Genomic DNA, 122500 nt, shown 5'->3' on the forward strand with positions numbered 1-122500 from the left:
GAGTAAGCAGGTGTACAGGTGTTCGTGTTCCAAATAGTGTTTGGTGAGTGTAATTATCCTACTGCAAAATGGAGAATACATGGGCTCCCTCCAGTGGCTAGAGCAGCAAACTACCGGTGCATTACATTAACTCTGGTGTGGACTCCTATGGTCTATGTGGACAGGTTGGATTAAGCCCCACACATGGTTGTTTGCTGGAGGTGAAAGAAATCCACTCAAAACTGCACTTATCCAAAACTACACATTGCACAGTGCACACTGTGCCTGAATTCATAATGCTAGACCTACAGTGCAAAAATGAGATGAGTCTTCATGTGATGCTCAGTTTGTCATCTCCCCACAACACATGCTGTAGATAACAGATGGGCTCCGGTGCTGTCCAACCTCCATCAAAACTATATTCCTGCTTTGTGCAAACATTTCAAATGTCTTGAAATTTAGGGGAGACAGGGTATGTTGTTACTCATTGGTGAATTTCTCAGTAGTTCTAGTTGGACTTTTAGCTCTAAAATATGTATATAGTTTCAGAAATAAAGCCAATGAGACAACTGATCCACGTGAGAATGTTCCCTGCTATCCCCTACTTTAAATATGCTTTTTGCTGCCCAGACCACATAGATTTGATGTGTTATGGTGAGCAATTAATGTAATATAATTTAACTCAGTTAACTTAGAACTCAGTTATCTTTTAGTTACTGAAATGAGGAGGCCAGGCAAGCAGACTTGTAATAGAGATCTCTTTATTATAGTGCATTTATCAGATGTTACAAGATGAGTTTAAAAAAAGAAGCTAAAAACAAAAAGACATTTCAGAAAAAGAAATACATATGCACACACCGTGTCATTTGTACAGAAACAATCTTGAAAATTAAAGCTTCACATCTGAAGAAGGGTACATAAATGACATTGTCAAGTTAAAATACATGTTCATACAGAAGTTCATGTACACTTTCTTGCCATAGACCATAGATTATGTCACTCATTTGACTCAATGGATTTTAGCACTACCTCCACACTCAGGAGGACAAACCCTGAAAGATTAGTTATTCAATTACTCAAACTTGCCAAGTATGGAGTATCTGAAGAAGAAGAGGAAAAACAAGGCCAGGTCGAAACCTGGCATAGCCCCGGTGCATGGTATCGTCACGCATTTTTTCCAAAGGTGGGTTGTATCATTTTAGATAGTTATTGTCATGCTAATGCCTGTGCAAGTGGTCATTTTTCTGATCAGTTTGTTTTTAAGTACTTATTTGACATATAAAAAGGGATGATTGACAGCTGTGGCAGCCAGTCTCAAGCCGTCATCTACAGGCTACAGGCTCTTCACCTTATAGATCTGTTTTAGATCTGTTTGGGACTAAAGCACCTGGGGGTTTTCATCTTTTAAAGTAAAGATGTTTAAAAAACTATTGCTTGTTACATTTTCAGTGCTGTACCTTTTCTCTGTAAGAATTGTATTGAGCTTGAAATTAACGATATGATACATTATATTATATGAGCTATGAACGTGAACACAACACCATTTATATTATTGCATGTTTTTGTAGATTGTGTACATTGTGTAGATTACAATTATTATGCTTATTATTATTATTACTATGCTAAGGAAGGTAGGTGAAATCGCTGTCCGTTCTGAAGAGCTATTCAGTTGGTTCATGAAATCGCTGGGCTGCGTGCCCTCCAGTGTTGCTCAGAAAATAATGTGTTTTATTAGTTACTCCAGCTACGTTATCGTTTATTTTAATACACAATGGTTTTAATGGAAGCAGACTAGCATTAACCGCTTGTCTGTTTTGCCGGTTTTTGTCGGCTTCATATTACTCTAACCTAACAACCGATAACGATAGCTGGAATAACACAATAATAGACACATATTTTCAGAACTTACCAGGTTTTCCAACTACCTGCATATGCCAGGAAATGTGTAAGGTAGGTGAAATCGCTGTCCGTTCTGAAGAGCTATTCAGTTGGTTCATGAAATCGCTGGGCTGCGTGCCCTCCAGTGTTGCTCAGAAAATAATGTGTTTTATTAGTTACTCCAGCTACGTTATCGTTTATTTTAATACACAATGGTTTTAATGGAAGCAGACTAGCATTAACCGCTTGTCTGTTTTGCCGGTTTTTGTCGGCTTCATATTACTCTAACCTAACAACCGATAACGATAGCTGGAATAACACAATAATAGACACATATTTTCAGAACTTACCAGGTTTTCCAACTACCTGCATATGCCAGGAAATGTGTTTTATAATGTTAACTCCCGGGTCTAACCATAACATGGGGCCTACACAAGTGTACACAACAACCAGCCAATAGCTAATCGCTAACGCGTTAGCGTTAGCTTACAGACACTGGAGGTTTTATTTTTGGTATTAAAGCAATAAACGTTTTTATATAGATATCTCAGGGAAGTGCTTTGACTGTGGGGATGTTCGTTCAATCTTCACAAGCTCCTCTCTTAGCTGTTGTAAGGATATACAGAGAAGAGACCAGGCAGGCTGGCTAACATTGTGTAAAACAGAAGGAACACACTGCTTTATCTGTCTACCAGACTGTATATCGATGGACCGCGTTAGCTAGCTAATTAGCCATGTTAGCTGCCTCAGTAGGTAACGTTAGCCTATAGAGAGTATTTATCTGACGTTTATGTTAGCTACTCCTCAAACCTGCGGGTGGAAATGGTTTATGCGATGCGATGTATGTTGAAGCAAGACAACGTTTTAATGTACCTTGAATTTGACAAATTACGACGGGTCGTGCTCACGCAGATCTAAGCCCTGGCCATCCTAGGCTCAACGCGAGACTCATCAGTCATTCGGATGAGTCTTGCATTGAGGCTATGGCCATCTGTATTTTTACAAACGCCGAAATATTCCCATACAGCCGACGTTTTTAGATGGGGGAAAGTTCAGGGGGGTCCTTGCGTTCTCCTGCTTTATCACACACATGATTGTAAACACACAGGCATACAGCTCCTCACAGCTCCTCTCTACTGTGCGTCTGGCATGCAGCAAGGGGGAGGGGCCGCGTAAGCTGCATTCTGCAAAGCGACCTGGGCACGTTGTTTTGGGGAAACAGCTGATACCGTGAGGAAGGTATGACGGCAAATCTTAGTGGGGCAGCGGCGCCCTCTAGTGGCCGGCCGCCATTTAGTCGGCTGAAAAGGTGCATAATTAGTCTTGGCGACATGCGGGAACATAAGGCCCCTGGTGCATTACCAAGCACCGGGGCCAAAAACACTGCTAACTGTCCAGTTGTAGAAAACAGGGAAAAGGAAGAGTCCTTCCCTTGAGAGGTCAGTGTGGGGGTCATGACCTTAGAGTCATCTTCGCTCAGCAGGGGGTGAGTCTAATATTGGTTTCTCAACATTCACGGGAGCCTTTGGGATATATGGATGCAAGGAACACCATTCACTTTCAGGTACTGGGATCAGCTATGAGGACACCTCATCCTTACTTGCACATCTTAACTGTCTTGCTGGTATAGTTCTACAGCAATGTCATCTGGACTGCGTTGTCGAGTTCATTGCTTTACTATGAGGTTGGTGCGTAAAGCATCGATATATTAAAACAGTATAGTATTGTGCAAATGGCATCAGAGCGGACATATGTAAAGGATACCAGGGGAAGCAGCCCTGAACACATGTCGGCAAACCAACCTTGAAGCCCAGCACTAACGTTGATTTGATACTGAAGGCGGAAGAAAGCTCAACATCTCCAATTCAATGACAGCTATATTACACAGCACTGACAGAACCTGAAGCTCATGCTCTGTAGGAGAATCCAAACACAACCAGCCCCTTCCGGATCAAACCTAATGGTCCCTAGAGGAGCATTTTTATCTGAAGACGGCATGCCTGGCTCATCAACGCATGCTGAACCCGGTGAACCAGGTCATCACCTGTGCATCGAAAATAACTGGAAATCAAAACTGAATAATACAAACAAAAAGGAAGACAAAAGAAAATCAAATTTGAATAGAGAGACAGAGTGGGAGCAACTCTCAAAAGGCCCCGCCGTTCCAAATGGACTGGAATGCAGTTGAAATCACCAAACCCACTCGACACCCGAGGATACACACGTCATCCACCAACACAGCAGCAGCTACGCTCACAGCGCACCGCTTCCAGCCCACCCACCATGCATAGCCACACACTAATATATAAACATACATACATTTATTGCCTTTTCCATGCCCAGTGAGGATGGATCTTTCAAACCATTGCATGCAAATTCTCAAGGCCCCATGAAAATAACTATATCAAGCTGCTAGAGGTCAGTGCCACAAGAGGGATGGCTCTCAGAGGTGGGACTGAATTGAACTAATTATTCAAAGAGCTGGCATCTACTCCACGTGATTCTAAAAAATATCACTGTCCCAACATCCCTCTCAATCTTGTGCTTAAATGGTGGTTGTTTTAGCGAGAATCAATAAGTTATCTAGTGTTCAATATACCAGCCATAACTAAAATTGGACAAAACTAAGATGGGTTTCAATAGAATGTGGGTTCTAGGATATTTTATTTTCCCATACCTGATACAGGTTACATTGTGATATACAGGGTTCCCACACCTTCTTCAACATCAAATTCAAGGACTTTCCAGGCCCAATTCCCTAAATTCAAGGAAAACAACACGACATAGTTTGAGGCACGGATCAAGGTTAATTACTGTTACAACTCTGTATGAGAACTAGCAGAAGCTCACAGACAATTAAAGAGAGGCTTGACTGTGTGGCAGACTATGTGGTCTCTTGCCTTCTCAACACAGCACAGCAAAATAATATACTGTATTATGTAAGTTGAGCGATAGACATATTTACGAGTTGATTCCACCACTGCCATCAACTAAACCAGGGTCAAGTTCAGCCCTGACAACACGTACCAAAACATTTATTCAAGCGGAAACAGTGGTGCGAGGAAACAATGATCAAACTGGAAACCGTAGCAAAACGGTGCACACCGTTTTCAGATTGAACGCACCCCAGGTATTTATCTCTACTCTAGGTATGAGATTAACAGTACCCAGACGGTTGGCTGGAGGGCTTACCAAACTGCGAGATTCACTGAGCTGACAAGGTATGAAAGTGAAAGTAGCTGCGTAGTTAGTTAGCTAATGTAACAAACTAGCTTGTTATCACAGAGAGTAAAAGACGAGGACATAGTTTTTACTCCAGCATTGCATCTCACCAACTCGGTAACATAGCGTTAAAACAACGGTCTCTATCCACCACTGCAGTGACCGCACCTGACTACCTGACTTTTTCCTCCTCTTTGGCAGTTTTGGCAGTACCTTTTCCAGCTGTGCACTGTACAGACTACGATACAATGCCATGCCGCCACCATGTGGCCGTAATGCCGCAAATGAAATCCACCGACTACAACGTTCTTTAGAAAAAGAAAATTCACTTGTTGAGAGCCGCCTCATAATTCTCTATGCAGGAAAAACCCTAAATTCAAGCATTTTCAATGACCCATGTCTATTTTCAAAAACTTTTAATTCCTTGATTTTTTTAAATTCTCAAATCCACAAACTTTCAAGGATTTCTAGGACCCATGGAACCCTGGATATATCTCCTTGCATGGTGTGGGCTCTCAAATAAACAGTTCAACATTTATCTACATGTAACAATAACAAGCCTTGACATAGATCAGAGGTTTTCAAAGTGGGAGGCGGGCCTCCCTAGGGGCGCTCCAAGCAGTTCCGGGGGAGGCTCAGTAAATGGAAGTGAAAAGAGATTACATTAGTTATCAAAAGAAGATCAAATAGAATAGCCTAAATGTGTGTGATTTGGTTAAAGAGAGAGTTCCGGGATACAGTGGTTTTGGGGAATTTGACTGTTTTTGCCACTTTCCCAGAGTCGGAAACAAATAAATGCCTTTACGTGTTTGTCTGAAGCCATCTTATCTCAATTGTTGAGATCAAATAATTGTTGGGATCAAATAACATAATCCTGATCCCATAGGCATCCAGGAATTTAGTCAAACTACGGTAAGCAAGTAAACTGGTAGCGGGTGCGGGGGGCTGTGTCCCCCAAGCTTTGAATGAGGGGAGGCCCACAGCCTCAGACTTTAAAAACCACGGACATAGATGATGTAAAAATCAGTCACCAAACCTTATTCTTTACAGATGACACATGGGACTGCCATCCTGGGTCTGTCTTTGCTTTGTGGAAATCAGTGCCTTAGGACGCGCTGATGTTGGGGCAGGTGGGGAGGGATGGGGCACAGGTGCTTGAGAGTTAGCCATGCTGCCATTTCCACAAGTAAGAGTTAACTGTGTTCAAGGCACAGCAGGGCTGCTCCCACTCCCAGCTCACACACATGCACCAAAAGTCACATACACACACATGGGGATCCGTCCCAACACTCACACTCACATACACAGATGCAGGGCAGCACTGGCCACAGCCCCCATGGTTCAGAGGATGGAGTGAGAAGGGAGAAGAGAGGAGAGAGGGAGAGGCTAGGACCAGTGCAGTCGCCCCGTCGCGCCGCGTAGACGACAGACAAGAGATGACGACAGAGACGGTGGAATGAGCGATCATTTAGCGTTCTTTAGCTGGTTGGAGAGCCAGTCCAGGCCCTCGTAGAGACCGTCTCCGCTCGTGGCGCATGTGGCCTGGATGTACCAGTTGCGATGGCGCAGGGAGTGCAGGCACAGCTTGTCTGTGATCTCAGCTGCGTTCATGGCGTTGGGCAGGTCCTGAAGGAGACAGAAGGCATCAATGCTTTAGCAGTGTGATCAGTCACTAACTGATGTGACCGCTGACTCAAATGACACATTTCACATACTTTCTACTACGCAACAGCATGGACTGTGCACAGCAAGCATCAATAGTTCAAAAGTCAAGCACTGTGTTTAATAATGTTTTTATGGCTGCATATGATATACAGGTAGCTGTCCTATCCGTGAGTAAATCACAGGTTTTACCTGAACACAGCAATTACATGTTAGTGTATGCTTGATGACTGAGGATCTTGGTCACCCTTTGTGTCCATTATATTGAACTGGTTCTAATCTATGATCATAGATCGTGAAATTCAAAAAACAACTTAAGAAATGACTTGTCAATGGAGTTAGTATAACTAAAGTTCAGGAACTAGACCACACCACCCTTTCCCTCAATGCATTCACCCCTGCCGTTTGTCTCAGGTCTCATGCCCCCCCGTGCCCGCTTCTCCTTCATCAGCAGGCGGCACAGTGGGGCACCACGGCAGGGGGTCCTGGGTCATCCCTGGTCTTTCCCATGTGGAGTTTGCATGTTCCCCCCGTGTTCACGTGGGTTTGCTCCGGTTTCCTCCCACCATCAACGACATGCATTTGGGTTGGTACTTGGTATACTGTCATCTGCGTAATCCTTCTTCTCATCTCCTTCAATTACAGGAACCACAGGGGGGCGATGATGAAGCAGCGACTTCATCCGAGGCACTACAAGGTTCTGCAGACCGCCATAAATTGGCTCATCGTTTTTACGGCAGACATTCAACCGCTTCCCTGATGTGACAATTGTAACTTTTTGTTTTATCTGATGACTGTGATTGATGGCCGATCCATCTGTTCCCACTTCTCCACTTTGAGGCTCGTCATTGTATGAGGCACACAGGGACAGTGAAGCAAATTCACCTGTTTGTTGGCAAACACAAGCAGCACCGCGTCCCTCAGCTCATCCTCAGCCAGCATCCGTGTCAGCTCCTCCTTCGCCTCATTCACTCGCTCCCTGTCATTACTGTCCACTACGAAGATCAGGCCTGAGAAATGCAAAAAGAGGAGTACGAAGATGTGGATGGAGGAAGCAGATAATAAATAAATAAATAAAGATTTGACTCACAGTGCTTGTAATGTAAAATAGGCTTTGAGATCAGAAAGAAATAAAAAAAAATCTCACCTTGTGTGTTCTGGAAGTAGTGCCTCCATAGTGGCCTAATTTTGTCCTGACCGCCCACATCCCACACTGTAAAACTGATGTTCTTGTATTCTACTGTCTCAACATTAAAACCTGTGGAGGGAAAGAGAGAGAGCGAGCGAGAGAGAGACAGACAGAAAGAAACGGATAGAGATGTCAGTTATCAAGGGAGAGATAACACACGCTCATAGCAAGGCCTGGGCAAGATACTACGTAGCTTAGTATAAAGTTGTGCATTGCTACAGAGAGCAAAGATTTTCATTTCAACTAACAGTTAAAAGAATCCTTCGCGTCTCTAATGGAGTTCTATATTAAATCAGTGTGATGTGGCCTCCTCTCATTCCTTGAAGCCAGCTTAGGGCAGCGTCTCTGGGCATGTGGGCAGCAGTGATTACAGAGCAGAGTGGAGGAGAGGGAACAGGGCGGGAGCACGTGACTCACCGTCTTCTCTTCATGAGGTTCATTTCCACTCCTCTACATGAAAACATGGTCAACAAGATCAGAGATGTGGGTAGGTGATGTTTGAGGCGTAGTGGGTAGCTGGTTGTGTAGCGAGATCTAAGGGGCGTACAGAGGAGACAGATGCAGGAGGGGACTCACCGATGGTAGGGATTGTGGTAACGATCTCTCCCAGTTTGAGCTTGTACAGGATGGTGGTCTTCCCAGCAGCGTCCAGTCCTACCATCAAGATCCTCATCTCTTTCTTTCCAAAGAGGTTTTTAAAGAGGCTCGCAAAAGCTCCCATTTTGGCTGATCTGCAGGAGCAGAAACAAACAGGAGCAAATGGTTAAACCTCTGAAAACTGCATGCCAGATAGGACTGAATTTTTCCCATTTTCATTTAAAGACAGTCTAGCATCATGTGCGATTTTTACTTGAATCTACCCCGCAATTTTCTCAGCAAGTCAAAAAGATATGGTGGAGGATGATCTATTGATTCCTGGTTATTTCACTGGTTAAGCTAGTTCCTGTTTAAAGGCCTACTAATCAGTGAAATCAACTAGTGTAGTAGGCTTTGGTTGGAATGAAAACCTGCCTGCCTACTCATGGTAGCCTACCCCTGAAGGCTGCCATAGAGTCTAACCCATGCTGAGCCCCAGCTTTTGTTAGGCCAAACTAATGTTATGATAGAGGTGCAGCCACATGGCAGTGAGTAATTCCTGCTAAATTAATCATCTAAAAAGAAAAGAGTAGGAACAATAATAAACTATTTATTTTAGCAGACTGATTGAAGAACACAAGCAAATCCTGTTCCCATCTCTTCAATGAATAAAAGCCAGTCAAGATCTTTCAAATGATTGCATGTGCTCCATGACACTGTAAACAAAATCAGAAAAATACTGAACACATTTAGAAGGAGCAGTTTTTTCTCTCTCCGAATAATGGATTCAGATTGTGGAGGATCGCCAGGTGTATTATCATTGGGATTTTCATGCTGAATTTAGAAAGTGCCCAATAATTAATAAAAGCCCTCAACAAAATGTGTTTTACCAGGTATATCGTAGTCAATAAACAAGGCGACGTTAAACTGACAGATTTTTGAATGGAGTTTTCTGGAGCATATAAGAGAGAACCACATGCATCTAGGCTAGCAGAAAGTTGAAGTTTTATTAAAATATGACTGCGTATGCCCCAAATCCGATCTGTTCTCCTAAAGAAAGATTCCCAGATATTCTAATGCGGTTATATATTCCATGAATTATTATGTAATGGTAATGTGATGGTAAATCACCTTGTTGTACCTACTTTCCCTGGCCTCAACCTGCCATGTCCACTTCTACTACAGTCAGTGATTTCATACATTTCCCAGAATGCCTTTCAAGAACCCCCAGAGAACTTGCCTGAACTTGTCCCATTCAGCTGTGGGTTACAGCCTACATGTCGGTGAAGACAGCAATAGGCTACATGCACAACTTTTTTACTTCCTGAAATTAGTACAGCTTCTTTATTTCCTGTCCTACGCTATTGGATGAACTGATTAATCAGGTGTGCCTGATCATTGTTGTGACTGCAGCACACCTGACATTAATCAGTTCATCCAATAGTGATGACAGGAAATAAAGAAGCTGTACTAATTTCAGGAAGTAGTGGAGTTGTGCAAGTAGCCCATAGCAATAGTACGCACAAGAGAGTGTGGCTGCATTGCATTCTGGTCTATTGAGGCGACAGTCAGTGGAGAAATGGATAGGCTCTCTCTGTATGATGGATTTCTCCCTGTATGATTGATCAACGTCAGCGCAAAATGGTAAGTCTAGAAAGAAGCCTTTTCTCTTGAACTCTGAGGGACAGACACCAAAGCCATGTTTACCACTGATGTTTTGGATGTAGCTGAAAATTATCCTGCAATTAAACATACAATTACTGATGAAACCTGCTTTAGACGGATCTTCTGGTTGTGTGAATTTCTAGGCCGTTTTCACTCCCAACTCGTAACTCGTCCTATTGATAGTATTGTCACTACACTGCCATATTGGTAGGAAAATGCTTGTGACATCATGGGAATACTATGAATATCCTCGCTTTGTCACACGTCACACCGTATGTGTTGGAGGTAACGCTCTCCGCCGGTACCTTGTGCGTTTTATGGAATGTGCGGACCGTTAGAGAGCACTCTGCACCTGTTGGGTTCAGGAAAAGGTCAAGTACGCTGTGGGGCTGGAGCTTGAACTGGTCTTCCAAGGAGGAGGAAACCCTCTCTCTCCCCGGTTTTGGGTTAGGGGCTTGGGGGGCCTTCCTCCGGAAGGGTCGCCTACAGGGGTCTCCTAACCCTAAGCCCCCCACCATATCCAGACCCTAACCCTAAGACCACCTACCCAATGCCTAACCCTCCCCCCTATGCCTAACCCTAAGACCCCCCCAATGCCTAAACCCAACCTGTGGAGCCCTATGGCGTAACTTGACCGCTGCCTGACCCCACAGTGCCAGTTTAACGGTTCGCCTGTAGGACAATCCAATCCATAATACACACAATGGTACTGGGGCGCGTGGGGTGTGTTACCTCCAATGCACAAGGTACAGAGGCACGTTACCTCCAACGCACAACGTGTGTAACAAAGCAGGGATATAGGACGAGTTGGGAGTGAGAAGAATGTGTTGGAACTTTATGTGAATGTAAATTCCAATAAACAGGCACATTGCAGGTGTTTGCTACAAGATAACTTAATAGCTTTGCTCTCATGACCTGGAGCAGAGGCGGGATCATTTGTCGTACAGTCACACATACACTGTAGCTGAGCTGACTCTTCCTCAACACCTACTGCATATCATGCCAGCAGGCCAGGAAATACAAGCAGACTGGTGGTGATGTCATCATCAGTAAATCTAAACAGAAGACAACCAGCAGCATAACCAAAACCAAAACCAATCCCAGGCCGTTATTGAAAATACGAATTTGTTCTTAATTAACTTGCCTGATTAAATAAAGGTTGATGATGATGATGATGATACCACCAAGTTACATTTCACAAATCCATTCACACGCTAAAGCAAGTACAAGATTAAACAATGCTGTCGGCTCCTTTGCCATTTCAAGACATCATCACCAAAGACTGCACATGGCTGCAATTCTGTTACAAAACACAGTCAATTACGCAGCAGCTGACGCTGTCCAATATACAATGGAGCAGTGAAAATGGCCTGGCTCATGCATTAAGCATGGACAAGACGTATGGGTCAGGCACTGAGGTGTTTTGTACCTGCGAGCCTAAGACAACACAATGAGAGGGCCTGACATCGCCCTGCAGCTCATGGAAAAGCACACAAAGAGGTCAGTGACAGCCAGGAGAATACAGGCAAGCGCTTGCTAGGAAGGAGGAATGAGATTGCTGGAGCCTGAAGAACAGGTAACACAACACCTGTAAGCAGAGCTGAACATCTGAATTAACCAAGAGAGACAGCCATGGAAAATAGGCTAATTATTCTATCAATCCAGTTGAAAAGAGAAGGTCCAAAAAAAAAAGCCATAGCCTAATTCAACAGAGAATACATAAAAAAAAGAAACCTATGTCAAGAATCCACAAGTAATTGCGCTGCTACCAATCTAATCGCCAACACATTTCAACAGTGTGATGATTTCAGGGCAGTTACAGAAGCATGTCAAGTATCTCAAACATAAAAAGTCATGGTAAACAGAATTATGTTCATCAAGGTCCTGATTCCACACACTTAATGAATATTGATACAGCTCATGAGGATTATGCATCCGCTTTCTCAAATGTAAGAGGAAGTGATCCTTTGTGTAAACAGGAATGGTCAGATTGAAGCAAGACACGAGAGGAGGAAACGTATGGAGGACTTGAATGACATCACGTCCACAACTTAACTCAAATCAACTCTCAATAACTGTCAAACTAGCTAAATGAATGCCTGCAAAACTGTTTACAGTTTTTATAAATCAGTATTGTTTTTCGGTGAAGTGTCCCTTTAAGTGTGGATCGACTACAATGATGTTGTCCAACTGCCTGAGGTTACTGAGAGAACTTGGGAAAAGTGAATGTAAAAGTCAGTTGTTTACGTTAGGTATCGGGTCTACTCTAGAGAGTCAATTAGCTAATTGGTTCTAGACAGATACCTATGTTGCCATCTTTTTGGTTTGACGTCTGGGTTCAGTTCACTCAATCGCCCACGATAAAATACAACCACAAGCTAACACTGAGTTGGCTGCATTACTATGGATGAACTTTGACTAACAACATTGGTGCCAGCCTGTAAGTAGCCAACTTAAGCACCGATTAACCCTTTACACTTCAGCGAGCTAACGACAGGCAAATGTCTGCCTCCCTGAACGTTATTATATCGTTCGTCCCAAAGCTAGGGAAATTAGCTGTTCTGATGGGAAGTTAAAGATGAGCGTTGTATCCGGCTTCAGGCTTAAAGGATTTATCTCGAATGGTAGTACTGAAGACATTAACGGATACACGAGGCCGTACCCTTTACATCAAAGAATACGAAAATCATACCGATGTCACAGGAAGTATTCGTAAATAATATTTTACCTGGATGCTTCTCGATCTTTCCCCTCCGCTCCTATATTCCACAACAAAATGGCGTTTTCACAAGCGTCAAAAGGCCGCGTCATGGACGTTGCGCATCCAGTCTTCACCAATCACCTTGTTCTACGAAATCACACTGTCCCGCCTTCCGTTACAGCGAGCCAATGGGCTATCCAGACTGTATACAGTACCAAAACTGTCACCTTGCATCTTCTGCTTCAAACTAACCTCGCGTCACCAGGCTCTTCTCGGCGAGAAAGAGCCTGGCTCCCGCCCACAATTGATTTTGTCACCCTACTGGGTCCGGCCTAGAGCCCGCCCTAGACCGGATGGCAGCGTTTCTAGCTCGTCAACTTTCACGTTAACTTGACAATTTGACCCAAGTATCAGAATCCTCTTTCACCGTTTTGACCGGTGTGTCAGGCGGTGGTGGCGGAGATGCCATATTGCATGAACGTTTTGTTTTATGTAACGCTAGCTTTGTTTTGATCAGACTCTAGTTTAGGTAACATCACCGCGTCAAGCTAACGGCAACAAAGACGTTGTTAGGCGCATTGCCATCCGGTGTTAATTCTGGGTCCGGGGTTTACGCCCCCATGACAAAAAGCGGGGTGGAAGGTGCCCAGACTAGCTTCAAACCATTGACTTGAACGTGTCAAGTTTCCAGCAATTTATGTGCTACTTCGACTCTTTTTATGGGTCTCATAAGGCCATTATTCCATCTCTTCAGAACTAGGCTAAGCGTAATTACATGACTTTGGTCAGTCTTTAGCGAGATAGAATCTCATCACACGTTCTATGAATTCGTTGAATTTCTATATCGAATCCACTAGATGGGGCTCTATGCAAGTTTGGCCTTTCTCTCATGAAGCCAGTTGTGCCGAGAAGAACCTGTGATAATAATGGATATTCCCCCGCCTTCTTCAATTTGAGATTCATGCACCATTTAGCCGCTTCTCATCCTTTAGTGAGTCTCAATCGTGCTTCAATGTGAGATGAAGGCAGCAAACTGCCACATTGAAACAGTAGACATACTCTGCTAAAATGCAATTATTTGCCAGACTGGAGGGTTATGCTCTAAATGCTAACAATAACGCTTTATTGATCGCCATAGGGCAATTCCCTTTTTGGGTTTCCTTTTCCAGGATCAGATAGGCTATGGGATTCTTAAAGGGGGGTGTTCTTGCTCAAGGACAGCTGCCATGGCAGCTTGAACTGGTTGTGGGGCAGTCTCTAACTAGACCATCATGCTGCAATTTACAAGACCATGCTGTATTTACAGTGCAGCTGAATGTCCCATTGTCCTTTTATGAGGAGTTGATGTGAATCAACCGCAACTAAAGTCTGTGACATCAAAGCAAAGTTAACATAGTGCAAGAGGCCATTTAAACTTTTAAACTGCCAGCTGTCTCACTGTGTGATCACGCCAGGAGTACGCTCGCTATGTTCATTGGATTGCTGGACTGGACACCTGACGTCCTGGTCGCAGGTGACCAGCTGTATTCTGCAAGTTGTAACAGCAGGTAAACCAGGTCATTTCCATCCACTTGGGTGGCGTTACAGTGGGAGGAGACATACAGTAACAATCTTGAGCTGAGCGAATCCAATGAGGGTGCGGCAAGATGATGCGTGTGTCCCCCCCCCCACCCCCACACACACACAGGGCCCTGCCTCCCAGCGGACCACTGGGCCTGGCGCAGTGGATTGAAAGTTGTGTGGGACCCCTTAAAGAGGTGCGCCGACCAGACGGCACAGACTTTCTCCGTTGCAGAATCAGCGAGATGAAGAGCAGCGCCAACCCGGCACCATGCGCTCCAGGCTCCCAAGGACCGCCTGCCTATTGCGACTCATTGCACTCTGCATCCTCCTCTCGCACACTGCAGCATATTTCGGGTCAGACAATTTCTTATTTTCTTTTTATTTCTGCTTCTCATATTAGCCTACTTGTTCCAATGCACAGAATAGAGGTGGAAATGCTTGAACCACAAAAATAATCTTTGCGCCCCTTAGCCAAATTACGCACGCGTAATTACGCACACTGTGTTGAGCCACGTTCTTCCCATATATTTATGGTTTGCCTTTTTATTTAGTTTAATTTTCCTTTTTTTGTGTTGGTCATGAATTTAAATTGTAATTGCCAAGAACTGAGTCGCTGTTTCCATTGTTTGTATTATGCATTGCTTAATAAAGCAGGGCATTTCCAATCTGCATATTGGGAATTAACTTATTTTTGCAGGCAGTGTGGGCAGCGTTCAGAACAATGGCTATATAAGCCTTTTTTGACGAGGGAGTATTTTCTGGTGCAGCCATGTAATTATTTTAAGTTGGCAAGACTGTGCGTAAAACATGTGACCATAGATTAGATATGGTCGTATCTTTTCATTATTGATTTTAAAGTAATTTTATTATTCGTAAATATTTTGGACACAGACCTGCATTTATATATCAACTTTAGAAAGCATGGTAGTTCTCCAAAAGCCGACTGATCTAGCTGACAATATTTAAAGTGTTTCTTCTTTCCATTCCCAGGCTGACAGGTAGGGAACCCTTGGTGTTTTTACCAGGTCCGTTCTCCAATGAGCCTCCAACAGGCAAGGCCCACCTGAAGCAGTGCGAGCAGATGACTCTGACCAGGCGGCAGAAGAGGCTGTGCCGCAGGGAGCCGGGCTTGGCCGAGACGCTGCGAGAATCGGTGCGCCTCAGCCTCCTGGAGTGTCGTTATCAGTTTAGGAACGAGCGCTGGAACTGCAGTCTGGACGGCAGGGGAAGCCTTCTGAAAAGAGGTAGGCTAGTGTGCCGGCATATCTATTCCAACAATCATTTAGATGATAGTCTACTCTCAAGCATTGAGTGAGCAGGAATGGGTTCTTGCTCAAGGGCACTTTGGCAGAGATCTTCTAGTTAAGGGACGGTCTCTCCTGCTAGAGAGTTTCCTTATATAAACGTCTATAAGGCTATAATAACATTCAAAACAATTTTCAACTGGCATATAAAATCTGCATGACTGAATAACCTAATCAAATCCCCTTCTCCAGATTTTAACTTATAGACTTGAGTTGATGGCAGTAGCCTATCAGGGTATCTTGGTTAGGACCAAGTAGCTAATTATTTTTCTAGCAAAAGACAGTGAAAGCAAAAAGAGAACTTGCCTATGGGGGTCCATAAACTATATTGTTGTTGTTCTAAGTTATTGACATTTGAGCAGTTACAAAAGCAGGACCAAGACTGGAGAAGACTAAACAGACCATGTTTTTTAATATCAATAAGTCGACTTGGTCTCAGACAGCACATCTACCCTGACATCTTTATGATGGGAAATCATAGGATATAGCTTATCAAATGGATTAAAAAATTAAGATATTATGAAGGTATTTTAAGAAGAAAAAATGCAACTAAATCCTTGCTTTTTTATGTAATTATTGTTTTTATATTGGTGGTTATTTGGCTAATGATAATCACAACCTGGAGGTCATAGTTTATCCACATTTGTATTTACAACTACATTGCGTATATATTTACCCTGGCCTACAGCATATTGGCTTCAACTGGCTTCAACTAAGACTGTTGAGTAACTGGCTCTGCTACTTTTGGAGCACTTGCAAATATCTACTTTAATTTGAGTAACTTCCCAAAACATTAACTCTGGACTTGCTTTAGCCATACCTGCCTTTCCTTTATGTTTAGTCATATAGTATTAGGAGGCTACCGTGGTACAGCTATTTATTTACAGTCAAAGTGACATTCTGGCCTATAGCAACTAATAACTCTTATAATGGCATTCTCTTCAATTATTTGATGCTGCTCAAGTAACTTCTCCCTCACCCACCTCAACCCTTTAGAACAGAGATAACTTGAGATAACCCCCTATACTAAATCACTATATTGCATAGCTCAAGTCTCTGCAGGGAGAAAAATGTGTTACAATCTTCATGTCCTTCCTTATGCATAATATGGATATCAGCGTGGGGGGAGAACTTGAACAGGTCAGCATGGAGGTAATGAGGGACTACAGAGCCAAGGAATCTGGTGCGGTGGAGAGGAGAGTGCACATAAAGCCCCGTGGTTATTTTTATCTCGGGAAAGCGCCCATTCCCAGAGGAAAAGGGTGGCGTGATTACCCACTTTCATCTGGGAAAATCCTTCCTAGTCAAAATAATAATTAATTGGATCAAAATACACCCTGCCTGGTGACGGCTCTGCGCTAAGAAAATAACAGTGCATAACCAAAAGGAAAGGTCAGAGGAGGAATCATGACACAACCAAACTAACTTAACTGTTGAAGCTGTAGTAAACCATGACGTGAGCCCTCAGTAAAGGCCTACTGTACTCAATGGCACAAAAGGCATTTTGGCAATAGTAAACTATGAATCAATCCTTTGAGGACACAACTGTTGCTTGTGTCCACCCCCCTAAAATGGATTTCTGTCTTCTTCTCTTCTTTTTTTTTTTACAAAAATAAATCTACCTCCTAAAGTATATACTACATCTATCTGTCTCAGGATTTAAGGAGACCGCCTTTCTGCTGGCCGTGTCCTCGGCCGCACTGTCCCATGCACTAGCCAAGGCATGCAGCTCAGGCCGAATGGAGAGGTGCACGTGCGACGACTCCCCCGGCATCCAGCATCGGGAAGCGTGGCAGTGGGGGGTCTGCGGCGACAACCTGAAATACAGCACCAAGTTCCTCAAGAAGTTCCTCGGCCAGAAGAGGGTCAGCAAGGACCTGAGGGCTCAGATCGACACCCACAACATCAACGTCGGCATCCGGGTGAGTGTGGCCAAACACAAACACAAGGGTGTGGGGGTGGGGGGGGTGTAGAGTGGAAACATTGCGTCAAAGTGAGTCCCGCTGGGCCCCCGTGTCCCTGTTCTAGGAAGAATATGGTGAAGTCGCCTCCTGAGCCCCCGAGGCATCAGAAACATCGCCTCCGCCTGAGCCCCCACTTAGCTCAATTAGTCGGGGCTGCAATTTTACACGACAATTATACCTCTGACACGCTCCTGCGCCCTGAGAGGGCACAGGGTAGTAATCCTCGCCTGCATACTTCTCACAGTGCCAACCGGCTCCACGCCCCCTCGTCGCCTCCGCCATCGCCCTCGGTGGAGACGGAGGCGATGGGTGAGGCGCTGAGCGCAGACGGCTGTGGGAGCGCCGGAGCCAGGTGTTCTCAGGCATGATAAAGCTTGCTGTGCGGGCCTGCAGAAAATTAAAGGTCTCACGTCGGAGGGAACGATTATAACCGTGGCCTCTTTTAATATACGAGCGAGCATTTTTTCCACTTACTGGATCACCGTGCTCTTCATAAATCCACCTAATGTTCATAAGCACCACTGTGTCGCTCCAGAATAGCAGCCCCCGGGGCTCCGTATCCCCCTGTAGCTCACACCCAAGGTAGGCCAGAGCGTGCAGAGACCCGGAGGGGGGGGGGGGGGGGGGGAGAGAAAGAAGAAGAAAAAACCCAAACAGGAAGAACTAACGGCATCTATCTTATCTTATCTTTATTGAGTCAAATGTTCGTCTTACACCAATGCTGCTGAGGAAGAAACCAGGAGCCGCGATAACAAAAACATTTAGTGGTTGCCGTCTCCCCCCGCGTCCCACAGTAATGGCAGTCTCTGAAGCCCCCCGAGGGGGTTCATACCTGCGAAGGGAGGAACTGAGCAGAACTCTTCAACCACCCCCACCTCTCTCTCTCTCACAATAACCCCCATGCCATCTGACCTGTCTCTGGCCCCCGCCGAGGCAGAGGCTCTCAGGCTGAGTGATTGGGCTCTCATCATCACTGACCATCAAGCTCGGTGAACTATTAACCTGAAGCAGGGGCACCATCACAAACCATTGCCGCATTTGTTTTTGGCACTTCTCGTTATGAAATTCTTATCAATGTTTTCCATGAGCAGGCATGCACAAAGAACAGGGTGGAGAGATTCCACTGTCTGCGCTGTTTGTCACCCCCCATGCCTGGGGCTTTAGAGAAGAGAGGCAGGAGAGAGGCAGACAGAGCCAGTTTCAACACATTGAGAAAAAAATGAATCCGCAGGCGCTGTCCAAGTGAGCGATGTACGGTAGATGAAATACGGCGTGCTGAACAGACAATCCATTATGTCAAACATTTGGACTGAGCTGGGCTAAAGCCTCCCTAACTGCAGACCATCCACCCCTAGCCTCCTAAACAGGAGACCCACCGCCCCAGCCCCAGGAAGCCCCTTCACTCTGTCTAGATAGGCCCCTGAGATAAGAGGCCAGGTAATGAATCAGATGCAGGTAACTGACATCTCCCCCTCCTCCCCTCCTCCCCCTCATCTCTTCTTCTCCCTTCTCAGGCTGTGAAGAGCGGGCTGAAGACGACCTGCAAGTGTCATGGCGTCTCGGGCTCATGCGCCGTACGGACTTGCTGGAAGCAGCTGTCTGCCTTCCACGACACGGGGCGGCTGCTCAAGTTCCGCTACGACACGGCGGTGCGGCTGGTGAGCGTCACCAACGCGGCCACCGGGGAGACGGAGCTGGCAGGGCCCCGGCGCCACGGCCAGAGCCTCCGCACCACTGACCTGCTCTTCCTGGAGGACTCGCCCAGCTTCTGCAGGCCGTCCCGCTACTCCCCGGGCACCGGCAGCCGCACGTGCGCCAAGGACACCAGCTGCCAGAGCCTGTGCTGCGGGCGCGGCTACAACACGGCCATGCGCCTCACCAGCCTGTCCTGCCACTGCCAGGTGCGCTGGTGCTGCCATGTCGAGTGCCAGACCTGCGTCAGGGAGGAGGAGGTGTACACCTGCAAGAAAGCATAAGCAAGGGGAGAGAAGCGAGGAAACCCGGATGATGAGATGGAAGAAAAAATGACGTGTAGGGAGGAACGTGCAGGACTTGCGAGAGTTATTAGAGAAAGGAAGAATCGGAAAGTGGATAAATGTGAGGAAGGGATTCGAGGTGGAATTTGTTTTCAACCCCCCCCCCCCGCGACATGCCTGAACTGTTATCTCTTATAGACATTACATTGAGAGATTTGACATCGGAGCATGTTGTGGCAGATGTTCATTCCGAGTTGCATTTTATTTTGGGAAGCACATAGAATTGGAATATTATATTATTGCTGGTTATTTGCTAATCGTCACCACTAACAGCTTTACTGTATGTGAGGCTGTTTTCAAACCACTCTGCTTTTCTCTTGCTGGATGCACTGAAATCCCACACTTGTGGGACAGAGGGACGAGGCTTCCCTCTATGAGCTCTTAACAGCGGTACTGGACTGGATGTCACCAGCGTTTCAATGTCAACCCCATCTGCAGGGGACCTCTGACAGTGACATTGTTGTATTGTAATGGCATTAGTCCTTCCACTTGACTATTTATTGTATCATTCATTATGTCTGTCGAACTGCTGCTTTGTACTTTTACCAGTAAGGTTAAAAAAAAGAGCCTTAAAAGGAATCTGGTGCATCAAACTGTCTGTCTTTCTGTCTGCTGTGTTTTCTGCTGTGGAGAACTTGTAAGGGTCCATTTACATTTATTTGTATAAAAAGCACTTATGTTGGTCATGCTATGTATGGTTAAAGAAAAAGTATATAATTAAACATAGAACGTAGAAAAAACTTTTAAGTCAATGCGTAACAATATTTTTCAAAACATAGGCTATGTTTGAAATGTCTTAATAGAATCACTGGAAGCCTTGACTGTTGATGCCACTAATATAAATGTTAACTACATGCATTTACAGGGTTATTGTGTAAAGAAACAAGCTGGGTTTCAGTTGCTCTTATGGAAATGTCTATGGAAATCTCTACATGTAGCCTAATGTGTTCTCAACAGAGCAAAGGGAAATACAAAGGGAATGTACAAATAGCGAGGGAGACACTGATCACTCTTTGAAAAAGGCCGGGATGGGGGGTGGGGGGGACTGGAAAAAGTTTGATATCTGAACGAAAGAAGAAAGAACAAACCCTCCTGTTCTATTTCTGATTTATAGAGGCATGTCTGCATGCACTACTATGCTATGCTTTCAAGTCTAAAATGCCCTGACCGAACCATTCGGTCTTAAGAGTCCAATTTAGGCACATCTTTGTTCTAAAATGTCTTTGCCAAATGGGCCAATCATGCTCCTTATTTTCCTAATTGCCAATCAAAGAAAATAGCCGTGTTTACTTCTTCATCTGGCCATGAGTGCAGGTCAAAGGTGCATGTTGGCCCTGAGGGGTTTCTTTTATTGGCCAGTTTATGCTTTGGAGTGATTGTGAACTGTGTATGATATGAAGATAAATCATGTCAGGGCTCCAGGCATATGACAATGTGGAATCGTAATTCTCTACCTCACATCATCTTTTGGCAATTATCATTAAGATTTATGATCTTTTTCTCTGCAGATACCTGTACGTTCCTTTGAATCTATCACAAAGTTGATCATAATGTTATATTTTTTTCTTTGTACAATCCTTTTGGATTCGGTAATATATCTCCATATTTCATTTTTTTTTTTTTTTATGTTGTTGCATTTTACATTCTTATTTAAAACAACAAATATGATTAAATAAATGGACATACATTTGTAAGAGCTTTGTGTCTGTCGTGTCTTGTTGGGTTGCTGCGGGCTGTTTTTCAGCCTGTCACCCTGAACCTCTCTCTCTCTCTCACACACACAAACACACATACACACGCACCAAACATGGAAGCAGCAGCAGTCCACTGGCACTACACCTGCTTGGTAACTCTGCCCTCTGGTTGTATCGAGCCAAACCACTTCCTGATGATATGCCCGCCCTCCTTTTCATCTGAAAGGACTGTGGTCTCTGCGTCACCCTCAATGCCCTCAACCGCCCAGTAAAAGGGTGTGTGTGCTCTGTGTGTGTGCGTGTGCGCGCGTGTGTATTAGGGTTGTCACGATACGCGAACTTCAATACAGATATCCATGAAAATATTGATACTCGATACCATTTTCAATACCACAGGGGGAAATGATGGACAGCATAGGCTACTTCTCCATAATCTAGGCCAGATAAAACTTATTAAAACCTTCTTACACAGCAGATTGCCTCTGCTCTAGTCATCAGCCTATCAGAACCCTTTGAGCTTGTGGAAGCAACAGATACCCACCAATGATAGGGAGGGAAAAATCAGTAGGCCGAGTAGCCTATGTTTGTTTTTTCATTAAGAGAAAGCACTGCTGGTATCGATACTGTTCCAAATGTTGTAACCATTTCAATATTTAGCATCGATACTTATCCTTTTGACAACCCTAGTGTGTGTGTGTGTGTGTGTGTGTGTGTGTGTGTGTGTGTGTGTGCATGCTTACAGGTGTTCTGCCTCTGGCCAGCAGCACACCAACCACGATGACAATCATAATGGCGGTGATGACAAAGATGATGATTCAGAGGAATGCCGTCCACAAACGTATGTAGAGCGTTTGACCCCAATTAACCGCTGGGGAAGGTATAACGCTGTGACGTTAAGAGCAGTTTACACGCTATTATCTGTGAATCACAACTCTCCACTCGTTTTGGAGACATGAGTGAGACTACAGCACACAGGGAGCTATTGTGCAAGGTATTTATAGTGTTTGTTCTGGTGCTTTTGATGTTACTCTCTAATTACTATGATTACACATTATTATTCCTTATTAGAACATCATACGCCCGGGATCTTTGACCTGGCATCGCAGTGAATTGTGAGAAAATTTAGAAATTACTAGTTTGGTTACAAGTTTGAGGGGACTTATACATCTACATTATGGTACTAACTTGGAGCTTATCTTTCATTTAAGGGCAAATTATCTCTCAGCAAGTATGATGAACATGCTGTACCTCTTAGGAATGTCCCAAACTGATGTTTTTTGTGTGTGTGTGTGTGTGTGTGTGTGTGTGTGTGTGTGTGTGTGTGTGTTTTGAGGAAGGGGGTCCCGGTTTACTGTGACGTTTAGGAATATTATGATCTTAAGACCATGCCACCTCAAAGAATGGGCCTCATGTAGGCCTATGTCAATCAATAATTTCAGTCATACCACAGGCTGGGGATTATCATTACTGCAGAGAAACCATACATCTGCAAAGCAATGTTGGTGGTTGTCCTATTATTTCTTGAAAGTTTGCATGGTCAATTATGTACTGTATAGTGAGTTTCAGAACCCTCTGGCCGTTGAACCATTTTGAAATATTATTGCATAATTCCTGAAATGGCCATCAGTTATTTTCGTTGCTCTTGATTTTTCTTCTTTTGCAGATCCGTGTTTGTTGGCATGTCTTCATCATAAGTTCAGCCTTCTGATGACTGAGGTCAAACAGGTCGACGCGGTGAGACGACTGACTCCGGCACATCCTTTATATAAAAGGGAGTAAGTGAGTTCTGCGATTTTGGTCATGTTTTTGGTTACACTCGAGCAATTGTGATGTCACTCATGATGTCACAATGTCGATGACATCATCAGTGATGTCACAATGTCGATGACATCATCAGTGATGTCACTCGGGCAAATTGTGATGTGATCACGATGATGTCATCAGTGATGGTAAGTGGGCTGTGGGCGAGGCCGCATAGCGGCCGAGCTGCGTATGCGAGGTGCAGGACGGGTGGGCTCGGCCTGTGTGGCCGAGCTAGCGAGCCCGCACAGCGGGCGAGCCTAGGAATCGAGATGCCTAGTTGTATATAAATGCATATATAAAAAAGACAAGGCCTGTTTCAACAGGGCAAACTGACTGTGAGCAGTGTTGCCAGATTGGGCTTGAGTGGGTTTACAGAGCTGCTTGTTTCCATATACCGGTACCTGCATTTGTTTGGGTGGTTTTGTGTGTTTGGTGGTTTTTAACAGTATTTGGGCATGTAATATAGTATTCGTAAATGTAATATAATTACTTTTTGGAAATTGTAATCCCTTGCATTACTAGTTACTGGGATAAGTAATAAAATTACAGTAACTAAGTTACTGCCCAACACCGGGCAACACTGACTGGGAGAGAGAGCCAGAGAGGAGGAAGAAGAGGGAGTGAGTGAGTGAGTGAGAGAGAGAGAGAGAGAGAGAGAGAGAGAGAGCGAGAGAGAGAGAGAGCGAGAGAGAGAGACACTGAGATATTGAGAGATGGGGGATAAGAAAGGCTAGCTCCAGGAGGCCGATCCCCTGCTGCTGCTGCTGCTGCTGTTGTTTTATAATGAACTCTAAAGCCTTCATTTCCTTCACTAGTGGAGCGGAGGGGGCTTCGCACGCACAAGCCCCCAGGGTGGCTGCTGAAAGGGGGGTGTGGAGGGGTGTCCAGAGCTAGGGGGTGGGTGTGCAATATGCAAGCCTGCGTGTGTGTGTGTGTGTGTGTGTGTGTGTGTTTGTGTCTGAGTGTGTGTGCGTTTGAGTCAGTCAGCAGACAGGTGAGGGTTCAGAGAAAATCGTTTTTGCATATGTGTGTGTGCATACTTGCCTCGCGCGCACCTGTGGTCACTTCAATGGGAGTGATATGCGAGTGTGTGTTTGTAGTTAGTGTTCCTGTGCGGGCGCTGGGCTACACAGCCTCGCTGTCACCCTGACACACGGAGGCATGAATGACATAGATAATGTAGGGTGACGCCGGCAGGTAACACTATCTTGTGTGTGTGTGTGTGTGTGTGTGTGTGTGTGTGTGTGTGTGTGTGTGTGTGTGTGTGTGTGTGTGTGTGTGTGTGTGTGTGTGTGTGTGTGTGTGTGTGTGTGTGTGTGTGTGTGTGTGTGTTAGCCAGGTTCAGGTACAGGTGAGTATGCCGGGCTGGGCTGCTATATGAAGACAAATAGGCCCACTGTGGCTGGCTCGGGCGTCTCGATATATGTATTACATGCGTTGCTTAGCAAAAAGATATTATCCACAGCAACTTACATAGCTTTCAGGTTTATACATCACTCATTTGTGCGAGAAGAACGGTGGATGTTAACTGAAGCATGGAAGGCCGGGCAGGTGCGTTGCTCAAGGACACACACTCGTGAAACCAGAACACCCGTGGGCCCCCGGGTCAAACAGCCCTGCACCCTGCGACACTTCCTGTGCACCCTGCGACACTTGCTGTGCACCCTGCGACACTTCCTGTGCACCCTGCAACACTTCCTGTGCAGAGATGAAGAGAGGGGGCTACATGATAGCATCAGCGCTGGGTCCTAATCCCCACACGCCTATGAAGGGAAAATGAAGTGATGAAGGGGATGAAGAGAGAAATGGATTTGGTGCAGGAAAACAGAGAGAGAGAGAGAGAGGGAGAGAGAGAGAGAGAGAGAGAGAGAGTTGGGAATACAGCATGGGGTAGGAATTTGGAATGTGAAATGACTAATGCAATTGCTCAACCCACAACAAGAACATGCACCGCCTAGAGCTATGACAAGGCTGAGTGCATACCTCGATGGGGGGGCCTGACTCTGAGGCTGACTGGCATGGGGGGGGGGGGGGGGGGGGGGGGGGGTCATCCCAGTGGGTGATGATGAGACGCGTAGGTGTACTGCAGGGAGTGGGACACAACTGATGGAAGTGATGGAGGACTGACACAGCTGACTTGGAGGGTGACAGGAGCGGTCTGGGGGGAGAGAGAGAGAGCGAGGGAGAGAGAGAGAAAGATGGAAAGGAGAAACTAGCACGTGACTCTCCTGCATTATTTTGTTTTTCTAACCTATTCTAGTAGTCAACATCAAGTGCCATACATCATTTGATTCAGGAGAACCGGAATCCCCTGGTTGAATGAACCTGGTTCATTTGAAAGTCCCAAATTTACATTTGCTTTGTATGAGAATGGATGCATTTTACATGCATTATTTTTGTTATTTTTAGAAAGTTGTACTTGGGATGTTTTAGACTTCAGTTCCAAATGAATTGTTGGTGTCTACATCTAACCTGTCCTAGGGCGTTGAATGTCTGGGGAAGCAGCCAAGAGCAACAGCGAGGAGAGACGCAGATAAAGAGCGACAGATATGGCCGGCAGCGGGGCAACAGTGCTTTCACACAGCCAAGAGACGCCCCGCAAACGCACTCATCCCCCCACAGCGTGTGTGAGCCCCACACGCAGCACTCCTCTCCTCCCACTGGGAAGCGGCCGGCCGGGGGAGGCCGTTCCCATGGATTCCGCTGCTCCAGAGGAACACCTGTGGCGCCAACATCGGCTTTACCTTGCAGCCGGTGTGATAGGGCACGATAAGACCCCACACACACACACACACACACACACACACACACAGACACACACACACACACACACACACACACACACACACACACACACACACACACACACACACACACACACACACACACATCTGTCACTGACATCCCGCCCTGCATACCATAATGTATGCTACTCCTCTGCCTTTCTCTCAGCCAGACACACACAAACACACACTGACCTCCGTTAGGAGCAGAGCAAAACTTTCCCACATCAACAATGTCCAAGACAGAACAACACAGATAAAGAGCAGGGGCTTGGTGTTCTCTCAACACACAGCATCTCCAAACAAAATACGTCTGGAGTGTTGTTGTCTGTAGTTATTTGTAATATCGCTAAACAATCGTGCAGTCCCACTGTTCCAGGACTGCCCATAAATGTATTAAAGCAGCATTGGTATTAAAGGATTGAACCAGACAATCATATGCCATCACTGAGGACAGTGGTTCTCAACGTGGGGCCCGTGGACCACCAGGAGTCCTTGAGGGGGTCACCAGCAAGCCGAGGGAACACGGAGAATGTAGAAGGGGCGGGGTTGGGGGCGGGTGTTGGTTGGTGGCACTGGATGGGACAGTGGAGAGGAACAAAGATCTGGTTGGTCGGACGCAGAAACAAAACTGGATGGGAGGAGGAAGAAACAACAACAACAACAACAAAAAAACACTGGTTCGGGTCCCTCGGGTGGAATGTTTAGCGATTGTCTGATCCCCTCTGTCGGGTCTGCGGGTGGTCTACTACAGCATTGCCCACAAAATGTCCATATACATTTCTTGATTTTTCTTTATCTCAATAATAACCAAATCTATTAATAACTATACCTGCGGGGTGGACCCCGCTGTCCTGCCCCTGCTGCCCTCCCTGGAGCTTGCCCCCCCCCCCCCTTTTGGCCTTCCTTACTGTCTTATTTTGTCTGATCATTCGACGCTCGCTCTCGTTTCTGCCTCTGGATTGGGCGGTCGTGCCCCTCTCCTCTCCCATTCGCCGCTGGAGCTTGCAATGTCAATTTACAACTCCACTAGACTCAATTCACCCGCATCCTCATTGCTATTCATCTCCTTTCACCTCTTTGCTCTGTCATTATTCTTTAACACTACTGAAACGTATCATCACGGTCCATCACAGATATCAACTGTTGTACTGTCTCGGCCTGATGTCTGTATTTTCTAACTCTGTCCACTTGTCTTGTTCTTTTTTGTTATCTCATACTACACCAATTTAAAAAGAAAAGAGAGAGAGAGGGAGAGAGACTGTTTTGATCATAGTTTCTCTGTTATCTCTACCTACAGTAACAATACAGATAGTCGTGGAATTCTGGACAAAAGCATAACAATAAAAATATCCTCAGATTTGGGTATGAGAGGCAAAATATCATCAAATGGTGTCCATGGCCCTGATGTGGGCGTGGCCTAAATGAGGGTCCTTGATATGAAAAAGATTGACAATCTCTGACCAAGGCAGTCTGTTATCATCACACTCTGGCATACATACATACATACATACATACATACATACATACATACATACATACATACATACATACATACATACATACATACATACATACATACATACATACATACATACATACATACATACATACATACATACATCACCACTGGTGATTCACCACCAGTCAACAGTTTGGACAAACCTGAATGAATGTGCAATGTTTTTCATTCTCTTGAAGCCATTTTTGATCTCCAGGCTTCTGCTTAAATGCTTGAGATTAATTTCTTAGACAAATATAGGTACTGTAAGTTGATGACTGTGTATGAATTTCTTGCCAAAGCATTTGCCTTTCCGTCAAGGCAAAGGGCAACTATAAGAATCTAAAATGTAAGATAGTTTTGATTTGTTTTACAGTTTTTTTTTTGGTCACTGCATTTGTGTTGTTTTGTGATGTATTCACTATTATTCTAAAATGTGTGAAATCATAGAAATAAAGGCAAATGGGTGTCCAAACCTTTGACAGGTAGTGAGTGTATGTGTATGATTACCGTGAGAGTGGGAATGACTGCGGTGGGAAGCTGTCAGTGTGTGTAATTGGCCTGGCAGGGGAAAGCCCGGCAGGGCGGTGCCGCTCGGTGCCATGTTGCTGTTGGCGTTCCCATCCCGGGTGAGCTGTCATCCAGCTGCAGGGACGGACATCATCTCTCGTCCTCGGAGGTCGAAGTGTCACCGCTCACAGGTGGTATGGCCACAGGGCTCTCTCTCTCCCTCTCTCTGTGTCTCTGTAAGGCTGACAGCTGTACCATCCCTATATGCTCTCTGAGGAGAAATGGAGCAAGGGAGGGTGAATAAGAGAGTGAAACAGAGACGGAGACAAGATGCCAGCCTGTCTTTCAATCAAGTCGTTTCACCTTGTCGCATTGGGTGGGCACTCACTCGCCTCTTGCTTCCACACACCAAACTCAAAGGCCACAGGACCCCTTCCCCTTCCCCAGCGGGAGCTTATGAGTTTCTCCTGTCTTCCCTGACAGGCCCTCATTTGCTTTCATTCAGCCTCTCATCACAGCTTCAAAGACAAGTGGATCACATCCCTTAGGGGGGGGGGGGGGCTGGGGGGGGGGGGAGAAGATCAGTGTGCCTTCAAAAAATGATTGGTATTCAAGCGTTGTTGACCCAAGGCAACTTTGCTCCTCATAATTGGCTTCTTTAATAGGCTGTGATTGCAGTGTTATACTATATTAGATTGCCTGGGAAACATCATTAAATACATCATCTATAATAAGTGATTCACTAACATATCATTTTCCCTTTATGAACAAAACAACAGTGTATGGGGGGTGGGAGGTGGCTAGTAATTTAAGTAGAGTGAGCTGCTTTCTTCTACCACTTAACTCTGCTGCCATGGTGTCTCACCAGGAAGGGGAGACTGATCCCGCACAAAATGTCCTCTGGTTCCAGGAAACGGCATTTGGAGGCACCCAAAGGGGCCAACCCTGGCATCAGGAAATATAGTTTCTTTTGATGATCCTGCAGAGAAGAGGGCCACACAAACACACACAAACACACGCGTGCGCGCACACACACACACACACACACACACACACACACACACACACACACACACACACACACACACACACACAAACACACCTGAACATCTCCGTAGCTTCACACAAATCTCATTGTAGCATACATGCATCCAACATTCTCATGTCAAACCAGGTATAACCACACGTGATGTGTCGGTCAGTTGGGAGTTGGAGCTCCACACCTGGAGTCTGGGTAGCAGTTTGTGCCGGTGGTGCTCAGGTGTGGGGGAAGACCAGTAAGCTCATCTCATCCTCTCCCCAGGGCTGAAAGATAAAGGACAGACAGAGAGAACCCCACGACCCCGCGCCTCCTGTAATGTGCCGAAGGCTCCGAGGGGGCCCTTCTATAGTTCTTCTCTCTTCCCTTTTCGCTGCTTCTTTTCTCTATTCTGAGCAACAGGTTAAATCTGTGTGCACATCCAGCCGCTGCCCCGGGGAACTGTTATGACAACCCAAAATGGTGAGCAGCAGCGAGAGCAAGAAGTGGCATGAACAGATCTCGTGGTTTTTGACATGCGGGGGTGGGTGGGTGAAAAGGACCTCTGTTTAGGAGCCTTTTAGCCTGAAGATACTAACCATCAACTCAAGTATCGTCAGGCAGGCGCAGCACAACTGTCTGGGCCGTGTCACCTGAACGGGGGTAAACACAAACAGTGATCACTGGCAAACAGGAGCCCATAACAGCTCACTGCACTAAAACGCACAAAGGATGCTTGAATTGGCTTCGCTTACTTGTGATCCTCCCCTCCCCAAAATGAGCAGACGGGTGATGGAGGAGGGTTGGAGCGCGCTGATTGAGATGTGGTTTTGTATAAGCGCCCCGGGACGATTTTCCCTCCACTAAATCACCAAGGAGCTATTGTGAAATGTTCACATTGCACGTTCTGGGAAATCAAATGATGATTCTTTCACACACTACTCAGTGACAGAGTCGGTTCTGTGACGGGCAACCTCACGCAAACAATCTGTCTCCCTCCTCAGTCGTCCTCTCCGCAGTGATCATCTCATCTCTCAGGACAATGATAGTATTATGTGGTTTGTTGTAAGATAGATTCCATGTTACATTCTGTTTGTATATGGGTTGCTACAGGCCTAATTCAACAGGTTGTGCTGTAAATGATGTTGGCGTATGGCGTTTTAAAATGGTCTTCCATGTGCCCCTTTTTAACTTTGAGCACCTGCCAATCTAAAGGTCTCTGCATGGCCCTGTATCTTACCATTAAAACTTTTATATCAATTTGTTTGTTTGTTTGTGAGTGAGTGTGAATGAGTGTGAGTGTGTGACCCCAGGCGAGAGGGAAGCTCCCGGATGGACAGACAGGGATATTCTGACACCTATCTGTGGAAAAAAAAGAGGATAGCCTAATTAGACCGAGTCAAGGCGAGTTGACAAAACCTGGCCCCGGGACGTCTTCTCGTCAAGTCTCTCCTGTCACATGTCTACTTGTCAGCGGACGCTTCTTCTCTCTGAGCGTGTCTTGGTCGGGGGAAAGGATTTGTGCTATCATAGCCTGTCAGTGACTTGTAGCTTCAGGGAATAGCCACTATAACATCAATACACATTCATGCAGATGTGGCCAACAGCCTGGTAAAAGGGGAATTTAAGTTAGGAAGTTTAGAATCAATCAAACAAACTCTTACAGGAGAGCAGTAATATTTTGACTCGGGGTTTTGATTTTTTGATTTTTCTTTTGGTAACCCCAGAGCAACATTCGATGTCTAGGGGAGAGTCGGGTAAGATTAGCCAATTTTTACTTAGATTGTCCTCAAGGCAAGGAAAATTTCGACAAAAGTACAATGAAAATACTATGGAAAACACCTACCCTTATTTCAGGATGTTTCCCATCAATTAGTTATCAAAATGCATATATTACAAAAGAAAATATGACTTCTTAAAATCGTTCCTCTGGTTCAACTTGCCCCAGGCTAGGGCTAAGTTCATCCTACTCTTTTTACCCCCTTTTTTATGTAGGCTACCTATGCACCTGTAGGCCTACCTGTCAATAGTCCTGTCTTTTGCACACAGATCTGATGGCTTTTCCACCCTTGATATGAATGAATGCTCTCTCCATCTCTTCAAGGGGTGTTGAGCCCCAGTTGTTTTTTCTCTTATGGGCTCTTCTTGGCATGATAGCTTCTCTGCAAAGTTGAACATAAACCAAACCAGTTGTGTAATAATCAATTGAAATATCATTTTATACTTAGTTTAACTTTAGTGCCCTATGTTTGAACCACTGGCTCAATTTACCCCACAGCATGTGGCTCGCATTCATAGTCACCATTGGGTGGGGGGGGGATGCTTAGCGTAGCAATTCAGGCTAATCTTTAGCTAAATGATTCACATGGTTTTATACATTGGCAAATCACAAACATGCATTTATATAATGTTTAGACCTGGATAACTTTGCTCTGACATAACAGTCATCATACCTGAACCTGACATGCATACAATTTACTTTGACAAACAAAAACTGATTTTTGTATGTTGACTTATCCCATGTACTTCTCTCCAGCACAGCCAGAAATGAAGGGTGCTTCCTGAATTTATGGTCACATGACATCAAATGCCTAGATACAGGGGTCAATTTATCCACTGGCTCATCTTAGCCCACTCTCTCTCTACATGATTTGGGGACATGTTGTATCTCAACACTTTTAAAGAGAGGAGGGGGATAATTAATGTGCTCGATGCAGAATGGTATCCTCCTTTTTAAATTTGCCTACTACTACCAGCTACCATTGATACCTGCTACTGGCGCTAGGTGGTGTTTTCACATTTTGAGGCTGAAGATCGTAAATTAAGAAGATCAACACGCTCCCTTCACGCAATTTTGCCTCACACAACGAAGGCAGAGGTCGAAAGGATTTTAATTATTTTATAATTATTATATTAAATTAAGGTAAATACAAAGAGTTACATATTTAAATGTCAAGTACAGGCTCACTTTTATCACCATTCATAGCACCCATGCTTATTTGAGTTTTGATATGCAGACTGAACAACTTGTCTTAGAAACCAGTCACTGTTTCATTGGTTCCTCTGTCTCTTTCCATATGACTCCAGTGTACTGTAGAATGCAGCAGTGGCCAAATCTCTTTTTACAGTCTAGGCAAAACTCACCCAGGTGATTCATGCTTCTCTGCTCACATTGCAGCTGCAGAGTGAGCGCTCTTCGCTTCTTCTTCCGCTCGCTTCCCCTCGGGTGCTCGGGTGACGCTACTGAGCTTCCGTACACAACTCCCAGCTGATGACGTGTGCACTCCACACCGTGTTAGCTATCTAGCCGGCTAAGCTACCTGTCAGAATAAAGGTGTTATAAATAAAGTAGAAACCAAATGGTAGCCTGACGGTTACATCAAACTCAAAGAATGGAGACGCTTTACCATCAGACAAACAAGTAAGCGTGTCTGTGTTATTTTTAAAACGCGACGTACAGATTGTTTTAGCGAACTTAGCTAATGTTAATTGTTATAACGTTATGTACACCAGAAGGCAGAGCTAGCGTTAGCTGGTTAATTAACGTTGTGCTATGTTAGCCTGGTAACTGTCGTAACGTTACTATAATAACAATAACATTATTGGTTCTCAAAAATATATATATAAACCAAAACAAAAACAAGTTGATAAATCTCTGTAAGTGATAAACGCTCGACAAAAAAAAATCACAATCACCGATAAGCTAAACTACCAATAGATTGTTAGCGTCATATTGCCAGTTTCGAAACATAGTAACGTTAACGTTACTTTATCAGAAGTTGACCTTACAGAATCTGTCGCTAACGTTAAGTCTGATAGTGGACATTTGGCGAAATTAATGTTTAATGCATTCTAATATAACGTTACATAAAGCAAATGCTAGTCAGTTCTTGCCATGTGTTGGTTCATGACCATTTTCTCACTGTCTGTCCTTGATTAGGAAAATTCAGGAGGTGCAGTCTCACATGGGGAGACTGGAGATGACAGATCGGCAGTCAGTACACTGTGAGTTGACACATGATCACATTCAGCCCACACATGCGTTCAGTCTGGCTGTGGTCTTGGTGATGGATCTGAGTGTTCAGGGCAAAGTTTGAAGTTTCCCAACACTCCCAGTCCACTTCAGATTGATTTGTAATATATTATAATCTGTACTGGCTCCCTGACAAGGCATTTACCCTTTATGATATAATGATCTGTGATTGAGGAGGCAGTATACATCTGATAAAGGGGAGCAGTTTGTGTCCTCGTGACAACAGGGGCAAAGGCTGTAGTAAGCTTTAGTGTCTGCCTGGTTGATTGTTTGCTGTGGTGCCTGCATGACGCTGTTGTGGGCCACACTGGTGCCAGGACAGGAAGCAGTGGGGTGGGGGCAGTGGGAGAAGCTGGGAGGGTGTCTAGATAATGGTGGGAGCCAGGCGCCCCCCCCATTACATCAACTTGCATGTTAACACAGGGAAGGATGTAGCACTAAGCTCAAAAAGTTACTGATGGGAAAGGGGTGGATCCTTTTTAATAATGTGGTCAGATAAAGCTTTTCTTAAGTCTCTGTGCAGCCACCCTGGAATAAACTGGTGCCATGGAATGATCAAGGGTGTAACAGCTATTGATGTATATCATGACTTCAAACGCGTACTTGATTTGCCTTTATCAAAAGTTGATATATTTACATATTTAGGACTTTTTGTTTTGATGCAGATCATTAGGAATAGACACCTAGAGGAAATGAGAGGAAATAGCACATTTATTATCTTCCTTCCTGTAATCCTACAAAGTCTATAGTCTGAGGAAAGACTAGTTTCCACCAAGCACACTGACTGATATGTAAAAGGATTTGTATTCATTTTCTAATGCATTTTCCAATTATAATTTTTTTCCTCACAAGTATTGGAGAATGACCTGCACAGCAGAATCGAGCAGATCTTCAATCATTTAGAACGCCTGGAGATCCTGGCCAGCAAGGAACCGCCAAACCGCCGCCAGAACGCCAAATTGTGAGTTTGGAGTGAGTCAATTGATGGTGACCCTAAAGCCCCAGAGCTTGGCAGGGTGATCCATCCATATCTCATGAAAGCATGGGAAGGGTGTAGCAGACGAGACAGGCAGCCATCTCCTGCCTTGTGGCTCTATGAAAACATTTCCTCAGAAGCCCCGTCATCACCAGCATTCTTGCTGCATTGGGCAAAGATTCATTTCTGAGCTGGGTAAACAGGCCCCAGGGGACAACGTGCGTCCCGTCCCACAGCACTCCTCTGATCTCAGCACATCTAGTCGGGCCGCAGAGCACGAAACGACGCTGAGGAGAGTCGGAGGCTGGGAGGGAGGAAGCGGGCCTGCAAGTGTTTCCTCTTCATCCCAGCCACGTCAGATGTGAGGAGGAAAGACGTTCACAGTTTAGTTTAGATTTAGTGACCTCAATTGAGGTATAACGTTATAAAATATGTCATACAGTGAGTGAGTGAGTGAGTGAGTGATGTCATACAGTGAGTGAGTGAGTGTCAGACACAACTGAAAATATTTTGAGCAGCTGTGGAAAAAGCCTTCAAATTTGAGGGAAAGGCTGCATATTTTGCTTCTTCAAAAAGTCGAGTCCGCACACTGCATAGTAGACTTTACTCCCAGTTTAGTTGTTGAGTATTGACGTTTCGGTCATGGCGACCTTCATCAGAGTGAAGCAAGGAAGTGACGGTCTTTTGCTTGTGCATATTTTGCCTCCCCTCAGGCGGGTGGACCAGCTGAAATACGATGGCCAGCACCTCCGGACGGCGCTGCAAAATTTCCAGCACCGACGCTACGCCAGAGAGGCCCAGGACAGAGAGAGGGAGGAACTCATGGAGCGCACTTTCACCACCAATGCAAGTCTGACGTTCCTTAAAACAGGGTGTGAGAATATCACCGGCCACCAGACAAATGCTAATAAATTTTGGCTGTGGCTAGTAAGTTTGTCTAATCCAACGAGAAGGACCCGAGTGCCGATGGGACCTCCGCACAGAGGTACCTCAGCAGCAGAAGACACTCAACTTTCATTATTTCACACTGGGTGGCCGGGGTTCACCTCCCACCATGTCCAAAGTCACGTAGCGTTTTTGTTATTTAACATTAGTGCCATAACTTAACCAAGTTGTTTCACCTAAACCCAATCAACTTGTTTATTAACTTGCCTAATCACAACCAGGAAACGCGGCCCATTTTCAACCAGGAAACCCCACCAAGTCTGGCTCGGACCTCTGGCTGGGAGCCCACGCAGTCACTCCAAATACATGCTCGGTACATTGCGCTGTAACCAGGAAGTAGCCGGGTGTCAAGTTAATAGACTTTTAAAATATATTTCTAATTGATAAACTTTGTATTTTTATTTTAATCTATGTGCTAAATTGCTAATTTTAGTGATTATACACAATACAACCTTCACGGACGACAAGAAGAAGACTAACTTCCACTGCTGAGGAACCTCCGTGCAGAGGTTTTGTCTGCGGCCAGGTACTCTTGAATCCAACAGCCACTTAAGTGTGTAACAAGCAGCAATTGGAGGGCCTATTCTATTCTGAAAGCCTAGTGGGCTGGTAATGGTGAACGTAGATAGTGTGTGTGTGTGTCTGTGTCTGTCTGTGTGTCAGTGTACTGTATATATTCATATCAAACTGAATAATGTCTGATCTGATCCAATGTAGGACTCAGATACCTCCATCCCCATAGATGAGACGCTACAGATGAACTCCAACTTGCACAACGCACACAGAGGCATGGATGACCTCCTCGGCAGTGGCAGCAGCATCCTCAACGGCCTCAGAGATCAGAGGGGGACGCTCAAGGTGTGTGCGTATGCCTCCACGTAGGATCTAGCAAAGGAATTCAGAGGATTTGTCAACTGATTGTTTTCTAGAAAGTGGAACCCAGGGGCAGAGCAGGCTCAGCAAAGCCATCCCCTGGATGAATTAAGGTGAAAAATGTTTCAATATAAACCCTGACCCAGTTTCTGGTGTCCACAGCCATCACAATAGTCTGATTGTTCGTGTGAGTATGCGCAGCCAGAGGGTGAGTCCATGTTTCCAGGGAGGAGATGGTCTTCCTGGTTTTGCTTCAGGCCTCCTCTTATCAGGGTGTGTCTGGTGATCGGTGCTCACGGCCTGCTTGTCTAGCCGTGAGAAACTGCTGTGGTAGGGAGGGAGCGGCGCGACAGGGAGGGTGTTGGCACTCAGTGTCTCCCAAATAAGCCGAATTTAGGTTAGATCATGGCAATTTGAACTAAGTACTACATTTCCATTTTCCAAAACATTCCATCATTTAGTAGATGCTTTTATCCAAAAATGTAGTTACAATAAGTGCATTTTGTCAACAGTAGTCAAACCAACTGTATATCACAGTCTTCATTAGCTAAACTTTTTTTTTTTTTTACTAAGAGTAGAACAGGAAGAAGATTGTTACATCATCGATTAATTCAAGTGGGGTCCAGATGTAACCTGTATCATTTTGTGCAGTTATGGCTGTTTGAGCCTAATCAAATACAATCTAGTACATGAGATCAGCCTTTTTTCTACAACTTTGACTTTGTGTTGGCTCTGTGCAGGGGACCCATAAGAAGATGCTGGATGTGGCGAACATGTTGGGGCTGTCCAACACAGTCATGAGACTGATAGAGAAGCGAGCCACCCAGGACAAGTTCATCATGATTGGAGGCATGTTGCTGACCTGCATATTCATCTTCCTGGTTATCAGATACCTGGGCTGACCACCATCCGCTCACAACGGCGGTTTTTTCCATCGTTCTTGGACATTTCTGCACCACAGCACCCATGACATGTGAACAGTGATAGAATTCTGGTGTTTTTAATGTATCTGCTTTTTCTGGGGGGGGGGGGGGGGGGGGCATGATTTCTAAAACTGTGCCATTGTTTTGTTTCCCACTATTTTTTTTGGGCACTTGCAAATTATTAAGGTTGAAGAAGAGTTCAAATAGTTACAGGATTTCATTCCACTCCAAGCTCCAAGATGATTTTGAACTTTGTGATAAGTGATAACCGCTACTCTCCTCAGATCACTGCCACACATCCATGATCCAGTCCTCATCAGAGCCAGTCTGTGAAACTGTAAATCAGCAATATTGATGAACATATTTAAAATGGTTTTCTGCCTTTTCTATTCTTCAAACTAATCTTAAAGCTCAACTTGCCTTTGCCTCCATTAAACAGCTACTTTCCCTTTTTTGACCCTTCCTTAATTATCTATCAGAAATGTTTAGTACTCATGTCATTCTGCCTTGCTAAGCATGCTTCCTAGAGAAGTGAGGCTCTATGACATTACCAAACTTGACCTGATCTTGACATATTTCATTATATGGCAACTTAATACCTGTAACTCCTTGGAGAATCATATTTTATGTGTAATGAATGATGTATGAAAGCAGATATACACCGGAGATTAATGAGGTAGCAGCAAGAAATTGCTCAGAAGAACAATTGAAGCAAAGTATTGGTTTGTAATTGTTTGCCATAGTTTCATAAAGTCATATATTGTAACTATCCCTGTAAGATTATCTTGGATTACTGTTGTTTGTGTCAAGTCTCACTATGTGAGATTTAATTCTCTGAATATAGAATAAAATTCTGATTGTTTCATTTTCACATCTTCATCTAGCACCTGCTGGGTATATAGAGCAATGTTCACTTAAACATGTGACAGAGGATTTTCCTCTTAATATAATTACCGGTAGCTTTACCACTAGAGTTGCACTACACTCGTCAACTTTAAGTATGTACAGAGGAAATGTCCTAGTTTCACAAGTAAATTAAAAGAAACTAGGGCACCATCTAGTGGCTTGTGTTCAAAGTGGCCTTTGGGGAATGCTTGCATCTTTGACCAAATGTTACTTTTTCAAAAAGCAATGCTAGTGTCATCATTCACATATTTAGTGGTTTGTACTGTAGATGAACAGCTTTATGGAAACAGACAAATGAACTCAAAAGTTTTTATTTGCTGAAGCATAGTAAGATTTAAAAAAAGACAGTTGCTACTGTTTAACAGATCGCTATCCTTCTCAGCCAGGGTAGTTTAGAAATAACCATGATAAAATACACATGCATTTGTCCATTTTCCTTCCAAGTTGTCATTCATTCTGCTTTTCCAACAGTAGCTTCCAACCTCTAGAATGTTATTAGGTTAAACTACAGCAGTTTTTATTTACAAAATTACACAAAAGCAAAACACAACCCTTCTTTTGAAGAGCATTTTGGAAAATAATTTAAAAACAGAAAAATACAATTATTGCAGTATACTACAATCATATAGTTACACGATGCAAAAGCAGCATCTTGATGTACAGATTTCAGTGCAAGTCATTCAGGTGTACCCTTACCATAGGGAACATGATCTCTGCCTCCGAGTACTAGGGATGTGTCACCTGAAACAATTTCTATCACTCATAGATAGGTTTTTTTTAATGTGACAATTTGGGCACCATAACATTAATTTTAATATGGCCATCATATTGGTGGGATTCTTCACATTACACACTGATATATCTACAATTTACTGCATCACAAATTGTTTTGAGACCAAGGATCCAATAGAGAGCAAGTAGTCATATTATAACATAACATAACAAGAATATCAGTAATTACAAAATAAGTCAGGCTCTCTAAAAGTTACATTACAGAGTCAAAGCAGTTCCTTTCTAGGGCAAACCCACTTCCTCCCCATCTCATACTTTATTACCCACATGTTTCTGCTTATGGCTTCAGCCACTGCATCTCTCTTTGGCTGCAGGAAACAAGCAAGAACTATGAAATTAACAATCATATTCAACTGTGGAAAAGAAAATACTCCAGTGGTTTCTTTGACTGGCTGCCCAGTCAAAACAAATGTGTGTCCTGTAGTTTGTCAACATACCCCAAGAGTCTGAGAAGTCTCTTTAGATCTTCAACATGTGTCCGAAAATTCGGGGCGAAGCATTGCTATTACAGTGAAGGGGAAAAAATCATAAGAGCCAAAAGAAAATGTTAGTGTCAGGTCTGACCACTACACAGGCAGCACCACTTGGTGGCTACATCTTGCTGCACTGTGTCGGCCAGTACAATGGTGGTTTGGTGACAAGCTTCCTGCTTCCTGGTGTCACTGCCTGCACACTGTTGTACGAGGTCTGCTTCAAAGCCCTCACTCGCGTCTCAACCAAGCCGGTTCAAGTGAGTCCCCCTCCTGGTTGGCTGCTGTGAATACGTTGCTTCACTGCCATCACTCCTCAGGACCCGTGGTTAGGGGGGTGCTGGAGGTCCTGCCCTGAGAAGATGGGGTGTAGGAGGGGGTGGAGCTGGAGAGCTGCAGCTGTAGCAGCCTGTGAGTGCCGGGGGGCGAAGAGTGTGGGGTAAAGGGCTGCATGTGGTACATGGTGGAGAGAAAAGGAGGGGTGGTGAAGTGCAGAGGCTGGGATAATGTGTATGGGCTGACCAGAGAGGAAGGCTGTGTGGTGGGCAGGTATCAGGCCAGCGTGTTGAATTTGGTGTTGCAAAGAGTGACCAAGAGAGTGGCCCAGGTGAGACAGGGAGATAGGGGTAAGGTGGTGCTGGGGAATGTGGTGTACCTGGGCCAGTTGGGCGTGGGCGGGGTGTGGGTGGTGGGGATGTCCTGGGTGCATGCCCATGGCTGCAGCAGTGGCTGCATGGTGCTGCAGGATGGCGTGCTGCACTGTGGTGATGGAGGTGGCAGAGGCTACGGACATATTGGGCTGCTGGATGTGGATTTGCTGCATGGCAGGGGGAGGGGGGGGTTGGGCCAAGTTGACCAGTTGGTTAGCTGCAGCCACACATGCAGCAGCAGACGGAAAGTTCTTCACCTGTTTGGCCAGGAGCTGCTGCTGGATGTGCTGCTGGGCAGCCTGCTGCAGCTTGCCGTATTTCTCCATCTCCTCTGGTGTGAATGTGATAGGCTGACTCTCCAGAGGAGCCAGGCCATCCTCCTCAGCCTCCATACATTCCTCCTCCAAGGTGGGTGGGGGGTAAGCGGGGTAGGCATGCATGGGGTGCTGCTGCTGTTGCATTTCAGGCATGAGCGGCTCCATCATGGGGTTCTGGGAGGGGTCCTGTCCTGCCTCTCCTTGGTACTGGGGCATCAGCATGGAAGGATCCTGTTCAAAGAGTGGCCGGGGCTCATGGTGTACCTGGGTTTCAGTGCTGGGGTGCTGTGCCTCTTCTTGCACCACTGTGATCTGCGGAACCTCCTCAACCTTCTGGACTGGTGGAGCTGGAGGTGGTGGTGGCGGGGGGAACTCCCTTATGGGTTCTACCAGGATAACCTCTTTTTCAGCCTCAGAGCCCTTCCCTGCTGCTGACCTCTCACCCTCTTTAGGTCTCATCAGCGGAATTATAGCTGGTTTCTTCCCTGCCTGCAACTTACCAAAAAGGGGGAGCAGGGCTTTATTTCCCAGGAGAGGGGGGAGTTTGGGACCAAAGTAGCCTTGTGGTGGGTCCTTGATCTTAATGCCAGATTTGGTCCCTGTGGGGTCATCAGAGCCTTTCTTAGACTGAACCTTCTCCAGCAGCTGGCGAGCAGTAAGGCTGTTTCTTTGCTCCCCTGCATCTCGGGACCCCCCTGGCCGCAGACCCTGTGAGCTGTGGCTGTTGCGGTTGGGGCCTCGTGATGAAGCTGAACGTGGAGACTGGGAGCGGTAGATGCGAGAGCGGTTGAAGTCCCTGCGATGTGCGGCGTCCATGTCCGCACGGCTCCTGACGCCCCGGCGATGAGGGGAGGCCTTGGTGGAACTGGAGGAGCGGCTGGCAGAGCTGCGGCTCCGGCTGTAGCTACGCCTCCAGGATCTGGCACTGCTGCTGCGGCTCCTGCTGCTGGAGCTCCTAGAGCTGCTCCGATGGTGGCGCCGGTGCCTCTTCCTGCGGCTGTGGCTGCGTGAGCGCGAGCGTGAGTCTTCGGAGGAGGACGAGGAGTACTGGCGTCTCCTGGAGCGCCTGCGTCCCCGGCTGCCCCTCCGCTCATACTCGGAGTCTGACGAGCGTTTTGAGTGCCTCCGCCTGCGACCCCCATTGCTGTAGTCGCTGTAGCTGTCTGAGTAGCTGCGACTCCTGTGGCTGTAGGCACTGCTGCCCGCTGAGGAGCGCTCAGAGCTGCTGGAGTAGGAGTGGCTACGGGAGGTTTGGCCACGGTGGTGCCGCCGACTGCTGCCCCGTCTTTCTCCCCGCCTTGACGAGCGGCTGCCGGAGCGGCCAGAGTCCTCACTATGGTGGCGTCGTTGTTCCCGAGGACTCGACCTGCGAGGGCGAGAGCGCTGGGTCGCAGAGCCTCCTTCTTCTTCACTCTCGCTGCTGGGAGGCCTGCCTGGACCGGGACTCTTTTGGGCTGAGGTGGAACAGGAGGCACTTTGAGGTGCATTGGAGTCAGTCTTCTGTCTCTTGGTGCCATTGTGCTCCTCTGAGGAGTTGGCCTTGCTGTCAGAGGCTTTTGCAGCACCTCCTTCCTCTACTCCAGACTTGGAAGGCACTTCCTTGGCAGGACGTTTTCTCTTCCCAGGTTCTACTCCTGCACTTCCCGTAGCTCCTGCCATTCCAGTTGTCAGCTGAACAGTGGAGGCAACGGCTTTATCTTCTGCCTTTGGTTTTGATTTCTCCTTTTCTTCACCTGTTGCTTCTTCATCTTTACTTAGAACCTTGTTTTTGCTCTTCTTTCGTTTGTGCTTTTTCTTCTTTTTGGGTTTTTCTTGCACAGCACCAGTTTCTCCCTCCCCAACCTCTGCTGCTCCTTTTTCTTTTCCTTTGCGTTTTGAGTGCTTCACAGACTTCTTATGCTTCTTCTTCTTCTTCTTTTTCTTGGTACCACTGCTGCCAGTTGCTGCCTTTTGCTCATCACCTTCTGTCTGGCCCTTCATCGTCGGTTTATCTTTGTCAGTGCTGGGCCCAGGGTTAGTGGTTGCATCCACTTCAGATGTTGAGGCAGCCACCTCTTGTCCCTTGTCATCACCCTCTTCAGAAGGCTTCGGGGACTTTGCTGCTTTCCCACCCCGGACTCCTTTGTTGCGGGACAGCTTGAAGTCAAAGTAGAGGGGATTACAGCTGTAAGACAGGGAGGGCTGAGCTTTAGTAAATTCGAGGAGCTCAGAGGGCCACTGCAGGGTGGTGCTCTCATCTTTGCTGAGGACAGGGAAGAAGGGACCTGTAGGGATTTTAGGGCCCAAGTTAGGATCCGGAGCATCTGTTGTGCTCTCTGCTGTGTGTGCAGGGGTGGTGGGTACTGTGGAAGCTGTGTCCACGGCACTTGAGGAGGCCTCCTCGATCTTCACTTTAGATGATGGAGGGGTCGGCTCTGGGACATGGGTTGAAGTGACCTTCCCTTGCTCTTTCTCACTCTTACAATCCGTAATGTTGGGCTCCATCGGCTCTGAACTCTCCTCAACCGTTTTCTCCTTCTGCCCTCCCTCAATCTTTTTCTCCTTCTGCCCTCCCTCAACCTTTTTCTCCTTCTGCCCTCCCTCAACCATTTTCTCCTTCTGCCCTCCCTCAACCTTTTTCTCCTTCTGCCCTCCCTCAACCATTTTCTCCTTCTGCCCTCCCTCAACCTTTTTCTCCTTCTGCCCTCCCTCAACCTTTTTCTCCTTCTGCCCTCCCTCAACTGTTTTCTCCTTCTGCCCTCCCTCAACTGTTTTCTCCTTCTGCCCTCCCTCAACCGTTTTCTCCTTCTGCCCTTCCTCAACCTTTTTCTCCTTCTGCCCTCCCTCAACTGTTTTCTCCTTCTGCCCTCCCTCAACTGTTTTCTCCTTCTGCCCTCCCTCAATCTTTTTCTCCTTCTGCCCTCCCTCAACCTTTTTCTCCTTCTGCCCTTCCTCTTCCTCTTCCACCTCCACCTCTTTGATCTCACACTGGTCAGTTGCCTTCATGAACAGCAGGAACTGGAAGTGGGGTTTTACGCGGCAGTGAGCTGGAGGTATGTAGTGATAGTACTCAGGTTCCTGTCCTGCATAGCCCTCCTCCTTCTTCATCATCATCTTCAGTTTGTTGAGTGTGGAGGCGAGAGAGGCTCCATCATCCTGCTGCTCCACCTCTTCCGTCGCACTCCCACCTTCTACTTCTTCATCACCTCCTGTTCCTCCAGCACCTCCTGTTCCTCCCTTGGGGCTTTCTGTGACGCAAGCTGGCGCCTCCTCTTGTCCTGTAACCGCCTCTCCCTCCTGTTCCTCCTCTCCCTCCATGGTCTCCTCTCCATGGTCAGCAAACACAGCAGCTGCCGTCTCTAGCTTCACCGGGGCTTTCTTGGCAAAGGAGAAGGACACGCTGACTTTGGATGCCCCAGGGGGGGTTGGAGAGGAGGAGGTGTTCTTCCCGAGAGAGAAGCTGATGGTTGGGCCTGGCTTTGGTGAAGCCTGCCCACATTTATCTCCTGATGAGCCCTCCGTGGCACTGTCTATCAGAGCAATGTTCTCAGGCACTGTGCTGTCGCCATCTTCTAGTTTCTCTCCGTCCACAGCCACTGTGGTAGTTTTGAACATGGGACCACTTCCTGAAGTACTGAAATACAAGAGAATGACCAGAGTGAGACATGGAATAAATGTTTCCAACCTGATGATGAGAGCAACCTATAATAACAGTGGCAGTTTAAAACATGTCAAATTTCTGTTTCTCAGCACACAAGATCTTGACAGTCTACACAATGAGGGTTAGAAAGCCATTTGATCAACTAAATAATAAATCAGTCAAGGGATTTGGTAAAGTAATTAGAAGGTAAGGTAAGATAGGTAAGTAGTTATAGGATGGTCTTCCCCATCTGTTTTAATTTTGGGTCAATATGTTTTATTCTATATGACTAGAATAAAAAATCCAGAATGTTTTGGAAGCTGAGACGGACAAAGCCTCTGCTCATATAGTACTGATATCTAGAGATCATCGAGAACAATCTAAAGACATGGGTAATAAAACGTTTTAACTGGGGTTATCGAGGAATTTGAGGTAAATCTTTAACTCTTTGCAAGCTGTTAAGTGGGACTATACAGTGTGTGACACCAAATATATATCCGGTATGTGTGCCCCTCTGTGTTTCTTTATTAACGCCTTTAGAATCTACGGTAAGTTATTCTTATTATTCATTTAAAACACAGGTGCATCTACAATGTTACTAGTTCTACCCTGAAATCCAGCCAGCAGAGGGCACTCCAGGAATATATTCTTACCGGTCCTGCTGTTTCCTCTGCTCAGCCAGCTCATGTAGCCGCCGTAGCATCTTTTCTTGCTTCTTCCCACCTTTCCGGGAACGAGATGACACATTCCGCGCAAACTCCCTCTGCTTCAGCTCCTTCAGCCTCTACATTACACAAAGGAAGACAGAGGGAGGACTTCAGCATCTCTGCTTCCACAATAAAGACCAGGCCACCATTTTATTCCTCTCATCTTTTAAGGCAACATCAATCCCCACCAGCAGGCACACATCATGCAGAAACAAGAGCACACAGGACTGTTACTAAGCGGTCATCCTCACCTGCTTGTGAGCATGGTCATAGGAGTTGATGTGGTTGTCAAATTCCTGATGTTTGGCGTATTGTTTCTCACATAGCTCACAGTAGAAGTTGGCTCTCAGGTCCTCCAGAGCCTTTGCAATGGCTTTCTCCTTTTCCACCTGGTCCTATTGTTGGCAGAATACGCAAGAGTAAGTGACCTTGGCATACATTCAATAAGAACAAGGAAGTGGGGGCATACCAACTCAAAAGCTAAAAAAGAAAACATATTATTATTATTATTATTACAGTATTAGTTTTAGTCTGAGTGAAATGTTCTATGGCAGTGGCACGCAACCTTGCGCTACTCAGGAATCACATTGACAAAAAAAAGTCTTTGCAAAAGCAAAGGTAGTGAGTGTTGAAAAGCGGGACCTTGCAGTGTCCTGAGAGACATCTGTCGGCACACGGGACGGCCATCCTGAAATGGGGACTGTCCCGGTGTGTGACACTACACACTGTGTATTGCCTGACTAATCGCCTGTGAAAATGTTTGTAGTCTGCCAGCTGTAGGGCTGGGTCGGTTTGAAAATTTTAAAACCGGTTCGATATTGCCGTCTAAACCGGATCGAACCGGTATACCGATTTTTTTTGTAATTAAAAAAAAAAAAAAAAAAAAAAAAAATTTTCAAGCAGGGCTCCTGAGTGTGGCCCATAACTGTCTGTAGTGCAACTTCAGTCCACCTGATAGCGATAATACACCTCTAAGCTGGTATTGTCAACCAGCAATGATACTGAATAAAAAGAAGCAGGACACCTGTGTAACAAACACACCCTGTATTTATTTCTCATAACTATTCAGCTCAACTTTTCTTCTAAACATCAAAATAATAAATGAAATAAGACTTCTGCCTATAGTGCAACTTGAGAAAAAGGCTAATAAAAACACAAGCAGTGCAATCAGAATGGATTGGCTTACAGCTGAGCTGCCTTCTAAACTTCAAAACTCACAAATTCACACAATATAGGGCCTAGGCATGGGTCGGTTTGAACATTTTGAAACCGGTTCGATATTCCCCAAAACGTATCAAAGCGGCTGCAGTTGGTGGCGATAATGCACCTCTAAGCTGGTATGCTGCCAACCAGCACGAACACTGAATACAAATAAGCAGAACCTTTTAACTGTAACAACACACTGTTTTTATTTCTCATAACTATTCAGCTTAACTTTTCTTCAAACATCAACATAATAAACAAAATAAGACTTTTGCCTACTAGTGCAACTTGAGAAGAGGCTAATACGAACAATAGTGCAATCAGAATAAACTGGCAAAAAAAAAAAAAAATTTTTTTTTTTTTTTTTTTTAGGTTTTTTAGGTTTGCACGTGATCAAACCGGTTTGGGCTCGTATACCGAACCGAACCGGTAAAACCGGAAATCGACCCATGCCTAGCCAGCTGCCTCTACAGGTCCTCCCTTGTGTATTTCTCTCCATTTGTCTCCTATATGCTTCTAATTTCCAGTGGCACAGATAAAATGAATGATAGTCCCTAGATGAAGCGATCTATTTTTTAAACTGGGAAAAAGGCCAAGTAAAGAGGGGAGGAAAAGGAGAAACGCTCCACAATTCTAAAGGACAACTATATTGTAGGGATGCACCGATTCCAAAATCCTGGGCCGATACCAATAACTATGTTTTTTATGCCTTTTTTTGACAGGGAAACAAAGAAATCTTCATTATAAACAAATAACTGTGTTTTAATGTCTTTTGAGCACTTCACCACACTATCTTTGAATGAGCACAAATTAAATCATACTGTAATGTAATTATGAAACGAAGAACAAATTATGGAGCCCAACTGATATATGAATATGGGCCACTGCAATCGGTAAACGTCAAACTTTTTTGCAGATGGCCGATTGCAGTCAACAAGGCCAATATCAGCCGATACCGATGTATCGGTGCATCCCTACTATATTGTATTGGATAAGAGAGGAATCTTTACAAGAAGCTCCTGAGTCAAAAGCACATGACAAAGCCAGAAGAAATGAGAACAGAACAGAAAGAAGTGGGGTGACAGACAGCGATAAAGAGATAGCATATTTCAAAGAGACAAGCGTTAAAGCAGAATAGCAGTAAAGGCTATGGAGGCCAGCCTAACTGAACCAGAGCATTAGGGCCTCACCTTGTACTTCTGCCTGAGTTCTTCTGTATCTTCCTTCTCCACCTCAAGCACTCTTCTCTTCTCTGTGGCGTCTTCTGCATAGTCCAGCTGTAAGGACAAATATAACAGTTAAAACGCTCGTTCATAACTTACCTATCTGGACTATACTATATGGTTTTCATATCGCAATCATATATTATAGCCTAGTTCACTAAAATAACACCAAATTAAAACTATGCATGATGTCCCTGCAAAATAGGTCAGCTGAAGAAACCTCACTGAACAGCTGGTCTGGTCTTTTGTTGACGCACCAAAATGCAACAAAGCTTAGACTAGATGTATCAAAACGCCTTGAGTGAGAGAACACCTTTATACCACTTTCAGACCAATGACCAGGGACTTGAGCCATGTTAAACTCTACCCTTCTTTTGTCAATTCATACCAAGTCAACACTGGTTCATCTCTGCTCATAACAATTCACATGCCTCACAAATAACAAGGGGCAGACAACACATCATATAATCAGTGGGCAGCTGTTCCTGCAGTGCCAACAGCACAACAAACGAGGAGGACAAGAGCAAAAACAGTGCACAGCGTTGATCTTGACATTTTGTCTGTAATTGGATCCTACAGCCAGCAGCAGTAAGGCTGGCTTTACACGGTGAAACTTTCAACTAGTTGCAGGTTGCAAATTGCATGAAACATAATTTTCATGCAACTTGACATTTACACAAAGCAATTCAAAAATAATCAACATGGTAGTTTGTTTCACTAAAACAAGCTAGGTGGGTGCAGGTTGGTAATGTTTCATATATTGTTTTTCCATTTTTCCTCTCGCTACAGTAGATTCATTAGCCTCATAGCATCATTGCCTATATTATAGGCAATATAGGCAATGATGCTATGAGGCTAATAGTGTATCTGGGGAGTGTCACTGTAACTTACATCTTTAACTTATTTTCTATCATTTTCTAGCCGGATAATATCAATTTGGACGTGTTGTATCAGGTTTTCTTCTGTCACTGGCTGGCTACTTTCTTTCGTTATGGCTGTCCCGGAGAATAGGAAGAGAGCCATCAATGTATTAATAGCCTACTTATCAGCATTTTGATTGGCTGTTGCATGAAACTGGTTTCACAATGTTTTAGTTCTGTAATTGTTGCAGCTGAGTTTCAGACAAGTTCCAAGTGTGTTGCCGAGGGCTTTAGACCATGCAAATCATTTGCAACTATAAGTTTCACCTCAGTTTCAACCAACTAAATTTGGGTGAAAGTTTCACCGTGTAAAGCCAGCCTAAAGCTACTCTGTCCCCCATGTCGTTTTGTCTGTGTGTGACTGTGTGTGTGTGTGTGTGTGTGTGTCTCAAGTCTCCTGTCAAGCTAGCGATCCATAGCTAACGGCTACCAGCTAGCACTCGCCTTGCTGTGTGCACCATTCCTAACCAATGAGATTTGTTTGTCCCATCACCGGTTGTTAGCAACCTGGGTGATGTCATTCACACTGAAATCAACTCTTGTGCGACCCATGGAAGTGGGTCACCAAGCCGAGTAGGGGCGATGTGGGTTAACCCTTTCAAACACAAAAAAAAATCTAAATCTGGAAATAACCCTGGCTGGACCTCGGTCTGAAAGGAGTATTACTGTGTGTTGGGTGATGGACTTCCAGTGCTTTTCTGCGTTAAGCACAACACACAAGTGCAGAAGATAAAATAACAAAGGGAGCATCTTACCTCCATCTCCATGCGTCCCATCCCCATGACATCATATTTGAGGATGATGGGCACGGGGTCGGTGCGCCCTGCGGGGAGAGAGACAGAGACAGGGCTAGGTGAGATTTTGACACGGGCATGGAGGGCCAGCTCGGAGACAGCCTGCTTTTAGAGCTTAGGGTGCTGGGGTTAGAGAATTTTGCCTTGAAGTGCAAAGAGACCAGAAAGCTACAGTGAACCAAACACCAGCCATTCTCACAGCTTACGACAGCCACCAAATACAGCGCAACTTATCTAGCCCGCTTGCTCTGCTGCTAATCCTGGCCGGCTGATTTGTTGTTCATTTTTAAACCATCAAATTAGCTGCACATTGTAAAGGAAGGGAGGTACAAGCCATCAGGGTAGTTCAGAGATGGGTTTTACTGGAGAGAGGGAGTGATGAGAGACGGGGATAAACTCGGCTGGCAACAAGACTGTCAGGTTTAAGTCAATCTGTTGCCTCATTATCTATAACTCTTTTCAATCTAGCTCTGTCGAGTATGCCCTCCCCCTCTCTCTCTCTAGTGCTGCAGTCCTGTTAAACCAGAATGCCAAGTTTATCAAGGACGCTTCAGCCTGAGGGATGGGGAGGAGTGGGGGCCTGGCGCAGCTGCTGCTGCTGCTTGCTGAGCGCCACTGCGTCAACCTCCATAAGAGCAAAAGAGCCTCACCATCTCATCTAATGTATCCTTATCTGTCTGAACTGCCCGATGACTGGCTGCTCCTCGCAAGCTCCTTCAGTGTCCGAGAAAAGGCCTGTCTAGTGTTCCCCTGTCCTAGGCCCCTTTCACTCATCATGGCTGGGGCGAAAAGAGTCTTCCCCTCTCTATTTAAGCTATGTTAATGTACTGTAAGCTGTGAAAAGAGCTAGCTCAGAAGGAAATTAACTGTAGAAAAATAAACAAACCAAAAACAACCAAAAACAGAATGAAACATAAAAGAAAAAAAAGAAAAAAAAATCAAAACTACTTTGGAGATTGACACAGAATTGCTTAATCCACTCATAATCAGCCAAACAAAGCAGAGAGAAAGACAGAGTAAAAAAAGGACACAAGCACTGAACTACAGCAGAGTGACGTCACAGGCCAGAAATCGCCATGGTGACAGTGCAAGGGATGGGGATACTTACCTGGAAAAACAGGGGTATATGGGTAGGAGGGAAAGGAGGGGGAGGAGGGAGGACGGACAGACAGACAGACAGAGACGGGAATCTCAAAACAAAATGCATAAAAATAATTTGGACTAGTCTGCTGCAGCTGTTGCCAGCCAGATACAATAATCAATCGTATTGATACTGATTATCAATTCAGTTTGGTTTCAGTTTTTTCCCCACATACTCACGTTATTTTCCATGAATCAATTTTGTTGTGAGTTTATACCATTGGGCATATGGAATGGCTAAAGCTATAGCGAGAACCCAATCATCCCACAATTTGAAACTTACAACTGTACAATGCTAGTTTTGTAATTAATGTTACTTAATATGCTAAGTAGAACAGCTAGTTTAATTTCTAGTTACCAATTCTGTCCACAAAAAGGCTTTTCTCTAATAAAGAGATAAAACATAAATCTAATGCCATACATTTGATTCTCCATCTTGAAAGACTAATAGTTTGTGCCATAAATCAAGAGACAACATGTATAATCTATTCACAAGTTTAAGGGAAGTGAAAAGCCTTCAAAATGTCTTAGCACTAATTCCTAAGAAAATGGGAGTCCACTTAATTTGTGGCCCAATCTTATCTTCCTGGCAATTGGAAGGTAAGAAAACAAATATGGTTTAAATATTTTCTTCCTTCCTGTGCAATTTTGTATTCATAGCCCAATGGCATAATAATTCTGAAATCATAGATGCATGTGCATCATATCTTAACGGCCTGCCTGGACTCACATCCCCACTGCAGTGTCTGTGCGCAGGACTGGTTCTTAACTAAGAACTTGACTGATTATCACAGAGACCTTCTCCCACTGAGGACTGGTTATTAACGAAGAACTTAACTCTGATTTGATGATCACAGAGAGACCTTCTCCCACTGAGGAAGTGTTGTGAGGATGTGAGCGTGTGACACACCAAGGTCTCAAGACTTTCTACTGGTAGCCACGTGCCTTCCTTCCTGCTATTTGCCTAACAGCAGTAGAGGAGTGAACCTGACGAGCAGGTTGGGCTAGAGACAAGCCCACGCACAGACCACTGCAGTCAAGTTCTCCAGTGGACCCTGTCACTGAGAACAGCAGGATGGAGTCGCAAGCCAGGCACCAGAATCAGTGATCGATAAACAATTAAAGCCATCCCAAACTATCACCAATCTTTAAACACAGTGACAAATACTTCACATTACCCATTCCAGTGGAAAAGAAAGGGACCGGACAAAAATAACAAAGAAGTAAAAAAAAAAAAGAGGTGCATCTAAAATCACAGGGTGTGAATCACAAGGTAAAAAAACTGAAAACAAACAAAATGACAATGTTCTAAGAGTAATATACTGAATGTATGATAATATACAAGCAGCAGAATGAGGACTAATACAGAGAGAGAATTGAAAGCCTATGTAGCATTGGTGCTCTGATGACGAGAGGAAAAAAATGGGAGAAACAAAAGCAAAACAAAAACAAAAACAAAACAATTCAATTGGGGGATAAAATAACATTTACCACTAAGTTTACCATCAGCACAACATGGGCAGGATCAAATCACTGTAAAAAAGAAACACCAATTGGTTAAGCAGGAAGATTGAGGCACATAGAGAAGGGAGGGTGGGGTTGATGGTGGGGTTGTAGGGTTCATTACGAGAGGGGCTTCAGTGTCCCCCGCTCCCCCGCCCCGCCCCCACCTCCTCCCTTCACTCTGGGCTAGGTGCTTACAGGGATTTCCTCTCACCACTCTCTCCCAGCCACCCGTCCCTGTCCCCAGGCTCCTAGCCTGGCTTCATCTTGCTCTCTCAACCAGAAGATGCCCCAAGGTAGCAGCAGGCTGCCTCCCCTTATAAAGTAGCCCCAAATCCTGCACCCCCATATCAATAATACCCCTGCTGTCCATCGCTTTCACCTCAGCCTGAGGACTGGGTGCGATAAGTACCCCATCGGATAAGTACTCTTGGGGGTGCTGTACTGGGTGAGGGAATGATTGTAAAACAAACAGGGTGTATATCAACTTGAACAGGCGAAGGTAGCAGGTCACTGTTCACAAATCATGCTTGAGTTATTCAATGTAAAAAATAACATCTATTTCGGAGCGTCTGGTACAGAGAAATCATGCCCTTTTTTTGGTAACATGCGATCAATCATCTGGATGGGTGCCGCTAGGTACGACTCGCCATTCTCCCCTACGAGCCTTTGAGCCTCACAGACGCTCGTCAGCCCCGGTTAGCAGATCTTCCCCCAGATCCTTTCATTTCCTCACTAGCCCACAGCCGGCAAGCTCATTTTGGGATATGCTGCTTACCCCCCAGGACGGTGATCACATACAGAACATGTACCTGAGAAAAAGGGCCAGCCAGGCTTTGAGCAGTGCTTAGAGAGTCAGTTATGCGTTGCTATGCAACAGCAAAACGTGGTGGTTGACCAAATGACTATTTTAAATGTGCACGCTTCTGGAGCATTACAATCATGTAGTGAACAAACCCCCATGAGTGTATTACCTCCAACACTGCTGAAAGCCCCAGATGAGAGTGACACAGTTTGAGGCAGGCAGGAGTGCCCCTCTGGGACAAGCATGCTGTGTGCATTGGGGGGGCAAAGGAACAGGGGAGGATGGGAGAGTGTAACCATGAGGACAGAGACATTTGGGGTGCAGAGGGGTGGCGTGAGGTTTTCCCTGTAAGTTGACTCTATGGCCCGGTCAGTAACGCGCACGCACACACACACACACACACACACACAAACATACCTCAGTCCCACATAATGACCACGCACATACACACGAGTTTCACAGGATTGGAGGTAGATACAGGCAAACAAGCAGGGGAGGGGGCGGGACTTGTCTACTCTGCAAGCCATTCAAAGTCTGAGCCGTGGTTACAGCCAATCAGAAACCCGACAGCAGCCACGGACACTCAAAGAGGAAACAAATAAAAATCTAAAGACGTGGAGCTGATGATTCTACGGGATGTGATGGAATCATGGCTTCCTAAATCTATCTTGATTTGATATGGATTTTTGTTTCTTTGTTCAAATCGAAACACTTTACTGTACACTTCAGCAGATTGAAATAAGGGTTTAGTGATTTATGAAGCAAAAAGGAGGAAGCTGAGAGAGGCCATTAGCCTACACTGTAAAAGGGATGTTACATTGAGGTCAATTGCAGAGTGGGAGAAAGAAACACACCCACACACATACTGACATACAGAGGGCGCACACGCGCACATACTGACATACAGAGGGAATCCAACAAACCTTACCTAAAAAGGGGCAAAAAGGACAAAAGAAGAATAAGAACAAAGTCAATACAGTGAAAACTTAAAATCGGGGACACATTGCTTTGACTTCAAAATTCAAAAAGCTTCTCTTCTGGCAAGAGGGACAGAAAGGAGAGGAAGATTATAATGATTATCCTTGCAGACTATGCTGTAACGCAATGGTACACTTGTGCTGTGACTTGTGAGTCTACTCCTAACAAACTAAATTAGGCAAATTGTGAGCTCAAACACTGGGCCTACACAACAACTACTGGACTCACATGGCCACAGACTCATCTGCCCACGATCAGGGCGCTTACATAAGCACAGCACAGTGGTGCCAGCAGCTAACACATGAGCACAGTCAGACAGACAGTCAGCCCCTGCAACTTGTTCTCTCCTCCACACAAAGCACACGTCCCGATCACATCAAAACACATCACTATTCAGCTGTTTCAAGGCCACATGGAAATAAACAACCATGGATACTGAGGGCTAAGCTCACAAGTTACTGCTATGTGGTTGGCTTCCATACCCTTGTCCGCCTGCCAAGAGCGAGGCAGTTTCCTGGTCTGCTCTGGTCCCTGGCCATGGTCCGGCTGACTGCTTGTGTTGCTAATGGGTGACACAGGGAATGAAGGCCATATATGTCCATGAACAGAGGTGCTAGGGCAGCAACAACAGAGCTCAACAGCCAGCCATCACCAGCCTCCCGTACAAACGGGCCTGACAGTGTTCTGGCCTTTTGAAGCTCACCGGTACACACACACACACACACACACACACACACACACACACACTATCAACATTTTAATGTCCCATTCATCACTGTGTCAGACCACATCATAGCTCTTCAATCTGACTGAGCACCGCAGAGACAAGTGTAAAGGACACAGAGCGGTTTTAACATTGACATGTTTGAGGCTGCTGTGTGTGGCATTCCTTTGAGTGGCTGCTTAGCTAAGTTGTGCAAACCGGCAGGGTGAGACACATTCAAATCTATGTTGCCTACAACAGCACTCAAGAGTGGCACAGACACAAAACAAGGGTGGACGCCACAGTCTGCCATGCCACATGGTGACAATTTAACACTGGCATCTGACACACCTACCAGAATAACAGCCAATTGCACGTGTTGTTACAGAGTATAAGGAAGTCGGCTCCCATGGTTAGGGTGACATGAAACTTGAAGCAAGCACTTGTGCATTAGTTGTCAGAAAGCAGACACTGCCTGAGTGTCCTGGAAAGGTTACATGACTTGAGCTCCGAGTCATAGCGTTAGGGGAGTCACTGTTCATGGGTTTGCATAACACACGTTAGCTTGTCTATTGTCTGGGTGTGGGTTGGGAGACTCAACTCGTGGACGAAGGGGTGTTTCTCATTATCATGCTGAAATTGAGCACAGATGTTACTGCTGGGTGTATAGGGAGAGGACTGTGTGTGAGCAAGAGTTGAAATGGGGCGACAGAGAGAGAGACAGAGCAATGTGAAATGACTGTCTGAGAGTTGTAGAAATTAAAAAGGGGGTCTGGGGTCATGAGGGTGTAGATGGGGGGACCCAGAGGATGACAAAGGGCTTGATGGAGGAGGTCAACTAGACCAAATGCTTCGAAGTCTATGAAAAACAAAGCCAAATTCTCACTGCAGGGCCTCACTGGACTGCCAGTGATGACATCATTTAGAGCTGGAGGAAGACAATGCTATTCATCATCCTCTTAGAGTGCAGGAGCGGTAGAGCAAGACAGAGGAAAGAAGTAGCTGATTGGTTGCCGTCTGTTTTCCATCATCAAACTCTTTGACCAATCGCAGTAGCAAAGCAGGATGACCTCGACCATCCTGCACCAAAGAACTTAAATTGATGAGAACTGAAGGCTAATAGCTTGTCTCTTACCTTCAATACTCTGTCTGCTACAGGCCGGCAACCACCGTAAAACATGGTTGCCGGCCAACACATTTCAAAGCTGATGGGCTTACTGGAAAGAGCGTGACTGGAACTGGTTAACAGGCGAAAGCTTTGGTCACTCCCACTGGCGTTTTGAGCCTGGTGAAGTGGTTAAAGCAGCAGCCAGCAGGTAGTGAGCTTGGCTAACAGCTAGCTAGCTATTTAACATACACGTGTCGTTGCTGCACTCTGTAATGAGTCATTGGTAGATTAGTCCTGCCTACATTGACCAGCCAATCCGGTAACTCGGACAGTATCTGTCCGAAATAACAGCCAGTGGATAGGCATGCATCCAGACCCATATTGCTATGCAAATTCGATTAATAGGGGCTGGACAGCAGGCTAGGAAAGAAGAGACTGAAGAGGAGAGGAAAGGGAGAGGAGAGATTGTAAAAGAGAGGGGCTCTCCATGGAGGCATGCCAGATCTCTGCACCACTGCAACTGAGCCAATGAGCTAATGAGGTGCTGATGAGTTAGCCAATCCTGCCGATGCAAACGCAGCTCCGCCCAGCATGACTCAGCCAGCCAATCACAGCTGTCTCCAGAAAGTAAACACCATTAATGTGGCCTAAAACTATAGAGTTCTATGTGCAAGGCTTACAGGGCGTTTTTTAAATGGTACACCTGAGATCATCTTAAATCAGACAGAACTATCCTATAACGTCAAATACACAGATGGCTAGCTGGAACAAAAAGATAGATCCGCTCCTACTTGAGGACTTTACAACCACAATATTACTATGCTCATAATATTACTACCACAATATTACTATGCTCATAATATTACTACCACAATATTACTATGCATATTCCCTGTCAGTCCAAAGAAATGGCTCTAGTCTGTGGTGCCATCTTAATATGAATGTTCTCTTTTAATTCTGTGAAGGCACACAGCTAACAGAAATAGTCTATAATAAGGAAAGTCAAATGAAGAGTAAGCTGAGTCATGTAATCAAGCTTTGCTTCAACACATACTAAGGCTGAGATATCAGGAATGACTTTGCCGTGTAGAGCTAACGCTTTTTAGCAACGGTCAGGCCAACTATAATAATAATGTTGTGTTAGCACAAAGCTCTTGAGCTCCGTCATCGCAGCCAAGTGAGCCAACCACAAATTCATCTCGGCGTGGTCATAGAGAAGAAGGCCATGGGTACAAACAACTCTTTAGCTTGATGAATCTGTCCGGGTAGCTTCAGCACACTGATGTGAAAGTGAGAAGCCACATTCTGCCAAGTGTTTGTCCTGAACTACTGTGCACACAGCTTGTCCCGCAATAAAAAGAGGAATAAATCATAAAAACAGGCACATAAAGGAGACTTGCTGTAGGCTAAATGCATCACAGGAAGAAGGGAACAGAAATGACGCAGTCAGGAAAATAAACACTATCACCTCCCTCTCCCTCTCCCTGGCCCCTGTCCTAAACCTGTCGTGTTACAAGACCTCGGGAACATTTTCCTCACTCTGCAATTTCCAGGGAACGGTAACATGAGAGCAACACGAACAACTGCGATGACATTTGCTTAAATAATGATCCATATAACCCAGTGACAGACACAAAGGGAGAGGTCAGAGAAAGGATGTGGACAGATCAAAGAAAATGGAAAGGAAATTTGTTGATATACAAAAAATTAAAAGTAAAAAAGTAAAAAGTAAAAAGTAAAAAATTGAGCGATGTGAAGGAAAAGAGAAGGATAGAAGGTAGTGGGCCCAGTAGTACCAGAGTACATTTGACATAGGTGTACAGTGGAGAGTGGATCCTTACCCTGCATGGTTTTGCCAAGGCCTTGCCCCAACTTCCAGCCATGTTTCTGAAGCAGCCGGTGCCCGATGTTATCCTAGCAGAGAACAGAGGAGAGAAAGACCAAAAATATTCCAATAATAAGAGGAGCTTTCCCCCGTGGGTACGGGTCCAAAAACACACACAAACAAAACACAAACACATAGATCATCACACTATCATCATCAGCACCACCACCATCACCACCATCATCATCGTCATCCATCACATCACATCACCTACAGCGTGTAACATCCGTGTCTTCCAGCACAAGGAGTGGTGAGGGGGCAGTTGGAGGGGGAGGGGGGAATAGAGGGTGGGATATTGAGAGGAAGGAGAGGTTTTCCACTATGATGCATAAATGGGGCTGTGTGCAGCCTGTAAACTAGCAACCACGTGTCGAAGAGTGCCGTTAAAAACCTCTTTGGGGCTATGAAATTGGGCGTGAAGCATGTCTACTCTTTTGGCTAACAGAGAGACACAAGTCACATCTACTGACTGAGAAGTAAGGAGGAGGAGAAGGGAGAGGGCAATATATGTATCACACCCATACATATATGAACCACTACAGAGCGAGATCTTAGTACACAAACCAAGGTGGCACAGAACAGGTATGGAAATCTATCTAGTATTAACGGAACGAGGACCAGAAACTCCAAGCTTGCTGTGATTCCATAACCATGACAAAAGGGGGGTGGGGGTGGGGGGGGGCACCATGAAAACATATGCAGCTGTCAAGAAATATAGCGAGCGAGAGAGAGAGAAGTGAAGATAGGGGGGCCTTGGATTACCATTACAAGGCCCAGGGGTTGAGAGAATATTCAGGCTGTGTGTGAGGGGATGCGTGTGTGTGTGTGTGTGTGTGTGTGTGTGTGTGTGTGTGTGCGCAGGTCGGAGAGGGAGAGACATTGTGTGCATATAGCCCCTATACACTAGAGGTTCTTATTGTGCATGTCCTTGGACACCTCTAGCTTCTTTCTGGTCTGTCATCACTGGTCTGGACCCAACCACACACATAGGCATGTTCTACTTCTAATCCATTAGTGTAGGCTGTTATGATGCCTCTTCCTCGATGGTGGTTATAGATACCATTAGTATTCATACACTGGATAACACGTACTTTGTGAGCTAGATGGCCTTTACCCTATGCCTTTACCAGTGCCACACTGCAAGATTGTGTCTTGCTAGCCAGAACGTGCTTACAGCAGCCTTACAACAAGCTTGTCGTAGACACTGTTCCCACGGTGTACCCCCCCCAAAAATAAGCATGCAACTGGGGCCATCCAGTTCAAAGTATGCATTTTCCTCGTTTGTATTATTACTAATGATTGCTATGACGACGCATGCAAACAGTATACAACCAGAAATCAGCAAGGTGGACGAGACCAAGCAACTGATAATGAATCAAAGAGGCTCGAGAGGAGTGAGAGAACATGCACAACAGGAACCCCGAGCACATTGTGGGGCCAAATGTGCATGACTGAGACTGTTATATCACTAGTATGGGTCAGCAGTAAAAACAAAAACACTGGGTGAAATGCAAGACCGTCCCACCACTACACACTACAGTACATCCTCAACAAGCACAAATAAAACAGAAGACAATGAGATTTTCTTAATAAGCAGTGTTTTTCTGTTGTGATTATAACTATTCCAAGCTTGTCTAACATTCACCAGAGTGCTGCAGTCTACCAAAAAACAAACCAAAAAACATACAAAACCAAACAGAAAGGATATTTATAATCACAAAGAGAGTGGACATCAAGTTTCACAAACAGGAAGTGAAAGGGGTTGAAACCAATCAGGAACAAAAAACAGCATGCAGCTTTTTGTTAAAGAGTTTTAACAAAAAGGAACGTCGGTGTTAGTAGCGCACTGTGAATGCTACACATACAGGAGGGAGGGGCGGGCTGGGTGGGGGCGGGGCTTTATTAGTCTCAGGTGGGCTCAGGCACAGACAGGTGATGGCTCCACATGGCTCAAGAAGTTGTGGACAAAGGAGAGGAGGAGGAGTGGGGCAGGACAGAGCAGGCTGAACCATGGTGTGGATGGAGTTCTAGGGGAGGTGGAGGTGAGCTAGGCCAGTATGGGTTAGTACATGTGAAGGGAGGGGGGGGGGGGGGGTGGTCGCACACACGGCACACACTGCATCTCTGCCCATTGGTCTCATCTGGGTAATCGTCTTTGGCGTTTCGAAGCAGCAAACTGTTGCCGTCTCCTGCCCGAAACCTATTCTAGGTTTCAAGAAAAGAAAAATGAATGTGTTGTAAAATATTGTATAATTGGCACCTCCCCGTCATGACTGAGATAAATCTGTTCTGAGGCCTAGGCTGTTGTTGTCTCTCATATGCGAGACACAGGCTAAATTGCACTACTTCCTGTTTCTCTTCGGGGGCATCCCCCCCCCCCCCGCCCTCATCTAATTTCACAGTCAGGCCAGGCTGGTAATGGAGGATGCAGGAGCTATACTCACTCTGTGGCTGTCCGTTCTGCTGCTGGATGAGATAAGAGGGGACTCTGCTGCTGCTGCGCTTCACTGGGTGGGATGGGAGGTGGGGACTGCCATCCTGTATCCTGCCATCATAACTAGGAACTAAAGAGTATATTACCTAATGTGGTATCACTGTGTGTAACATGCCCCTGCCTGGCAGCTACTGGGCCATGTCATGATAAGATATGCAGGATTAGAGGCTGCAGAGCTGCTAGAATGTGTTTACATCAGCCTGGTAAACTACATGACCCATGATTCCATTCTGCCTGGTGAACTACATGACCCATGATTCCATTCTGCCTGGTGAACTACATGACCCATGATTCCATTCTGCCTGGTGAACTACATGACCCATGATTCCATTCTGCCTGGTGAACTACATGACCCATGATTCCATTCTGCAAAGCAGCACTGCAGATTTTGCTGCAGTGAGCGCCAGCTCCCTCCCTCCCTCCCTCCCTCCCTCCCCTCCCTCCCTCCCTCCCGACACTGGGCCTGCTTCTGTCCTTCACTGCAGCAGAACAGTGTTGTGGGCCTAGCTGCTCTATGGGGCTTACATAGCCAAGAAGAAAACAACAGAAACCGGCAGCCTGCCTGACAACCATAAACGCCTGCTCTGTTGGCCCCCACAGCAATCTTACACACATTCTGTTAGAATAGCCTAGGGCTGTACAATGGAATGTAAAATAGAAGCCCTGCCTTGAAATAAGTGCCCTAACACACCCCTATCACATTTTTCCTTGGGTGCCCAAAGCTAAATGTATTACTGTACCTCAGATTTGTAAATACAATAAAAACAGGCAGGGCAGGGTGGAGGAGGCATCAGCTGCAAAATGCTGACAGTAATAAATAGATTGGATCAAAATGGGCTGAGCAATGTGTGGAGGGCGGAGATGAGGCGCGGGCTGCGTGCTGCTGAACACATGAATGCACTAAAAGAAGAGACAGACACAGACAGACAGACGGATGAAAGCAACGACGGCGAGTCCAACAGCAGTGCAAGTGGAGTGAAGGCATTTCCATACGAACCTGGCTTTAAAATACTGGGCTGTCAAAAGAACAGTCACACGTGACACAACGTAAGAAACCGAGCCAGACGCTTTCAACTGCAATTCTGCTAGCTTCTCTAGGTTCTTAAATGCAAATTTCTCTCTGCCTCTGAACAAACATAATGCTGTATATACAAACAGAAAAAATATGGTAGGCATGTCAATAAATCAACCAATTGACTGTTAATATAGGAGGGGAAAAAAGAAAATGTTATCCAAACAAAAGAGATCTACAAGAGGGGCGGGGTTTTAAGAGTGTGCATTGTGCCGTCATTGGCACAGTGCATGGCAAAAGGGTCAATCAAAGAGATGTGGGTAAGGGGAGGAGATATGCAGGGGACCCCGTCTATAGACCTCAGAGTATTAAGGAGTCTTCATTATTTTGGGTGTGTGTGTGTGCATTTACAGTATGTGTGTATGTGTTCCTGTGTGGGCATGGGCAATCACTCTGGTTCAGATGACTCCCCCCCCCCCCCCCCCCGTGTGGAGTTTCTATTCAGTCAGGAAACAAACTAATCCAGTTAAGCAGCTAATAATGAAACCAAAACCAAATATTTCATAATAGTATTCCTTGAATGACTTCTTTGAGTCTATGGATTGTGAGATGTTGCACATTTGGAGGAAAGCAAGAGGCACTGAGGCACTGTTAGGGAATGTGTCTTGTGGAAAACAGGGGTCACAACCAGGCGTCATCCCTTCTCGTGTCCCTGTGGAATGTCTGCTGGCAGGTGGCTGGAGGTGGACAGACACAGGCTCTGCTTTCTGCTGCTCCTCACAAACTCCTGCAGGTCCCTTGTGTTTTGGAGCGCTGTACATTCCTGCTGGGTTTCAGCTAGGTGTGACCAAATGGAAACAACGGTCTGGGAGCTTTAAGAGCCAAACTACTACCCCGCGCCTCGTTAATAATACAACATTGAACTGAGGTAACACTAGATGTTGTCTAATTGACCTCTAACGGGTTCGCTTTAGGATTTCATTAACCGAGTGGTGGAAAACACAAAACAGCAAGACTCCTATTAAATGTGTCCTCGGCACACATACTTACCTTGTCAACAGATTTTAGGGAGCCCAATTCACTGACTGGGAGCAAAGTGTGGTCACTGTAAGCCAAAATCCCATGCCCTCTTTTTCTTCAACTAATTTGAAGAAGGGAGCCTGCAAAAAAACAGTTGATTGGTGTAAAGAGAAATGCTTTGAATTTGTAAACTGGCAGTAGTGTGTTCAGGGTTTTTCCACTTTTACTCAGTTGTTGACGTTCGAAAATGTTTCAGGGACCTCGGCAATGACTTTGACCCCCATCACCCCCGCTGCCTTGCACTGGGCTAGAGGAGAGACTGGGCTAGAGGAGAGACTGGGCTAGGGGAGAGACTGGGCTAGGGGAGAGACTGGGCTAGAGGAGAGACTGGGCTAGGGGAGAGACTGGGCTAGGGGAGAGACTGGGCTAGGGGAGAGACTGGGCTAGAGGAGAGACTGGGCTAGGGGAGAGACTGGGCTAGGGGAGAGACTGGGCTAGAGGAGAGACTGGGCTAGAGGAGAGACTGGGCTAGGGGAGAGACTGGGCTAGAGGAGAGACTGGGCTAGGGGAGAGACTGGGCTAGAGGAGAGACTGGGCCAGGGGAGAGTGCTAAATGGAGAGCGCCAAAGAATGTGGGTCAGGGCTGTAAAAGCACCAGGTTAGTGACAACATCTGAGCCTTCGTTCAGACTTATAGGTGGCAGGAGGAGTTGACCAGTTTTTTGACACTGAGGAATAACAGATATAGCTGGTGTTTGTGCTGCAGGGTAAAGGGGCACAACACTGTATGGACGAGAGGTGAGGAATAACAGATATAGCTGGTGTTTGTGCTGCAGGGTAAAGGGGCACAACACTGTATGGACGAGAGGTGAGCGCCACTATGTCCAAGGTTGAACATGTCCAGCGACAGCTGCAACACCTAAAATGTCCCCCGGGCTGTGTTGTTCCACTTGATGTCACCGGCCCAGTTCTGATGGATGGGAGTACCTGGACCAGAGTAGAGAGGCACCCAATGTCTGTTGTTCAGTGGTGGTGTCACATAAAGGTGACTGGAAAGGGGCCAATCAAAATGTCCAAGAAGACCACTTGTGAAGAAATTAATCTTCCATGTCCAACAGCAACCTGTGTACATGTGTTTCTTAGATTAGCCGTGTGCATGTGTGGTTTGTGTGGCTCTGAGGCTGCCCGCTGCATATCACTCTGGGACTGGGCCAGGGGAGGAGGGGAGGAGGAGAGGAGGGGGGAGACTTGAGGATTGGAAGGGGCAGGAGACATTTGGGAGGAATGGGTCTGGGGGGGGGGTGTAGTAGTGATTAGGACAGAGTGTTGAGAGGAAATAGTACTGAACACTATCCCAGTTAACACATGCAATGCAAAAACAATGTTAGAGATAAAAGAGCAAAGACCAAAGGGGAAAGACAGAAAGAGAAAAAAGATCCCAATAAAGTACCACAGACCTCTAGCTGCCTATAGATCACACACAATAAGTGGCAGGGGGAGGGGCTCCGAGAAGCCGAGCCGATGCGTTCACGAGCAGCTCGGTGACTTTAGACTGGTTGACAGCTGCCAGGGATCACGTCACCTCTGAGGAGGGCGGGGCAGGCCTCTGCACCTGAGCAAGTGCTTACACTTTCTCCGGCTGTTGTGGTGAATCCCTTTAATCTCACATGCAAATTATTGGCTTACCTGGAAATCATACCTGAAGCTCTATTTTGAGGCCAAGTGGGAAATGAACAGTAAGCAGACGTTTGGCTGTGGCTTTGAAGGTTCTCCATCTATCATCACTTTGGCCACCTACAGTATGTGTGAAGAGTTGTGTGCTGCTGCGGCGCCGCCCTCAGCGCCCCCTCCACAAACAATAGCGCAGGAGCAATAGAGCCACTGAAGCCAGGTGAGCAGGCCACCTCTCCACCACCCACACACACGTCACAAACATCTACCTGGTCCAAAATGCTAATTTCCCCCATTCTTGGTTCAATGGATTCTACCTTTTGGAAAACACCTGCTCATGTTAACAAATATGATCTCGGACAATTATATAGATAGGGAAAACATATGCAAATTGTGTTTAAAAAAAGGTGTGTTTTCCCTTTCGGCAGGACATTTGAATATCAGTACAGTCATTTGCAAAGCCAACAGGACTAAACTTGGTCCTGCTGCTGTTCAGAAACTCAGAGGAAAGACACGGGCTTAATAACGCGCCCAGAATGCCATATCTCTCTGATCACTTGGATTTTGGCCAATTGTGTACTAAATAAATGTGTCGATCGATATACATTAATGTCCAACGCAAGAAGTACAATATTGTTTTGATCTACACCAGCTGATCTTATTTGATAAGCAGCACCTTCACAATGTGGAGAAGAAGCGATCTGACACCGTGGAGATCTGTGGAGTTTGGGCCTGCTCACCACAGTGCTTCAGAGACTGAAGAGGGGGGGGGTGGAGAGAGTGGGGAAAGACAGGAAGAATAGAGCTGCCTGCGCTATTATCTATGTGCCTCTTCAGCGAAAAATGCAGTCCCAGTTGCACAAGCACCATGCCAGCACAGAATGACAGAGGGTACTGTACACCGAATCACTGTGTAGTAGGGAGGGAGCGAGAGAGAGGAGAGAGAGCAGAGAGAGAAGAGATATCAAAAGTGTGACAGATGTGAAAGAGAGAAAGAGTGAGAGAGAGACAGTAAGAGAAGCGTTACAAGGACCCTAAAGATAGGAGTAGGAAAGCAGAGCGTGCAAATACAAACCGGGTCATTGCTGCTTAGCTAATAGGGGCCAATTCGCTGCAGGAGAGAAATGTCGAACACCCCAAGTTGTGTACAATAAGATAACTGTCCTATAGACACAAACACTATACACTAACACACATCAATCCTAGACTACAGACACACACTCGCTCAAACACAAATGTAGCCATTCACACCATCTAAAGTCCACTCTCTCTTGCTTGCTAAATGGACTGGATTAAGCACTGACAACCCTTTTTCCAAATCAGACCAATTTCAGCCAGTACAAAAGAATCTGAGATAGAATGGTCAAATCAGCTCCTAAATGAGTAGTCAATTGGGTGATATTTATGTTTACATCTTAAAAGACTGGTTCAGTGGGTAGATCACCAGTGGGTCATTATTTGTAGCATGATTATCTTTTGTGGCGCTATACGCCTATTTCTCATCCCACCCAAATCAGCCATTTTGTGTCTAAAGGCAGGAAGTACAGTCAAACAGAAGACATTGATTACAGCCCCGGGAATTGACCTGTTTAGGTGTTCCGGTGCCGGGGATCTAATCAATGTCTTGTTGCACCTGCTTTACTTCCTGCCTTTAGACACAAACTGGCTGATTTGGGTGGGATAAAAGTTGGCTACAGGATCCCAGGCAATGTAGCCCAGATAAAATTTCAACATTAATGGAAAGACATTTATTTTACTTCAGGTATTTTGAAAATAGTAAATAATAACAGTGCTTGATCCACTCCATGTTTTCATCTTGTAGGGCTTGGATGACTAACAATGACTAATGGGAGACTGATACAAAATCAAATGTTTATCTAGAGTATAAGCTCTAAATAAAATAGGAAAACAAGATCTAACATATATATAATCATTACTGTCACACAGGAAATGGAATAGGCAGAGGACTTGGGAAGTGTGTGTGTGGGGGGAGACTTAAAGGATTTTAATGGACATAAGACAATGATTCTACAGGTTAGGTGGCAGTGTGTTCAAGGAAACACTGGGTGCGATCTACATGGGCAGAATGAATGGAGTAAAAGGGTGTGGCTCTTATTCCTCCCTGGACCAATCATCCACTCTCACAGTTGGTCCAATGGTGCGGGTTGATGGATGTGGCCTTACCGATTCGATGGGCTTGTCCAGGGACGCCTGCTCCAGCTCCAACTGGCCCTCTTCATACTGGTCAAAGTGATTCCCACCCTGAGGGTGACACATTGGGACACAGAGTTAGACCAGGCACAAGCTAGACGCCGAGCTCCGTGCACAACAAGACTAAGGTGCATAGCAGACAGACACAACGTTGCTGAGATGCTTTGTTTCAACCACACTTTCTGCGTCGTCCAGTCACCCTCCACGATGCGCTGCAGAAAAGCAAAGGAGCAAATAAAAGCTAGGGGAATGATACTTCTGATGCAGAAACAGTGTGATTTAGGGCTGAGAGATATATTATACAATAAAATCTAACTGCAATTATTTGACAGAATATTGCAATTGCAATTTAAACTGTGATTGAATTCCAATATAATTTTTTTTAGAACTTTTAAATTGTTTAAAGAAATGCGATTTTCTAAAAACAAAAACTAAATAGATGTCAGTGTGCAGGATTGACTGAATTTGAGTGTTTGAATGTTTTTTTCATGAGCCAAAGTTTACCTGGATTTCTCTCTGAATAAAATATATAGATATATAAATATAAATATGTACATAAAAATAGATAGGGAAAGAGGTTACATAGTCTTGTGTGTTAATCTGAGATCTAATTAAATGGTTGGGTGGGATTTTCAGGTTTCAAAGTGGGCCACGGCATTCTGAAGTTTGGCAACGGCTCTATTAGGGCTAATAACTTGATTGGAGTGATTTATGTCTATTTTCTTGGTTAATTTATTCCAAATTGTAATCCATTGCTAGGCTACGACAACAAACACAGTAGATAATGAGGCACAACCTTTCCAGGCTATTTGCACACAGACTTCACAGTAGAGGCTGAACCTAAAACACAACAACGATTAACGTGTAGGTCCTTGCCCCGGGTGGGACAGAGGATGAGCAATGGGCTTGCTATTCTATCCTAAAGGCCCGGGTTTGTTTATAGGTGTCGTTTCTGCTCAGAGACGGATTGCTTCCACTCAGTAGCAGCAGAGGAGAAACGAAGGTCATCTTTGTGAGTCAACAAACATTAACAATTAATTGATTAACTGATCGTTAAGGTGCTAAGGAAAATGCATGAAATTCCCATTGCTACCCTTAACAGGAGGTGATCTGATCCCACACTAGCAGTCATTAACTCAGGTGAAACCAGACCCTGCATCAGATCAGCATGAGAGAAGCAGAGGATTCTGAGAGAGCGGAGGAGTTATTTATGCACAAATCAATGGCTCCCTGCCTCCCTCCTCTTCCCGCCATCTCTCCTCCTCCAGACGTTCTGCTCAGGCCGCTTAATGCCCTATCAGCAGAGCCCCGACCCACCGCAATGACCTCGTATTTTCACGGCTGCTGGCCGCATCTCTCTTGACTCGAGTACAAAACAAACATCATCTGAAATTGCTTGCAATGGGGTTCTGCAATTCAAGATGTGCAACATGCCGAAGCTCCAACAACAATGTAAATCAATTGGGCACCAGGGCTCAGGGCTGTTAGAAAACGCACCAATCGTTTGTTGCACTGTAGATATTAGCCAGACCATCTGTGGGACTTGTGTTCCCTGTGCGATGTTGCTTGGCAGCAGGCTTCAGTCCATGCCATGGAGTCGAGGAGAGAAACACTCTGAATACTGAACATCTGAATGCCTTCGCAGAAGATCTCACACAGAGCTCTACTGTGCTGAGCTGGAGCAGCTCTCAACACAGACTCATTGAGACCACACAGCAGTTCACCTTCCACTGACAACATACCAGAAGCAACAACTCCCACCGGGCACACAGCAGCAGAGTGGGTTGGAATATAAATCATAAGCAATCTCACAAGCTGTTCCCGGCAGTACAACTGCCAACACTTGTCATGAGTTTTGTGGCATGTCTGGTAATTTGATTTGATGGACCGTCTCCGCACAACTTCACTGCAGTAAATAAACAGCTAAATACCTCAAACTACAACATCATTTTGTGGCAGCTACTGCAAATGTTTAAAGGGGGGGGGGGGGGTAATCTATTAAATAACCTTTAAGCATTACAGACTTTTACTCAGGGTATATGCAGGAATCCTGAAGTTAAATTCAATACCTTTTAAGACCTTTTTAATAGAATTTAAGACCTCAACGCCACTTTGGTCACATCAGCAATAGAGGTGTACTGTACATCACAAGTTTCATCACGATACGATATGATATAGATTGTTTGGACAATGATACGATATTTGCTAATATCACAAAGTCTGCCACGATACGATTTTGATTCAATTCAGGGGTCTGCGATCGATATGAGATGATATGCCCATTTAACACAATCAGCTACAAAATTGAATACCTCATCAAATGGCCATTAATACTTTTTAAGGGCCTTAATTTTCCCTTATTGCCTAAATTGATTGGTCAACTTTTATAATTTTCAAGACCCCACGGATACCCGGTTTACTAGAAGTTGGTTTCACGATCATTCCCTATTAGGCTAGGCCTACACCAAAAAGCATTGCATTATGGACACGACAAAGACCAGGGCATCTGTGTTTTCATTGTCTTTGTTCATCAACCCTGCCCATATCTTTAATGGGGATGTAAATGACAAAAGAAAATGCTGTCCTCAGCAAAATGCTGGGGAAGGGGCTTCTGAAAGAAAAGAGACGATGGGCACTTCCCTCAGGGTTGGTTTTCAAAAGCCAACCAGCTAAGCCCCAAATTTGACCTATCCTGAACATCACTATGGGGATACCAGCACACTAACATGTCTCTTCCTTCACAAATATAAAAGTGGAGAGAACAGGCAGCAATGTTTGTATTTTTTAAACTAGTTTGGCTGGGCACTCAACATTTTGCCAACCAACTGCTTATTTAATAATCCCCAAACCTCTTATTTAATAATCCCAAAACGGTTTAATTATCCCAAAACGTTTATTTAATAATCCCAAAACTGCATATTTAGGCAGGCACTGAATCCCTGCTAGCTCCAGGGACAGTTCTGTAGCCCAGTGGTTCTCAAAGTGGGGTCTGGGGACCCCCAGGGGTCCTTGAGGAGGTCCCCAGCAAAAAGGGGAATCGTTTATTTCCACTATAATTCCATCCATAAATACAATGACAGAATGTATGACTATTTTGACTGCCATGTGTTTCATACACTTTCTGTAATAAAACGTCTAATAAAAGTTAAAATCTTATCAGATGGGGGTCCCTGGGACAAAACCTTATCAAATGGGAGTCTGTGGTCTAATTTGCATCAGGGGTCTTTGATCTGAAAAAGTTTGAGAACCAGTAGCCGACCTGACGTCCCTGTGGAAAAGGGCAAGCAAAAAGAATGTCCTCATTGCTACCATGTTGGAGAATGGGGGCAGCTGTCAAGACTTAAACACAACCTATCCTACATGAAAAATTAGAAAGTATCACTGATTGCTGCTCAAGTAAAGAGTGGTGTCATCTGAAGGATCCAGGGGGAAATAATTGTGATGAACATCATAATATGTACTAGTGTGAAAAGACAGCCAACTAAAGCTGGGATTTAGCTAACCTAGCAAATGTTGTTCTTTCTTTGACCGTGGTTGAATGTGGTTATGGAGCAGAGTTAGGCAAGTGAACACACCCCAGAGACAGGTTGAGGAAGTTCAATAACGTTGGTCTGATATAATCTGCTAATCTGCCATGCGTAAAGCCTGAATGAATGTCATTTTGCAGTAACAACGTTATCATTCCGCAAAAATTGACCCTTATTGTGAATAACGAGAGAAATAACCAATTATTGCCATCTGCTAGCTGTGTAGTGGGGCCTAGTGTAATTTTGTGTTGCCTACGTTATTCCAAATAAATGCATTGTCCAGTATAGCTCCAAAGACAAGATGCAGAGACAGGGTGATAACATTACAACAGCAAACATTCAACCACGTTACAAAAACACATGAGTACCACAGATAGGAAACAACGGTAACCCTAACGTAAGTAATGTTACTGGCCAAAATAATGTTATTGAAATCTAAGTTAGCTACTAGCTAACTCGGCCACACTAACATTACGTGCAAATTCTCCACACATGTCCTGCTCGAGATGTAAGGTTAAAACATGCCATAAGTCACATGACCAAATTTACAGAGACATCATTGAGATTAGCGCTAGCTGCAATGACAGCATATCGTTGTCAGCACAAATGATACGACAGCCAATGCTTGTTAACATTAGCCAGCCCAGCATGTAGCTGCTAGCTAGCTATTGTCAGCTTATCTCCATAAACAACCAGTCTTCCCAAGGTCACTAACGAGCTAACGTTAACCTAGTTGACGTTGTTCGTCTAGTTTGCTAGTGCAAGCTAAATAGTACGCAGAGACAAACGTTATTATTCAACCAATGCTTTTAGTCAAATAATAAAACACATTCTAATTCTGAAGGGCTGAAGGAAGTTAAATTCAAAAGCAGTGTAGCGTTAGCTAACGTTACTAGCCTAGCGTTAGTTAACCAGCTAGCTAGCTAGCTTGCAGTGCTAGCAAGCGAGCTGCACGCACTACGGTGCTACTTGTAATCTCAGTCGTTTAGGATTTTTCCATTCCACCTTTTTGTGTCAATATGTCAGAATATGTGGGGAAATGATGCATGATACATCGTCTGACAAGCATTACCTGGAAATCACGCTCTTCGTTGAATCTAGAAAATCTGTCAGCCATTTTCTGAACACAGCAGCAGCTTCTCTCCACTGGCTCTGTCTAGTACTGGTCCACTGTTCCCTGTCCCACAGTGATGTGCGATTCACGAACGATTCGCTCCGTGTGAATACATTCCCCCCAGCTCCAAATTATGATAAAATATCATCTGTGAATTTAGCAGAATTAGACTAGTAGATGGGTTAGATCTGACCAAAGGCATTTGTTTTGTATAAATTTGTAGTTTGAACAAACCTGCATTTTTCATATTTTCACAAAAGTTACCATTGGCAGTTTACATAGCCTACATTATAACTATTTGAAGTAAGCAACTATTTAAAGTGTAATTTGATCAAAAAAATCTGACGAAAGTGCAGAAAAACCAATGAGAATGTTCTATATTTTATAAAATCCTCCCACTACATTGTGGCAAGAAGAACTGCACAGCTTGGTGAACAGCTTGATATTTTTTATTGTTGTTGTTGGTGGTGGTGGTGGTGTAGCCTATGTATTAATGAGAAAGTGTGCTATCATGTGCTATGAGCTCATCCTAGTTAGACAGACCTATTGTTCCTAGACCCCCCCACCCACACTCATTCATACAAACATGAGATAGGAGGAGCCCTGTTTGACCTTGACAGCCTGATAAAAGCATGTCTTGCTCTGACTCTAGTCAGAGAATTGCATCATTCCCTTTGCTATGATGTATTTCTCTCCATGTATGTATTCATTAAAGTGAACACAACAACAGACAGCAACCTTGTCTTCATAATTCTTTATTACACATTTATTCATCATGTATACTGTCTGTATTCTGATCAAAAAATGTGGAGTATATAAACAACCCATTGGAGACAATCATATCAGACAATCGTTTATTTTAAATAAAGTCATACTGTCTATTTCTGGATGATAATTAGAAACGATGACATTAGATTAGAAAATATGCAGCCTATTGGTCAGTAAATTTCAATATATTTTAATCCGTTCCCTCGTTAGCCTTCTAAATTGAAATTAAAACTAGCTGGGAGAGACCACATAACTGTCTAGTTAGCTCTAAATTCATTTGATTTTAGTCACACAAGCAGTTGCTAACTATTGCTCTCTGGAAAAATACTGTGTTCTGTTATCCAACGAACTGAGAGGCCAGTAGGCGAGAGGCAATCATAAGTGGACATAAAGTTGTGCTCAAAGAAAGAGAACCACTTCATGTTCATCAGTCAGCATGTCTACCCTGCCCTAACAATGCAGCCTCTCAAACATGTTCTCTGAATGAGCTCAAATGTGCAAATCTAAAACAGTAGTCAAATTTTACATCTCTAACTAATTCAACGGTTGGGGGGGACCAGTTTAGCAGGTGTGGCAACACCAAGGCTGCAGATGAGTACAGTAATATCTGCAGTTAGTCAAGTTGTTGTACCGCTGTTAGTCGATTCTGATGGGTTCACTGAGCCAGGGCAGTTTTAGGACTGTGGCAGTGTTGAACCAGATCTTATCCACCCTCCCACTAAGAGCCCAAGATTGGGAGGCTATAGGCTAGGCTACTTTGTGGTACATGGGTGCCCATTACCCTTTTTAGGTGTCCAGATTGATACAGCAAGACAGAGTGTCTAAACATGCATCACTAACACTGACCACCTGAAGAACTACAAGCTAAAAGGGGCTTATTATACTACTTCTAAGGAGCATTTACACCACAGTATTTCCACTATGGTTATTCACCCCCAGCACACATGCTTAGTCAATTGAGAGTATTTATACTTATAGAATATTCTGTCCCAACATGCTGCTCTATCTCAGGACAACCAAATATCTGGTAATGCACTACAGGCCTCAGATGTTATGTTACCACATAGAAAACCACAGAGAGTATCATATAAGTGTGCCACACGAAAGTGTGGTTAAGTATTATCATAAATCAATGTTTCCCAGAGATAGAAGATTCTGTTCTCTCCTAAGTCCTGGCAGAGCTTTCTCTCCTACCTGTCCTGCCACATCCCTGCTGTCTAAATAACAGTAACAACATTATGTCTTTAAAGGCCTATCATAAAAGTAGCTATGTGGTAGTTTGTCCCTACCTACTTCAAAACATTGTGGAGTTACATCCACTTAATTCTACTTTGTTGTTATTACAACTCTATCAATGTTCACTGGTCTGTCTAAAAACAAGCAAACCATTTTGTAGTTAACTGCAGTGCTGAACATTATACCGGGCCAAAAATTAAGATAAACAATGAGACAGTATACAGAAGAAGATGCAGTTATATATGAAATATTAAATATGAAAGTAGCTCTTATCCTGATGCTTGTAATGCACTCAACCCTCTAGTGGCAAATGTGGAAGAGTGCTTGCCTGTGTCCAGACCTTTGAATCTGCACCCACTCCACCGAGTCGAGTCCTGCATGTGCAAAACCACAAGGATAATTAGATTCTTATTGCATCAGCTTTCATCAGAGTCTCTTGAACAGTGCTAGTCAGTTTCTACCATAAAAAGAGACAGCTTAGACCATTATGAAAAGTTTTATAATGTGAATGAGATTGGGCATTACATTAACAATAGTCTTCTTCCGCATTCAGGTCTACACCTGGACATATTATAGATGAATGTCCAGCTTAAAAACAGGATTGTCACAGTAATAGGTAAATAGTGACAATAATACAATAAAATAAAAACATCTCTAATATGTAAAGAAATTAAATGATAACATAATATGCAGCAGAAGATATAGAAAATCTGCACAACTGAATATGTTGAACTTGAAATGCCTTTCAATCAGTAGTTTAGGGCCCCATCTTGTGGCCATCTTTTGAACATACAAGCAACTCTATTGAGAATAAGTTTATCAACAGATAAAATTATACTCTCTGGTCAATTTTGTTCTGTCCAACTTTAATTCTAGCCAGGAGAAACATACAAATACTTCCAGTTTACAATTCAGGAATTAGCGTATACATTGAATCTAACAAAGTTGGATTCCCATTTTTTTGTTTGCTGATCTCAATGATCTCAACTCACGGATTACACAGTCCTGATCTGCAGGAAGAAAAAAGCAGCAGTAGATGACAGCCAGGTGAAAAAGCAGACCACAGATGGGGACATAATAATAAAATATTTGGGGCAACAAGGCAGCATTGCACGAGTGCTCTTAAACCAAGGCCCACGCTTTGACAAGCATCCACACTGCTGAAGTGCCCTTGAGCAAGACACTCAAGCACTGTAGCTGACCTCTGACACTCGCTGTGCAGGGAAGGAAAAAGAAAAGATAATCCAATAAAATAAATTCAATAAAGCATTACATTATTACTGTGCAAAGAAAACCAATGTCTGTGTTATTTCAGTGACAAGAGCTCAAGACTGACATCAGTTGCTTTGGTCTATTTTCTTGAAAGACAGGGTTAGATTATCACTACTAATAGTTTGGGTCGTTTGTCTCTATCAAGGGGAGGGATTAAAACCATCTCAGAACAGAAGAACATGAGCTATGGCTAATGTCATTATCAAACTCTTCAAAGCTCTCTTAAAGGGCAGATGACCACTCCTGCCTTGTGGATATAGCCCACAGCAGCATGTGACATAATAGCTCCCTGGATGACACCGTCCCCCAAATGCATAATGCGACAAATGTGACCCTTCAGAAGCATTAGTGATTGGAATTTGCCTCAGCATGCCATGAATAACGTGACAAAGGCAACACTGCAAACCAGTACATAACCAACAAAACACTTTCACTGTGAGAGGATGTGTGCTGCTGTCAGAAAACTTTCCTCATGTCTTAAAATCATTTAGATCTTTCAGTAATCAATAATCAGGCAACCACAGCCAGACATATGGGTTGTTCAGGATACAATATGAACGACTAAATTCCTGGATGTCCGTGAGTGAGTGAGTGAGTGAGTGAGTGGGTGATTGACTGACTGACTGAAATACAGGGATGGAGGAGGGGCTGCAAATGAAGGCAAGGCAAGGGGTGGAGGGAGGAGGGGGGTGCAAGCAGGGGAGGATGGGGCAAAGGATGCCACCAGGGTGACTTCCTTGGAAAAGAGTTGGCAACGGCAGTATACAGTATACAGTATACTTGTTAGAGGTGCTCGGGTACCCGGACCCGGCTGGGTCTCGGGTCCATTCAAAAGAAGTGACTTCAGGTCCGGGTTGGGTCCGTTTGCCTCGGGTCTCGGGTCTCTGACAGTGAAATGCCGGGTCCAATAGGACCCGAGTGGACTTGGTGAGTGGGTGTCACATGTGTCTATCACCCCTTTTTAATTATCATCAAATAACTAACTAAAAACGAACCTAACAGAAAAATGAGCATTTGAACCTACTAGAGGTCTTTGGGGTATGCCCGGACCCCCGAATACCCGAGGACCCGACCCGGGCCCGGCCGGGTCTCGAGTCCATTCAAAAGAAGTGACTGCGGGTCCGGGTTGGGTCCATTTGCCACGGGTCTCGGGTCTCTGAAAGTGAAATACAGGGTCCAATAGGACCCGAGTGGACTTGGTGAGTGGGTGTCACATGTGTCTATCACCCCTTTTTAATTATCATCAAATAACTAATTAAAAACAAACCTAACAGAAAAATGAGCACTTGAACCTACTAGAGGTCTTTGGGGTGTGCCCGGACCCCTGAATACCCGAGGACCCGACCCGGGCTCGGCCGGGTCTTGGGTCCATTCAAAAGAAGTGACTACGGGTCCGGGTCTGATATTTATCGGGTCTGTACGGGTCAGGTTCTCAGCTTTCTAATATTATGGGTCCATTTGGGTCCGGGGTACAAATTTCCCGGGTCCATCACTTTGGACCTGTGAAGACCTCTACCTCTTGTTGATTAAGAAGCCTTTGCTGATTGGCTTATGATAGAAAAAGTAAAAGTACTGGATCAATAAAAAAATACTCCTAGCTCTAGCATTCTTTTTTGCCTCACTTTTATAGAACAAAGTTTAAAATTCAGAGTTTAGTGAAGGGTTTTTGCAGGGATGAAATAGCCTACCTATTGAATCAGGGTTTTTAATACATTTTTCAAGACCTTCTGCTTTACTGTTAGAAAGCACACATTTCTTAATTTTATGTTATCTATTTTTAAAAAAACGAAATAAAAATAAAATAGTATGCTGTGGCTGTGGAATCATTTACAAATAAAGATAAAGATGGATACACAAAGCGAGAAAGGCCCCCCTGCCTTTGACAGAAGAACTCTACCTAGGATAGAAAGATCACTTTGAAGTCTGCCATATATTAAAATAGATTAGGTCTGTGAAATGTTTTGTGTTTTTTTCACACCCACCTCATGACGCGACCATTTCCTTCCGGCATCTTGATGTGCTTCGTCAAGCTAGCCACAGATAGGTAAAAACATGCAGGAAGTGTTCCGATTTGGGCTTCAAAACAAAATGCATAAAACCATACAACGCATTGTGCTAAACAGGGGTACTGCTGGAGTAAATAATACCAAAACTCATATCAAAAGAATCAGTGAAAAAAAATGAAAGATTATATATAATTTTTCATGTTTTTTTCACTGATTAATTTAAACACATAGGCTAATGCTAGTCGCTTTGGCTTTGTGACAGAATCTCACCATGCACTTTTTTCTTTGACCACTTTTTGTACATTAAAATGTTTGCATTTTGCACAATGTTTGATTATAAATGTTTCACAAGTTTGCTCTTTGTTGTGCGGATTATGTGTTCATATGGTTCATATCTAAGGCACGAATTCTATTTTGAAATGTATAACCGGAAGTTCCACATTTTATTCTGGCTAACTTGAAACTGCTGTGTAAAAGCACAATCGGCCGACGCCTACTAATTGGAAACTTTGTAGGGTAAGTCAAGAACAATTATTTGGCCTAAAATTGACTTGATTTTAACAGGTGAATAGTTTTCTAGTCTCGATTTCTGCAGTTCCACCGAGAGAAGGATTTCTATTAGCTGTTAACTTCACAACGAATGTCAAAAGTACATCTGCCTAAATCCTTAATAGGAAATGGCGGTGACTGTACTATAGCAAGAAGAAGGAAGTAGCCTACTGCTATTATTTTCTCAGCGAGCGCATACGCTGCACTGTGGCAGAAAGATAATTATGGGATACATTGTAACAGATCGACAGATGTTACATAACAGATCAACAGTTACAAACATCAAAGACCACCGCACTCCATAGGCCGCCTACCTATTGTATTAAAGTCAGGGTGACAAAACTGTTCAAAACCTCATGTATGTTACAGTACCATACAATTGTATGGTCTGATACATTTGAAACAAATGAAACAAAGCATCATATAGCCTATGCTAAAAGCTCGTATTGCACTTGAAGTTGCACTTTTCAGTGTCAGCATGGGAGGAAATTCTCAGATAGCCTTAAACCTATAATACTAGGCTATATAATAGTAATAATAGTATACTACTACTACTACTACTACTACTACTAATAATAATAATATACCTTTTACAAGAACACTATACAAATGTTTGTTTGTTTGTTTAGATCCCCATTACAACAGAAGTAAATAATAATGTCCTATAGGAATGCTATACTCAAACAATCAATCAATGTTATATTTATATAGGGCCAAATCATAACAAGAGTTATCCCAAGGCACTTTACAAATACAGCAGGTAGGGTATTTAGCCTATGTATTATAGTGATTTTTGTCAGGGAGACTCTGTTTTAGAACTGACCCAGACATTGTCAGTATTGTTCATTCCAGGTCAAATTTGTCCAGTATTTATATTATGTTGTGCCTTATTATGTTGTACCTCTTATCCCAGCAGCTGTGATAGTTTGCATTAAGCCATATTTGACAGGTATGAACTGTAGGCCTATAAGCTTCTCAGCAGGGCACAAATAGTCCTAGCTGTGGGAGAGCAGGAGCCTCCTTGGCCACGACTCAAACTCCTGGCCTGCATTTAAAGCTAAGCAGGCCTGGCCCCGCTCCATCCTTGGCCTTGGATGGGAAACCACGGGTGTCCTGTTATCCCAAACGTCACCCCTCCTTTTCTCCACTAAATAGAAAGAAGATGTCGCAGGCAGTGTCCAAAATCTGTTCAGCACATACACAATCAGGCTGTAGTCTAATGCAGTGGTTCTCAAATGGGGGTCCGGGGACCCCCCAGGCGTCCGTGGGACTTAGCAAGGGGGTCCACGAAAAGTTTTCAGGAAAATAAAAAGATTTTTGTTGTTGCAAAAGCTTCATAGTTCAATGAAACTATTTTATGCTTTAAATCTAAAATGGTTCATGGATTACATTCTAATCTATCAAACCTATATCAATTCTAAAGTCAAGCACGTTACCGTGGAAACAAGCTTAGCCCAAAATCACAAATCAGAATGAGGGGGTCCCCGGTATATTTTCGATCTTGTAAGGGGTCCTTGGCTGAAAAACATTTGAGAACCTCTGGTCTAATGTACGTATGCAAAACATGCGCTACATGCCACATGACAAGGTTGAAATTCTGCTATCAAAGTGGATTTGGATTTGATGATGATTCATGAAGCAGTGTTATGGGCAGTTTTCAATGACTATACATTTTTCAAATGAGTTTGTTTCTGATCTTGACTCTGTCTAACTCATGGTATGCAGCATAATATCCAGGCATTCACAGTCCTGGTGTCAGAAGGGGAAAATGTCTTTGAAATTTGAATAATGTTCAATGTGTCCTGAACATGAACTAGATGAAGATATTGTCTTCATAAGCCAGAAAGGCAAGGGAAAAGCATAATGCTGTTTTATCTGCTCCCCCATTAGTGGGGGAGACAAGAGAATCAATCTGCTTCATACTATCATATATTATGTTTACTTTTCTCTTACATCATTTCTCAATTAAAATGCTAAACATTCACTTAAATTCATGAGCAGAAAGCCACAAGGGAATAGCTCAATGAAATATAAAATGTTTGAGCACTCTTTAATTTGCAGAACATCATATGATAATCATTGTAATCTTTCAATTCAATTGAAATATTTTTTTAAAGGAACTTTGAAATGCACAAATGTTGGTATCAGTGAATAAGAGCATGCAAGCAATCAACAACAAAAAACAGATGCACCGATATCGATATGAACATTTTGGCCGATACCGATAACTGATATTAACATTGCTGTTATACCGATGTGGATATGATCTGTATAAAAACAAGTTTGTATGATAATCAAATGTTGTACATACTGAAAAACACATGTAAACACTGAATTTGAAAAAGTTTAATTTCCAAAACATTTGGAAAAGCATTGTTTCTTCTCAATATGAAGATTTTGGCCAATACCATTCATTTTGCTTGTCGGAATGATACAGAATATATTTAAAAATGACTAGCATCGGCCGGTATCGATTATCGATATGACTGCAGATATATCGTGCATTCCTACAATCAATCTGTTCAGTCAAATCATTAAAAATACAAAAATATCACCCAAGTGTTGAAGTAAGCAGTGCAGGTGCACACCAGTGGCACATTTCGACCGCATAGTACACCCAAATCATAGTCTTTTCTATTGTCTATTTGACTATAAACAGTTGAGTTATATAAAAAATAAAATGTGAAATTAGTTATATAGGCCACAACCGTTTTTTTTAACCAGACTGTAAAGTCGGGCAGTTTAACATGGGGGTGATAGGGGAACGACTCCCTACAACTTTTATCAGTTCCGCATAGGCTTCATCTGTCCAAGCCTGAGCTTGCCGCCTGGTATTGCCTCTACTCAACTCGCTTTTGGTAGTACCTGTTGATTTTCCACCACAAATAGTACCCCCTCAATGTGCCCACCCCCACAACTGGTCGCCATAGCGACACCACAACGCAACATGAAACTGCCGTGCTGTGAAAGTGAAACCGTGTAAATAGACACAGCAACCCTCTACATGTACAATTAATACTGATGCCTCTAAATGAGCTCAGTGAAGCCCTGCCCGGTCTGCCGCCAAGGAAGTGCCGCCGCTCGGCTGCCCCACTGGTAGTCTCTCCCCAGACTCAAAATATTACGTTGAATCGCTGCGCTCCGCATACTACATAAGTGAGTCTGTGCCAGTTCACAGCCACTGCTGGTTTTGAAGGCGGGTTGAAATTGAATGAGTGACAGGTCGTAGCACCGATGAGAGAGCAGTTCGAAAAATGGGCTGCGCCTCCCGTGTTGTCTGATCGCAAAGTCGTTACTGATTGGAGAGGACTGAAGCCATCACTGGCATATGACTGTCCAAGTGAACGGTTCCCTCCCATAACCAGCCCTCTGAGGGAAAGTGTCCCAGACCCAGAGAGAGATCTGCAGCATGCAGTAACGTAGTGTATCAGCGTAAGAACTCTCATGGGTCTGGCGTTGAGACTACCCTACTGGTGACAGCGGGAGGAGGGTCGCGTTCATGCTGAGTCTTTCATTTCTCTCATAAACAACTGAAAATGGCCGTCTGTTGAGCTATGCAAGGAGACAGATTTTATTTCAGAAGAGACTGAACGCAGCAAGACAAAAGACTGCTGGAAAAAAACAGGAGTTTGGGGAATACACACGAGGGGAAGCTAAACTAACTAACTGGTAGCTAACGTTAGATGTGTGCGCAACACCATTCTCTCTGACCAATCAGTAGTATGTAGTGTTTTCACATCACCTACGTATGTAAGCAACTACCAACTACCGCGGTGTGGGCGGTTCGCGGCCTGCAGCGAGAGTTTCCGCGTCTGGTCTATTTTTGATGTGAGCCGCGAGCGGCCAGGCATGATGACGTCAGTAGAAGTTGTGACCAGCACATAGAAGCGGCTGCAAAAAAAATATCCAGAAAAAAAGGGGAGCACAAAACTTGAGGGCAGCCATTTTATTCTTCAGTAGTATTGACTGATGAATTTGGAAGGCAGAAGTGTGCGAAACATAATCTGCTGCTATTTGTTCTCCTTTTTCTTGTTGCTGATTTAGGCTGGCTAATACATGTTTATCAGTAGCTTTGATGTGACTAAGCATAGCAATACGTGGTGTGTCGGCATAGCAATGCAATATGGGGGGAAAGTATCATTTTGCCTATAGTCTCTTTGTGAGACGTTTAGCCCATCAGTGAGGGGAAACACATTTTCTTGATCAAAAATATATAAACCCTCAGGATTGAATTGGCTAATTGAAAGCTGATGAGTATGACTTCTTGCAAAAGTTCTGCAGCATCCATTTTGACTTTTGCTCAGCAGTTAAGTTTTCAGACTGCACTGGCCCTCTTCCTTCATCACAGTTGTAGTGAGAGTGTAACAGGAAAGAGAGAGAGCATGAGAAGCAGTGAGACCGATGCACGTGGATGGTTTCCTGATGTCACTGGGCAAGTGCACTGCTTGAGCTGAGCACAGGGACGCGTTCCTAAGAGGCCGACGGCTTTCTCTGCAGGAATGCTGCGTCGTGTGTTTTCTGGGGCTGACTGGAGACTTTAGCCCAACTTAACTGTCCTTACTAAAGGCTTTGGTATTTGACTTAACTGTCCTTATGTAACTGAGGTGAATCAGCGCGGATTCCTCGTGAGTCCAGTCAGTGTGGTAGCGAGTGGATTGGTTAAACTCACTCCCCAGTATAAAGGCATGTTAATCAGCTCCACCAAGGGAGCTAGCTCTCTTGGTGTTGCGGTTAACATGTCGTACTCCCACCCCTGGACAAGCCCTTAACATGGGTTGCTGCAAGTACCACCTACACAACGCCGTTACACTTACTAAAGGCGTTGGTATTTGACTCATCTGAGTGGCTGTACTACAGCATAGTCGCTGGCCATCCATTAGCCGGTGTTGGTGTGTCTTTCAGCTGTGGCCTGTTTGTGTCTTCATGTTTGCCTGATTTGTTTGGTCTCATATAGTCCTAACATCAACTACAGATTTCCCTTGTGCCCCTACATTCTCATTTGAATGATTCAGACTGAATTATACTGTATTATCAAACAGCTGTATATTTGGAGAGGATTCAAAATGGCAATCTACGAGATCCCCTTCCCCCCCTCCTCCTCGTCTGTCACCATCTGTGGTGCTAAGCAGTCATTGCTGTGGAGTTTTTGCAGTGTGACCAGTTCTAGGACATCTTTTTCTTTGGATTTTCTGTTGATGAAGTTGTAGTTTCTGGAGCTGGTGGTCTTTTCTTTGTCTGTTCGGTCATGGTCATCCCGTTCGCGACTCTTCTCGTCCCTGGCACCTCAATGGTGGAACGAGCTTCCACCTTCGGTCAGGACGGCCGAATCACTGCCGATCTTTCGGAAAAGACTAAAGACACACCTTTTCAGGCTCCATCTGGGCCCTTCTTGAACAAACTTCTTTCTCTCTTTATAAAAAAAACAAAAAAAAACAAAAAACAAACCTGAACTAAACTTGTACCACTGTTCCTTCAGAAGTTGTAGTTGTCATAAACTGTGTTGCGTAGTTGATTGCTCTATTGCTGACAAAAATGTGTTATTGTAAGTCGCTTTGGATAAAACCGTCTGCCAAATGACGTAATGTAATGTAATGTAATGTAATGGTGGCTATCGCTGCTCCTGCTATCTACTCAGTTCTTCTGTTTATTCCAAACAAACCACTGTTGCCAGATGTTTTTCCCCCCAGGAAAAAGACCTACCAGACACAGGGATCATGTAACAATATGACATGTCACGGTACGGTACGGTACGGTACGGTACGGTATCTACCAAAATATCACGGATGGATGTATACCGTATTTCACGGTATTGATTTTTTAAAATTAAACGTACTATGGCCCATCAAAAAAGAAACAAGTATTTTACTTTGAAGAAAAATGTTGCTTTATTGAACTGAAACTAATATGAGAATGTTTACACAAGGGTCCGCCATTATGAACTTATTTGTAGTGGCGTGCGGCACCTTGCATATTGCACAAAATATGGTGGGTACAGTATTACAGGGGAAGCTTGTGGTACGATACGGTATTGTTGCTTCTTGCTTCCTTGGTATCGCGGTCACGGTGTCTCACCGTTATCCTTACATTCCTAGTGTTAACAGCACCTTTAGAAAGCAGTCACTAAACTCAACACTGTTTCTTAGCACACTTCCCAGTATGCATTGCATTCGGTTTAACTCTCCAGAAACTCTTCCTTCTTCTGGCGAGGTTACAGGATAGAGACTGTTATGTATGTAGGCGTGTTTGGTAGGTTTGGTAGGTAAATTTTGGAAATCGACTATCTATCTCTCTTATCTAATCTATGCATCTGGGTTTCTCTCTGGCAAGTGCAATCTATTACTAGTGTATTGCAACTACATACTATGCTGAACTGTGTATTAATCGTGTGATTCGTTCAAGAGGAACTCTGGTTTTCAGTTAATCAGTTAATACATTCAACTTTGAAACACAAATCAGCAGCATGACTAGACATTTGTTGGTTGTGAACTATTTCGACCTATTCAGTACTACTTCAGTCAATCACAATTTTAAGGCACCAAGGAAACTGTTTTTAATTGGAACTGCCTTCATTTGTTTTGCAGTGTAGTGGTTATTTTATGAGTAAGTTGTTATGAAAGGAAATCAAAAAAAGGAAGTGAGATTATTCCAGGTAGAGATAGAAGAGAAACTTTTCCCGCTCTGACTCCTCACAGTTCCACTGACAGCTCATTTTGTCATAATAAAGTCTTCATTACGAAGCTCAGATTCTTACTTTGGTGGGCAGTCCTCAAGAAAAACCTTTATTATCATAATTATTCATTCATATGACTAGAAATCGGACCTCAGAATTCAAATTTTCATGAGCCGACGACATTACATTGACGTGTGTTCTGAGTCTGACGTCAACACAGAGTGTTGACGTCAGACTCAGAACACACCAAAGGTTGCAAATTCTTTAAATTTAGTTTGAAATTGTATGTGGGTGCATGAAGTTAGTTTACTTCATGTTCCTTTCTATTGCTTATGTCACAGAGCTTGGTTGGGAACAATGACAACTACAGGAAACAGAAGGTCACACTCAAACTCAACCTGAATTACAGGGCCACCACCTAGACAGTGATTATAAAAAGCACAGACTAGATTGATTGGCAAACAGTTCATGGGCCTGTGAAATATAGACAGGCCTAGGGTGTTTTTACTCGGGCTAGACTTGACTAGCAAATCTGTCATTTGTACATGATCTGTTTGGTGTTTGTTTAACCTTGAACACATGTTGTGTTACCATGGTGAAAGCAACCATGACCTTTTCTACTAGAAAACCAACACAACTCTGATAGGCCTGGTGCAAGTGTGTGGCCACAGAAAAAGTACGCGGCTCGCTCTTGTCCATAGTTCATAGTTGATTCTCGCATCTGAGCACAACAGAAGAGGAAGTATAGAGTTTGATATTAAGGGCACTGTTCATACATCACAGATCAACAGATAGATCCTGTCATTTAGAGAGAGGGAAGAGGCGGGGCGAGTAAACCAGCACTGCTGGAGGGAGTGGAGGGAGGGGTGGGGGTGGGGGTGGGGGTGGGGGTGGGGGGGGGGGGGGGTATGGGGAAGTGGAGATGCATTTCCCATAAATTGTCAGCCAATCGCAGCTCCTCCCCCGGCTGGCAGAGAGCCAGGATCAAGCCGAGCAGAGAGCGGTGGCGGAAAGCAGACGCACACAGCACTAGACAGTTAGTGAGAGTCAGAATCTGCAAGGACCCGACGACTAGACCCACCGAGTAGCTCGTTTCACCGTTTGTAGATGTCAAGCTCTTTAGAACGGACACCCAGGAGAGAGACAGCAGCTGGGACTGACCTCTGTCGGTACGTCTAAAGTCTCTGCCCCCCTCACTGTTTGTTTTTTGTGGTCATATAGTAGATTTGTCTCTGCTTCCTGCCTGCTTGAATTCAGTTGGGGTGTGGTGTGTTGAGCTGTGTTTTTGGAGCACCGGTGCATACTGGATGCAGCAGAAGGAAGTGCTAGTTGAATTGCTTTGTTCTTCTAGGTGTACTGTATGTTGGAGCACGTGAAGTCATATAAGTCGTATAAGTTTCTGTGACGAGGGCAGTATAAGTACGATTGTAAATACATTTGTTGGCCTCTCTTTGAAGTCAGTTTTCTAGGGGATCTAGTAGAATTGGCAGAAATTATGAGTCTAATATTTTCGGCAGTCATACTCTCACTGTACTAGGCTACATCACTCTTATAGGGCCTCTATCAAGAGTCCCTGTGTGCAGAAAGGGTCAAGGGCAACACACAGACACACTGATGCAACAAATGGCAACTGTAGCCCCATTACTGTCGACCAATTAACCCCTTCCTCCTTAATTACCTAGATTTAATGCATTTGACCACTTCTGAGATTAAAGGAGTGTGTGTGTGTGCGTGCGTGCGTGCGTGCGTGCGTGTGTGTGTGTGTGTGAGTGAGTGAGTGAGTGAGTGAGTGAGTGTGTGTGTGTGTGTGTGTGTGTGTGTGTGTGTGTGTGTGTGTACTTTATACACACTGCATGTTTTATTTTTCCAACTTCCAAGTCATTAGGAATTAATCGTGTGAAACCTTATTGGAAATTCAGCCTTGCCGAGGCCAATGTGCATTTTTCCATACGGCTGTACTTTACTTCCTGACTGAAGCGTTGCACTGTCTTGCGCCTGGCTGCACAGTTGCAACTGTCAAAAACAAGGCCAGGGTTGCGCTTCCGGCCTCATCTGCCCACCGCAAATTCTCAGTAATTTCCGACATCAAGTTCCGATTATGTCAATCATAATCCCTAATCCTAACCTTGTCAGAGTCAAATATGTCTCATGTTAAGCAAGAAATAAAGAAGCAGATTGACATGTTTTTCACTGCAACACAAAACCTGCCATTGTTCCATTTTAAGTGGGTGCAAAGTTCAGTTGACAGGAGCTAAGGATTAGGTTAGCTCAAGGTAATAAACTGTTCTGCCTTGTTTGATTACTATTGGTGGCCCTGGAAATGACACGAAACTGCTCCTGCTCTTCAACAACAAGCGTGTGCGATCACACACAGGTTGCCGATGTATAATATTGTCAGGTTGTCATCGTATACTGTGATATATACTATCGCCGGGTTGTCATCGTATACTGTGATGTATATTATCATTGGGTTGTCATCGTATACTGTGATTTAGAACACGGCTCTCTCGAATACTCGATTCTGATTGGTCAATCAACAATATTCACCGGTCATTATTTCTCGACAACCGACCGCTGCTCTGCCACACCTGGTATTAATCAGTTGATAAGAGCCTTTTGTCAGCAACCACTAGCCTACTAATTAGGCCAACCAGTTGCAGCTGTGGTGTCTTGTGTGCCAATTACGAATGAAACCACTTTGTGTTGAAAACGCTATTTAAATATTTGAATAATTATTTTTGTCAGATTATTGAATGATTTAGTTGTAGGCCGTGTTCTAAGCGGGATAATGTATATTGAGGCGGTGATTACTGGGAAATAATGACCTTCAGGTGAACGATTAAGCCCTCCGCTGGCGCGTCGGGCTCAATCCACCTGTCGGTCATTATTTCCCCCGTAATCACCGCCTCAATATACATTATCCCTTACTTAGAACACGGCTCTCTTGAATACTCGATTCTGATTGGTCAATCAACAAGATTCACCGGTCATTATTTCTCGACAACCGACCGCTGCTCTGCCACACCTGGATTAATCAGTTGATAAGAGCCTTTTGTCAGCAAGACACTACTAATTAGGCCAACCAGTTGCAGCTGTGGTGTCTTGTGTGCCAATTATGAATGAAACCGCTTTGTCATTGAAAACGCTATTAAAAAATCTATTTGAATAATTATTTTTGTCAGATTATTGAATGATTTAGTTGTAGGCCGTGTTCTAAGCGGGATAATGGATAGTGAGCCGGTGATTACTGGAAATAATGACCTTCAGGTGAATGATTAAGCCCTCCGCTGCGCGTCGGGCTCAATATCACCTGTCGGTCATTATTTCGCCAGTAATCACCGGCTCACTATCCATTATCCCTTACGTATAATATTGTCAGGTTGTCATCGTATACTGTGATGTATAATATCACCAGGTTGTCATCGTATACTGTGATGTACAGTGTAATATCATTGGGTTGTCATCGTATAGGCTACTGTACGTTGGCTTACAGATTGCTCTGTCTGTTTCTACCTCCAGTAGCTGAAATGGCGGTGAGGCAGAGGATTTTCAACTCGACCGCACCATTCTCCGGGTCGTCCCAAGTTCACTTGAAGGGATCCCACCCGAGCTGCCCAACCCCGGACCAGGAGGCAGGGGCACAGGAGGAGGGGGACAAGGAAAGCAAAATGGACATGTCTCATTTACCCTCCGGTCTAAAGAAGGCACTGACACAAGGGACTGCAGAGCAAGTGGGAGAAGGGCCATTGAAGATCTCGCCCTTCATTGCTCAGGCTGTTTGTGAGTATATGGAAGATTCGACTCATTTAAAACATAACATGTAAGCTTGGTTTACTGTGCCTGGACAGAGAATTTAACATTGAGCACCTGCTCTCTCTCTCTCTCTCTCTCTCTCCAGGTGAAACCCAGGACTCCCAAGCATTTAGCCCATCTGGTTGTGAACGCTCCTATGTTCCCTCCCCCAACTGCTTCATCAGCAGGTATGACATTAACTTTACCTCCATAACAAGTCTTCACAATTTCACTCCGCCATCTTATTTTACCATTTAGAATGCACTGGATTGCTCTACACCGTAGTCGGAATTCACAGTTGTAACTAAGTGTTACGTTCCCAGTTTTACCAGGGGAGAAAGGATGTAACATATAACACAACAAACCGGGGGACAAAGGAGACAAGAGATAAATTACAATAATCAGGTTTTTATTACCAAAATAAAGTTAAATGAAAAGGATCAAATCAGATGGACCAACACAGGACTGCTTCCTGAAACAAAGGAAGAGTCACCGATCCACACACACTCTCTAGAAGAGTTAAAGGTTTTGACCGACACCGATCCACAAGTGCTACTGTAGGCCTAAGCACCACACAGCACACAAAGAGTGAGTACACCTGTGCTCTCCTGCACAGGTGCCACAGCAGGGGGGGAGGGCCTGGAGAGAATCAGTGAGCAGAGGCAAACATTAATACAGGCCACAAACACACACCACACCCATAACACTAAGCCTTATCTTTCTGAAGTCCTACCTCCGAGCACAACAACGTGGCATGCCCGACGACTGCCTCCATCCAGGAACCTAACAGCTCCCCGACCCTGAGGAAGAAGGCCCGGAAGAGACAGAAGCGCAAGGAGAAGAAGAAAGAGGAGAAGAAGAAAGAGGAAAAGAAGAGGCGACAGAGACATCGAGTGCCTTCTGGAGTCCCTGAACAAGAGAGCGGAAGTTCTCCTGTCCAGATCCAGGTAAGAGGAACATTGGTTATTATTTATATCCAAGAGAAAGAGATAAAAATGTTCTCTTTGTTGTATGACATAATATGCAGTCTATGACTTTTACTCCTCTGATTGATTGTTATTATACACAGCTGCGTTGTTCAATCATGTGACCTCTTCACTATATCAGGTGAATCAGCTGTATATAAGATGGCGTCTCACCTCTGTATAATTGTCTGACGAAGAGCTAATGTAGCTCGAAACGTTACCACTTGCACTTGGTGCAATAAAGCTATTCAAAAGGAGCCCTTGTAGTGTGCGAGCGTGTTTTCATTTGTTTCATTATTATTTATATCCCACAGATTTATGTAGAAATTGTAAGTTGTAACCACCATGCATAACTAAGTAGACATATTTATTACTCATATATTCTAAAGCAAACTGATGAGGATTGCAATGGTTTCCTTGTGAATCATTTTCAAGGCTAAATTGTGACATTCTTAGGCAGCCTGAGTCTCTACTTCTAGACATCCTGGTGCAAACATTGGCCTTCCTGTGTTGTGGAGGTGAATCACAGAATTGAGACAAAGCTGCCTCTCATGGCCGTGAACGTTGAGCCCCTGAGCCAACTCTCACTGTCAGATCCCTGCCAACATTAGGCTGCGAAGAAGAGGGAGATTTTTTGCGTTATCGGCAAATGCACCCTCCCTAACCTTGCAAGGCAGCTGGATTCACACGAGGTCATGAGATCAGATCACACTGCACCACCTGGCAGCATCAGGTTAAGTTGCAACCCCTCCCCCCCCCCCAATCAGATCTGTCAGCGAACCTCCATCAGTGATGTGATCCGAATATTGTTTTGTCAATTTATGCTGCCTTGTCGAAAAATGCCCATACAACCCTATCTGTAAAGTGGAGACTTGTGGGTATCAGAGATAGAACCCATTTTCATTCCGATATTTTGCAGTGAGAGCTCAAGGGACCCCTTCGAAAATGGCCATGGGAGTTTTTCCCTCGCCAACATTTTGCCTAACTTTGTGTTATTTAGCCCCCTTCCTGACAAGCTAGCATCCATGGTTGGTACCAATGCCGGGTCTTCTAGTTTCATATGACACCAGCTACTTCGCTCTAGCTTTAAAACTGATTAACGGGAGAAATTACCAATCAGGAGCCCAGCAGGAGAAAAGGTTAACAATAGGCAGACTCCCGCGAAGATCAGGACTTGGCAGGTATGCTGGCAGCATCATCACCTGAGAATGAAAGTGGTGCGTCGCCTGGTCTGATCGCCTCGCCTGGTCTGATCGCTTCACCTGGTCTGATCGCTTTGCCGTTTGCCTGTCTCTCTCGTAGGAGGAGGTGTCGGAGTCTCTCGGGGGGAGGAGCATCTGCAGCGCTTCTTTCAGCAGCAGTGTTGAAAGCTCACAGGTGCAGGACAGGGGCCCCCCTCTGTACAGCCGACAGGTCTCCAACCGGGGCTCCAGCTGCACTCCTCTGGGTTGGAGCGAGCAGGTGTGCGGCCCCCTCTCAGACCTTGCTTCCTATGGGCAGGACAGCGACACAGACTCCTCCCTCAGCAGCGTTGGGAACTACACTCTGGCCCTGGCCGGCCTCAGGGGCAGCGTCAGTCAGGGGGAGCGGTGCTACGCAGGCCCCTTTTTCAAAGACGTGGAGCGGGAGGTGTGGGAGGAGGAGGAGGAGGAGGAGGAGGAGCGATCGGCAACCAATTATGGGATCAAAAATGAGGGAATCATCTTTGACAATGAAGTAGGTTGTATTTCACGCCCATCTGAGGATCTCAGCTTAAATTAACTGACTTGACGATTCATTTTAAGTAACCTAACTTCATTTTCTCCTTTTCTATCAGAACATTCAACTTGTGGATTCTGAATACAGGGAGGGGAGGGAGTACTTCCTCTCAAAGTTCATCAAGGAAGGCTCCTTCGGCGAAGTGCACAGTGCTGAAGATGTCAACACAGGCTTCAGATTCGCTGCCAAAAAGGTATCGCAACAGATCCTCCAGCTGTGTCTTTCCTGTATCTAAAGTGTGCTCGTGTCTGATTGCCAACTCTCTTGTTCCTCTCTCTCCTCCCAGATCCCCCTGAAGAGTTTCAGCAGTGAGGAGGTGGGTGCGTGGAGTGCCCTCAAGTCTCCCCGTGTGGTGGAACTCTTTGGTGTGATCAGAGAGGGTCCTTATGTCATCCTCCTGATGGACCACAAATCTGGTAAACAAGCCATACCAAAGACTATAAAAATGGGACCCATTGCCTCCCTGCTTGGCACTCAGCATCAAAGGGTTGGAATTGGGGGGTTAAATCACCATGTGATTCCCGAGCGCGGCGCATGCTGCTGCTGACCGCTTCCCCAGGGGATGGGTCAAATGCGGAGAACAAATTTCACACATTGTGTGACAATCAGTGGGACTTTACCTTTACCTTTACTTTTACTTCTGTCGTTGACACACAGTACATTCTAGTGTCAGCACTCGCTCTCTGATAGTAGGTGCAGCAGAAGTGTCAGCCATTTCCTTTACCCAGTTGCTACTGAGATGGAGGGTGAGGGTGGAAATTTCTGGGTGAGATGTGGTGGGTGGTGTAAATCCATAGAATGAAGGGAGGATCGCACACAGGGCGAATGTACAATTCACTGATTTAACTGTTCATTTGAGCAACATATGAAGAACACAAAACATTTTCGGCTGGGATGCAAGAAAAGATTATATTATATATATATATATATATATATATATACGGTATATATATTCATATATTCTGTATATATATTCATATATTCTGTATATATATTCTATATATCTATATATATATCTATAATGCAAGAAAAGATTATATATATATATATATATATATATATATATATATATATATATATATATATATATATATATATATATCGGTATCTCGATCTATCTATCTATCTATCTATCTAAACACAGTGACATACCTATTGTCACCTACCCCCCCTCTTTTCTCTAAACCAGCTTTCTCCACAGCCCTAAAGTGGTTGTATCATAGCGTGTGTATCTCATCAGATGAACTCCATTGTGGCCCTGGCCCCTGACCTCCTCTGTTATTCCAGGCTCCATGGGCCAGCTGATAACGGAGCGGGGCCGGCTACCCGAGGACCTGAGCCTCCACTACCACTGGCAAGTCCTGGCAGCGCTGGAGTACTTAGTGAAGAAAAGAGTGGTGCATCTCGACATAAAGGGTAAGTCAAGCTAACTGCTGTTTTCAAAACATTACTCCAACAGATGTATGTGACACTATAGCCATGGTTCCCAACAGGAGTTTAAGTCAGGATTGTGTGAATAAAGTCAGAATTCTGAAAATAAAGTTAGAATTCTGAGTTTAATGTCAGAATTATGAAAAAAGAAGAAGTGGTAATTCTGAGGAAACACAGTCAGAATTCTTCTGAGATTAAAGTCAGAAATCTGAGAAAAAGTCAGCATTCAGATTTTAATGTCAGAATTCTGAGAAAAACTGGAATTTGAATGTCTGGGGTCCCTAGATTTTTGTGATGTCAAAGTGGGGTCACAAGCCAAAAAGGATGCAAACCCCTGCACTATAGTAAAACAAACGTTCAAGTCTTATCTATCTGAGTTGTTATACTAAAAAGTCAAGATTTCTGTGGAGCCGCCCCCTTGAAAATGTATCAGATCTTTTGAAAGTGTATGCTTTACTCATTACCAAAGTTTGACATACCTATATCATAACTGAAGTGAGTCATTCTTGTTATTTGAGGTAAAGCCTAGTGGTTTTACCTCAGATAACCTGAATCAAATTGACAACACTAAATAATTGTTGAGATAGGCATGTAAAGAGCACTCAGCCATTCACCCCCAGTTCTTTCTTACATTTCTTTTTCAGGGGGAGCCTTCATGAGCTAAGCAGCTTATAATGAGAAATGATCTATATTTTATCAGAAATATTTTGCTTTTCCCAATGCAGTAGAGAATTTAAAGAATCCTTGAAATGTAACAAAATGTATGTTTTTGACAAATATTTGACAAAAGGTTTGAGAGAAAACTTGCAATATTATTTGTTTAACAGTAATTATACACTACCAGGCAGAGGTTTGGACATACCTGATTGAAAGTACTATGTTTTCATTATCTTAAAAGCCATTTTGGACATATGCTTAAATCAGTGGTTCTCAACTGGTGTAGCCTCAGGACCCACTATTTTCCTTGTCATGAAGTCGCGACCCAAATTTCAGATTTTTTTTTAAACCACTCAAAATTTATTGCACAAAAAATAGCGCATTAATTTAATACACAATGCCTTCATGCACTGTTATAAACCTCAAATGAACAAAAAAGTGCAACAGAAGTGCAACTAGGGCTAAAAACCAATTGAAATAAGGCAGACTTGAATTACAGGCCTATATGTTTTTAAATTTAAACAAGTCAAACTGGTCATGCTCAGGAAGTCTTATTTGAACTGTATGAAATATGAAATAAAAGGCAGACTTATCTTGAATTACATGCCTATATGTTTTTAAACAAGTTAATAATAATAATAATAATAAAACAAGTTAACCTGGTCATGCTAATCCAGTTTCAATAGTCTGAATTTAACTAATATGAAATAAAAAGGAATCACAGGCAGGCTATATGCTTTTTAGTTAAACTGGTCATAACTTTTAATTAAACTGGGGCCATGCTAATCCAGTTTCAATCATCTGAATTGAACTAAAATTAAATATGAAATGAAAAGGCAGACTTCTCTTGAATTACAGGCAGAGCATAGCTTCAGCTTGTTAAACAAGTAAAACTGGTCAGGCTAATCCAGTTTCAATAATCTGAATTTAACTCAAATGAAATATGAAAAAAAAAAAAAAAATGGCCAATGTCCGCGACCCAATCAAAAGTCGCGACCCACCAGTTGAGAAACGCTGGCTTAAATGCTTGAAATTTGCTTCTTAGACAAATGTTAAGTCGATGCCTATGTATGAATTTCTTACCAACAGCCTTTGCCTTTCGACCAAGGTCAAGTGCATCTAGTGTAAAGAATCAAGGTGGTTTTTACATTTTTGGTCACTGCATAATTCCATTTTTGTTATTTCATAGGTTTGAGGTGGCCACTATTATTAAAAAATAAATAAAAAAGTGTGACCAAACTTTTGACTGGTAGTGTAGGTCAAACTGAGTTAGCAGAACTGATGGCACAACAGAACGTGTCGGCTTGGCTTTTGCTTGTTATAGTACTTGGTGGAAAACAAAACAAAAAATACAGAGAAAATACAAGCCAGATATCTGTTTAGTTTTCATCAGAGTAGTTTTGCAGGTCTTGTTGCAGCTGTTGTGTGGAACACAAATGTCATAGACATAGTCTAGATCTCATCTCCAGCACCTGTGTTGTGAAACCAGACCAGCACAGAGCCAGGCTGGGAATTTCCCACAGTGACTCACCGCTGCTGTTGTAGAGACCGCGCATGCGCACACCAGAGCAAAAGAAAGGGAGAGCAAGACAGAGAGGGGGATGGGAGGAGGAGTAAGTAGTTAGCGAGAGGGGGGTGGGGGTAAGTACAAGGAGAGACACTGCAGAAGAAGAAAACACATTGCAAAAAGGTAAGAAAGAGAGAGAGAGAAAACAGATAGAAACAATGAGCAAGCGAGTAAGAGGAAGACCAAGAATCAGATCAAAACTGGCAGACAAACGACACAATATAGGCTGTTAAAGCAAAGCTCAGGCGCCACCTGGTGTCAAGATAAAACAAGGTGACATTGCCAAATCCCTTCACCTGCTGTCTGTTACTAGTCTCCACATTCATTCCACATTAAAGTGTTGTGTACAGCAGCAGTCCCTCACACTTTTTCCCCCTCCTAGGATGGTCCCGTGATCTAGGATGGTGAAGGATGGGTTGGGTTTAGGCATGAGGAGTGGTGATTGGTTGGGTTTAGGCGTGAGGAGTGGTGATTGGTTGGGTTTAGGCATGAGGAGTGATGATTGGTTAAGGTGAGAGTAAAATATGAGGAGGCAGAGTAGGGTGGGTCATCGCGGCCGGAACCATCCTAGGGGGAAAAAAGGATTGCGTCCCTCACTGATTTAATATTTCCCTCTCTTATTTTGCCTACTGGGCCTTCAGACCACTTTCTGTCTGTGCAGCTACACTGTTGCTAAATATGTCATCCACAAACCAGCTGAGTTTCATATCTGTTCCTCACAGCTGACAACGTGTTGCTGTCAGAGGACGGTCGAGACACCTTCCTGTGTGACTTTGGACACTCAGAGAGACTCGACAATCATGGACAGAGCCTCAGCGGGTCCAAAGGTAACGCAGTGCAACTTCAGACATTCAAGTCTACATGTATATATCATGTACTTTGTCGCTGACTTCTATGTGTCAATCCTCACTGTTTCCCAATCTAACTGAACGCAGATCTGAAGGGCACGGAGACTCACATGGCCCCTGAGATTGTAAATGAGCAACCCCGCGGAGCCAAAGCAGATGTGTGGAGCACCTGCTGTATGTTACTGCACATGCTCAATGGGTGCCCGCCTTGGACGCGTCAGTACACCTGTAGACTTTACCTGAAGGTATCCTTCACAGTGACACACACACTACCCGCTGTTTCATCACAGTATAGGACCTTTTCACAGCAACCGTTTTGAGGTGGTAAAGCAGGTAATAACATTAATGAGGGTCTTGGCACTGAAACACCTAAATGGAATGGAACCATCAGTATTGGTTACACCTGCTTTACTTCCTGATTTACCACCTCAAAATGGTTGCTTTTAAAAGGGCCTATTCACATGAGACCATGACCATATTTTGATGGTTACAGATCGCCCACGAGCCTCCGCCTCTGAGAGAGATCCCTCCTGACTGCAGTCCATTCACGGCTGAAGTTATAAAGGCAGGACTTCAGAAAGACCCAGTTGTGAGAGCATCAGCATCCAACCTCAAAGAAAGAACAGCTAGAGCTCTGAGAGATGGTAACCAAAGCTGCACTGCAGTGTTTCTCGCATCAGCGTTCACAACAGCCAATCAGTGCAGATAATGTTGCGTCAGCACCACCAGCCACATGGGTTAAGCTGTTGTGTTTGTCTGATTCCAGTGGGAGGACTGACCAGCCCAGCGAGGGGACCCTACACAGAGCCCCTGCATATCATTGGCAAACCTCTCGACTCCCTGCAACACCCCGCCAGCGGAGTCGACTCTGACTCAGAGTTTGAGGAGAAGGTGGTGATCTCAGGGGGGCAGGAGGAGCTGGGGGATGATGATGATGATGATGATGAAGACGATGCAGAGAATGAGGGTGATACGAAGTCAGAGCAAGGCTCACCTCTACGTCTGCAAACGCTCCTCTCTGAACCAAACCACCAGATGGGCAACGTTACCACCACCGTCTCGGAACTTGAGCTACGCAAACTGGAGCGAGGTGAGGTTTCTCTCTCAATATCCTGCATGTTTTTCTTTTGTCATGTAAAAAGACTGAACCCTCCTCTGCATTGTATGTCTGTTTGAATGCAGATTTCTACCTGAGCAGTCTGTCCCAGCTGCACTCTGCTGAGATACAGGAGCAGCTGTTGTCCTGCCTCAGCAGTGACTGTTACTCCAACCGGGAACCATGGGACAAAAAGGTAATCCAGTGCACATCTCTAATTTAGCCCATGGCAGTGTGCAGTGCATGGTGGGAGTATGTGAGAACAAGTAAACAAGGATCTGAGTGCAGTGCAATCATGATCATGTTAATGCTGCAGAGCTCCAAAGTGGGGAAATTGGTATTGACGGAAAGTTCTACATCCCAAGTTTGAAGCACTGTAGCAGGAGAATGATAAGAGTTTGGATAATAATTAATAATCCCAACACCTGTTATCATTTACTCTCACTCTGTACTTCATACTGTCTCAAATGAAGTTAGTGCCTTCTATAAATTGCTGTGACACCCACCTTTTCAAATTAGTGAAATGCAGAAAAGGTGGAAAGAGATCCTAAAAATACATTTATAGATCTCTGGTGCCATTGCAGGGTGAGAATTATCCAACAAAATCTGAAAATTTAGCATAGTATTTTAATCTGTCCTAATACCTAATATCTGTCCATGTACCAAAAATACTATTTGTTTCTTGGCTAAAGTATCAACAAACCAACTGTCCTGCTTGTGTTCCTCTTCCTTTACCCCATATCCCAGGACTCTGGCCGCTGGTCCATGAGCCCAGGAGATGACTACAGCTCAGGTGTGTTCTCCTACAACAGTCAACCAGATGGACAGGTTTCCGGTATGGACTGGTTGGGTCACACGCCGCTCCCACCACCTTCCTGTTTTGAGGGTGAGACAGACGTCACTCGTGTCTCTTCTTTTAAAATGCCAAATATTGTACCCGACTCTCAGTGACATCATGTGCTTTGCCCTCATGTCATGTGTCTCTCTGCTGCTCTGTGATTGGCTCAGGAGTGGACGTCTGCATCAGCGACTTCAACAGGAGAACCATCCGGATCAGAGAGACGCGCCGCGTGAAGGTGGGACACATCGCCACTGGAATCAGCGATCAGGTGGGGGCTCGCACACCATCATGCCTCCGTGCAATTACTCATGTTTGTCCATCTTGGACAGTAAGTACGAGGTTACATTCGTATCATACCTATAGTCCATGAGTCAGTATGTTTGGTCGGTACCATCTGGGGGGAATAATTTTCATTGTGATTTTTGGCATGGTCCACACCCCTAAAATATCTGATAACATTGCAGAGGTGGCGTCTAAATGTGTGTTATCACTCGATAAATAACCTCGTGCAAAACACACTTTTCAAACCTATTAGTCGAGGGACTTAGGGAGATATGAGGCTAAGTTTGTGCAAATCAAGTCTAAAAGCACCAAATTTGGCCCAGAAGTAGCCATGAGCATGCTCTAATGATTTAGCGAGAGCTAAGTGTACTTAGCCTCATATCTCCCTAAGTCCCTGGACTAATAGTTTCCGAAAGTGTGTTTTGCATGAGGGTATAAATCAAGTGACAACATACATTTAGAGGCCACCACTGCAATGCTATCACATATTTTCTAACTCTAGGGGTGTATACCTTTCCAGAAATCGCTATGAAAATGTATACCCCCAGATAGTGGCCCAAATTTGGGGTCCTGGCTCACAGACTACTATGCGTGTCCCTCGCCTGTAGATCTCCGAGAGGGTTTTCACCTTGGAGACCCAGGAGGGCCAGCAGGTCGCCCACGATGAGGAGGTGCAGGAGTCCGGGCTGAAGCTCTGCTGTGTTTCTGCGGCAGACTTCAGCCCCGCCTGGAGATGGAGGATCAGAGACGGGTTGCTGGAGACGAGATAGAGCCGACAACTCTCACCGAATTCCATTCCATTTGTTTTAAATATGTGCCGTTTGTATGTCTGTCAGTGTGCTAGGAACATGTTTTCTTCAGGGGAGAATGTTTTTGTCTTTCAAAGTATGTCTGTCTTGAAAGTTTTAATGTCAGAGTGAGTGGTGTTTCTTTAGCCTTTTAGTTGTTTTTATAGCACTTATGACCCAATGAAATCACTGAGCTTATGTGACCACTAGGATGTTTACATCTGTTATGCCTCTTGCTTGTAGCTTATTTTATATCAATAAATAAATAATAACGATTTGGCAGAGAGTATGATGCATTATTGACATCAGTGTTCAATATTTACTGTCGATAGTTCAACCTCATTAGTTGAAATCATCCTATTCAATATTAGTTAACTCACAATCCGCAGGATGACTTTGAACATGATTTACGGTCATCCGATTGATAAATTACTCTATAAGGTGGTTACTTTTGGTTTACTTTATCTCCCAAATCCATTGTATGAATTAAGATTGAGCTTGCCGTTGTTCCGTTCATAGACCCTAAATTCAATAGCATTATTGACAACAGTAGTCATTACTTAAAACTGTGTAGACTTTGTGAGCAAAATACACAAATCAAATATAATGCTCATGTCTCATAATACAAATAAATTATCACCTGTTTTTTTTCAGTTAATGGTAATTTTTGTAATGAGATTACTATAAATGTGAAATATACTCATTCCAACTATGATGCAGATCTAGTCAGAAGTTAGGAAGTTAATTCTCTGGCTCAATAAAGAACATTTGAAACAAAAATGCTTTATTTTCATATTACATACAATGTCAAACATGTCTCTGCATGAAGGTTTTCGCAGAGGTGGTGAGCTCCTGCTCAAGGAGGCTACCATCACTGTAGCCTAGGTAAACCCAGCCACCACGTGACCTGCTCTCTCAGTTCCCAGTCACTATCATAGTAATAACATAACATAGTGACTGAGAACAGGTCTGAGAGCAGGTCACGTGGGGGATGGGTTTACCCAGGCTACCATCACTGACCCTCGGAACCCACTTTAGGGCTGCGCTGCATCTGGCAATCCAACAATCCATCCAATCTTACAAGACTTGTGGAAACATCGCCATCCTTTATGAGAATACAGAGTGCTTGTGAGCCAATAGGGCATGACCGCCCAATCTTCCTTTGTTTTGGCCTGCCATGGTTTGAAAAATAAACAATCAGAGGCTATAGCGGGATCATATTTAAAGCTAGAGTGATGACACTTCTAGAATATGAAGCTTTTTGACAATCAACTCTGCAAATTAATAAAATTACTGTTAATCAGATAAAAGATTGTTTTTATCATTTTTTTAATTTATTTTAGCTTTAGAATGTAAATTGTCTAAAATATAATACATTTTAATGTAATGTAATTTCACATAACAGATATTTGGCCCATGGCCCTCAATCCAGATACATTTTTGGCCCTTCGTAGGAAAGAATTTGGGCACCTCTGCAATGGGGTTTATGACCTCTACAAAGAGTCAAGTCTTTATCCAGTAGGCTACTTGTGGCCAAAGCTGATGAGTTGGGATGGCCCAGTTTCATCAGGAGACATTCTTGAGGCCTAGGATAGTGAAATAGAAAATACTACATCTTAACCAGATCAGTTTGCCCTGTTGCCATGTAGCCTATAGGTTCTGACCTGGATCAACCCAACTGCAGTCACTCAGGAAGGTCACATTTTGTGAAGAAGGTGCACGGCTGGCTTAGGTCCCTCACCATGGAAATAACCCAGGGAAAGGAATGTGCTACTGGTCATATCTAGGGTGATCCCAACCAACAGCTATCAATGACATGGCTTGAGCTATATGCTGCACTGATAGCACAGCTTTCAAGCCTGTTCAGCCCTGAAGATCACAAAGTTCCACCTGTGGTCGACTCTAAGCATGTATTTACCTCAATTCAGTCCTGTCAGTTTAAGTTAGTCATGAGAAATGGGATCACAGAAATATAAGAACTGACAGATGCCCTATGCTTGGCACTAGGCTACTGCAGAGTGCAGATGATGTTGTCTAACCAGGGGCACGGGAGAGTCATTCGGCACACAGACCAGACCACCGTTTCTACACACACAGAGTGTTTCCTGGCCACAGCTTTGAGAGACTAGCCACCACCAGATCCCCATGTCTATCAGCATTGTTAGTGGCCAGATGCCATGGTGAGGTACCTTCACGGGGAAATGGAGAAGGTCCCTCAGTAAAGGAGTATAGGTCAGCAGCCAGAGCATATTGAGAAGCTTGCTTTACAAAATTCTGTCTGGCTGTGTGAAAACCTGTACCTTCAGGTTTGTTTGATGCTCAGCTACTGTGTGGACATTCTGGACCAGTCAGCCAATAACAAAGATCTATACATTGTGCTTGTAACTTGTTCTATCAAGTCATTTAATGACATAAACTATATTGTAGTATAATGATACATTATTGACTGTTCAATCTCATTATTGTTAAAACCATTCTATTCATTGGTTAATTTACAATCCACAGGATGATGCTGAACATGATTCTCGGTAATAAGTGATAGTTGCTCTGTAGTACTGTATTCTGATTACTTTTTCTCCCAAATCCATTATGAGGTCTGACTGAATTGACCATTTACAATAACACACAAAAATTAACAAAAAAATAACATACAAAATCATGTTTACTCTAAGGCCAGATTTGGCAGTTATGAAGTCTTAAAAATGTTTTATTTCCATATTACAACATACAATGTCACTGCAAAAAGATGTTCAAGGAAACTGGAAACAGAATTTACTCTTACAAATGTGATAGAAAAGGTGAAATTATCAAAGTGATTTCAGAGTAAAAAAAAAAAAAAAAAAACACCAAGGCACTGACAAACAAGAACAATGTATATAAAAAGCTGTGTCGGTACAATTGTAGTTTGAACAATTCACTTAAAAATACAGTACTTTGACATACATTATGTCTAGAGCAGGGGTTTTCAAAGAAGTGAGTTGGGCCTCCTAAGGAGGGCTCTAAACAGTTTCAGGGGAGGCTCAGTGAATGGAAGTGAAAAAAGATTACCGGTATGTTATTAAGAGATCACCACATAGAATAGCCTAAATGTGTGATTTGGTTAAAGATAGTTCAGAGATACAGTATTTCTGGGGAAGTTTACGGTTTTTTGCACTTTCCCACAGTAATAAACAAAAAATAAATGCCTTTGTTCAGACAGACCTTTTTATGTATTTGGTATAGTCTAAAGGCATGTCAACAGCAATATCAGACTATATTGGCTGAATTTGTTGAGTAGCAATGGGATTGAATAACATCATTGTGATGGGGGGGGGGGGGGGGGGGGGCTTTGTCTGAGTGAGGGGAGGCCCACAGTCTCAGGCTTTGAAAACACCTGGTCTAGAGTGAGGTAAGCATCTGTGGGTGACGCACAGTGCTTTCCGTGTCTGCAGTGCAAGATGTCTTTTAAAGACCCCATAACATGTCATTCAGAGCTCAGATGTGTGGCTCTGTACAGTATCTCTAGAGGCAGTGAAGAAACAAGATTGTAGTCCAGCGCATTTACTCCGTCTTTCTGACGTGCCTTTTTTTTTCAATCACGCTGATGAGTTTGTATGCATATTGCTGTGGAAACAAGTCCTTTACTGTCGACGGTGGCACCTCAAGCTTTCTGAGGGGTGTCAACCAAATAGTTATCCACTGACAAATGTCTTGGACGAATTCTGTCCCCACACCCCACCCCAAGTCAGCAGATCATTAGATTTACACAAGTGAACACTCAAGACACATGCAAAAATGCATACTCTAGCATACAGATTATGAGATGGATGGAGGATGGATGGGAAACTGCAGACGCAAAAATAAAAGTGCAACGGAAATAATTCACTGAAGAAACTAGGGCTGGGCGATAAGGATGAAATCTATAACACAATAATAAAAGTTTTTCCCCCAGTCAATGTATCAATTTACATGACAATATGGCTAACGTATAGAGCTCAACAGTCATGTGACCTTCTGTGACGTCTCCCGGTCCGGAAGAGAATTCCCTATTCATTTTCTCCATAAACATTTCAAAAAATCCTTATTTAACAAGTTTTAAACCTGGAACCAAGCCAACCAGCGACCTACTAAATCATGAGTGACCATAAAACATTTCACTTGGAGAAAAAACAAAAACGTGAAAAAAAAATCTGATTTACCGGTATATATATTTTTTCCACTTTTTTATTGTTGCTCCAAGTTAAATATTTTATGGTCACTCACGATTCAGTAGGTCACTGGTTGGCTTGGTTCCAGGCTTTAAACTCTTTATATAAGGATTTTTCAAAATGTCTATGGAGAAAATGAATGGGGAATTTTCGGATGGAAAAGGCACTGAGGAAAAGTGGGCTGTCACTGTTGAGCTCTATGCAACATCAAGTTCATCAAATCAAAGTCACGTCCATCCCATTGAACCAAATGCTAATGGTGGGCATGTCAAACAAAACTGACATTTTCAAATAACATCCTTTAAAATGTTTCATACAATGTTGCGTTTTTAAGTCAAATTTGCTTGCTATCAATTTAGACAGACGAATTGTGTGTCATATCCCAAAATCACCATATCAACGTGATATGATTCCACTGAAGTCAAACAATAATATTTAATTATTGCCCAGTCCTAGAACAAACTGTGAAGTCCATCTCAACTAATGGGTAAGCTGAGACAGAGATACATTTTTATCAGGCCTTATACCTTTAAACAATTCAGGCAGCAACTAAGTATGCAGTGACTTGTTCATTTGTACCAACAAAAAAATAAATTAATTAAAATGCGAGCCCTGGCAGAGTCTGTCTCTCCACCTCCTCTGCTGTGCATGTAATCAAGCACTGTTCACATCCTCAGTGGCATATGGATCATGGGTGCAACCATTCAATCTAATTCCCAATCCTTAGACAGGAATGGGAGGTGCAAACTAGAGTGGTTCTCTGCATCCAAATGCAAGTTCTCTCAGTCCAACTTGTTCACTCAGCCATAACTTGTCTCTTCTGTCCTCATAATGTTCCTTCATGTTTTCCTCATTCCTATCTCCACGTCTTCTCATCGCCATCCTCTCTGCTCTTCAAACCCTCACAGCTTGCGAATGACCAGAACAGTGGTGAGAACGCCAGCCAAGAAAACTCCCACCGTTTGCCAAGTGGGAGTGCCAAAGTAGGAACGAATGCCCTCCTTAAAAAAACGACAGACACAGATGTTAACAACAGTCGTCAGTCACAGCCAGAGTTGAGTCTATTGACAATAGATCAATGTGTTTGAACTGTATTTCTAAGCTGGTTCCTTACCCAGCCACCTTGATCCCTGATCCAGTTGATCACATTTTCACGGAGGTAGTCCATAGTCCAAGCGATAATGGTTCTGATGATATCCGGAACTTGGGTCACCACCGCCTGAAAACGGTGAGTGGGAGATGTGTCAGGATTCGGATCTGTTATTCAATAGTCAGCCCACCGTATTGGGGACAAGTACAACACAGCTGCTTCACTCACTTTGATGACCAACCGACAGGCAAAGTAGAAGAGTGCAACCACCCTGCCCCAGTTGATTTTTCCATCAGAAAACATCTCAACGGCAACTTTCATGAAAACATCCTTCGTTGGACAGAGTGCAGAATCGTTTATCATCCTGGGGAAAATACAGGTAGATTGATTACAGAATAGTTGCACAGACATGGATGGTGGAACACTGGAATTCATAATTCTTTTGGCCGGAAAACGGATGAAAATACAGCACAACCAGATACCTTTGGAGTTGAACATTTCCATCCAGCTCATCTCCAATGTTCTGCAGGCACATGGCAAGCTTCTTGTGGTTTGGGTCACAAAGCTCTCCTCCACCCAGCTGTGCCCGGGTCACTACAGCTACAGCATCGCTGTCCCCATGGCGACGAACCCGCTCAAAGATGAAGCTATAAGGGGAAACAGACAAGACATAGATAGTAACTAATAGTTATGGTAACGTTATATTTGCACAGGTAAATAAGGTACCAGCTGACACAGACTGTATAAATACTTACTCCTTTAGCAAAGCAGTTCCCACTTCCAGTACCTGATCTTTGGCATTCCCTGAAAGACAAAGGTGTTTACGTTATGTTTGTGTTTTTCCACGTAATTTACCTGACGCAAATGTTCAACATCCACGTCAAACGTAGCTGAATTACCATTACCACAACATTAGCGCTACATAGACTGAGCGGGATTTTCGCAGGTAGCAAGTTGTGGCTAGATAACTTTTAACGTTAGCTACCACGCCCGGGAAACAGACAGACATCGACATCCTCAAGGTGAAACGCTGTAGGGTGCTGATATCTGTTTGTGGTTTTGTTCAGCCAGACATGTTCGCGACAGTCACTGTCAGAGCTGTGTACGTTAACGACTGTGAAGCAAGTTGAAAAGGCTAATGTAATGTTGCGCTAACGCTGCTAGCAATGATGCTAACACCCGTTCAGCTAACATTGTTTCCAGCAAGTAACGTTAAACAAGCTACAATCACAAAACAATATTTACTGGTTCAAGTGTCAGATTTTCTATGTCTGCCATACGGTTGAAGTCGGTGTCACGGCCAGTTTAATGTTATAATAATGTTGTTGTTGCTCGCACCTGAATCACCTCCTCCCGTCGGCGATGCCATCTTGTTAAACGTCTGTGCGATACTGCTTCCGTGTAGTCATGTGAGAGACTAGTCGGTATTTGTTTATGGCAACCGAAGAGCGGCTGCTGGTGAGATCATGTGCTGATTCCTATCGTCTTCAAGTCAAAGGCGGTGGATTGGTTTATGTACAGCGATCTCATGAGTTTGGTAGATCATGTCTGCGCATCAGGGCTGCGCAGCGCGATCACAGTCAGGTCAACATCAAAAGTATTTTGTGTGTGTGAGAAAATGGGCTGCACATGTACTGCATACTTGGGATAATGTGTTATAAACTGATAAAACACTTAAACAAACACAACGGCACGGGTGAGCGACTCGTGTGGCTTTGTGGCTAAATTATGTGTATTTTACATTTTCTTGCACCTCGCCCTCATAAACGTCATTTCCTGCAGCTCATAGTCTTCCGCCCGTCGCGCGCATGCTCAGGCCTCTTTACGACTCGCCTGGCGAAGATGGCGGACGCACAAGTATGTTCAGCAAAACGGCGTGGTGAATTTAAATTGTTATAAGTAGTTTCGCAAAAATATTTGTCATCGTATACAAAGCTTGTACCCTTATATGAGGAACATAGTCGGTACCGAGCCATTTCCAGCCACTTTCGGGCCTTTGCGTGTCCGCGTGCAGCCGAGTGTTGTCCAAGCCGAGCTCAGATAGCCAGGATGCTAGCGTTAGCTAGTTTAGCCTGCTACACGTTAGCATTCGTGCGAACTACTAGGTCTTCAGTTGCCCCTGAATGTAATTGCCATTACCCCTAGCGACCAGAAAAACAATTGATTTTACTGTCATTTGAACGAAGCATGGTTTAAGTTCATTTTTCCTCACATTTGGCAATCGACACTCTTGACGAAATCGCTAGGCCGGGCAACGTCGATACAAGCTACTCATGTCAAGAGTTGAGCACATCAATTAAGTTAGCTACCGTAGTTGAGTGGTTCTTGGCTGAGTAGCAACACATGAACCTGCTGACCTGCTTGTGTTTTGTCCCACAGACTGAGAGGGCTTATCAGAAACAGCCCACCATCTTCCAGAACAAGAAGCGTGTTCTGGTCCCTGAAGGTGGCAAGGAGGTGAAGGAGAAGCTCCCTCGTTACCACAAGAGTGTTGGTCTCGGCTTCAAAACCCCAAGAGAGGTAACTTGAAATGATCCAGAGCATTTGAAATAATCTAAAGGTCTTGACCTCTTGATTTCTCGCTTTATGGAAGCTGCAAATGATGCTTTTCTCACGATGGTCTTCCAAGCCTGCTGGGTTCTGACGACAATGCCTTTTGGCAACACTGATGCAGTCTGATATAATGTGCCCTGACTTCACTGTTGGAAATATGTCTGATGGACGTCACGTTATACATTTAATATTGTCTTTGTTTTCACCAGGCTATTGATGGCACTTACATAGACAAGAAATGCCCCTTCACCGGAAATGTCTCCATCCGTGGCCGTATCCTCTCTGGTCAGTTTGCAAGACTTTTAAGCACACTTAACACAAGCTCAGAATTGCCTCTTTCCCCGAACTTGTCGCTGGTCTGCAAATGATGTTTTTCTCACGATGGTCTTCCAAGCCTTCTCGGTTCTGACGACAATGCCTAATGGCAACGCTGATGTAGTCTAGTGACAACCTCTGTGATACAGTGCAGTTTGAAGCACTTTCTAAATGTCCTCTCCAATGTTTTGATGACGGGGTTTGAGTGCTTTCTATACTGTCATGTCGCTTGAAGCACAGAAAGCTGTTGATTTCTATACTCTAGTATTTGAGCTGTGATTCTACTAACTTTCTGTTATGTCTTGTCTGAAGGTGTGGTGACCAAAATGAAGATGCAGAGGACCATCGTTATCAGACGCGACTACCTGCATTACATCCGCAAGTACAACCGCTTTGAGAAGAGGCACAAGAACCTGTCTGTTCATCTGTCCCCTGCCTTCAGGTACAAGGCTTAACCTTCTGTCCTTTTTCAGTTATGACAGTCATGAAAAATCTTAAGGTCCACACTCTAAAATGGTTAGGAAGTAAATTAATTTCATTCATGTGCAGCTAACCTGTTGAATACATTTCAACATCAGTCTTTGTAGTTGTGAGATCATTTTTTTGGACTGGTCTTCCAAGTATAACCTTATATTTGGCTGCAAGTGATGTTTTTCTCACGATGGTCTTCCAAGCTCACAAGGCTTTGACGACACTGCCTTATGGCAATACTGATGCAGCTACGCTTCACACCCATTGTTCAGGCATACTGGTATCTACAGAATGTTAACGTAATCACACTAAATATTCTCAGACAGAAGTCCCTCGTTTATTGGTTCCCGTCACGGGAACCAATAAACGAGGGACTTCCTGTCTCATTACGGTCTTTTCTCTGCAGAGACGTCACGGTTGGCGACATTGTGACTGTCGGAGAGTGCAGACCACTCAGCAAGACTGTGAGGTTCAACGTCCTCAAAGTGACAAAGGCTGCTGGAGCCAAGAAGCAGTTCCAGAAGTTTTAGGTGTGAGGTGACTGGGCAGGAAAGCTGTAATTGGCCGACTGTTTAAATGTCAAAATAAAGAAAACATTGTCTAAATGCCTTTTCTGACACTTGTCTTTCTTCAGGCTCACTCAAATGTCATCTCCGTTAATTTTCAGGGTTGTATCGAAGTGTGACATTCTGATTTCTTTTTTTCCATCAAGTTTTGGCTAATAAGTGCAATATTTCATCTGTTATGCTAATCCATAGCATAAACTGATTTGGTGATACACTGCATATTAACAGTTGTTGAAAGATGCTGTAATGTATAATCCTGATTGAAGTACTTTAAGGGGAGGTTTCCATTGTACAAGAAGCGTGTTCTGGTCCCTGAAGGTGGCAAGGAGGTGAAGGAGAAGCTCCCTCGTTACCACAAGAGTGTTGGTCTCGGCTTCAAAACCCCAAGAGAGGTAACTTGAAATGATCCAGAGCATTTGAAATAATCTAAAGGTCGACCTCTTGATTTCTCGCTTTCTGGAAGCTGCAAATGATGCTTTTCTCACGATGGTCTTCCAAGCCTGCTGGGTTCTGACGACAATGCCTTTTGGCAACACTGATGCAGTCTGATATAATGTGCCCTGACTTCACTGTTGGAAATATGTCTAATGATGGAAGTTATACATTTAATATTGTCTTTGTTTTCACCAGGCTATTGATGGCACTTGCATAGACAAGAAATGCCCCTTCACCGGAAATGTCTCCATCCGTGGCTGTATCCTCTGGTCAGTTTGCAAGACTTTTAATCACACTTAACACAAGCTCAGAATTGCCTCTTATCCCTTAACTTGTCGCTGGTCTGCAAATGATGTTTTTCTCACGATGGTCTTCCAAGCCTTCTCGGTTCTGACGACAATGCCTAATGGCAACGCTGATGTAGTCTAGTGACAACCTCTGTGATACAGTGCAGTTTAAAGCACTTTCTAAATCTCCTCTCCAATGTTTTGATGACGTGGTTTGACTGCTTTCTATACTGTCATGCCGCTTGAAGCACAGAAAGCTGTTGATTGCTATACTCTAGTATTTGAGCTGTGATTCTAACTTTCTGTTATGTCTTGTCTGAAGGTGTGGTGACCAAAATGAAGATGCAGAGGACCATCGTTATCAGACGCGACTACCTGCATTACATCTGCAAGTACAGCCGCTTTGAGAAGAGGCACAAGAACCTGTCTGTTCATCTGTCCCCTGCCTTCAGGTACAAGGCTTAACCTTCTGTCCTTTTTCAGTTATGACAGTCATGAAAAATCTTAAGGTCCACACTCTAAAAATTGTTAGGAAGTAAATTAATTTCATTCATGTGCAGTTAACCTGTTGAATACATTTCAACATCAGTCTTTGTAGTTGTGAGATTATTTTTTTGGACTGGTCTTCCAAGTATAACCTTATATTTGGCTGCAAGTGATGTTTTTCTCACGATGGTCTTCCAAGCTCACAAGGCTTTGACGACACTGCCTTATGGCAATACTGATGCAGCTAAGCTTCACAACCATTGCGTCAGGCCTACTGGTATCTACAGAATGTTAACGTAATCACACTAAATATTCTCAGACAGAAGTCCCTCGTTTATTGGTTCCTGTCTCATTAATGTCTTTTCTGTGCAGAGACGTCACGGTTGGCGACATTGTGACTGTCGGAGAGTGCAGACCACTCAGCAGGACTGTGAGGTTCAACGTCCTCAAAGTGACAAAGGCTGCTGGAGCCAAGAAGCAGTTCCAAAAGTTTAGGTGTGAGGTGACTGGGCAGGAAAGCTTTAGTTGGCCGACTGTTTAAATGTCAAAATAAAGAAAACATTGTCTAAATGCCTTTTCCTGACACTTGTCTTTCTTCAGTGTCACTCAAATGTCATCTTCATTGATTTTCAGGGTTGTATCGAAGTGTCACATTCTGATTTCTTTTTTTTCATCAAGTTTTGGCTAATAAGTGCAATATTTCATCTGTTATGCTAATCCATAGCATAAACTGATTTGGTGATACACTGCATATTTACCTTTGGTGAAAGATGCTGTAATGTATAATCCTGATTAAAGTACTTTTAGGGGAGGTTTCCATTGTATGATGCAATTTATTACTATATATTAGATATAGCTATACTTTTTTTATGAACATTACCAGTTTGTGAACATAAAATATGTTGTGATAAATCTATTTTACACCAAATACTTTCTCTTGGCTTATTGAAGGGCATCATTACTTTAATCAACAATAAAACATTTCTGAAGGAATGTTCATGTATGCCAAGATTCAGAGTGAATGGAACAGATCTTGAATTGGTGACTTTTTGGTAACATCTGTGTTTTGATAAACGCAATCTTCTTACTATAAGAAAGAAGTGTGTGAGCAGAATTTTGTTTTGGTCACAGTTATGTCATCCTACATGCCATCGGGCTGAAACTTTCAGGAAATGTAGATTGCACCCCTGCGGGTGACCAGAGCTTGATTTTTTAATTGGGAATTGCTCTAATTACCTAATGGTGTGATGTCACTCAAGCAATGATGTCAGTGATCAGTGATGATCAGAATTTTGTTCGGTCATGCTATGCCATTTTACGTGCGATCGGGCTGAAAGTTTCAGGAACTGACCTCACCAAACAATTCCAGCATTCAATAGATCCATAATCCATTAGCAGAATATGCAAAATAGCTGCTATAAGCAGCAGTACTATCAACTGTGTAGAACTTACTGTGATATAAAGATGAGATTTGTTCATTTTGAAAAAAAAAGGTCAAGCATTTATGAATACCAAATCTATAACAATGAGAGTAGAATGATAGACAATTACAGTATGGACATTTACAACATAAGCCTTACTGTACAATGTACATATAAGCTATCGTGTGAAAATATGTGCTCACATTAATGGATCATAGAGGACCATAATACATAATGTAGCCTGCTTATGACAATATTCACCCCTCTTTATTACAGATGTAGATAATATGTACAGACATGTAGATTTGTGTGTGTGCAGTACAGTACAGGATGGAGGGCCCCTATCATGCTGAAAAAGGGACAAGGTGCACGCCTCAGCAGCCAGTGATGTGGGATTCGAGCTATTACAACACAACAGTGCCGCCTAATGGTTCATAACAGTGCTCACATTACACAACTGTGGCCAGCTTAGGACGACAAATAACTTTCATCTTGGTAGGAGGCAAACACACGCGCACACACACACACACACACAAGAACAAAATAAATAAAATTATAATAATTGATAAATAAAGTAAATATATGTGTTTTTCAGAACAGATTACAGATGTACCAGATCTTATAATGCTACTCTATTATTCACCCAGAGCTTGTTCCTGCTGAAGTATGTTACCAACATTAACATTGTGTACATAAGGTACATAAAGGATCCCATTGTTCAGTGTTTCTTTTTCTCTTTGTGCTTCTGTCTCTTCCGGGCCTTCTTCCTCGGGGTCGGGGAGCTGTTAGGTTCCTGGATGGAGGTGGTCATCGGGCATGGCACCTTGTACTCCGAAGAAAGACTGCTGAAAGAAAAAAACATGGTTACAAATTCCCACTATGGAATGGAGGAAGCCAGTACATTCTAAATGGTAAAAATAAGATGGCAAAAGCAGAGTGAAATTGTGAAGACTTATTATGGAGGTAAAGTTAATGTCATACCTGCTGATGAAGCAGTTGGGGGAGGGAACATAGGAGCGTTCACAACCAGATGGGCTAAATGCTTGGGAGTCCTGGGTTTCACCTGGAGAGAGAGGAGGTGCTCAATGTTAAATTATCTGTCCAGGCACAGTAAACCAAGCTTACATGTTATGTTTTAAATGAGTCAAATGGGCCATATAGTACTCACAAACAGCCTGAGCAATGAAGGGCGAGATCTTCAATGGCCCTTCTCCCACTTGCTCTGCAGTCCCTTGTGTCAGTGCCTTCTTTAGACTGGGGGTAAAACAAGACATCATGTCCATTTCCTTGTCCCCCTCCTCCGTCCCTGCCTCCTGGTCTGGGGTTGGGCGGCTCGGCTGGGATCCCTTCATGTTAACTTGGGATGACCTGGAGAATGGTGCGGTCGAGTTGAAAATCCTCTCCTTCACCGCCATTTCAGCTACTGGAGGTAGAAACAGACAGAGCACTATAAGCAATCTGTAAGCCAACGTACAGTATACGATGACAACCTGAACCTGACGATATTATACATCACTTCCTCATCAGGGCCTCACTTCCTCATCAAGCCCTCATGAATAACAATGGATCAAATTTGAGGGAAACTTATCGAAGCTGTTGGCCAACCGGTCTTTGAGCTGCTCTTTCACTGGATACATATGAGGAGTCTTACTTGTGGTGTTGATTTTATCTGGTAACACAAAAATAAAACATTCTTAGAGAAATTAATTTGTGCCCAAAGAGAGTCATATTGAAAATCTGAGTCAAATTATGAATATTCACATCTGAAAGCATAACAAAAGATGACAGTCATACAGATGTATGATGCAATGCAATTCCCCATACTTAATTGATCAAACATGTCTAGGTTTCCTGATAGGATCCTTACCTGGGGAACTCACCTCCAGATCAAGTCAACCAGCCTTCATCTGTAGAGGAAACACTCACAGATGTCTGCCGTCACATCCTCATAACTTTAAGGCCAGAAATGTGAGAATGACATTAAACCAGTCTGACCTGTGAAAACACAGATAGAGACGTGTGCTTTGACTGTAATGTGTGTCCAACAACATCATCTACAGTGAATGGAGAATATTCCTACAGCACAGAAACATAACACATAGAGCTGGGCCACATGGAGATTAACATAGAATTTGCTTGTTTGGGGAGGCCTGGGAAAAGACTGTTACATTAGTCTCCCAGTGGTTATCAAATGGTGTGCCTTGAGGCAAGTTCAGGTGTGCCTTGGGATTTTATGACAAATACATTATTATTGCAAATAGCCTAAAACTAGACAAAGGTGGGTGTGTTGCTGCTTTATGTAGTAATTTTACCAGAAGGCAATTTCATTTGATCCTTAAGGCAATACAAGGATTGGGGTATTGATTGAACCTTTAAAATGTTCTATATAGAACAATTTTGTTTGAAGGAACCCTCTGAAACGGTTCTATATATAACCTTTGAGGGTTCTATATAGAACCACTTCTTTCTGTGTGTGTAACTGAATGTGACAAAGGCTGCTGGAGCCAAGAAGCAGTTCCAGAAGTTTTAGGTGTGAGGTGACTGGGCAGGAAAGCTGTAATTGGCCGACTGTTTAAATGTCAAAATAAAGAAAACATTGTCTAAATGCCTTTTCTGACACTTGTCTTTCTTCAGGCTCACTCAAATGTCATCTCCGTTAATTTTCAGGGTTGTATCGAAGTGTGACATTCTGATTTCTTTTTTTCCATCAAGTTTTGGCTAATAAGTGCAATATTTCATCCGTTATGCTAATCCATAGCATAAACTGATTTGGTGATACACTGCATATTAACAGTTGTTGAAAGATGCTGTAATGTATAATCCTGATTGAAGTACTTTAAGGGGAGGTTTCCATTGTACAAGAAGCGCGTTCTGGTCCCTGAAGGTGGCAAGGAGGTGAAGGAGAAGCTCCCTCGTTACCACAAGAGTGTTGGTCTCGGCTTCAAAACCCCAAGAGAGGTAATTTGAAATGATCCAGAGCATTTGAAATAATCTAAAGGTCGACCTCTTGATTTCTCGCTTTCTGGAAGCTGCAAATGATGCTTTTCTCACGATGGTCTTCCAAGCCTGCTGGGTTCTGACGACAATGCCTTTTGGCAACACTGATGCAGTCTGATATAATGTGCCCTGACTTCACTGTTGGAAATATGTCTAATGATGGAAGTTATACATTTAATATTGTCTTTGTTTTCACCAGGCTATTGATGGCACTTGCATAGACAAGAAATGCCCCTTCACCGGAAATGTCTCCATCCGTGGCTGTATCCTCTGGTCAGTTTGCAAGACTTTTAAGCACACTTAACACAAGCTCAGAATTGCCTCTTATCCCCTAACTTGTCGCTGGTCTGCAAATGATGTTTTTCTCACGATGGTCTTCCAAGCCTTCTCGGTTCTGACGACAATGCCTAATGGCAACGCTGATGTAGTCTAGTGACAACCTCTGTGATACAGTGCAGTTTAAAGCACTTTCTAAATCTCCTCTCCAATGTTTTGATGACGTGGTTTGACTGCTTTCTATACTGTCATGCCGCTCGAAGCACAGAAAGCTGTTGATTGCTATACTCTAGTATTTGAGCTGTGATTCTAACTTTCTGTTATGTCTTGTCTGAAGGTGTGGTGACCAAAATGAAGATGCAGAGGACCATCGTTATCAGACGCGACTACCTGCATTACATCTGCAAGTACAGCCGCTTTGAGAAGAGGCACAAGAACCTGTCTGTCCATCTGTCCCCTGCCTTCAGGTACAAGGCTTAACCTTCTGTCATTTTTCAGTTATGACAGTCATGAAAAACCTTAAGGTCCACACTCTAAAAATTGTTAGGAAGTAAATTAATTTCATTCATGTGCAGCTAACCCGTTGAATACATTTCAACATCAGTCTTTGTAGTTGTGAGATTATTTTTTTGGACTGGTCTTCCAAGTATAACCTTATATTGGGCTGCAAGTGATGTTTTTCTCACGATGGTCTTCCAAGCTCACAAGGCTTTGACGACACTGCCTTATGGCAATACTGATGCAGCTAAGCTTCACACCCATTGTTCAGGCCTACTGGTATCTACAGAATGTTAACGTAATCACACTAAATATTCTCAGACAGAAGTCCCTCGTTTATTGGTTCCTGTCTCATTACTGTCTTTTCTCTGCAGAGACGTCACGGTTGGCGACATTGTGACTCGGAGAGTGCAGACCACTCAGCAGGACTGTGAGGTTCAACGTCCTCAAAGTGACAAAGGCTGCTGGAGCCAAGAAGCAGTTCCAAAAGTTTAGGTGTGAGGTGACTGGGCAGGAAAGCTGTAATTGGCCGACTGTTTAAATCCATAGCATAAACTGATTTGGTGATACACTGCATATTTACCTTTGGTGAAAGATGCTGTAATGTATAATCCTGATTAAAGTACTTTTAGGGGAGGTTTCCATTGTATGATGCAATTTATTACTATAAGATATAGCTTTACTTTTTTTATGAACATTACCAGTTTGTGAACATAAAATATATTGTGATAAATCTATTTTACACCAAATACTTTCTCTTGGCTTATTGAAGGGCATCATTACTTTAATCAACAATAAAACATTTCTGAAGGAATGTTCATGTATGCCAAGATTCAGAGTGAATGGAACAGATCTTGAATTGGTGACTTTTTGGTAACATCTGTGTTTTGATAAACACAATCTTCTTACTATAAGAACTGAGCAGAATTTTGTTTGGTCACAATTATGTCGTCCTACATGCCATCGGGCTGAAACTTTCAGGAAATGTAGATTGCACCCCTGCGGGTGACCAGAGCTGGATTTTTTAATTGGGAATTGCTCTAATTACCTAATGGTGTGATGTCACTCAAGCAATCATGTCAGTGATGATCAGAATTTTGTTCGGTCACGCTATGCCATTTTACGTGCGATCGGGCTGAAAGTTTCAGGAACTGACCTCACCAAACAATTCCAGCATTCAATAGATCCATAATCCATTAGTAGAATATGCAAAATAGTTGCTATAAGCAGCAGTACTATCAACTGTGTAGAACTTACTGTGATATAAAGATGAGATTTGTTCATTTTGAAAAAAAAAAAGGTCAAACATTTATGAATACCAAATCTATAACAATGAGAGTAGAATGATAGACAATTACAGTATGGACATTTACAACATAAGCCTTACTGTACAATGTACATATAAGCTATCGTGTGAAAATATATGCTCACATTAATGGATCATAAGGGACCATAATACATAATGTAGCCTGCTTATGACAATATTCACCCCTCTTTATTACAGATGTAGATAATATGTACAGACATGTAGATTTGTGTGTGTGCAGTACAGTACAGGATGGAGGGCCCCTATCATGCTGAAAAAGGGACAAGGTGCACGCCTCAGCAGCCAGTGATGTGGGATTCGAGCTATTACAACACAACAGTGCCACCTAATGGTTCATAACAGTGCTCACATTACACAACTGTGGCCAGCTTAGGACGACAAATAACTAATCTTGGTAGGAGGCAAACACGCCCACACACACACACACACACACACACACACACACACACACACACACACACACACACACAAGAACAAAATAAATAAAATGATAATAATTGATAAATAAAGTAAATAGATGTGTTTTTCAGAACAATTTACAGATTACAGATGTACCAGATCTTATAATGCTACTCTATTATTCACCCAGAGCTTGTTCCTGCTGAAGTATGTTACCAACATTAACATTGTGTACATAAGGTACATAAAGGATCCCATTGTTCAGTGTTTCTTTTTCTCTTTGTGCTTCTGTCTCTTCCGGGCCTTCTTCCTCGGGGTCGGGGAGCTGTTAGGTTCCTGGATGGAGGTGGTCATCGGGCATGGCACCTTGTACTCCGAAGAAAGACTGCTGAAAGAAAAAAACATGGTTACAAATTCCCACTATGGAATGGAGGAATCCAGTACATTCTAAATGGTAAAAATAAGATAATTTCTTATAATAAGTTAATGTCATACCTGCTGATGAAGCAGTTGGGGGAGGGAACATAGGAGCGTTCACAACCAGATGGGCTAAATGCTTGGGAGTCCTGGGTTTCACCTGGAGAGAGAGGAGGTGCTCAATGTTAAATTATCTGTCCAGGCACAGTAAACCAAGCTTACATGTTATGTTTTAAATGAGTCAAATGGGCCATATACTCACAAACAGCCTGAGCAATGAAGGGCGAAATCTTCAATGGCCCTTCTCCCACTTGCTCTGCAGTCCCTTGTATCAGTGCCTTCTTTAGACTGGGGGTAAAACAAGACATCATGTCCATTTCCTTGTCCCCCTCCTCCTCCGTCCCTGCCTCCTGGTCTGGGGTTGGGCGGCTCGGCTGGGATCCCTTCATGTTAACTTGGGATGACCTGGAGAATGGTGCGGTCGAGTTGAAAATCCTCTCCTTCACCGCCATTTCAGCTACTGGAGGTAGAAACAGACAGAGCACTATAAGCAATCTGTAAGCCAACGTACAGTATACGATGACAACCTGAACCTGACGATATTATACATCACTTCCTCATCAGGGCCTCACTTCCTCATCAAGCCCTCATGAATAACAATGGATCAAATTTGAGGGAAACTTATCGAAGCTGTTGGCCAACCGGTCTTTGAGCTGCTCTTTCACTGGATACATATGAGGAGTCTTACTTGTGGTGTTGATTTTATCTGGTAACACAAAAATAAAACATTCTTAGAGAAATTAATTTGTGCCCAAAGAGAGTCATATTGAAAATCTGAGTCAAATTATGAATATTCACATCTGAAAGCATAACAAAAGATGACAGTCATACAGATGTATGATGCAATGCAATTCCCCATACTTAATTGATCAAACATGTCTAGGTTTCCTGATAGGATCCTTACCTGGGGAACTCACCTCCAGATCAAGTCAACCAGCCTTCATCTGTAGAGGAAACACTCACAGATGTCTGCCGTCACATCCTCATAACTTTAAGGCCAGAAATGTGAGAATGACATTAAACCAGTCTGACCTGTGAAAACACAGATAGAGACGTGTGCTTTGACTGTAATGTGTGTCCAACAACATCATCTACAGTGAATGGAGAATATTCCTACAGCACAGAAACATAACACATAGAGCTGGGCCACATGGAGATTAACATAGAATTTGCTTGTTTGGGGAGGCCTGGGAAAAGACTGTTACATTAGTCTCCCAGTGGTTATCAAATGGTGTGCCTTGAGGCAAGTTCAGGTGTGCCTTGGGATTTTATGACAAATACATTATTATTGCAAATAGCCTAAAACTAGACAAAGGTGGGTGTGTTGCTGCTTTATGTAGTAATTTTACCAGAAGGCAATTTCATTTGATCCTTAAGGCAATACAAGGATTGGGGTATTGATTGAACCTTTAAAATGTTCTATATAGAACCACTTCTTTCTGTGTGTGTAACTGAATGTTTCTGCCTGTCTTATGGCGCTGTAGATTTATGATGGCGTAGTATATTATTCTGTTAAACTCTGAATTGGGCCTCTAAATGAATGGTGACCTTGGATTATGCCACAATGTTTAGTAACATCACCTCCTGTGTATTGATGCAGTGGTACTAAATGCAATAGTGACAATGATATTCGTTCCTTATGAAAAATTCAAGCATTTATATGCATATGAAATCTACAACAATGAGAGGAATATGACAGTATGTGATAGACAATATGTTGAAAATTACAACATGTGTGGGGGGGGAGAAATTTCACATTCACATTAATCATAAGGGACATAATGTTGGATGGATATAACATTTTGGAATAACACTCAAATTATTATATATATATATATTTTTATTGAATTATAGTAGCCAATGATGTGGGATTTGAGCTATTACAACATAGCGCCTCCTAATTGTTCATAACAGTGTTCACATTACACAATGTGGCCAGCAGAGGGTGACAAATAACTTTCATCGTGGTATACAGACAAGAGATCAACTTCCATCCTATCTTTCATCCCGCATCTATCATCATCTTGTTAGTATGCCCCTTTAAAAATCTTACCCAATAACAATTAAAATTAGGTAATCCCAATGAATGTGCAACAAGCCAACATCCATGTCAACTAAGAACCCCCACACAGCCCCCGGTTTGGGTTCTCCAATAGCAACACAAGGTCATCTTTGCACCAGTGGAACAAAGACAGTCTTAGAGCTCAGAGGATTTTGGGCAACTCAATTAGTGAAACCAAAGAAATGCATATTGCAAGATCTTATCCGCATCTTATTTCAGGCAGCTTTGAATAGCCTGGGAACCTATAAGCACACAACCGTGATCCACCGGTGGGAATCCTCATCTTGAAATCTAACTAATTAAACTGAAGTTCTAACCAAAGTGATGTGTTCCACTCTTCATGTAAACAGCAGAGGCTTAAATAACGTTGTTGAAGCAGGTTGAATGGACCGGATACCCACAAGAGTTTAAATCTGCAGGATAATGTATTGTCATAATTCTCCTCATTTGGATTGTGGTCCATTTGATATGGAGATCAGGTATTACAGTGAGTAGGAGAACTGAAAAACAGAGAGAAACAAGCTCTATTGAAAAAACCCACACCAAATAGATCTGCACCCACTAAGTTGAAGTTGCATCAAATGAGATACATTTGTGCCTGATAACCTGTGCCATTTTTACAAAAATGTTTCTTTTGACTAGCTCCTATAATACAAATAACAATTAAGTTAAGTTAATGATCCCAGATCTTCACTTTCCTACTGATTCCTGGCCATTGAGACCCACTCAGCAAATACAATTGCAAACGTTAATATAGTCAAACATTCATAGATGAACTGTTGTACTTAACTTTTCATTGTGATGCTCTAATTTAACTGGCGTGACTGGGGGGTCTGTCTGCATCCCTCCCATGAGGCATCAGAAGCCATGGCTTGTTTATCACCTCCTTCCATTGTAGGACGAGGCTGTTATGCTCAACAGTGTCTGAGCTCCAGACAAACACATGCATAAATATTATGCTCAACAGGCAGGGATCTCAGTGTGTACATGCGGTCTGCGTGCATCAGCTGAGTCATTTGCATGTGTCCTTATTTCTGCTGGACAAGATGGCAGCTTTTCTGTATGGCAACAGGCGAGACCAACCCCCCCTCCCTCCCTCCCTCCCTCCCTCCCTGAGCCGGCTTCTGTCTGCTGGGCCGCCACAGCCTGGCATCACCATTAACATAATGATGCTGTATGTTTAGTTCCCAGTGTCCCAGTGAATGTGGACCATATGGTGGTGTGACATGAAGAGGAGAAAGTGGTTTATGTGAACTCAGCCCTCTGAGTAGACTCATCGTTTAATGATTATCAGACCGCCCACCACTCACCCGCACATTTAGCTTTGAAATGACCAATCAAGATCTGAGTTCTCGTGAAGAATTGTAGCATTTCCCTCTGGAGTTTTCACCTCTGTCTTTGCTACAATATGTAACTAAAACAGTAATGTCTGAAACCTCAAATCCTCCTCTCTTGTATTGGGGCTTTCCCAGCTCTCCAACAGGCCTCTGCTGATGCTACGGGGAGTTGGGAGGGCCCAAGGGTGCTCTCTGGAGAACAGGCCCTCTCACAAACAGACACCCCGGGGAGCAAGAGGGCCCTGAAGGCCACCCAGCCCACATGAGCCCATGCTCAGAGACTGTTTGTTTGAAGGCAGAGGGCTGATCCTACAAAAGGTCAGGGCAACCATAATAAACCCACTGTGACACAAGTTAAAGAGTGATGAGGTTTGGCTAAATATGAGCTTTGTTGGTATAAAGCTGGTGATCTGTGTCGCTCTTTGTAATTTTGTCATTTGTATTAACCAGTAGAGATATATATATATATATATATATATATATATATATATATATATATATATATATATATATATACATCTTCAAATGTCTATATAAAGACATTTGTGTCTTGGTGAAATTCTACAACTTTGAAACAAAATATCTGATCAATTTCACTTTACTTCATATCACAGGCAAATAATTATGGTACAATGGTGATATAAGAGTTTTGTTTTCAGCGTCGTCGTAAAAAAGAGGAAACGTGTTTTAGGAGCATCAGTGTTGCAATCCTCTACTACTCTGTGATAACAGTTGGCTCTATTGTTATCACATGATAAATCGAAACTAACATTATTTGTCCTCGTATCTGAATCATAAGATTCACCATCTTGCAAGTCACAGGACATTTTTTATTATGTATTTTTATTGTCCTATGATGTATGATTTCCTTATGTGTTTATTGATCTCTGGCTTACTCTGGTTTACTGATCAGGACTTGGGACCCACCTTGTTACATGCTTATTGCCAATTTAATTGGTCTCAGCATTTACTGAGCCTCCGATAGCCAGGTTGAGTGAATATGTTTTGTTTTGGTGCCAGGAGCATCAGACCACTTGTTGAAACCAAACAAGTGTGGGCGGGGTCTAAACTGCTCCTTTCTGACTCACATTTGGAAAGTGAACCCAAAGTTCTGTTCATCACATCACACGGTTCTGCTAAACCTAGGCCCGGATTAACACAGTGTGGTGTTCCTGGGTGACCACACTTGAAGTGCCCCCTTCTTCCACTTTACACATAAAAAAATTACATTTTCTATGGCAATAAAGACCACAGATTTACTTGAGCTTATTGCTAAAGTACAGGCTCAAATACAGAAAAATGTAAGACACAATGTACTAACTTAAAAAAAGAGGTGGCTACTATGAGGACTCATCATCACACACTAATACAATTGAGCTAATTGAATCCAGTCTCAGCTTTCCAGTCATACCCTATTGATGCAATTCGAAGACTGATCCCAGTATGCAGAATTATTCAGGATTAGCAGGATTATGCAGGATTAGTTGATGTCTTAAGTTTAAAAAAGTATGTTACATAGATCCAATTACTGTTGTTGACACATACACAAATATACTTTTTTTCTGAAACACCAAGAAAACTCAAATGTTGGTGTTTGCATTGCAGAATTTAAAAACACTTAAAAACTATTTTTGAATACATGAAGACGTAATTACAGATATGACTCAATGGAATAAAGTGCTTATAACTTGTAAAGAGTCAATTGACTTTTAATCCTTTAGTAAAATATATTCATGTGAACATTTTTCCATCCATAGTAAGCTACACCCACTCAGAGGAGACGTTCTTGAAAATGTAGCTGTCATTAAGTGGTTGTACTGTAGGTTGTTTCCACCTCTGAAATCATTCAGAGAGTTTTGTGTTTTGGTGCACTGTCTTCAGTGTCTTGTCTGCAAACAACCGCAACACAGGGATATGATATTCTGATCTGACTTCACATTTTACGAGTCAAAACATCAGAACATTATGAGGGCTGTGAGTTTTTCTGTGTCTCTCCTCTGGCTGTGGCAGTCGGCACACATTCCCCTGGAAGCGGGTTTATTTTCCTTTGCAGACATTGCCTGTCACTTCACATGCCACTGCTTTGCCAACATGTTTACCCAATGTCATGGAGCATGCGTACAGGCGTGCTTACTTGTGTATCTAATGGCAGGGATGTTAGCTCAGAGGGTCACGCAAAGAGGCTAATGGTTGCTATCAAAACAGAGGCCTTCTGGTGACCCAGCGGGGGTTTGGGCAAGAGGGGGGTCAAAGTCCCAGGCTGGACCCTCGTTCAGGACTGTTTGCAGACTGTCAGCAGGACCCAAACTGTTTTGCAGCAGTAACTGACCGGGCCTGATGAGCTCAACAGATGGGGGCTCTAGTCTAGTAGCTAAACCCCCTCATCCTCTGCTCTGTCAACACTGAACTGCAAGCCTCAGCTATGGGCTTGTGCTAGATGCAGAGCCTGTATAGAACTTGTACATGAAGTTTATTATTCAAGTCTGAGGCGGCATTTGATAAAATGCATGCGTATTAGTTATGTTGGTCTCGACCGAGTTTCAAGATGGAGACTGGTCACGTTTACCTCATATCACAATAGCAATCAGCTCTCAACATAAGTCAAGTGTGATGTCTGTTATGACGTGTGTCTCATCACCCCATCCTCAACAGCCAATCAGCCCCTGTCAATATCACGTCTGTTATGACGTCGCTGCTGAGCCTATGACGTGGCAGTATAGACCAAATCAGCGGGATGTTTACATTTACTTCCGGGTACCCCTGAGGTCCACACATTATAATGGCGGTGGACGGCACAAACTGACGTGTTGAAGACAAAAACAGACAAAGAAGACAAAAATGGTTCGTCCGTGTTGTGTTGTTGTTTAATATCATTCATAACAACACTTTCACTAACGTTAGTGGAGACCAGACTAGCTTATTTACCTGTTGGACCAGACCAGAGTAGACTTGACGCTAAATTAAATTAACGTGGCGTCGGTAGCTCTGTCTGTAACGTTAACGAGTCTGCAAAAAAACAGCGAGTTTGACAGACAAACAAACGTTATTAGCTAGCTAACACTACATAAAACAAACACAGAAGAAAGGCTAGATACGTCGGACAAGCATGTTTACCAACCGTTTAACCATTTAAATTGAAAGTAGTCGGCCGAAAACAACGAGAGGGTTTGACAGCATTTATATGACAACACGCACATTTAAACCTGCCGCCTTCCCCAAGTGGTACCCGGAAGTAAATTTGTTTACATGGTGACGTCACGGTGATTTGGTCTATATATAGCCATGGTCAGCGCATCATCAGCCTCTGCCTGAACGTTCACCTCAGTGGTGGCTGTACCTGGGCTGATCGTCTTCTCTGGAGCTGTTTCGCCCCACCCACCTCCCCAGTCCACCACCAACGTCTTGACTCCCTACGGGGGGATTCTCTATCCTAGACTGAGCAGATGCCCTCCTCTCTCACCACAAGAAGAGGGTCATCTTACCAAGGAGTCATTACGCCAAAATTAGTTGCCATGCTATTTGTGAATAAAGCTTGCTTGTCAAATTTTACCCACTGGTCTCTCATGATTGAAACAGATGTATATAACATTAATAACATTCATCTTAAGATGTAAGCAAAGGTGAAATAAGTAAGATTTTTACTGACCATAATATCACCGTAAAAAGCATGAAAACAATATACCTGCATGGATTTTCTCACTTTCCTGCTCATCTTCTGTTTTGGAGTACAGCACCTGCACACATTTTCAGCAGCTCAACCAGACGGTGCTACAAGCGAGACATTTCAGTCCATGAAGGCTAATACCCCTTATTTTTATTCCCAAAAAAGGCAACAATAACAAAACAGTATTACTATTACAATGTTTAGCATGGTGATATACATGTATTACCTCTTCACTAGACATATCTGTTCGAGCTCTGCTCTCATTAGCTATAGGATTCTCATCTTTATTATGAAAATGTAAAGTTTCTATTTCTATCAGTCATAGGCCACCATAAGCTGTGCCAGAGCCTTATCGATGTTGCTGCAATTCCTTGCTCACCGATTGCGGTCGATAAAAGTCACAGATGACTTAATGACCTTTTAATGTGGATGTACTTTATGCTGTAGTTACCAGCCACTTTGTTCTTGTTGGTGTTTTGCAATGTAATGAAATATGCCACTAATGAAGCTGTTAATGCCAGCAGCAGCACAGTGCTGGGGGGCACCACAGGAGCACAGTGGGCTCCGCTGAGGGTCAGCGCGGGGTCGCTGTCCACATCTGGACAAGTCGTCAGCCCCTCCACATCTGCACAAAGACATCCAATGTTCTTGGACCAAATCACAAACTGGTGTCTGACAACATCCTGCATGCGCAGAAAAAGATGCCATCATGTTCAGTGACAAACAAATGGTCGTGTGTGTGTGCAGCATGCAAACTGTATCTGCACATATTAAACGTTGGATGGAATGATGGCCGCCTACTGTGGGGGTTTGGTGTCAGTGAAAGTGGATGATAAGCATGTCAAGATCTATTACTTCAAGGTTAGAGGTGCTGGTCACGCTTATCAGTGTCTGATATCTGCAATAGCACCATGAGCTTCTTAACTGATTTGAAGTGATTTAGCAGATGTGCCTGCTGTTCTTCTTTTACACACTTTTTTTTTTTTTTACCTTGCCACCTCTGTTGCTGCAGAGACACCGCTGTCTCTGAGATATGAGTGTTTCAGCTTAACATTACAGTCAATTGTAATTTATAGGTGATTTATATTGAGAAAGAAGTGGGAATTACCCTTTACTCAATCTGTCCTGCTGGTCGTTTCCTGTAGAGCTCTCTATCAGCGAGTATCGATTACAAAAACTTGATTGATCGCTGTTCACCTGGCCTGGCTGTCTGGTAAGCCGAGAGCCGCTGCAACCGTGTCCTTGTAGGTTTCCACCACAGCTCCTAATTCAATATTCTCATGTTCAGCCGCGCCTGCCCGTCAGGCAGACTGCATGTCTGGCATGTGTGCTGTGTGGCGGGCATCTCCAATTTTATACCCTGTAGTGAGATCAAAGTGTGGCTGGCTGCCGGGAGGTCACAGGACAGGGTGTTGCGTGCAGCAGCGCTCTGAGGTCATGTGTGAACCATCCAGCATGGCTGTCATCAGAGCTTCCCTGGGGCTTCCTGTCTGTGACTGATGGCCTCACACTGGAGCCCCCAAACCTGCAAGCTTGAAAACTGGACAGGATCTCTGG

General features: G+C 43.9%; 8 protein-coding genes across 8 annotated transcripts; 5 read left to right on the plus strand and 3 right to left on the minus strand.

Moving 5' to 3' along the window:
- Nucleotides 1-731: 731 nt before the first annotated feature.
- arf2a (ARF GTPase 2a) lies at nucleotides 732-12954 on the minus strand. The gene is made up of 5 exons (XM_083649260.1): nucleotides 12900-12954; nucleotides 8507-8661; nucleotides 7889-7999; nucleotides 7627-7751; nucleotides 732-6705 (listed from the first exon to the last, which is right to left on the minus strand). Exons 2-5 carry the CDS (start codon nucleotides 8649-8651, stop codon nucleotides 6544-6546), a joined length of 543 nt encoding a protein of 180 aa, XP_083505386.1. The 5' UTR covers nucleotides 8652-8661; nucleotides 12900-12954; the 3' UTR covers nucleotides 732-6543.
- A 1749-nt stretch (nucleotides 12955-14703) lies between these two features.
- wnt9b (wingless-type MMTV integration site family, member 9B) lies at nucleotides 14704-19679 on the plus strand (the record flags this gene model as incomplete). Its single annotated transcript, XM_083649376.1, has 4 exons — nucleotides 14704-14789; nucleotides 15426-15679; nucleotides 17396-17661; nucleotides 19218-19679. The coding sequence occupies 4 exons, from the start codon at nucleotides 14704-14706 to the stop codon at nucleotides 19677-19679; spliced, it is 1068 nt and encodes a 355-aa protein (XP_083505502.1).
- Nucleotides 19680-32328: 12649 nt separating this feature from the next.
- On the plus strand, nucleotides 32329-36884 carry gosr2 (golgi SNAP receptor complex member 2). Its single transcript, XM_083648820.1, has 6 exons — nucleotides 32329-32469; nucleotides 32989-33053; nucleotides 33934-34042; nucleotides 34771-34903; nucleotides 35720-35860; nucleotides 36616-36884. Exons 1-6 carry the CDS (start codon nucleotides 32441-32443, stop codon nucleotides 36775-36777), a joined length of 639 nt encoding a protein of 212 aa, XP_083504946.1. The 5' UTR covers nucleotides 32329-32440; the 3' UTR covers nucleotides 36778-36884.
- A 1121-nt stretch (nucleotides 36885-38005) lies between these two features.
- gpatch8 (G patch domain containing 8) lies at nucleotides 38006-69599 on the minus strand. The gene is made up of 9 exons (XM_083650271.1): nucleotides 69528-69599; nucleotides 64902-64979; nucleotides 56478-56550; nucleotides 48361-48428; nucleotides 46653-46739; nucleotides 44511-44654; nucleotides 44206-44336; nucleotides 42844-43546; nucleotides 38006-42477 (listed from the first exon to the last, which is right to left on the minus strand). Exons 1-9 carry the CDS (start codon nucleotides 69570-69572, stop codon nucleotides 39283-39285), a joined length of 4524 nt encoding a protein of 1507 aa, XP_083506397.1. The 5' UTR covers nucleotides 69573-69599; the 3' UTR covers nucleotides 38006-39282.
- Nucleotides 69600-83104: 13505 nt separating this feature from the next.
- Nucleotides 83105-96966, plus strand: map3k14a (mitogen-activated protein kinase kinase kinase 14a). Its single transcript, XM_083650254.1, has 16 exons — nucleotides 83105-83239; nucleotides 85590-85850; nucleotides 85969-86050; nucleotides 86590-86809; nucleotides 88130-88543; nucleotides 88644-88778; nucleotides 88872-89001; nucleotides 89873-90001; nucleotides 92963-93067; nucleotides 93176-93333; nucleotides 93582-93732; nucleotides 93855-94178; nucleotides 94271-94380; nucleotides 94932-95070; nucleotides 95193-95293; nucleotides 95916-96966. The coding sequence occupies exons 2-16, from the start codon at nucleotides 85598-85600 to the stop codon at nucleotides 96075-96077; spliced, it is 2613 nt and encodes an 870-aa protein (XP_083506380.1). The 5' UTR covers nucleotides 83105-83239; nucleotides 85590-85597; the 3' UTR covers nucleotides 96078-96966.
- Nucleotides 96967-98839: 1873 nt separating this feature from the next.
- Nucleotides 98840-102825, minus strand: LOC310787671 (apoptosis regulator BAX-like). The gene is made up of 6 exons (XM_083649155.1): nucleotides 102711-102825; nucleotides 102128-102176; nucleotides 101855-102019; nucleotides 101601-101736; nucleotides 101397-101501; nucleotides 98840-101283 (listed from the first exon to the last, which is right to left on the minus strand). Exons 1-6 carry the CDS (start codon nucleotides 102739-102741, stop codon nucleotides 101185-101187), a joined length of 585 nt encoding a protein of 194 aa, XP_083505281.1. The 5' UTR covers nucleotides 102742-102825; the 3' UTR covers nucleotides 98840-101184.
- Nucleotides 102826-103184: 359 nt separating this feature from the next.
- LOC310787486 (small ribosomal subunit protein uS17) lies at nucleotides 103185-105320 on the plus strand. Its single transcript, XM_083648921.1, has 5 exons — nucleotides 103185-103229; nucleotides 103752-103892; nucleotides 104135-104210; nucleotides 104553-104682; nucleotides 105118-105320. Exons 1-5 carry the CDS (start codon nucleotides 103215-103217, stop codon nucleotides 105239-105241), a joined length of 486 nt encoding a protein of 161 aa, XP_083505047.1. The 5' UTR covers nucleotides 103185-103214; the 3' UTR covers nucleotides 105242-105320.
- Nucleotides 105321-105433: 113 nt separating this feature from the next.
- On the plus strand, nucleotides 105434-107309 carry LOC310787487 (small ribosomal subunit protein uS17-like). Its single transcript, XM_083648922.1, has 4 exons — nucleotides 105434-105669; nucleotides 105908-105981; nucleotides 106322-106451; nucleotides 106858-107309. Exons 2-4 carry the CDS (start codon nucleotides 105954-105956, stop codon nucleotides 107024-107026), a joined length of 327 nt encoding a protein of 108 aa, XP_083505048.1. The 5' UTR covers nucleotides 105434-105669; nucleotides 105908-105953; the 3' UTR covers nucleotides 107027-107309.
- The last annotated feature ends 15191 nt before the right edge of the window (nucleotides 107310-122500 follow it).

Source organism: Poromitra crassiceps (assembly GCF_964638095.1).
Source record: "Poromitra crassiceps genome assembly, chromosome: 13".
Classification (NCBI taxonomy): domain Eukaryota; kingdom Metazoa; phylum Chordata; class Actinopteri; order Beryciformes; family Melamphaidae; genus Poromitra; species Poromitra crassiceps.

Excerpts from the sequence above, each read along its gene's own strand:
- gpatch8 (XM_083650271.1), bottom strand. The coding sequence starts at position 69,572 with ATGGCTGACAGATTTTCTAGATTCAACGAAGAGCGTGATTTCCAG. Across the intron at positions 46,740-48,360 it reads TGGGACGCATGGAGATGGAG|CTGGACTATGCAGAAGACGC; the intron begins GTAAGATGCTCC and ends TTGTCCTTACAG. Across the intron at positions 44,337-44,510 it reads ATGACCATGCTCACAAGCAG|AGGCTGAAGGAGCTGAAGCA; the intron begins GTGAGGATGACC and ends TGTGTAATGTAG.
- LOC310787487 (XM_083648922.1), top strand. The coding sequence starts at position 105,954 with ATGTCTCCATCCGTGGCTGTATCCTCTG. Across the intron at positions 105,982-106,321 it reads ATCCGTGGCTGTATCCTCTG|GTGTGGTGACCAAAATGAAG; the intron begins GTCAGTTTGCAA and ends TCTTGTCTGAAG. Across the intron at positions 106,452-106,857 it reads CATCTGTCCCCTGCCTTCAG|AGACGTCACGGTTGGCGACA; the intron begins GTACAAGGCTTA and ends TTTTCTGTGCAG.
- arf2a (XM_083649260.1), bottom strand. The coding sequence starts at position 8,651 with ATGGGAGCTTTTGCGAGCCTCTTTAAAAACCTCTTTGGAAAGAAAGAG. Across the intron at positions 8,000-8,506 it reads TACCACAATCCCTACCATCG|GTTTTAATGTTGAGACAGTA; the intron begins GTGAGTCCCCTC and ends TTCCCTCCACAG. Across the intron at positions 6,706-7,626 it reads TTGTGTTTGCCAACAAACAG|GACCTGCCCAACGCCATGAA; the intron begins GTGAATTTGCTT and ends TGTCTCCTTCAG.
- map3k14a (XM_083650254.1), top strand. The coding sequence starts at position 85,598 with ATGGCGGTGAGGCAGAGGATTTTCAACTCGACCGCACCATTCTCCGGG. Across the intron at positions 95,071-95,192 it reads ACCACCTTCCTGTTTTGAGG|GAGTGGACGTCTGCATCAGC; the intron begins GTGAGACAGACG and ends TGATTGGCTCAG. Across the intron at positions 95,294-95,915 it reads CCACTGGAATCAGCGATCAG|ATCTCCGAGAGGGTTTTCAC; the intron begins GTGGGGGCTCGC and ends CCTCGCCTGTAG.
- gosr2 (XM_083648820.1), top strand. The coding sequence starts at position 32,441 with ATGGAGACGCTTTACCATCAGACAAACAA. Across the intron at positions 33,054-33,933 it reads AGATCGGCAGTCAGTACACT|TATTGGAGAATGACCTGCAC; the intron begins GTGAGTTGACAC and ends TTTCCTCACAAG. Across the intron at positions 34,904-35,719 it reads AGCGCACTTTCACCACCAAT|GACTCAGATACCTCCATCCC; the intron begins GCAAGTCTGACG and ends GATCCAATGTAG.
- LOC310787486 (XM_083648921.1), top strand. Across the intron at positions 104,211-104,552 it reads CCGTGGCCGTATCCTCTCTG|GTGTGGTGACCAAAATGAAG; the intron begins GTCAGTTTGCAA and ends TCTTGTCTGAAG. Across the intron at positions 104,683-105,117 it reads CATCTGTCCCCTGCCTTCAG|AGACGTCACGGTTGGCGACA; the intron begins GTACAAGGCTTA and ends TTTTCTCTGCAG.
- LOC310787671 (XM_083649155.1), bottom strand. The coding sequence starts at position 102,741 with ATGGCATCGCCGACGGGAGGAGGTGATTCAG. Across the intron at positions 102,177-102,710 it reads GACGGGAGGAGGTGATTCAG|GGAATGCCAAAGATCAGGTA; the intron begins GTGCGAGCAACA and ends TTTGTCTTTCAG. Across the intron at positions 101,502-101,600 it reads CCTGTCGGTTGGTCATCAAA|GCGGTGGTGACCCAAGTTCC; the intron begins GTGAGTGAAGCA and ends CACCGTTTTCAG.